Source organism: Castanea sativa, chromosome 1 (genome assembly GCF_040712315.1).
Source record: "Castanea sativa cultivar Marrone di Chiusa Pesio chromosome 1, ASM4071231v1".
NCBI classification, from domain to species: Eukaryota; Viridiplantae; Streptophyta; class Magnoliopsida; order Fagales; family Fagaceae; genus Castanea; species Castanea sativa.
Genome location: NC_134013.1, coordinates 80,111,491 through 80,235,010, shown reverse-complemented (window position 1 = coordinate 80,235,010; position 123,520 = coordinate 80,111,491). Strand labels below are relative to the sequence as shown.

Below are 123,520 nucleotides of genomic sequence, written 5' to 3'. Positions count from 1 at the left end.
TTATTGAAGGGTCACAATAGCTAATAAAGAGTTATTCTTAATATGGTCATCAACCTTTTATGAGGTTTACATAGATTTTTACCTCTCACCAGTATTAAATAGAAAGTTTATCCACTCAGCCAAAAAAAATATAGAAAGGTCATCTATGTCACAATCAAAAATACATGTAGTATTAAATATTATCACACAAATCGATTTTTTTTTTCTTCTATATATGTGGGAGGTAGAAGTTCCCGAATAAATATTTGAGCTTGAGATTTTTTTGATGAATACAAGTTTGTTTTTTATTAAGGCCTCCAGGCCCACAAGTTAGTCTACGTTGTAATGGTCCGAGGATGTGTCCGAGGAGTACTGTCCTCTCGGACAAGCCCAGCAATGACCTTGGGACTAGCTAAGAAGATTAAAGGTAGAACTCTGGGAAAACTGAAGGGTAAGAGGGTGATCTAAACACCCTCTAGATGTAAAGGTGTAACAGAAATATCTGGGGAAAAAGGCTGCTACCTCCACATTAAAGACCCTGCATCTACCTCTCTAGCCGCATTAATGGGGAAATGACCCCTGAACAGTAGAAGTCAGTCTTCTTGCTATCATTTGAAGACTTCTAGAGGGTGGTGGATGGGACAGGTGTCTAATAGGGTAATTTGTGTGACACGGGGATAAAGAGGGAAGGAGAAGAAGTATTTAAAGAAAAAATGAAGAGAGTAAAGGGAAGGGGTTTTTTTTTTTTTTGAGAATTAGAGAATAACTAAGAACTGTAATCTTTGAAAGAAAAAGAGAAATAATACATAAATCGTCATCGGCTTACGTCCGAGGAGGTTCATTTGCCCTATTCGTCCATTGTTTGCAAATACTGTAACATTCTAGCCTGTTCATCAAGTTTCGAACACCACTAAACTAGATTGTGAACTCACACTCTACAAATTTTATTGTTTAAGGCTCATTGGGTCTGAGCCTACGTTTGTTTTTGGGTTCAGGCGTAATTATACACTTACAATATATATATATTTGAGGAAAATTATATCCCTTCAATTTTTTTATTTGTTAACCATTATAATAGTTTTATTTTTTCCTAATCTAATTACAACAACATTTACAATGCAACGAACAACAAAACCTTAATCTTGTAATTTTTAAAGTTAATTATTGATCCTCTTCCTGGTTTACCTTGCTTGCATAGTAAATTAAACTAAAGGAGTGTTTGTTTAAAGGTGAAATAAGGTGGATGGAAGACTTTTGAGAGAAAATAAAAAGGAAAACTTTTTAGATTGTGTTTGGTTGGGTGGAGAGGAAGGAAAATAAATAGTAAGCTTCAGGTATTTTCTCCACGGACCCACTAAAAAGTTTTATACCCAAAATAGAGAGAAAACTGAGAAGGAAAAACTCATAAAATGAGCTTCCCAAAATAGCATTGAAATTCACCTCCAAGTCTCCAATGTGTAAGCTTCTTTTTTTCTTTTTCCTTTGATTTTTTATTTCTGTTACTAATGTGTGTTGGCTTCCTTTTTCTTTTTATTTTTTCCTTTCACTGGTACTAACGTGTTGGTTTATTTTTTCTTTGATTTTTTTGCTAAATGTGTAGCTTTCTTCTTCTTCTTCTTTTTTTTTGGGGGGGGGGGTGCTCATATGTTTATTTTCTCATTAATTTTGGTTGATTTTTGCTTTTTTTAGAAAACAGCTTCAGGTATTTTCTCCACGGACCCACTAAAAAGTTTTCTACCCAAAATAGAGAGAAAACTGAGAAGGAAAAACTCATAAAATGAGCTTCCCAAAATAGCATTGAAATTCACCTCCAAGTCTCCAATGTGTAAGCTTCTTTTTTTCTTTTTCCTTTGATTTTTTCTTTTTCCTTTGATTTTTTCTTTCTGTTACTAATGTGTGTTGGCTTCCTTTTTCTTTTTCTTTTTTCCTTTCACTGGTACTAACGTGTTGGTTTATTTTTTCTTTGATTTTTTTGCTAGATGTGTAGCTTTCTTCTTCTTCTTCTTCTTTTTGGAAGAGGGGGGGGGGGGGTTTGCTCATATGTTTATTTTCTCATTAATTTTGGTTGGTTTTTGTTTTTGTTTTTTTTTTTTTTAGAAAACAATTTTGGGTTAATTTTTTACGCTATTTTTTTTTTTTTTTACAGGAGTGTCCATCTATACATTATTTTTTATAAATATAATGTGTTACTTTTTGTTTAATTTAATAGGGACATGATGGTAAATTTATACAAACTTTATTTTCAACCAAACAAAAAAGTTTTTCATTTATCCACTTTTCTACCCTTCCGGCCAAACAGAAATAAGGGACACTAAATTTTTTTCTATTATCTCACTTTTTCATCCTCTCTCAATTTTCTATCCTCCCACTTTTTCATCCTTCCAACCAAACGGACCCTAAAGCTTTGTTTAAACACAATTTATGAAGGTTATTGTTAGCCATTGAAATTATAAGACAACTTGATTCCTGTGAGGCCAAAGGGTAAACGGTCTACAGATCTAATAGAAAAAACTAGTTTCCTCTAAGAAAATGGAAACCTTTCCTCAAATGAGAATTGGAACCAAACCGAGCTAGAGTATTAAAGGCCTGTTTGGTAGGTTAGTTTGAGTAATGTTGTTTAGGTGTTTTTGATATACGTGTGGGTGAAAAAGTCTGTTGAAATGTGTGTAAGGTTGTTTAAAATGTGAAAATGTTGGTTAGAACTAACCAACCAAACAAGCCCTAAGTTTAATGGAATGATACTAGAGTCTGTTTGGCATTAGTTTTAGTTTTTAACTTTTATGTACAGTTTTTATATGCAACGTTTAAAACCTCACTTTTCCTCACTTTTTCTATTTTTTTCAAAAAGGTACAAGTATACTTTAATACACTTGTAGCAACAAAATTTCAGCAAAAAACTAAATAAACTATTCCCACATGGACACTAGGAGTGTGTTTAGTATCAACTTTTAGTTTTTTAACTTTCTTTGGTTTTGATATACAGTTTTTTAAAACCTCACTTTTTCCAGTATTTTCTTATTATTTTTCAAAATAATTCAAAGTACAAGTATACTTTAGCACACTTTTAGTAAATGAATATTATAAAAAAACTAGATAAGCTATTCCCAAATTTCCAAGCTTATTCCACCAATAAAAAAATTTATAAAAGAAAAGGCCCAAAAGGGCACTCACAAAGAATGTGTAAAAAACGCTAAAAAGAAAAACCATTCTTTTTTCTAGAAGCCTTAAGCAACTTTGAAAATCTTCATGAAGAAGATATGTACAATGCCTCTCCAAGAAGCTTTGTTTTATGGCTTAATGGTGGCAAAATTTTTTAAATAACTACAAAACTCAAACAATATCATTAGTAAGCAAAGGTTTGAAAAAAATTTGGTTTCTAACAAATCGAGTCCGACGGACTCGATTTTACTGTAGCAAATCGAGTTCTAAAGACTCGATTTCCATGAGAAGCATTGCTGATGTGGAGAAAAAAATCCACGTGGAAATCGAGTCTCTAAGACTCGAGTTCCTTCATAACCAACCCAACGCAGAAAACCCATCTTCCTCCTCTGTTCTTTTTCTCTTTTTTTTTTTTTTTTTTGGTTCTTTCTCCATCTTCTGTCCGAAGAAAGTTCTTCCTTCTTCCTCAAACATCCAAACCCTTTTCTCAAAATTCCAAACCCAAAAATCACGATCTCGAAATCGGAGCAAAAACTCAAACCCAAAATTCACGATCTCAGCACCGAAGCACCATGGGTTTGACGATCTCGGCACCGGAGCGGCTTGGGTTTGTTGATCTCGGCACCGAAGGTTCCTTTTCTGTGATTTCTGGTTTGGTTTGTCTCTTTATTCATTTTCTATTTTTTCTGGGTTGATTTCTGGGTTTTTTTTTTCATTTTTGGTTGGTCTATTTGTGTTTTCTGGGTTGATGTTCTCGGTTTCTGGTTTCTGGTTTGCCAAAGAAATATTGGCGAGTTCTTGGGGGCGGTGATCGGAGGACATGGCGAGTTCTTCATTTTCTGCATTGATGATTTCTGCTGTTTTGGGTTCTGGGTGATCGGACGACAAATCGTGTTCTGGGTATTTTCTGAGGGAAATCGAGTCTTAGAGACTCGATTTCCACGTGGATTTTTTTCCTCCGCGTCAGCAACACACCTCATGGAAATCGAGTCTTTGAAACTCGATTTACTACAGTAAAATCGACCCCTACACACTCGATTTGTTAGAAACCAAATTTGTTTCAAACCTTTGCTTACTAATGATATTGTTTGAGTTTTGTAGTTATTTAAAAAAATTTGCCCTTAATGGTTAAGCTTTTCCCCATTTTATATATAATTAAAAAAGCATCTAGGACCTTGTGTAACGGGCATTTGAGAGTTTTTCATGTATTAGCTTCAAATGGTTATTATTCCGTATAGAATATCTATATATAATTAACCCTTTCTCTAACCACTAACGGTGGCTGCCTAATGGTAGGAGTCTCTTGAACCATCATCATTGCAAATTTGAGGGTTGTGATTCGAGTTGTGATGTTTCAGTTTAAAAATGTTGTGCCCATATGGATAGCCCTAAGCAACTTTAGTGGTCCCACACCATAAAGTTCAGGTTTAAATGGACCAAGGCAATTATACATGCCGTACGAGCCATTAAAAAAAAAAAAAAAATCTCCCACCACACTTTCTATCTCTTTGGTCACAGTCAGTTTTACTTTTTGGCATTTTGGTATTTCCTCACTCATTTGCTTCTCACCTCCACCTCTTTGTTGCTTTGCAACTGCGTGTAATTGTTTTGGTGTAAGGTAGTTATGAGTAAATGCAATTGCCTGATTGCCCGAGCAATTACATGTATTTTTTTTTGGGATATTGGGCATTTGCCCTTATTTTGCAAAAATAACAATATGTCCCTGTTTTGAAACTATTTAAGCTCGTGTCCTTATTTTGAAACTCGATTTTAACAAAATCTAGTTACAAGTGGAACTTGACATTAGCAATGTCGAGTTATATGCATATTTTGCCAATTAATTTTTTTTTTTAAATGTAAGTGAAACTTGACTCTGCTAAAGTCGAGTTTCAATTAAAAATTTACATATAACTCAATTTTGAGGATATCTGGTTTTATACCAAATTTAATTTTGTTAAAATTAAGTTTCAAAACAGGGATATGAACCTAAATAGTTTCAAAATTGGGACATATTGCTATTATTTTTACAAAATAAGGGCAAAAGTCTCCTTGTGTTTCTTTATATTGTAACTATTATTCCATATGGAAAGTGTTTTACTACAAGTAAATATAGTAAATATTTTATCTTTTTCCCCCTTTGTTTGCTAAGCTTGATATACATTAATGACATGGTCTTTCAGCTTGACTTATTTTTGGACATCAGAGTTGCGTTTGGTTAGACAATGAATCTTTTATGACCGTAACCACTTATGAGGTCGCTGCGATGAGGTAGTCATGGTCGAGCACTTGAGCTCTCACCGTTAGCCACGAACTCTTTCAGTCTCCTTAGAAAATTCCAATTGGCAACATTCATTTTCTTCTCTTTATATGCTATCAACGTTATTCTTGTTGTAAAACTTGTCCAGTATATTAAAGGGTTAGACTTTTTAGATATACACCACTGTTAGTTTTTTTAAGACATTTTCCCATATATCTTAACAAGGAAAAAAAAAAAAAAGATTGTCTCGTACTTACTTTCATATATTTTATCAAGAAAATAAAATCTTAATTTAATAATATTAAACAAATGCTTGGTTTTTGATTTATATACGTTTTTTATTATTATTAAAAACTTGATTTTCGTGGCAGAAGTATTTCATTTCCAGTTTGGTGATTTGGTTATTAAAATCTACTTTTTGAAGATTTACTTTTCTAAGAAAACTGACACAGTGCCACTTTATGGCCTGTTTGGGAGTTTAGAGAGGGAGGAGAGTAGAGGGAAGTAGAGGGGAGGGGAGTAGTGTGGAGGAGAGTAGTGGAGAATGATTACCCTCCACCTTGTTTGGATGTTTTTATAATTAGTAAGGGAGAAGGGAGTAATTAGCCCTTCCCCTTGTTTTTAACATTGTAATTTTATAAATATAATAAGGGTAAATTAGGTAATTTATTTTATCAATAATTTTATGTGCTCTACTCTCCCTCCAAATCTCTCCAATTTGGGGGAATTAAAAATGAGGGGGTTAGAGGTAGTTAAAACCCCTTCAAACCCCTCCAAACCCCTCCCCCTCCTTCCTTAAAAAACTCCCAAACAAGGTAATTGAATTACTCCCCTTCCCTCTACTCTACTCCCCCTCCTTTTTTAAACATCCAAACAGGCCATTAATCAATTTTAAAAACTTTCTTAGGCCACAAATCAAAGATGATCACTAATGTATTCAATTTCAATATTGATGGTGCCAAAAAATCATTAGTAAGCTATACGGTTCTTGTACGCTCTTAGACAAGACTTGTACAACAAAGAAGAAGAAGACCCTACAAATAGTACTAGTGTGATCACTTAAGCCATGTAGATGCCTTGATATCCATTGCCCTTGTGTCCGTTTAGCTAGAATTCGTCCAATATGAAGGATCAATCCGTTTTATATATTCTTTGTCCGGTGCATTCATCTGTCACCTTCTCCTTATGATTTGATCATTCATTATTCCAGTACCGTCCTCTATTTCAAGTTTTATTGAACGAGTCCATCTACCTCAATTTTATCATCTTCAAATATCTTCATATTCTCTTGAGTTGTTTTTTTTTTCCTATAACAAAAATAATTATTTATTAAGTAACAGCACACTGCAAACTTTATAGAGGTTTCTTTAAAATTATAGAATGACATACAAATCATAATTTATAATTATAAAATTATTTCAGATGAAATACTTATAAATAAAAATTCAAGTGTTTAATTGTATTACTAAAAATATTACGAAAAAATCAGCGTTAATGGAGAATGGCGATCGAAGACCAGGGACATTAGTAGGTACTACAAAAAATCAGTGATAATGGAGAATGATGACCGAAGACCATGGATGTTAATAGGGGTAGTGGTTGAGTGGCGGATAGTGGGGGGTGGAGGTTTAGTTGATGAGTTTTGAGGTTTAGGACCCAACTTTGGCAAGAACAGAGAGCTCTATCAGAAGACTTTTTTCTCACCTTTCAAAAACAAGAACGAAGAACTAGGAGTGAAAGTGAAGAAAGAATGAAACTGAATGAAAGTAACAAAGGAAAAGTAGTAAAGTTGAAGGTGAACAGTGCACATGACCGTTGGTGATCATTATTTCTCTAGAATTTGATGTGACTAGACTTATTGGAGGGACCCATTTTGCTCTAAAAAATTACAATATTGCTACAAAATCTCATAACTCATTATCCGAAAACTATTAAAACTTGTTTTCAATTTCACTCACCTTAGATCATTTTTTTGAGTTATGGGTGATGGAAAGTGAGAAAGCATAACAAGTAGAGATGGTGTGGGCTCTAGCAAAAGTAAAAGATGAGTGATGCGAATTGAATAATGAGGGATGAAAACCTTACCAATCAAACAAGGCCTTAATATTTGAGCGGAAGTAACTTACATACAATTTTATTTATTATTTTTTTAGGTAATAGATTAAAAAAAAAGTTAAAAAAACTGTATATCTATGTTTCTTTTATTTATTTTCTCAAAAAAAAAAGTTTATTTTATTTATTTATTTTTTATACCAAAGACACCGAGTCCGTTGTTTCATTTTAATCACCATTTTTGTTTCCCACACCACTCTCTCAGGTCACATTTCTCTCTCTCCCTCGACTTCCGAGCTCACCCATCGCCGCCACGGGGGTCCATTTCTTGTTGATATGGCAGGTAATTTCATTCTCATTCTTTCTAATGGCTTCCGATTGATTGAGCTGTTGAGCGTTGAGTAATGGCCCCTGACCTATTGATTCATGCTTGTCAACTTGATGTATTTTTTTTTTTTTTTTGGGTTTCTTTTTCTTCTTAGAATATGAGATGGGGTTTATCTTGTCAATTTTGTTTTCTTGTTCTTCTTAGAATATGTGAGTTTGATACTTTGATTTGATATTATTTCTGTGAGCAATTTGAGCTATTGATTCATCCTAAATTTATATTTTCCTGATTTGGTATTTGAAATTTGGTCCCATTAGGCTAAGCTATTGATTGATTCATGGTTGTTAGCTTAACACCACTGAGGATGTTTAGAAATTAGAAGCCACTTTGAAATTTGGTGGTTCTGTTTTGGGATAATCAATGGTGGCCTGGTAACACAGCTTAGGTTTGGCAATACCATGGTTGGGCCTGGTTTGCATAGGATGCACATTGACAACAGGAAGTGGAGGTTGAGACTGAGTAGTTGGTAAGACTTCTGAAGGAGGAACAGAATATGGGACAGTAGAGGAGGGAAGAGCGACGGAATTAGGAAGTGGGTCTAGAGAAGAAATAGGAGTAGAGTGAGGAGATGTGGAGGTTGGGACAGTTCCTAGAAGAGAATGAGCATTGGTAGAATGACGATGTAGTAAGTTTGACAGCTGTAAAGGATCAATGGAAGAAGAAGAAGCAGGAGGAACAGAAGGGGAAGTATGAGATGTATTGGGAGAAGCAAAAGGAAATAAACTTTCATTGAGCAAGACATGTCTGGAGGTATAAATGGTTTGAGTGGATCTGCCATGACACAAATAACCTTTGGATTGAACAGAATAGCCTATAAAAGTGCATTCCTTGGTTCTGGGTTCAAGTTTGTGAGAAGTGTCAGGTCTAAGATATGGATAACAGGCACAAGCAAAGACTTTAAGTTGAGAAAGGGTTGATTTAGAGTGATACAACTTAGACCAAGGAGAATGAGACTGAAGTACAGACGCGGGATGAAGATTAATGAGAAAAATAGCGAGAAAAATAGCTGTCTGAACAGCATAGAACCAGAAAGAGTAAGGAAGAGAAGCATGAGACATATTTTACCACGAAGACATATCTTGCAGTTCAAATCATGCTCTTAACATGGATTTAATTTAGTTATGAAATTAGACGTGATGAGGACTTAAGGTATATTTAGCTGTAAATCTGAAATGGTATGTTGGAATAGACTGATACCAAAATATTCTTCCAATGGACAAGGAATTGCAAACTTTTCTTTTGAGCATGTGACATTGTAGCAGTACTAGCATATGCAGTCTCATTTTGACAATCTTTCAAGTCTCAGCACCTGACCAGACCAGCCTCAAAACTGTGACCCACTCTTTGGAATAGGCCGAGTGCTTCCCTCTTGAGGAAGGGGTGGCATGGTATTTCCGCGGTAGAGGTTTATCATGGGCATGGCACACTATCATGATATGATAGTGCGATAGGCGCGCATTACCAAAACTATTTGGAGGGATTCCATGGCTGCTCTGCTGCTCTAGTTTTTGCAGTCTGAGCAAAGGAGTGTCCCTACATTTTTCTTTAAAAAAAAAAAGCAATAGTACACTACATTCAGCGTCTCAACTGCTGGATAAAAAATAAAATCCTTTTGTCTTCCGTTTATCTTATATGTAATTTGAAATTTATATTTGCATTTTGGTATTCATGTATCACCATCCCGAAACATGAAAACTTGTTCAGAATTTAAAATTTAAAACCGACCAATTTGGTTCTTAAAGTCAATGTAGTTTCTAAACACGTATTTTTTTTCAACTATCTCATAAAACACGTAGAATTTAAATACCAAATTAGTAAGTTTTAAAATGCGTTAAACCTAACTACCCAACTGGTAGTAGCACAATTTGTATTTTATTTTTTGGAATTATTGTAGCACAAATTTCGGATATGTTAGCCTTTGATGTTTGAGTAATACTACCGACACAAATTATTTTACAACAATATTACAAACGGTCAGCTTCTTACTGGTTCTCATCTGAGTCAAGCAATAACATCACATTTTTATTACCAATAATCAATTACAAGCAATTTGTAAATTTTGTTTTTTAAGTTTTTATTTCTAGTATTTTTCATATGATTTTTTTTTTGGTATAGGAGTTAGTTAAGCTACGTCAGCCCTCGAGTAGGGCGCTCGAGTTAAAACTCATCCATTTTGGATGCAGCCAATCCTTAATAGATAAGTTTTAATCCAAGCGTCATGCCCGTGGGCTGACATAACCTAATTAACTCCTATTATTGTTACCAAAAAAAAAATTATATTGGTTACCCCTTTTCTTTTTTTTTTCTTTTTTTTTTTGGGTGAGTAGAGAGAGAGGTTTCCGTACTGATTTGTTGTGCGTGGGCCTCGAAATGAACGACTTTACTTGCGAATGCTGTAAAGTCCACGATTCGATTCCCATTTAAGTGCCCGTTTGGTTGGGCTTTTAGGACCCAAAACGCAGCTTTTACATAAAGTTGGCAGTGACTGGGCGTTTGGTGAAGCCTAAACGTAACTTTTAGATAAAAGTTGCGTTTTAAGGCAAAGGCAAAAACGCTGATTTCTAAAATGGTGGTCTGGAGGTCCATAAGCTAAACGCGCATCAACGTTTTCAGCTATCCGTTGAGCTGAGACCTAAAATTACCCAATCACCCTCCATCTCATCTCTCTGCTTTGCTGAAATTTCTGTGTAATTCCTCTCATCTCTTCTCTGCTCTGCCTTCTCCGTGCTGCTACCGATCTCCCTGTGGTAAGTCATCCGTGACTTCTTCTTCTTCTTCCTCTTCTGCTTTCTTCTTCCTCTTCTTCTTCGTCCTCTTCTTCTTCTTCGTCTTCTGCTTTCTTTGTTTTCTCTGATCTGTAATTTTTTTTTTAAATTTTTTTTTCTGATCTGAGACAGTCTTTTTGAAGGTACGCATTTGATCAAAAAAGCACCAAGCAAGACTGATCTGCTACCAAATTCCACCAGGTACCAACAGTGATCCGAATTTTTTTTTTAAGATCTGAAACAGGGTGTATTTGATCTAACTTTATTTGTACCTTTTTGAGTTTTTGAGGGTTTGGAGATTTAATGATGACCCATTTGGTTCTTTAGTTGATTGGGTTTTGAAATTTGTTTGTTGATTGGGTGTATTTGATCTAACTTTGTTTGTTTGTTTCGGTTCTTTAGTTGATAGTGTGTTCGGCCAAAATGAAATAAAGCCCCATTTGTTTCGGATTTAGAAATTGTTGCAAATGGTTTTGAAATAAAGCCCCATTTGTTTGTTTGGCCAAAATGAAACCATATTATGATTTATTGATGTTTTTTTTTTTTTAATGTTTATGAAACTCTGCATGTGTCTGTGCTTAGCTTAGTGTGTCATATGTTTTGTTCATAGCCTGGAAAAAAGAGGGTTTGGGTAACAGTTTAGTCACTCTATTTTGAGTTTGTTATATTTGAGTTGGTTTGTATTGCATTTAGGGGAATTATCATTGTGAAGTTACGTGTGGGAAATTTTTTTTTAGATCTGAACAAACAAGGTGTATTTGATCTACTTTTACCAAAAATTGTTGTTTGGCTGACTTGGTTCCAGCCTCTGCCCAGCATCAGCTGTAGCAGCATCAGCAGCAGCAGCTGATGCAGTGGCTGCTGCCGCTGGGGCATGCCCCATCAGCAGCAGCAGCAGCTGCATCAGTGTAAATTGAAGTAAGAACAACCCAGCAGCTGCATCACTTGGTTTTTTTTTCATTAAAACACCATACATCAATGTAAAAGTAAGAAGTAAGAACAACTTTTCATGAGTAATCAAATAAATTCAATGTTAAATGAAGTTTATAGAGTGCTCTCATTGTAGCCATATAGTGCTCTCATCAGCTGCTGCTGCTGGGCATGCCCATCGCGATGCGTGTCATGCCCAGCAGCAGCCTGCTGCTAAATGCACTGCATAATATACTTCATATATACTCTAGGAATGCACTGCATAATAAAAAATATGAACTAGTTACTTGAGCAAATTGACACATTTAATTATTTTCACTCATTTACGTGTAAACTTATTTTTTATGTTATTGATTGTGCGTTTTTTGCATTTTTTACAATCTTCTATTTTTTGCTTTTCTTATGGTTGGTTAACTTTATAGATGAGAAAAAATACCACTTCCAACCCCGAGGTAAAAAAGGCTAGAGCAGATTGAGATATTAATCCATCGTGGACAACTACTTTTTGTAACCTTTGTGTGGAACAAATTCAAGCCGGGAATAGAACAAAAGGTGCTGCCTTTAGTCCCGAAGGTTGGTTCAATTTGGTGACCAAATTTTGTGAGGAGACCGGTCAAAACTATGATAAGGACCAATTAAAAAGTAGGTGGGATGTATTAAAAGGTGATTGGAGAGTGTGGGAAAAATTGAGGAATCTTGACACAGGTTTAGGTTGGGATTCAGTGAAGGGAACGATTGCTGCTCCTGATTGTTGGTGGAACCTGAAGTTGAAGGTGAGTTGAGTATTTTATTAATATGTAGTTAGTTGGAGATAGATTTTTTTTTTTTTTTATATTATTCTTATATGAGTGAAATTACAATTACATTTTGTAGGAATTACCCAAAGCTAAAAAATTCCGAGAGAAATGTCCACAGAATCTAGAACAACTTGAGATAATGTTTAGGGATGTTGCAGCAACTGGGGTAGCTGCATGGACCCCTTCTTCAGGTACATTACCTCCAACAATGCCAAAAGAGGGTGCTGGTGATTCAGATGGTAGCTCCGAATTTAAGGATAACCAATGTGACATGAGTTTAGACATTGGTAGTTTGCAGCAAGGAAATACTAGTCAATCACGTAGTTCAGGACAAAAGCGAGCTAGTGAATCAATACCCTCACAGAAGAAAAAGAAGAAGATAGGAGGAGCTGCAATGTTGGACAATCGTATTAGTCAGTTAATAACTGTATGTCAGAATAGGTCTGAAGGTACTTCTCGAGAGTCACCAAGTTCAATTGATAATGTAATGGCGATTGTGAAAGCACTTCCTGGAGTGGATTTTGCGTTTGTGGTTGAAGCTTCCATTATCTTCCTAAAAAAGTCATGTAGGGAGATGTTCCTAACTTTTAAGGATCCAGAGTCACAGCTGCAGTGGCTACAAGCAATAATTTCTAGGCAGCAGAAGTGACTAATCTTATGTGGTATTAACTATGTTGTATTAGCTTTAAACTAAGTTAGCTATGTTGTATGAACTATGTTGTATTTGCTATGTTGTATTAACTTTAAACTAAGTTATGTGATATTTAGTATTAGCTTTGGACTAATATATGTGTAATACAAACATATTTGAAATTTTCATTACAGTGTTATGTACTTGATGTTGTGAATTGTCTTGGTATGTTGTGAATTGTCTTGATTGAATATTTGTTATTTTGTTGTGTAGCTGAAACCAATATGGATGATTATAATGGTACTCATGAGAGTGGCCATTTTATGGAACTATTAATGGATGGGGATTACAGAAATTATTGTGATGATCATGATGGTAGTGATTATAACAATGTTGACAATAATAATGATGGTGCGGACAATAATAATGATGGTGATAACAATGATGGTGATGATGATGTTGAAAGTAGTGACAGTGATGATGACAGTGATAGTGATTCTGACAGTGATGATAGTAATGACAATTCTAACGAGGAGTTTTACCAGCTTGTGACAGTTACCTGTGAAGCAGTTGTGACATATTTCAATAAGTACATTAATAAGACTCCTTGTCATGATTCTGAACAAACGGGGTGGGATTGGCTGAGACGCTGTATGGAAGGTAATGAGACTTTGTGTTACAATATGTTTAGAATGAGAAATGAGGTGTTTCATAATTTGTGTCAAGTTTTACAACGTGACTTTGGACTTCAACATTCAAGGAATATAAGGTTAGAAGAGTTAGTGGCAATCTGTTTAGTGATACTTGGTCATGGAACATGTAACCGAATGGTTCAAGAATTATTTCAGCATTCGGGTGAAACCATAAGTAGACATTTTGAGAAGATGATCACTCTGTTAGGTGCTCGCTTTGCAGAAGCATATGTAAAGCATTCGGATCCAACTTTTAGTGAAGTTCCAACCAAAATACAAGACCATCCAATTTATTGGCCACATTTCAAAGTATGTGTACTATTGTATATTTGAATAAGTGTTATTGTCTATAAGATAATACAATGCATGTGGAACTGAAAACTATTAATGTTTTTATTAGGATTGCATTGGTGCGATTGATGGCACACATGTTATAGCGATTGTACCTACTGAGAAGTCCATTCCATACTTTGGAAGAAAGGGATATCCAACCCAAAATGTGATGGCTGCATGTGACTTTGATATGTTATTCACATTTGTTTTGTCTGGATGGGAAGGTGCAGCACACAACACCCACATTTTTCTTGATACTATTCGTACACAAAGTAACAACTTTCCGCACCCACCACCAGGTTTGTAATTGGTTAATAAATTGTTTATTATAATGACATATTGTGTGTGTGTGTTTAATACAATTGAATTTCTTTGTTTAGGGAAATATTATGTAGTTGATTTTGGATACCCAATGATGCAAGGCTATTTGGCATCATACAAAGGGATATCATACCATCTTCAGGACTTTTGAAGGAGAGGTGGAGGCCCTAGAACTAGACATGAAAAATTTAATTATGCTCACTCATCTCTTTGATGTGTGATTGAGCGCACTTTTGGTGTGTGGAAGAATAAATGGAGAATTATTAGAAACATGTCATCTTTTCCATTCCATATCCAAATACTTATTGTATCTGCTACTATGGCTCTTCATAATTTTGTTAGACTAAATGATATGGATGATAGGGAGTTCATAAATGCCAATGAAGATTCAATTTCTAGAAGAGAACGTAATAGTGAAGCATGTAGCAGTTATGAGCAAAACTCAGGAACTTTAACAGATCCTGCAATGGTGGTTCTTCGTGATTCCATTGCAATTTCTATTTAGGGGGTAATAATTAGTAGTTGTATTTTTTTTTTTTTTTGTATAATATCATGTAGTACAATTTATATTTGGATTATTGGTATGTATTTTATATCTTTTTACATTTTTATATAGCACAATTTAAACTTGGATTATTGGTGTATATTTTATCATCTTTTTACATTTTCATTTTGTGTTTCATGATGATGAAAATTGTTTAGATTTAATTAATATTAATAAGAAGTCATTAATGGTAATAACAAATAATTATGCCACTAAAAAAGAATAATTGCCCAAACATTATTAAAATAATACTAATAATATAAATTTATTATTATTATTATTATTTAGTAAGTATATGAAGTAGTTGAATTATAAGTATGAAATAAACTCCCTTATATATACATTGTCCTTTTTGGTAATTTGTCCCTCAAACTGCAACTTTTACAGTTTTTACCAAACACTCAGCTTTTTGAAAAATCACTTTTTCATTATGCACTTTTTCAAAACTCAACTTTTTCATTATGCACTTTTTTAAAAAGCCCAACCAAACTCACCCTAAGTCTAGTGCTTTTTGTGAAGTATCTTTCAGGTTCCTCGCTCTTTACGAAAGCCACAGGCCCACTACGTCATTGGTTGTTCTTATTAGATTTTTATTAATTAAGATTTAAGAGTACTTTCTTCTTTTTGTTGATAGATTGTGATTATTTTTATTTTTATTCTTTGAGTCTGAAATTTTTCATTTGATTCGTTCATGCCTGTAACTAATGTGACCCTTCAGTAAATATAGGACATGAAAAAATAAATTTGAAAATGAAACCAATTAGAGAGTGGGGTATTTTCATTATGGTCTATCAATTTTGAAAATTTTATTTTGGTAATCCATCAAATTTGGTTTCATTTTCAAAATTCTTATTGCATCCATTTATGTGATAAATGTAGTTTTTTTGGACCAATAGATGTGACTTTTTGTTGGTATTGGCGTGTGAGTTCATTCCCTTATCTCATCATCTTCTTATATATATATATGTGTGTGTGTGTGTGTGTGTTTGTTTTTCAAAAAAAATATGTGACTTTTTTAAAAAAATACTATAAAATTTTAATTTATAGCTCCCCTCAATAATTTAAATTTATTGAAGGGTCACAATAGCTAATAAAGAGTTATTCTTAATAAGGTCATCAACCTTTTATGAGGTTTACATAGATTTTTACCTCTCACCAGTATTAAATAGAAAGTTTATCTACTCAGCCAAAACAAATATAGAAAGGTCATCAATGTCACAATCAAAAAATACATGTAGTATTGAATATTATCACACAAATCGATTTTTTTTTTCTTCTATATATGTGGGAGGTAGAAGTTCCCGAATAAACATTTGGGCTCGGGGCTTTTTTGATGGATACCAATTTGCTTTTTATTAAGGCCTCCAGGCTCACAAGTTAGTCTACGTTGTAATGGTCCGAGGATGTGTCCGAGGAGTACTGTCTTCTCGGACAAGCCCAACAATGACCCTGGGACTGGCTAAGAAGATTAAAGGCAGAACTCTGGGAAAACTGAAGGGTAAGAGGGTGTTTAGAACACCCTCTAGATGCAAAGGTGTAACAGAAATATCTGGGGAAAAAGGTTGCTACCTCCACATTAAAGACGCTGCATCTACCTCTCTAGCAGCATTAATGGGGAAATAACCTCTGAACAGTAGAAGTCAGCCTTCTTGCTATCATTTGAAGACTTCTAGAGGGTGGTGGATAGGACAGGTGTATAATAGGGTAATTTGTGTGACACGGGGATAAAGAAGGAAGGAGAAGAAGTATTTAAAGAAAAAATGAAGAGAGTAAAGGGAAGGGTTTTTTTTTTTTTGAGAATTAGAGAATAACTAAGAACTGTAATCTTTGAAAGAAAAAGAGAAATAATACATAAATCGTCATCGGCTTACGTCCGAGGAGGTTTATTTGCCCTATTTGTCCATTGTTTGCAAATACTGTAACATTCTAGCCTGTTCATCAACCTTCGAACACTACTAAACTAGATTGTGAACTTACACTCTACAAATTTCATTGTTTAAGGCTCATTGGGCCTGAGCCCAAGTTTGTTTTTGGGTCCAGGCGTGATTGTACACTTACAATATATATATATATATATATTTGAGGAAAATTATATCCCTTCAATTTTTTTATTTGTTAACCATTATAATAGTTTTATTTTTTCCTAATCTAATTACAACAACATTTACAATACAACGAACAACAAAACCTTAATCTTGTAATTTTTAAAGTTAATTATTGATCCTCTTCCTGGTTTACCTTGCTTGCATAGTAAATTAAACTAAAGGAGTGTTTGTTTAAAGGTGAAATAAGGTAGATGGAAGACTTTGGAGAGAAAATAAAAAGGAAAACTTTTTAGATTGTGTTTGGTTGGGTGGAGAGGAAGGAAAATAAATAGTGAGCTTCAGGTATTTTCTCCACGGACCCACTAAAAAGTTTTATACCCAAAATTGAGAGAAAACTGAGAAGGAAAAACTCATAAAATGAGCTTCCCAAAATAGCATTGAAATTCACCTCCAAGTCCCCAATGTGTAAGCTTCTTTTTTTCTTTTTCCTTTGATTTTTTCTTTCTGTTACTAATGTGTGTTGGCTTCCTTTTTCTTTTTTCCTTTCACTGGCACTAACGCGTTGGTTTATTTTTTCTTTGATTTTTTTGCTAGATGTGTAGCTTTCTTCTTCTTTTTTTTTTGGGGAAAGGGGGTGCTCATATGTTTATTTTCTCATGAATTTTGGTTGGTTTTTGTTTTTTTTAGAAAACAGCTTTAGGTATTTTCTCCACGGACCCACTAAAAAGTTTTCTACCCAAAATAGAGAAAAAACTGAGAAGGAAAAACTCATAAAATGAGCTTCTCAAAATAGCATTGAAATTCACCTCCAAGTCTCCAATGTGTAAGCTTCTTTTTTTCTTTTTCCTTTGATTTTTTTTTTTCTGTTACTAATGTGTGTTGGCTTCCTTTTTCTTTTTCTTTTTTCCTTTCACTGGTACTAACGTGTTGGTTTATTTTTTCTTTGATTTTTTTGCTAGATGTGTAGCTTTCTTCTTCTTCTTCTTTGTGGAAGGGGGGGGGGGTTTGCTCATATGTTTATTTTCTCATTAATTTTGGTTGGTTTTTGTTTTTGTTTTTTTTAGAAAACAGTTTTGGGTTAATTTCTTACGCTATTTTTTTTTTTTTTTTTTTTTACAGGAGTGTCCATCTATACATTATTTTTTATAAATATAATGTGTTACTTTTTGTTTAATTTAATAGGGACATGATGGTAAATTTATACAAACTTTATTTTCAACCAAACAAAAAAGTTTTTCATTTATCCACTTTTCTACCCTTCCGGCCAAACACAAATAAGGGACACTAAATTTTTTTCTATTATCTCACTTTTTCATCCTCTCTTCATTTTCTATCATCCCACTTTTTCATCATTCCAACCAAACGGACCCTAAAACTTTGTTTAAACACAATTTATGAAGGTTATTGTTAGCCATTGAAATTATAAGACAACTTGATTCCTGTGAGGCCAAAGGGTAAAGGGTCTACAGATCTAATAGAAAAAACTAGTTTCCTCTAAGAAAATGGAAACCTTTCCTCAAATGAGAATTGGAACCAAACCGAGCTAGAGTATTAAGAGTCTGTTTGGTAGGTTAGTTTGAGTAATGTTGTTTAGGTGTTTTTGATATACGTGTGGGTGAAAAAGTATGTTGAAATGTGTATAAGGTTGTTTAAAATGTGAAAATGTTGGTTAGAACTAACCAACCAAACAAGCCCTAAGTTTAATGGAATGATACTAGAGTCTGTTTGGCATTAGTTTTAGTTTTTAACTTTTATGTACAGTTTTTATATGCAACATTTAAAACCTCACTTTTCCTCACTTTTTCTATTTTTTTCAAATTATTCTCAAGGTACAAGTATACTTTAATACACTTGCAGCAACAAAATTTTAGCAAAAAACTAAATAAACTATTCCCACATGGACACTAGGAGTGTGTTTAGTATCAACTTTTAGTTTTTTAACTTTCTTTGGTTTTTATATACAGTTTTTTAAAACCTCACTTTTTCCAGTATTTTCTTATTATTTTTCAAAATAATTCAAAGTACAAGTATACTTTAGCACACTTTTAGTAAATGAATATTATAAAAAAACTAGATAAGCTATTCCCAAAACTCCAAGCTTATTCCACCAATAAAAAAATTTATAAAAGAAAAGGCCCAAAAGGGCACTCACAAAGAATGTGTAAAAAAGGCTAAAAAGAAAAACCATTCTTTTTTCTAGAAGCCTTAAGCAACTTTGAAAATCTTCATGAAGAAGATATGTACAATGCCTCTCCAAGAAGCTTTGTTATATGGCTTAATGGTTAAGCTTTTCCCCATTTTATATATAATTAAAAAAGCATCTAGGACCTTGTGTAATGGGCATTTGAGAGTTTTTCATGTATTAGCTTCAAATGGTTATTATTCCATATAGAATATCTATATATAATTAACCCTTTCTCCAACCACGAATGGTGGCTGCCTAATGGTAGGAGTCTCTTGAACCATCATCATTGCAAATCTGAGGGTTGTGATTCGAGTCGTGATGTTTCAGATTAAAAATGTTGTGCCCATATGGATAGCCCTAAGCAACTTTAGTGGTCCCACACCATAAAGTTCAGGTTTAAATGGACCAAGGCAATTATACATGCCGTACGAGCCATTAAAAAAAAAAAAAAAACCCTCCCACCACACTTTCTATCTCTTTGGTCACAGTCAGTTTTACTTTTTGGCATTTTGGTATTTCCTCACTCATTTGCTTCTCACCTCCACCTCTTTGTTGCTTTGCAACTGCGTGTAATTGTTTTGGTGTAAGGTAGTTATGAGTAAATGCAATTGCCTGATTGCCCGAGCAATTACATGTATTTTTTTTTGGGATATTGGGTCTTTGCCCTTATTTTGCAAAAATAACAATATGTCCCTGTTTTGAAACTATTTAGGCTCGTGTCCTTATTTTGAAACTCGACATTAGCAATGTCGAGTTATATGCATATTTTGCCAATTAATTTTAAAAAAAAATGTAAGTAAAACTTGACTTTGCTAAAGTCGAGTTTCAATTAAAAATTTACATATAACTCAATTTTGAGGATATTGGGTTTTATACCAAATTTAATTTTGTTAAAATTATGTTTCAAAACAGGGATATGAACCTAAATAGTTTCAAAATTGGGACATATTGCTATTATTTTTACAAAATAAGGGCAAAAGTCTCCTTGTATTTCTTTATATTGTAACTATTATTCCATATGGAAAGTGTTTTACTACAAGTAAATATAGTAAATATTTTATCTTTTTCCCCCTTTGTTTGCTAAGCTTGATATACATTAATGACATGGTCTTTCAGCTTGACTTATTTTTGGACATCAGAGTTGCGTTTGGTTAGACAATGAATCTTTTATGACCGTAACCACTTATGAGGTCACTGCGATGAGGTAGTCATGGTCGAGCACTTGAGCTCTCACCATTAGCCACGAACTCTTTCAGTCTCCTTAGAAAATTCCAATTGGCAACATTCATTTTCTTCTCTTTATATGCTATCAACGTTATTCTTGTTGTAAAACTTGTTCAGTATATTAAAGGGTTAGACTTTTTAGATATACACCACTGTCAGTTTTTTTAAGACATTTTCCCATATATCTTAACAAGGAAAAAAAAAAAAAAAAGCTGTCTCCTACTTACTTCCATATATTTTATCAAGAAAATAAAATCTTAATTTAATAATATTAAACAAATGCTTGGTTTTTGATTTTTATACGTTTTTTATTATTATTAAAAACTTGATTTTCGTGGCAGAAGTATTTCATTTCCAGTTTGGTGATTTGGTTATTAAAATCTACTTTTTGAAGATTTACTTTTCTAAGAAAACTGACACAGTGCCACTTTAATCAATTTTAAAAACTTTCTTAGGCCGCAAATCAAAGATGATCACTAATGTATTCAATTTCAATATTGATGGTGCCGAAAAATCATTAGTAAGCTATACGGTCCTTGCACGCTCTTAGACAAGACTTGTACAACAAAGAAGAAGAAGACCCTACAAATAGTACTAGTGTGATCACTTAAGCCATGTAGATGCCTTGATATCCATTGCCCTTGTGTCCGTTTAGCTAGAATTCGTCCAATATGGAGGATCAATCCGTTTTATATATTCTCCGTCCGGCGCATTCATCTGTCACCTTCTCCTTATGATTTGATCATCCATTATTCCAGTACCGTCGTCTATTTCAAGTTTTATTGAACGAGTCCGTCTACCTAAATTTTATCATCTTCAAATATCTTCATATTCTCTTGAGTTGTTTTTTTTTCCTATAACAAAAATAATTATTTATTAAGTAATAGCACACTGCAAACTTTATAGAGGTTTCTTTAAAATTATAGAATGACATACAAATCATAATTTATAATTATAAAATTACTTCAGATTAAAATATTTATAAATAAAAAATTCAAGTGTTTAATTGTATTACTAAAAATATTACGAAAAAATCAGCGTTAATGGAGAATGGCGATCAAAGACCAGGGATATTAGTAGGTACTACAAAAAATCAGTGATAATGGAGAATGATGACCGAAGACCATGGATGTTAGTAGGGGTAGTGGTTGAGTGGCGGATAGTGGGGGGTGGAGGTTTAGTTGATGAGTTTTGAGGTTTAGGACCCAACTTTGGCAAGAACAGAGAGCTCTATCAGAAGACTTTTTTCTCACCTTTCGAAAACAAGAACGAAGAACTAGGAGTGAAAGTGAAGAAAGAATGAAACTGAATGAAAGTAACAAAGGAAAAGTAGTAAAGTTGAAGGTGAACAGTGCACGTGACCGTTGGTGATCATTATTTCTCTAGAATTTGATGTGACTAGACTTATCGGTGGGACCCATTTTGCTCTAAAAAATTACAACATTGCTACGAAATCTCATAACTCATGATCTGAAAACTATTAAAACTTGTTTTCAATTTCACTCACCTTAGATCATTTTTTTGAGTTACGGGTGATGGAAAGTGAGAAAGCAAAACAAAGCCAAACAAGCAGAAATGGCGTGGGCTCTAGCAAAAGTAAAAGATGAGTGATGAGAATTGAATAACGAGGGATAAAAACCTTACCAACCAAACAAGGCCTTAATATTTGAGCGGAAGTGACTTACATACAATTTTATTTATTATTTTTTTAGGTAATAGATTAAAAAAAAAGTAAAAAAACTGTATATCTATGTTTCTTTTATTTATTTTCTCAAAAAAAAAAGTTTATTTTATTTATTTATTTTTTATACCAAAGACACCGAGTCCGTTGTTTCGTTTTAATCACCATTTTTGTTTCCCACACCACTCTCTCAGGTCACATTTCTCTCTCTCCCTCGACTTCCGAGCTCACCCATCGCCGCCGCAGGGGTCGATTTCTTGTTGATATGGCAGGTAATTTCATTCTCATTCTTTCTAATGGCTTCTGATTGATTGAGCTGTTGAGCGTTGAGTAATGGCCCCTGACCTATTGATTCATGCTTGTCAACTTGATGTATTTTTTTTTTTTTTTGGGTTTCTTTTTCTTCTTAGAATATGAGATGGGGTTTATCTTGTCAATTTTGTTTTCTTGTTCTTCTTAGAATATGTGAGTTTGATACTTTGATTTGATATTATTTCTGTGAGCAATTTGAGCTATTGATTCATCCTAAATTTATATTTTCCTGATTTGGTATTTGAAATTTGGTCCCATTAGGCTAAGCTATTGATTGATTCATGGTTGTTAGCTTGACACCACTGAGGATGTTTAGAAATTAGAAGCCACTTTGAAATTTGGTGGTTCTGTTTTGGGATAATCAATGGTGGCCTGGTAACACAGCTTAGGTTTGGTAATACCATGGTTGGGCCTGGTTTGCATAGGATGCACATTGACAACAGGAAGTGGAGGTTGAGACTGAGTAGTTGGTAAGACTTCTGAAGGAGGAACAGAATATGGGACAGTAGAGGAGGGAAGAGCGACGGAATTAGGAAGTGGGTCTAGAGAAGAAATAGGAGTAGAGTGAGGAGATGTGGAGGTTGGGACAGTTCCTAGAAGAGAATGAGCATTGGTAGAATGACGATGTAGTAAGTTTGACAGCTGTAAAGGATCAATGGAAGAAGAAGAAGCAGGAGGAACAGAAGGGGAAGTATGAGATGTATTGGGAGAAGCAAAAGGAAATAAACTTTCATTGAGCAAGACATGTCTGGAGGTATAAATGGTTTGAGTGGATCTGCCATGACACAAATAACCTTTGGATTGAACAGAATAGCCTATAAAAGTGCATTCCTTGGTTCTGGGTTCAAGTTTGTGAGAAGTGTCAGGTCTAAGATATGGATAACAGGCACAAGCAAAGACTTTAAGTTGAGAAAGGGTTGATTTAGAGTGATACAACTTAGACCAAGGAGAATGAGACTGAAGTACAGACGTGGGATGAAGATTAATGAGAAAAATAGCGAGAAAAATAGCTGTCTGAACAGCATAGAACCAGAAAGAGTAAGGAAGAGAAGCATGAGACATATTTTACCATGAAGACATATCTTGCAGTTCAAATCATGCTTTTAACATGGATTTAATTTAGTTATGAAATTAGACGTGATGAAGACTTAAGGTATATTTAGCTGTAAATCTGAAATGGTATGTTGGAATAGACTAATACCAAAATATTCTTCCAATGGACAAGGAATTGCAAACTTTTCTTTCGAGCATGTGACATTGTAGCAGTACTAGCATATGCAGTCTCATTTTGACAATCTTTCAAGTCTCAGCACCTGACCAGACCAGCCTCAAAACTGCGACCCACTCTTTGGAATAGGCCGAGTGCTTCCCTCTTGAGGAAGGGGTGGCATGGTATTTCCGCGGTAGAGGTTTATCATGGGCATGGCGCACTATCATGATATGATAGTGCGATAGGCACACATTACCAAAACTATTTGGAGGGATTCCATGGCTGCTCTGCTGCTCTAGTTTTTGCAGTCTGAGCAAAGGAGTGTCCCTACATTTTTCTTTAAAAAAAAAAAGCAATAGTACACTACATTCAGCGTCTCAACTGCTGGATAAAAAATAAAATCCTTCTGTCTTCCGTTTATCTTATTTGTAATTTGAAATTTATATTTGCATTTTGGTATTCATGTATCACCATCCCAAAACATGAAAAATTGTTTGGCATTATCTTCAACGACAATAATCTCAATTTTAGACATCAACCACTGTGCTGCTTTCTTGCCCATAAACACAGATCTCATGAAATGTTTGCCATATTTAAAAGTCCGTAAGACAAAAAAACTTCCCCCCTCTAATACCAATTGGATTAACTTAGATTCGATAAAGAAACTGCGAATTCCCCCCGTAACAATTTCCTTTATAGTCATGAAAGCAATCTCTCTCTCTCTCTCACTGTTTTCACAATTTCACCTTCTTCTTTTCTCCGCTAGAAGATTGCCTTGGATTTATATATATATTTATTATAATTTTACTAGAAATAACCTGAGACATAATATAAAAAGTTCCCTACTAGTTGACACGCTTATCATAGCTCTTCCTCTACTCTTTTGATGATGTGATTTGCTGGTAGTTTTTAACTTTCTCATCAAGCTATTACATCTTGAATAAATAATATCTATCTCATAAATAGAAGATTATCTTTGTTGCAGATGATTGAGATGACATAATGGGTGACTCAAAAAGGCAAAGGATTCTGATGGTCTCTGATTTTTTCTATCCCAACTTTGGTGGTGTGGAGAATCACATCTATTTACTGTCACAATGCCTAATAAAGCTTGGTCACAAGGTTAGAGTTTGTTATCTGCTTTAGAGGTTCAACTCCTTGCTATTTCATTTGAGCATTGCTAGAGGCAATGAGGAAGAAATTTTACAAAGGGTCTATTCTGTTTGATTGGGAAGGACATTTTAAATAGTTTTTTTGACAACTAAAAGAAAATTTAAATTGTCCATTTTATTATTATTATTTTTCTTTCTATCTCCTTACCATTTCCTTTCTCTCTCTCTTTTTATTTTAATTTTACTTTCTTGGAAATCAATTGTGATGTCAAGAGCCTGCTGTCTACTGAATAGCTGCTGCATTGAGTTTTAGTTGTCCTTGATGAAAAAAACTTTTTTTTATTTCATTGTTCAGGTGGTGGTTATGACTCATGCCTATGGAAATCGTTCTGGAGTGAGATATATGACAGGTGGTCTGAAAGTCTACTATGTGCCATGGAAACCATTTCTTATGCAGAATACATTACCAACCTTCTACGGGACACTTCCTATTATAAGGACTATCCTTATTCGAGAACAAATATCATTGGTTCATGGACATCAAGCCTTCTCAACTCTTTGTCATGAAGCTCTGATGCATGCCCGCACTATGGGGTACAAGGTGGTATTTACTGATCATTCACTCTATGGTTTTGCTGATGTGGGAAGCATCCACATGAATAAGGTATTGCAGTTTACTTTAGCAGATGTAAGTCAGGCCATTTGTGTTTCTCACACAAGCAAAGAAAACACTGTGCTACGTTCAGGACTGCCACCAGAAAAGGTTTATGTTATACCTAATGCTGTTGACACGGCTATGTTCAAGCCTGCTGCAGAGCGACCCAGTGGTAATGAAATTGTTATTGTTGTGATAAGTAGATTGGTTTATCGGAAGGGTGCGGATCTGCTGGTTGAAGTCATTCCCGAAGTATGCCGTATGTACCCTAACGTGAGTTAAAAGACATTATTTTATATTTGGTTCATTTCATGATTGTTGGCATTTATACTTCATTTTATTTTCTTCCTTGATAAGGCAGTAACATGAACGATTGCCTGATTCTACGTTCACCTAAATGGCTAAAGTTATATATATGACTACAATGCTTTGGAGGCTTCAATGTAAGCCAACCCAGCCATGAAAGTCACACCCCCCTCCCCCTTCAAATCCCTAAAGGAAAAAAGAGGTGATTCTTTGATATGCCTCTTCTACTATGCAGTTGCTTGACCTTTCTCTCCCACAGGAGAAAAAATAAAGGAAAAAAACCAGAGGTGTTGGCGCTGGTGTTAGAATCATTCACTTCATTCCTTCAAATAGAATATGACAACAGCACAATGTATACTGATGCGTTAGATGATGTTTCTAGCATCCCTTGTACACTTCCTGTGTACATGGTTTGTGATGTTCTATATTTCAAATATAAACTTTCAGTTATATATATACACTGATGCTTTTAATTCAGAGGTCTAACTATGAATTTCAAAGAATTTTGTGATTGAATAGCATGAATTAGCTATTCCTTTTGAATCCTGTTGTACTTTCTTTTGAATCTAAGGGGAGTTTCAGTCCTTGTTATAAGGAAATCCTTATGTCAAAAAGATTTGAGGCAGGATAGTTGAATACATAACATCATGGCTTTTTATTTATTTATTTATATTTTTCTAAATAATTTATAGATATTAAGGGCTCACCCTGTTGTTTGGTGGGGGTGTATGGGATTAGGATTTAATTAACTTTTTTTGGGTAAAAATGAGAAGAGATCGCCGCTTATTTTTATTTGAACTGTATTTTAAGGTTCGTTTCATTGTTGGAGGAGATGGACCTAAGCGGGTACGGTTGGAAGAGATGAGGGAGAAGCATTCTCTTCAAGATCGAGTAGAAATGTTGGGTGCTGTACCGCATGCTCGAGTACGGTCTGTCTTAATTTCTGGCCATATTTTCTTAAATAGGTAGGTATTCGTGGAAGATCTTATTCCAATTACTGTACTTCATTTCAATTGTGTGGATAAGTAGTTTACTTTCATTTGGTATCTAGATGAACTTACTTGAAAGTTTGGCTGTTGGAAAAATTCAAAATATCTGTTCATCTTACAATTAGATGTAACCAATTATGAATTTGGTAATTTATTTTGCTGGTAAAACTGAAGAATATTTGTTCATCTTACAATTGTATACGAGTTGTACAATGTTGCTTTCTTATGGTTTACATTCTACAATTTTTTTTGTTTGCTTTCTTTTGAAGTAGTCTACATTCTACAATTGTTTTTATACTTTTGAAATATATCTTTTGAAGTTGCCTAATTTATTTCAAATAGTTTTTATACTTTTGAGATTAAGAAAATTAGGTGACAAGAAGGCCTAAATGAAAAGCAAGTATAAGAGAGCAACAGCAACTACCTAATGACTCGTACAATGTTGGTCTTGAGGCACCATTAAAAGAAATTAAAATTGATGCCTAGGACTGAAAGGCATGCTGATGTGGTTTTCCTGCATCACATGCTCAAATTTTCAACCATGACAAGGATTTCCACAGTTTTCCCTTCAAAGTGCTGTCATTTATTTCTCTTGCACCTGTACTAAGATTGCTCCCCTTTTTGTTCTTTTTTTTTTTTCAATAAATTAATTTCTTATAAAAAGACTCCATAAAGAAGGCCGTAGAAGATTAATTCATTTCAGATAAAACACGCGCGCACAGAGATAGGCAAAAGAGGGCATGATATAGATAATTCTTGCTAAACAGAAAGCAATAGTGACACAAGACACACCTTCAGCTATGCCTTGGGTTGTTAGATTTATGATGAGGTTCTCTTTAATTTTTCCTCAGGTTCAACTTTAAGGTGATTGTGAACTGCCAATCTTGAGATGAGCCACAAAAACTATTGAAGGTCCTGAAACATGAATAATACTTACTCTGTTTAGCATGCATAATATGTAAATCTGCAGTATTGCAGTTGTAATAAAATTGGCATTACTTTTATTGTAGCCAAAAAAAAAATATTTGTCTTCTATTTGTCTGATCTGATTTGTGCCCTTTTGGCAGTTCGTTAACAGAAGCTTTTTGCATAGCCATATTAGAAGCTGCTAGTTGTGGATTGTTAACAGTCAGTACACGCGTAGGAGGTGTCCCAGAGGCATGTATATGTGATGTTTCTTCTGTACCTGGTTGATATAATAGTCTCTTGTAAATTTTACATCTTTGTTGGAATAGATGAGTTTCCAGATTTTTTTTTAAAGTAATATATTAGTTTAGCTAACCCCTTCTATCCTAATAGGTTCTGCCAGATGACATGATTGTTCTTGCGGAGCCAGATCCTACTGATATGGTACAAGCAATCAAGAAGGCAATATCTATACTTCCTATGATTGACCCCCAAGATATGCACAATCGCGTGAGTGCTTTCTTGAAAATATATTTTAGTTTTTACGAATATACACTTACCAAAAAAAAAAAGTTTTTACGAATATATATTTGGATAATTCAATAATTACAACAGGGGAGGGGGGATTTGAACCTTAGACATCTTCAGTGGAAACATCCGGAGGTGCCAACTAGTTGAGCTACAAGGCTCATGGCTTTATAAATATTTAATTACTTGTACTGTGGCCAATCTGGTCCTCTTGTTTCATTATTTGTTGATAGATGAAGAAGCTCTATGATTGGCATGATGTTGCAAAAAGGACAGAGATTGTGTATGACCGTGCTCTGAAGTGCTCTAATCAAAGTCTTCTAGAACGGCTGTCACGGTATGATATTAAAAGTTTACGTTTTAAGAGCACTTACAGCAGTGGAGCTAAATAGCTATATAGCTATTTTAGCTCCACCAAAATACCAAAAAGAAGCATGCAGCAGTGGAGCTAAATCTATATTTTTTTAGCTCATTGCTACAGTGCACATCTATAGATAGATGTGCACTGTTCATGAGAGCTAAAAAAAAATTAATTTTTTATTTTGTGTTCACATTACATTTTTATTGTGGTGTTTTTATTGTAGTGAGATGTATTATTTTATTGTGGTAGATATATTATTTTATTGTGATGTTTATATTATTTTATTGTGATGTTTATATTATTTTATTGTGTTGAAAGCTAAAATAGATCCACTGCTGCAGCATGTGTGTAGGTAAAATAGATAAAGTAACTTTTGATGGAGCTAAATTGCTAAATTTTTAACTCCACTGCTGTGGATGCTCTAATAGTCTTCTAGAATGGCTGTCAAGCAAGTACCACTAAAATAAATTTGTTGTACACAGTATCAATCATCAATTATTATGATTACCTGTGCAAATGAAAAACAAATCTTCATTAGGTGAACATAAAATTTAAATTAAGATTGTTTGTCTGGTACCATCAATATTGGTTAAATTGGCTACCAACAGCCATGATGCTTCTTGTACTAATACAACACGACATACTTGATTCAAAAATTTTATAAAATAATTTGTTCAATAGTTTTTCCCCCCATTTTTGTCTATTGGGGGTGTAGAACTTAAAATTTTGTAGTTTTGTTTAGGTCTAGATGTGTGAAAAACTGAGGGAAATTACTTAGCATTAAGGCAATTTCAAGGGTTGCTGATGGGCTTAATTTGTTTATCAGGTACCTCGCATGTGGAGCTTGGGCAGGCAAGCTGTTTTGCTTGGTTATGATCATTGATTTTTTGTTATGGCGACTATTGCAACTATGGAAGGTAGCGGTTCTTTTATCCTTTTGCGATTTCTGCATTATCTTGTTTTCTGTGTGGCACTCATCTTCCATTCACATTCCATTATAGCCTGCAGAGGATATTGAGGTGGTACCTGATATTGTTCTATCCCATGATGAAGACTAAGGGATATCACAGGACTGCCAAGCCTTCAACAAGGACCACAGTTTGAGATGATTATTTCCAAGTGTTCGGTTCCTTTACATGTATACATTTTTCGAGAATATTTTTACATACACACATGCCTGTATGTAATGTACAATATGTAATTGTGATTATAAAATAGGGCAATTTTCCTCATTCATCAAACAGAGCTACAAGGCTCTCGAGTCACCACTAGGTCCAACTGTAAATCAAAATGGCCATGATGCAAGTTGGGCATTGAGGCAAACCTAGATATTAGTTTGATCTAGTGACAGCACCAAGTTGTAAGTGGATCGGATAGTTTGATCCAGTAACGCTAATTTAAAATGTTGCATTTCTTAATTTGTACATTCCCTCTCTCAAATCCATACGAAAATAAATTTTATAGGCAAACGAAAGAAATTCTACCATCCAACCATATTTCAAGTGAATATCTTCACACGTATGAATAATTACGAAAAAAGAGAGTTAAAAGTAAAAATTAAGGCAGATGAGTATGGCACAATTGGCATCTCAAGATGTTTTTAATAGAGGTATCCATAATTTAATTTCTCTGATCAAATTATATATATATATATATATATAGATATATATAAGAAAATAAAAGAAATCTTTTTATTTATATAATATCTAAAAGCTTAAATCGAATATTTATTATTATTGTGGTCCTGTTGAGCTATCTGAGTGGTATTTTGGTTCATTACATTTATTTCTGCCAACGCGGTCCATTTGGTTTATTTGATCCACTTTAATTTATTTTGGTTTACTTTGATAATTTTTTATCTATTTCGGTTCATTCCACGAGCTCAGTTTATTTTGGTAGCGTGTGAATCTACTACGTGTGTGTAAAAGGGTTTTTTGCCTAATATAAATGGGTGAGAGAGATTTAAATATTTGTTTTTAGCAAAGCTCGGTTCATTTTAGTAGTGTACTGTTTTTCTTAATATTAATGGGTGATAGAGATTTGAAACTCTGTTCTGTAGTAAAGGAAAGTAAACTATTAAATAGTTTACTCATTTGAATTACTTAGGTAATTTACCTTTGTGCATAATTTATCCTTTTCAATTGAATTCAAATACTCAATTACATTGAATTAATTATCTTTGAAAAAGATAACAATACTTCTTTTAATTGGTCAATGTAATCAATATTTAAATTATTTTTTTATTAAAAAAAAAGCTAATATTTCTAAATTAATAGTGTATAGAATTGAATAAAAAAAAAAAAAAAAAGGAAAAAGAAGAAGGCTGGTATATATTATTCTGCGTTAGATGAATGAATGAATTGACGTGACCAAAGAAATGATGACCATGCAAAATCCAACGTATCCTTTGCCGGGCCCACTATCCCCCACCACCGCCACCACTTGCTCCAAGCCCACCGTGGCTTTCACAACGCCACCAAACTACGCGGCGCGTCTATCTCACTTGCTCACCCTCAAGGGCTTCAATCCCCTGTGGTGCCCCACACTAGTCACCCACCCAACCCCACACTCCCTCAAACCCTACCTCTCTCCCTCTCCAACCCTCGAATCCTTCTCCGCCATCGCCTTCACCTCACGCGCCGCCATCACATCCCTCTCAACCGCCATAGCCGGCTTCACCGAACCCCTCCTATCCCCACACGGCCACACCTTCATCCTCGCCGCTCTCGGCAAAGACTCGGAACTCATCGTCAACGACGATTCCTTCATCGCCAAGTTTTGCCAAAACTTTAGCCGAATCAGAGTCTTAGTCCCTCCAATCGCGACCCCGAGCGGTTTAGTCCACGCGCTAGGGCTAGGGCTCGGAAGGAGGGTCCTGTGTCTGGTCCCAACCGTGGTGGGGCTCGACGAGCCGGCGGTGGTGCCGAATTTCGTTAGGGAGCTGGAGGAGAAGGGGTGGGATCCAGTGAGGGTGAGCGCGTACGAGACACGGTGGAAGGGGCGCAAGTGTGGGAAGGAGCTGGTGGAGAAGTGCGAGAGAGGGGAATTGGGTGCGGTGGTGTTCACGAGCACTGCTGAGGTGGATGGGCTGTTGAAGAGTTTGAGGGAAATGGTTGGTTGGGATTGGGAGATAGTGAGGAAAACGTGTCCTGATTTGGTTGTGGCGGCCCATGGGCCTGTTACGGCTGCTGGGGCTGAGAGTTTGGGTGTCAAAGTTGATTTGGTGAGTGATAAGTTTGATAGCTTTGATGGTGTTGTAAATGCTCTTGCTTTGAGATTTGGTATGGTTTAGAATTTGAGCAAGTCTTGTAATTGTAATTTTTAGTTTTGGTTGGTAGAAATTTTATGATTAGTTTTGTGTTGTCCATTATGTATTGTTGTTCCATATTCATGAAATTTTGTTGAGAAAAAAAGAAGCAATTTTGATACTGTTGTTAATGTGTGTTTGTGGCAAAACCTGAAACTTACTGCTTGTTCCAAATGAATTGGTTTTAGTATGGATAATTCTGGTACAGAACAATATGAATTTTCAGGACTGTGTTTTTGTCTTCGGGAAGGAAGTTCTATTTGCTAGCCCAGTAGCCCTGCAGGCACTGACTAAACCAAGTAATAGTTTTTGATAGATTTGAAATCTATGACTTTTTCTTTCTAGTGAAGGCGAAATTCAAATTTAAAGAGATGTTAGCAATTGAGTTAACTAGAATTTGCAATCAAGTACTGGTTAAGAGCAGCCATAGGATTTTAGAAATTCATCAAATTGTTTCAGGGGGGAAAATAAGCATGCACTGTTTAATAACAAGACCAAAGCGAAGGAAAGAAGAAAGAAGAGCTTGTCCCCAACCCTCTCAACCCCCCTAACACACAGCTAGGGGTGTCTGAGAATCTGAGATGGTGAGAGGACCAGTTTTGTTACAAGAAAACCACAGGGTGAGAATTGAGATTAATGTTTATGGAGAGATACATAATACATTAGCTTCCCTTATTACAATTGAAATAGAGTAGTTAAAATTTCCAACAGTAGAAGAACATTGGCAGCATCCCCTTCAGTTATGATATTTGCTGGGAATAGGGACTGATCACAGATCGCGGCAAAAAGGGCAGCCGTAGCTTCTCCCCTTAGTGCATTCCCTGGATATTCTCTTTTTGTCCAAGCTTTTCTTAATTAAACCTTCTTTATCTTTGCAAATGACTCCCAGGCTCCCAGCATGACCTCTGATTCCCTAACAGTTGCATCAAAGTTTAATTTTAACCAGCCTGCAGTGCAGGTGGAGGATGCCACTTCCGAAGAGCTTCTGAGGCTTTGGATGACAACCATGCTTTCCAACAATCTTGGAAGTTCCGTTTGCTTTGATAGATCTGGCCAGCTCTAAACCCTTAAAAAAATCATCTTGTTTCTGTTCATCCAGAGGAGATCACATAGCAGTACACTGAATTAAAGTAAACTGACCTGCCTCCTCCACCTCTAACTTGAAGAATTCAGCTGGGCATCTTAACCCAATGATCAATGATTTAATGGATGAAACAAGGAGATTCTCCAGTTCAATTGGCAATAACAAGTTTGCCCAGACATAGATGGTAAAAGGGCATTTGATCAAGATATGCAGTGCAGTTTCATAAGGACACCCACAAAAAGTGCACACATCTGTTGAGGATATTCTAATTAGTTTGTAGCACATCTTTGGTAGGTAAGATGTGTTACTCCATTTTCCACATTAATAACTTCAATTTTTCACGTATTATGAGTTTCCACAGTGGCACCTAATTTCTGTTCTGTTTACAATGTTAAAAACAACTTTGATCATCTTACACTATTTTAATTAGATTATTTTACTTAAAATGATTATTACAGTACAACTGCATCTAGAAAAAAAAAGTGTGAACTTTAAAATTTTGTACCTAAAAATAAGCTTTTAACAGTAATGCTATATAGTACTAGAGTTTTTCTGATCTGATATTGCTGTTTTCTTTTAAATTTTAATAGACTTTTTGTAATTTACTAAAGTCTAAAACCCTATCAAGTATCCCTATAACCCTAAGAACTTTTCATAAATACTCTAATTTGCTTGTTTGTCCTGGGAATAATGAAGTTTCATCTTGTCTTTCGAAATGGACCTCTGACAGAGAATGTATGGCCTATAAGTAACTAGCAGAGATAATACGGCCCAGCATAAAATGAAAAACAAAAGCAGATATTGAAAAGTTGAACAGATATGTATACATATATATAGTCCACCACCACCCCTCAAGATGGGGGTGAAGGGTACACAACTTCATAGGTCACTATTATACAGCAGTGCCACTTTTATAGTGCAAAACAGTTCTAATAATTATGATAAAGCAAGCTATAGACCAGATTAACTACAGACAGGCACTCTTATCATCTAACTATTCTTTATATCTGTTATGTCCAATAATATATGGAAATGTGTAATTGAAATTATAACTTGGAGCCCTTCTGCTTAAGTTCTGTTATTATCTTGTGGCTTCAACCCAGATAAAAACTTGAGTGCATCTTCTATGGATGGCCGATCAGATGCCCTACTTCTAGTGCAGATGAAAGCAACATCAAGAACCAATTTTACCTCCTCTTGCAAAGAGGTTTTACAATCAACTTCATTCTCATTGTAAATGTCTTTTAAAAGAACCTCCTTTGGCTTGTTGTGAATGCTTGCTCCTGCATTTGTCAACTTGCCATTAGTTAAAATTTCCAGAATGATCTCTCCGAAGTTGTAAACGTCCGTGTAAAGCTCCTCTTTTATGGCATTGTTGAATTCACCTGTCCAAAGATAAGAAACAAACCTTAAAGGACTGCTTCTAGTTCTTTGAATAGAGACTGCAAATAAGTAGAATCAATAAAGGCTGAGGTGCAAAAAGATGTCAAGCTGTGGGAATATTGTCCCTTCCAAATGTCTTTCATTGTCTCTGTCGGCAAAATAGACTGGTTTTGAATTTTGATGCTCTCTTTCAAAATAGTAGTGCTAATATGCTATTCCTGATTGTCTGCTAAGATTGCCAAGGAATATTTATTCTCTGACTAAACAAGCAATAACTTTCTTGGTTGGACCTATAGTGATTTTTTAAAAGCTTATAAAGTATATGTACAGCTTGTTCAGACATTCTCTCAACTTCGCTAATCTTGGAATGTTTGATGAAAGCTTTAATTTGTTTGTTTGACATAAGTGAGTAAGCTGTTGAAAGACAAGAATCCTCATAACAGCTAACATAGACTACATGAAAGAATATAAAACATATACAGTTATTCATACCTGTTTCCTTCTTGGAAGCTGCTGAATATAAACCTTTATTCAACTGTACCAGATACCTGAAGCCAAATTCTGCCAAATGGGGTTCCATGTTTTCATCAAACACTATGTTACTTGACTTCAGATCTCCATGAGGAATTGCTGGATAACAGTCATGGTGAAGGAAGCAAAGTCCTTTTGCAATCCCAACTATAATTTTGTATTTGGTTCCCCAGTCCATCTTCATTCTTATTTTCTCAGCTAAATTCCCATTAGGCAAGTAATCATACAAAAGATAAGCCAAATGCTTGTTATAGCAAAATCCCAACAATCTAATCAAATTCTTGTGCCTTGAATTTCCCAAGCTTGTTATAAATTCTGACATGACCCCTATTCTCTTGGCTTCCCATTCAATTTTCTTCACCAGAACTGTTATACCTGTAGGCAGGACTGCCTTACAAACTGAAGCTGATGGTGCTTGTACAGGTTCTGCTGATTCTGTAGAACTGAGGCTCTTCAAAACATCCTTGGCAGTGAATCGAGGGATTCCATTAAACGAGACCATCTTCCATTGGCCTTTAAATCCTCTTTGGAAGTAAATTACCCCAAGAATTGATGCTACAATTAACATGACCACCGCTGCACACAGTACCAGGACCCATCTTAGCTTCTCTGTGCCTTTGCTTCCCAATATTGAACCAGAACATGGTCGCAGAGGTGCTCCACATAGCCGAGGATTTCCAACAAATGCAGTGCTACCCATTAATCTAAATGAATTTTCTGAGGGAATGGAACCAGAGATATCATTGAAAGACACATTCAATACTAGTAAACTTGAAGAACTACCAAACTTTACAGGTATTGGACCGTTGAAACTATTGTGTGATAGGTCCAACACACTAAGAGCAGGAAGACTTGCAAGCTCTTCAGGTATATGACCTGACAAATTATTGTTTGCCAAATCCATCCTCTCAATAGCCTGGCAATTAGAAACACTTTTTGGGACAATTCCTGACAAATTGTTCATGCTCAATTCAATTACAGAAATGGATTTGCAGGACTGGAATTGAGGAAGATTGCCTGAGATACTACAAGAGGATGCTGAGAAGTTTTGAAGAGGTGGCAAAGACCATGTCTCTGCAGGGATCATGCCTTCTAATTCTGGATTGTTAGAGATGTTAAAGTACTGAAGATTGGCAGCTTGGGATATATCTGTGGGAATCCCACCTGTCAACTTGTTCCTTGACAAGTCCACATATGTGATATCAGAAAGATGGCTGAATTTGAAAGGAACCTCACCTGAGAATGAATTGTCTTCAAGTCTAAGACGAACAAGTGAAGAACAATTTGAGAGAGATGGTGAAAGACTTCCCGAAAAATTATTGGAAAACAAGATCAACTTATATAGCATACCTCCCGAACATATATCAGGTGGAATGCTGCCAATGAAATTGTTTGTGGAAACATCCACCCACTTGATTTTTGAGTTTCTGCCTAAGCTCTGTGGAAGTGAACCAGAGAAGAAATTGTTCCATATAAGAAGAGTTTCCAGTGATGGAAGTTTTGCAATGCTTTCGGGGACACTTCCATTCATCTCATTGTACATAAGACTGAGCAGTCTCAGGTTCTTCAACTCTACAAAGCTCTCAGGTATAGGCCCTGAAATTTGGTTATCGGAAAGATCCAAGTTTGTGAGAGCCATGATTCTGCTGAACTCCCATGGTATCGATCCAGTGAGCTGGTTTCTGAAGAGAAAAAGTGATTCCAGCTTGGTGAGGTTGGAGAGTTGCTCTGGTATTGGGCCGGAGAGATTTGCACCAGCAATATCAAGATACTGAAGTTCACTCATGTTTCCCAATTGCCATGGAATACTTCCTTGGTAAGTGTTGTAGCCAATCTCCATATGGGTCACTGTTTTGAGTTTACCCAGTTCTGGTGGTATGTTATCACTGAGGAAATTTCCTCCTAGGTGAAGAAACTCAAGGCTCTTGAAAGATCCATATTCTGATGGGATTGGTCCATTGAAGTAACTCCCAGCAAAGTTAAGAACTTTGAGAGAGTCAAGCTGTGAAACTTCAACAGGCAATGGCCCTGAAAAACTGTTGCTGAAGGCATCAAACACAAACAGGTTCTTTAGACCAGATATCCCACCAGGAAAGTGGCCAGAAAAATTGTTTCTGCTGATATCTAAGACGTTTAGATTGGAAAGATTGAAAATCTCTACAGGAAGCTGCCCAGAGAAAGAATTGAAGCTGAGGTTGAGATCAACAAGCTCAGTGAAGACACCGAGTTGCTTCCCAGTCATTACACCAGAAAGATTCTTCATTGACAGGTCTAAACCAATAACAATGGTTTTGTTGCTGTTGCAAGTGATGCCAGACCAAGAACATGCAGATACTTCTCCAGGTGCATTCTTTCCAGGAGGCACAAGCCAGTCACTCAAACTGTGATAATCATCTACAAGCTCAGATTTTAAACCCAGAAGTGCCTCTGAGTAGGGATCAATGGCTGAGACCACTAAGATGAACATCAAAGAAAGGAAAAGCTTGTAAGACAAGCACCGGAAAATCTCCATTGGAACTCGCAGTGCATGAGAAAGATGGACAAATGAAGGTACCCCAGAAAGAAAACCGTGTCAGTTTATAATAAGATATGTAGAATTTGTTTTTTTAGGGCAAAAGAAATTCATTGGGACTAGTGAAAGGAAGCAACTGTGCTTAAAAGGAGGGAGATTGATATGAGAATATTATTGGTTTACCTTTGGGAACAAGAGGGGACCTTTGTGTGTTTGTATATTTGGATGGTGTTGGCCACTAGGGAATAAAGCTTATATGTATCTAATAAGAGCATCTTTTTCTTACTAGAGTATCCAATAAACTAACTTTGAATTGGTGCCTGGACACTGTGGGACTCGAAACAAAATCATCAATATCCAGGTTTTAGCTTTTATAAAAATAAAATGATAAAAAGTGTCTTGCATGGTCTATTGCCCTATTTTGGTTGGACAGATTGAACTGAATTTTAAGTAAGATAGAGTGGTTTATCATGTAAGAAAGGCATATAAGAATTGAAAATGATGGACATTAATTTGTTATTCAGATATTACCATAGCTTGTGTGGAAAAATTATTCTATTGTTACCAATTTTCTTTTCCATGTCAATTATTTTGGTGATCATTGTGCATTATAATGCATGGGGATAAAGAACGTGAAGGGAATATTATGGCATAATTGTGTCACCACCACTGAAAAAAGTTTGGTAATATCGTGGCAACTTAGTCTAAACGGCTATAATATATAATCATCCTTTTTGTTGTTTCCTTGCTAGTGAAAAGGAATGCTCCTATTTAGGTCCCTTTTACATGATTTTAGAAAACAGCTAGATTTTACTTGAGGAGGAATGGCATTACGATCCTGATTGCACGTGTTAAAGAAAGAGCTGATTGATTGTAAAGTTAATAAACCAATATCTTTTAATTAAATGTTGTGCGAGTTTTTAGAAAAAGCTGATCAATCGATTGTAATGAATTTTTTTTTTATATTATTTAATTTAGCCAATACATTTCAACATTTGTTAATTGGACCATTAAAAAAATATACCACGTTTATTTGGCAAAAGAGTTTTATTTTTAAATTTATGTATAACATTTTGAAACTTTTTTTATATTTTATAAATATAACTATACTTTAAAAAAAAATCAGTAAACAAACTTGATGTACAAAACTATATCCAAAGGCAGTAATGTAATGGTCAAGATAAATTAGGATTTTAACATATTATCTTACATATTGTTTTAAACTGGTTTTGTGTACCCAAAATTATTACAGTTTGCAGCAAATAAAAGATTGAACATATGAAGTAAAATAATTTGCAGAGAGTGAAAAGGAAAAAAGAAAAAAGAAAATGCAGCATATATGAATGGTTAGTATACGGCTATTGATCTGATGAGTTTAGGGATGGATTTTTGTACCAAAGTCCTAAGAGGGTTGATTATGAATGAAGAAAATGAAAAAAGTAAATGATTGTTTAATTAATTATAGTTGACCATTTCAATAAATTATGGTAACATATAATGTGATCCTAGACCTAGTCAAAACTGATTGAATAATAAGGAGGAAGATAATGATAGGAGAGGGGGTGTATTGGCCCAGGTATTATAATGTATGTCACAGCATATATGGACAAGGATAAGTCTTTACTTGGATTCACTAATACAAGCTTTTGAAATGACAGTAGTAGGTGCAGGGAAATAAAGATGGAAAAGGACAACGGGTTGTGATAAAAGTAGTTGCCTTTTTTCTTGATTTATGATCAGCTTACACTTTTGTGCTCCTGAAGGACATAAAAGGTTTACCCTTTCTTGACATCTGTGAAGTTTGCCAGTTGCCACTCATTCCTCTTTCTTTGTACCCTGGTACAAACTCCCAGGCACAGTTTAATGTTAGCAAAGAAAGAAAAAAAGAAAAAAAAAAAGAAAAAGAAAACGAAAACGATTTATCACTATAATTCTATTACTCACGATTCAGCGTGTAGCGAGTTGTCTTAACATTTTCTAATGAAAAATGATCAAATGGGATGCCTTTAGCATGAATATTTGGATTGAATAAGGATCTATTGGGTCCCTTATTATATGATCAACCTCTCGTTACAAATTCAGGTTTTTTAATGACTTTATTTTGCAGAATGTAATGCTCTTTTTTATTTATAATAAAAGCGTGCAATCAACGATCAAATTACGTGGGGCATTTGATTGATTAGTAGTGTTTATACTCTGCTTTTTTCTTTTTCTGGTATATAATTTTTGGTTTTTTGTACATAGCATGGCATGTCCATAAGTTGTTTGATTGGTGTTTATAGTTTATACTCTACAATATTCAATACAATAGTTCTTCTAGCTTATAACTTTTTAAAAAGTGTATCACAAACGCACACTTATTTATCTCGCTATTCTCGTTCATACATAAAGTTATAGTACTGCACTGATTATCCTTTGCATTTGCCATTGGCACAAAACATATCCTTTTGGGTGTACTGTTATAGATTCGTTGCTAATACAAAAGTTTATAATCTAAGAGATACAAAGTGCATTTGTTTGTGAAAGTGTCAAAATTGAACCAGGTTGTTCTTGCCTAGCTGTTTATATCTGGGTCAATAAAAGTTTAAATAGTATAAAGGAGAGTAAATAACAAGTGTCAAATTTATTCTAGAAGTCAAAATACTCCTTTTGAGTTTTACTCGGAAAACATGCTCTCAAGATACTCGGGGTTTTTTTTTTAAATTTTTTTATTTATAATTCTCAAAAATACTCTTTTGGAGTATTATTAGAAGTGTATTGAATTTTCTTACATATGTATTATACTTTTAAATATAAATTGAAAGAATAATTAATAAATATATTTACTATATTGTTAGCTGAAGTTGTGTAATTGATGACTCTTTTGATTTTTGAGCATATTCCAATTATTTCATGAAGAAAAGGTTGATTTTTTTATTGGATTAAATAAAAATACTAATATCTTCTTGTAGGGATGATAGGCCTAGTAGTATATATTGGGCTAGGGGCTCAGTTCGATGACGCTTAATGGTTCGAGGATGGGTAAACATTGTTATTGAAGTAGGCATTGATTAATAAAGAAAATGGTCTGGTTGTGATGATCTGAGAAGGGGTCCGAGGAGGGATGCTTCATCGGCTGAGTAAAGCAGAGATCAGAAGGTACGGTCTGCCATCCAAAAGTAACGTTTTAGGAAATTCTATTGATAAGGACATACATCACGAGAGCACAGGGCAAAACAAAGTTATGAAATATCTAAGAGAAAGCTGTTGCCACCGCATTGAATGCTCTGTAACTAACTCTCTAGCTGCATTAATGAGGAAGTGATACTTGAATAGTGGTTTTCAGCCTTACAGCTACTCCCAAAGATTTCAGGAAAGTGCTGATGGAATAAGAATCACACCAGCAATCTGATTTACACGTGGAGGGTAGAGATAAAAGGGCGAAGGTAGTATAAAGTAGAAAGAGGACCCTGAGGAAAGGGATCGGAGAGAAAAAGAGAAAAATACTGTAGAGTCAAGAACAATACTTGTAATCAGTCCCAAAAGAAATAAATATAAGAATCAACCTCTTCGGATTGTGTCCGAGAACGATTTCCTTTAGAGAAAATCAGTTCATCTTTATTCTATTACCATATGTACTCACTATAATTATTGTCTAAGTTCATTAAAACCTAATTTTTTAGTTCACTCTCTACAAATTTATTATATTAGATTTTTTGGGCTTACTCCATTTTTTCATTTGGGCTTAGGTACAAAAATTGTGTTCCTACCCTTCTCGTTAAAAAAAAAAAAAAAAAAAAACACACAATGGACGCAAGAAGCTTTGTCCTCGGTAATTCAATTTATCGTCCTTTGCTTTCATTGAGCTGTGAAGTTGCTGGTCCAAAAATCTATCATTGATTGCATGTATGCAAAAAAAAAAGGGGTACAAGTGTACAACAAGGTAATTAATATATTGGTACTCATCATCACGAGAGGGACCGCAATTCTTCAATGTTCTCCCGTGACAATTTTATTGCACTTGCGTGGCAAAATTCATGTATCGTTATATCATTCATGCTTGGCACAATTGAACAAATTTTTTTTTTGGGACAGGATAGAATTTTACTCTAGTCTAATCTAAGTATATAAATATGTGAAACTCCCTCCTGAAAACTTGAACTCCGGCCCTTGTTTTCACACCCGACAAACACTTATACTTGTAGAGTGACCATTACACCAAGGGTGTGCGGTGGTACAATTGAACAACTAAATTCACATAAACTTCCTTTTATGCAGGTTTAAATTTTTTTTTTAAAGAATAATAATAATTATATATATTTTTATTGACTAAGGGTGAATTTATTTCAGCTTTTTGAAAATAGTTTTTTTTTGAAAAAGTAGCGGTTTTAAAAAATATGGTATGAAATTAGTTTTTTTTTTAATTTTATTTTTTAATAAAAAGCATAGTATTTGATAAAAGCGGTCAAAAAATGTTTTTTTAATTAAAAAAATGAATATTTGACTATCACTTATAAAAGTAACGTTTGATATGTAAATTATCATAAAGGTTAAAAATATATATAATTATACTTCTCATTTCACCTTCTTATTAAAAATGAAATAAAACTTATGGTTTCACCTTCTTGTTAAATATAATAACAATAATAAAATAAATAAATAAATTATTATTGGTATTATTATTATTATTTTTGTTTTATTTAACTTTTTTAATATCACTGGGCGTGTTCTGTCCCTTGACAGTACAGAGGAGTTAACGTGTGGCAAATGTGAGATGTGTTGAAATTAAAAGGGTAAAGTTGGGTTTTATATTAAAAATTGAGGGTAAGTTTAGAAGAAATAGACACTTTTTCCACGATAGTATTTAGGGTCTGTTTGAGAATAACTTATTTAGTTAAAAAATAGTACAGTAAAACCTATGAATACTACCAAAATGTGCAGTGGGATTTATCATCTATGAATAGTACCATAAATAAATCAAATAGTAGAAAAAATAAGTTAAATAGTAATATAAGTTGACTTTAAATTTTAATTCCACATGCAACCTTATTTTCAACAATACAAATTGTTGTGCTTTGCAATTGCACCTCAACAGATGCCATGTTGAAACATGGGAGACTAATAAGCCCCTTTTCATGCGAGAGAGTGTATATAATGCAATGGATCTATGAAATCATCCTCTCACATAGGGGTTCATACTTCATACCATGCTTGTGGTATCCACCTCATATGAGAAGGTAGTTACATATTCTTGATACATAATGGTGGAATGGATATATGAAACTATCCTCTCACATAGGGGTTGTATCCATGCCCGTGGAACCCACTTTATGTAAGAAGGTAACATATTCTTGAAACACAATTTCTGCATGCTTGAATTTAAAGGTTATATATTTGGTCAAAGTCTCAAGGACAACCACAAGTATTTCTAGTAATAAATTCCTTAGGCTTTTAACCTAAATACATGGTTATTATATTGATCCATGCAAAATCAATAGTGTTATCTTCTTCAAGGGTAATTAAATTTAACCATGTGGTTTATTAGCTAATGTCAATGTGTTAAAGATTGGACCATTCAAAGAATCATAAAACTGAACTGAGATATTCAAATACTAACGGGTGTATGTTATGTGTAATAAGTAGTGTGTAATAAACCCTTCTATTTTTTTTTTCCTAATTACCTCTTTATTAAAATGTCTCTTATTTCCATAGAAAGAAAAAAAAATGCCTGTTATTCTAAAGCAGTTATGAAGTGGATAGCTTCTTATTTTTTTGGGTATACCGTTCGGGTTAAAACAAAAGTAGAATTCTAAATGGACCAAACCCCACGTGTGATTATCATTACAACTAGATACACTTAGGAGTCTCTCCACCGTTTTAAAAAAGCAATATACACTATATTTCTCATTATAAATTTTACAAATGTTTTTTCTATAAGATAAACTTCTCAATTATTAAAGTTGTCAACTTGTTATTGGTTCTTATCCAGGTTTATTACCGACAGTCCGACATTACTTTATTGTCTATCATTTACAATTTGCTGCCTCAAGGATTGTTAAAAGTTGTGGAAAATATAATGACTAGACTTATACTTGGTACTATTAAAAAGCCACCAATTGGTTGAACTTCACGCAAAGAGCTCGCTAACTATTTCAACATGCTCTTTTGTGAAGATAGCACTTTGAGTAGACAATGGTTCTACTGTCTGTTTACTTGCCTTATTCTTTTTTTTTTATGAATTTTACTTGCCTTATTCTGAGCAGTCAAGGGATTATGAAGAAAAAAAAGTACAAAAGAATTCTGAAAGAAATTTCCCTAAGACACGGTTTGAAAAAGACACCGCACCAACCGTGCGTCCATGGGCACAAGACAGAGAGGAACACATCTTTTTAGGAAAAAAGAAAAGAAGAATTCACTTAAGAATTGGATTCCCATATAGAGTCAAAAGAGTAGGAGCTTATGTTCGATTTGATATCTTTTAGTTTAATCATAAGAAAAAGTACCACAAAAATTATATAAGAAGTCACCACAAAAAAAGAAAAAAAAAGAAAAGTAGTAAAGCATCTCTATTTTACTTTCTATCCTTCTTTTACTTTTTTTTTTTTTAATTTATATTTTTAACATGTGGGCACCCCTTAGAAAATAAAAAAAGACCCTTGAAAACCTTAAATTAGGTGCTGCTATGGAGAAAATGTAGGCAAAATTGGACCTTTTCACTTCCAGGGCCATATAAATAAAGAGGTGTGAAACATGTAGTCAAAATATTGGTGGTGCAGAAACTAATGAAACACAATGGATATACATTCTACAAACAAAGACATCAATCATGCAGAAGAGTGGGTGGAGTTAGTAAAGTGATTAAAGGAAGGAGTGAGTTAGCAAAGTGATTGAAGTAAGGGACCCTCTTCATTTCTTTCACTTCTAAAAAATACTTTCAGATTACTGTTTTTGTTTTTGCTTCAAGCACCAAAAATGACAAAACCAAGGTAGCAAATGCAGGGTCAAGATCTTTGATTCATAATCTTTAATCTTTAAAGATTAAACAAAATTTAATGCAACTTAATCAGTGTCATTAACAACATAATATCTCCACTCCCAAATCATTGAATTGAGAAACTGGTGAAATGAGGCATCACCAAATGCATGCATGTCAGGATGGAAACATCAAATTGCTCTTAACATTTATTTAGAACTTAAGTATTCTACGAGTCCAGGAATGAATTTCTGTCATACTTACAAGTATCACTGTATCAGACATACAGAATACGTAAGTTCAAGAATTCTGAACCAAAAATATGTACTGTATGAGTCTAAACATGTAATAGGCCAGCCATATGCCCAAATCTATTGTCAAAATATTCATTAAACTAAAAGGGAATGAGTTTGTAAAAACATAGTATCTTCTTTATGCAAATTGAAATAGACGCTGATCAATATGATTTTACAGGACCAGGCCTGTTGATTCCCCAAAATACTAATAATGAGATTAGTGCATTAATATTAGCAACAGTGTATAATAAGAGGAAACTGGTTTCCCTCCCCATTAACAAGTCGTTTTCTTTGTTATTCTCTAGGTAATTGACTTCCTTTTCTATTATGTTAATCTTGTAGTACTACAAAGGCCATTAAGAACAAAAGATGCCAGTGCTTGGGTGGGGAAAAATTCTCCACTCACCAAAAGCAGATATTCCATACAGTCGAACCTAATGGAAAGAAAGGGCTAAAACTATAAACAGTCATATCTAAGCGAGGGAAGGCTAACATTGTTTCTTCTGGTGAGAATATGAAAAAAAATACTTTACTTTGATCAGTAGGGAATGAACATCTTGATAAGACTACGCTAAAAACAACATTAGAGCTTGACATGGCAGTCTTCATACACAACATTTTACATACTGGAAACAAGTTCTTTCTGACTTCAGATAAGTTCAAACGAATGACGAAGTTAAACAACTTAGCAATAAAGCGGTGTTCTTTACAAACCCTAAGAGGTGAGGATTCATTTAGTTGTTAAAAGAACAAGAGATCAATGAAAATTTCATGGGGGGTATTCACTCAAAATGGTTATGTTAGCTTTTAAAACTTTAGAACAATTGGTAAACTGTGAGCACAAAGTTGTCTAGATATAAATTTCTAAGTCTATAGGTTTCTAAGTCTATAGGTTTGATTAGACAATGCTCAAGGTGTTACAAGTCAGAATACAAGAACATTCAAACTGCAGAAATGAGAATTCAATTTCTGAGAGTTTGACGATTGAAAATCAGACTCGACCGATCGATAATCGCAGACATGATTTTTCTGCAGAATTTAAATTAGGCTCAAGCTCGCGAAAACGTTTAGGATTTCAGTCCAACACTACTAGGTATAAAAAAAAAAAACCTTAACTACATTTTCACAGATCTGAGAGACTTTGAAGATGTTCTTGTGAGATCTAAAAGGTATTGTGCCCTCCTCTTTCAAAGTCACTACCGGAAATCATTCTCATACCATTAGAACCGGTAGATCTGAAGTTGCTGCAACAAGATCAACAACTGCAACCTTTAAGGGTGGTCTTGGAGTCACAAACCGGATAATTTGTGTTGCTAAACCTTTGAGTGAGATTTAAAAGTCACAAACGTGGGTATTTGTGCAAAGCAAATCCAAAAGAAAAGGAGTTTGTGGATTCGAAACTTGCACGTGGTCGTGTCAGTAAATTACTACTAGAAGTAGCAATAAATTTAAGGTTAAATATGATTGTAAAAACTTCAATTCTCTATAGTAGATTTGGTTTTACCTTGAAGATAGTTAAGTCAAATCCTCCCCAAGTTTTTACCTTGAAACTGCTGGTTTCATTGGTTTTTCTGGGCAATCATATCGTGGTGTTTTTTATTTTCCGCTACTTTGCATGATATGATTTACTATTGTTTAATTTAGATCTAAATAATTAACCTAAGTAACTACTTGGCTAATATATTAAGTCAAACAATCTGCATTAAGGAGTCTAAACAAACAAACAGGTTATTTGGAAGAATCTAGTAGAATGGAAAGCGAACAAATAAATTAACTAAAAACAAAAACAAGGAAAAGAACAAGAAAAAGAAGAAATAAATAAAAAAGACAGCCAAAGTCTCATATGGGACAAGAATAATGGCATTAGTTAGTAGAATCAACTTTAGGTCACTGCCTTGGTGTTGTTAACAACAGTGACCAAGAGCTTTTCACATAAACCTATTCACTCATCCAAGTAATCAAGAACTAGAAGTATGGTGTGACCGTATGAGTTCCAAACATCTTATATATATGGGCAAATACACAAATTATGCCTCCATGGTGTGATCTCATGCTCCACACCTATTGCTTTCTATTTGTCTAATCAATATGAAGCTATTGAGAGGAGTTTGAAAAGAGCGCCAAGGAGGAGCTTATGATGAAAGGAGATGACATTTGGTCCAAGGACTACTGTTAACCATTTTATATATATATATATATATATATGCGTGTGTGTGTGAAAAATTGGTAGGTTACCCATGCACCAAATGGGTCTTAACCCTATGACTCACCTTCCATTCCATTATTTAGGAAGAAACAAATGCCTTTTGAGCTAGAGCTTATTGGTGATAAAATTTTTTTTTGATAGGTAATCAGAAAAATATTATTAAAGAAAATAGTAAGGAAAAATACAAGTTGTTCATGATGATGAACAACAAGAAAAGGATAAAATAAATTACAAAAAAAAGAGGGAAATTAGGAAACAATCTAAGAGAAAATATAAACTCATAGAGAGAGGAACAATCAGTAAAACCCCAACAACGAGAGCACTCAAAAAGACTACATTGGCATAAAACCTTTTAACTCTTCCAACGGCTTCTTAGTGTCCTCAAAGGAACGGCGATTTTGTTCCAACCAAGTAATCCACATCAAGCAACCTAGAATCATATTCCAAATATTCGAAGTATGATTCCCAAGCCATTGATACTAACAAAATAATAATTACGCCACCGATCTTGGCATAACCCAATGAATATTGAAAGTCTAAAGCATAAAAGTCCATAAGGTATATGTAACAGGACAGTGAAGGAGGTGGTCCATCGACTCCCCATCACATCAACACATACAACGATTTGCCAAATAGTGACCTTAAAGCATGAGATTATCTAAAGTAAGAATCTGACCATGAATAGCTGTCCACAAAAGGAAAGCCACTCGCTTAGGCGCATTTGGTTTCCAAACCCCCTTCCAAGGAAACACAGAATTATGAGCACCCCGAATCGAATGGTGGAAAGCCACTAGCTTATTGGTGATAAAAATTAATCCTCACATTCATCATAAAGCAATTTATCAACTCCAAGTTGGCCCTAAGAGCAACAAAGTTAACTATTTCCTTTATACTACGTCATTTTCTACAAGATGGAGTGAAGGATACAAAAGATAAAAAATTTAAAAGCTAGATGGTTGGCTGCAGATTTTATAAAAAAGAAAAAAGAAAAAAAAAGCCTGAATGCTGATAATTAGATGGTAGATGCAGGGTCGTATAAGATAGCTTGTACAGTTTTGGGTCTCTTTATAGGCTTCAGAAACTTATAATTAGTTAGATTTCCAGTTTGCAATTTGCCCTTTTGCTTCCTTGGAAGCCTTGGGGTTTTCTTCTGTAAGTTCTATAAAACTATCACACTAACCTTTCCAATAAAATTCATATGGAGTACAACCAAGAGAATAAAAAGGAAACAAAAAAGAAGAAGAAGATGAAAGCTGAAAAAATGGACCTATGAAAGGTTTCTGTTTATAAATTATTAAATATTAAATGTCAAATCACTTATGTGAAGGAAGATTCTACACTAAACTGGAAAACATTGGAAAATGTACACCAATAATAGTAATGGCATTAACCATGACGAGTGAGATGACTAAAGAATTTCGACATATGAAAACCTCAAACCTCCAAATTTACAGCAGAGTCTGGCCTCAAACGATTTAGCCGAACGGTACCGAGAATGTACTCAGGCAACTCTGCCTCTTCTTTTGCCTGCAAACAAAGAGCTGTCAATATCTAGTTGTGTATGACATGCATGTATGCTTAGTTAATTAAAAAAGAAATCTAGCTTTGGTGCATCAATACATTATGTCAACTGATAAAGAGCTCCATACTATTTTTCGTAATTGGTAATTTCTACTCACATCTTGTGGTTCCTGAACTCATAACCTCAACCTTCACCCCATGCTTAAACATGGAGGATTTTGAAAATTATGCACCTAGTTGCTATTGCCAAGATTATAATGTGATGCAGCAATAGGCACAAAATGTATTTATGACAAAGTAAGACCAAAGAATGATTAACTAACCTTTGTTTCAATCAGACACCTAAATTATGTACGCATTACATATCTTAACAGCACAAGAACATTCATGATATATTGAAATCACAAAATGCAGACCTCTATTGAAATTACAAGATGAAATCTATTAAATGTTTAAAACCCATTCACAATCTCAAACACACAGCACAAGAAGAGAAAACCTTTATACAAAGGGGAGAATACAATTTTTTTTGCAAATATTAGCTGCAAAAAGGGACAAGCTGTTGGAAAGTATGACTCACTTTCCACATATTGAAGATAAAATCAAGGAATTGATTGCTTGGAGTAAATCACGGGATTGGCACAATCAATTATCTTGATATGAAATTCAAATTCAAAATATGCTTGCACTAAATTGATAGTTGACCTATTTTCAAATTTTGTTAATCCCAATATAAATATAGGTTCCAATGTGGTGTATTATCAATCAAGAGATTGAAACAAGTAGCCATTTGGCTTTTGATGTTGTAGATGTAGCTCTTAGTGACTGAACCATTTTAATCCGTTTCATACTTCAATTTTTTTTGTTTCTCTTTATTTTCCATAGTATTTCAAATTTTGACAAACCTCTATCAAAATGGCAAGGTCAACAACTATGCTTGTGACATATCCAAGAACAAGGCCGATGACACTCCTTGCTACAGAGGATGATCCAATATCCACATCAATCTGCATGATAGGAATTTACAGTCATTTGTAAATTTAAGAGGCATAAACAGCAACCCGCAGAACAAGCACAGTGTGTGTAAAAGCTTGCATTCCAACCAATATAATTTGGAGTCAAACTTAATGTGATGTACATTGCTTGCCCTAATTTATATGATGTTATTAGAATATCATTAAAAGGTGTCTGCAAGTGTGTGGCAAGTTATTCACAAAATAAAATTTAAAAGAGTACTTGTTAGAGACTGCTAGAGAGGGGACAAAGTGGAATGATCTTGAGATAGTCACACCAGATCTTGGGTTTCACACCCAACATCAAAATTGAGCAAGACATCAGATATCACCATAACCTGATTGTCCAAGTATTCTCAAAACAGAACTATCTTTAAAAAAATTAGCTTGCAATTTGGATATATTGCAATATCCTGATTTTTCAAATCAATTTGAAAAATACCATGTTTTAAACTCTAGATCTTATATTGGGTAGAGAATATGCACTTCTGATAGCATCAAGCAACAACAACAACAGAGAGAGAGAGAGAGAGAGAGAGTAAATGTGTTAGTGGCCAGAAAGAAGGCAGGCCATGTTGAAATGTATACGATAGTACTCAACCTGTTCTTTCACACAGTTTGGCAATACTAAATAAAAATGTATACTGGTTTCAATCATTTCACAGTACTTGACATCCCATTAACACATACACCCTGTATAAATATATTAGCGATAATCAGCATGCCTAACACAAAGACAAGATAAAATAAGAATACTTGGGTAGTGTTACCTCCAAAAAGTTGTCTTGTCTGAAGTATTTGCAGGTTACAGCTTTCCCCAATAAGCAAGCTTTTGTTCCGACTGCACGCTTGACCATCCAATACCCCTGTACTACTCAAGAAAATATTAGCTGCCCAATGACATCAAAGGCAAAACTGATATAAGCCAATAAGATTCAATAGAAGCTTTATACTTAGCATTCCATACCTCAACAATACTAGGAATTAGTTTAAATCTGGCATCCCGAAACATGTCACTTCCATCCACAAACTTAGCCAGCAAAGAACTTTTATTTAATGGTCTGTCTGCAGCATAGTAAAGGACCAAACTGTAGTTTGGTTTAGCAGGGACCTGGAACAGAGAAATTAAGATACATTATCCTACGTTAAAGATTGAACTGGGACTTACAACACCAAAGAAGATCATGTGCCACGATAAGATTTATATCACTAGATATCAGAGGTTTGGTCATGTTCAGAGGAGAGAGACTAGTGCAACGGTAGGAAAGAGTGAGTTGATCCAAGTTATGGGAACAAAAAAAGGTAGGAGAAGACCAAAAATAACGTTAGTTTAAGTAATAAAAAGGACATGTCAATTAAAGAAGTAATGGAGAGTATTACTTCAGATAAAATAAAATGGAGGAAAAAAATACATGTAGCTGACCCTAATTAATTTGTTAAGGATTCATAGCTGACCCCAAAATTTTGGGACTTAGGTAGTTAGGCTTTGTTATAGTTGTTATGGTAGATGTCATTCCTAAGCAAAAACATTGAGAGGAAGACTAGCTGAAAAAGCCCATCTCAAATTTATCTCTTCTTTGTTCTCTAAACCTAATTGAGCGAATATCAGCAACTAACATGTTTACATCAATCATTCTGCTTTTAAAAAATTAGCTCAATGTTCCACTGAATCTTCTGTTGTATTCTACACTCAGGCCCACATTTATTCCCCATCACCACCTAAAACAATTTCAGGAAATTCTTCAAATAAGTTCACCATGCATTGTAGAAGCTCAGATTGTATTTTGTAGAAAAAGTACTCTGGTGTGAAAATTATAACAGAAAAACTGCAATCAATCTTTACTGCTTCATACAACTAGAGTATGCAAAGATCGGTAGCTTTTAGTATTGCACTGGTATTATGTGTGAAAGGAAAAAAGGAGACTCGAAGGCATTCATTCGCATACCTGGAGGTTAATGACAAGGATGAATGGAAGCTTTTTCCCAACTCCTGACTAGAATTGAAAAAAGGAAAAGTTAGTCACACAAGATTTAACAGATTACGAATCAAGAATAACAAGCTCAAATACTCTAAAATATGTCCTGAAGTCTAAAAGAAACATCTTTTATCTCCAATTTGCCATTCATTTTGAGTTTTGCTAGATCCACACAAAAGATATAATTGCTATATATGATTTGGGAAAAGAAAAAAAAAAACTAAATACTTCGAATTTGAGAATATTCCAACAATTCTACTGTAACATATATAAAAGTATGTAGGTTTCATAAGAATAAGATATTATTTACTAATGGAACCAAGTCAGATATAAACTGCCTTGGAGCTGGCCACAACTGTTGGCATAGTCTGAACTATCTTTTACACCACATTGACTGAGAGTATGTCGTACTCTAAAACCATAAAAGAAATAAAAAGGCAAAGGAAGGTATATGTGTATCCTTCCATTAATCAACTTTCAATAGATGGAAATGGTAAAAAGGAAGTCGCAGGAATAGAATCAACAAGAAGACAATAGTTTTCTGTCTTTTTTTCTTTCCTCTTTTTGACTACTTTGTGCCTTTCATGAATATTGTAGTGTCTTTAGTAAACTTTTTCTTACCTATCAAAAAAAAAAAAAAAAAACAAGAAGACAATAAAACTGGGGAAGTAAAAAGAAGCAATTGAAACTTTCCAAGTGGTGTCCTTTGTTAGCCTACTATTTATTATTTATTTGTAATATCCAGTTAAGAGAGAGTATATAATACAGGCTTAAATCAAGTGGGGGCTTGTACTGCCTCTTCATTTGTTAAAAGATACTAAGCACATTAAAATAATAGGACATGAATTTAAACTATGCTACCCACATAAAGGCCCACGAGAGCTTTTGGGAAGCAAGAAAACATTTTTGGCCAATCACACCAAATAATAGCTTAAAATTTAATGTAGCTATGTCTTTTCTTGAAACTGGCCATAATTTAGGAAACAAATACTCCTTCAATGTAAATAAATGCAAAAGGGTGACTTGTGTTAGTTGCACTATCCACAACATTTATTTATTGGTAAGTTACACACTCACTAAGTGGGTTTTGAATCCATGAGTCATGACCTCACCCTCAACCTTACTCTTGCAAGACAAGGAAGTGCCATTTGAACTAGAGCACACTGGCTTGCACTATGCACAACATGAAACACTGAAACATTTCCAACTTCTTTTTTCTTTTCTTTTTTTTCCCAGATAACGTAGGGAACCTTTCTAAAGCATTGGCCCTTAGACTTGCCTATAGCTAGTAAAACCTATAGGCAACTGACATCACCGACCAAAACTAGTCATTGGGTAATCTAGGGGCAGTCACCCTTGACAGGCTAAGCAATTTATGCTCAAAAAAGAAACCAAAGACCAGGCTGGCTAAAAGGGGATTAATGATTGCTCTCCACAAACAAACCATGAAGACTAGGAACAAAAGTTTCATATAATTTCAAGAAGCATTGTAGAGCCCGGACTGAATGGATGATGAAGAGGTGCTGGGAGCTATGGAAATTTGGTGGGCTGCCCACAAGGCCAAACTATAAGGGATTCAGTTGATTGAAATTGAAAGTGACACTAAGCTTTTGATGGATCCTTCTACTGAATTATAATCATTGACCAAGCTGTACTTGTCTAAAAAAAGAAACAAAAGACCAAGCTAGGAAATAGCCTCCTAAATAGAGGATATTAAGTAATTGACCAGCAGCTTTGATAAGTGTTCTTTCAAGTGGATTCCTAGAGCAGCAAATGCAGCAGCACATGTGTAAGCCAAATGGGCCTTGCACTATTTCTAAGTCTTTTCTGGATGCTCTCAAATTAGATGGCTGCTCTATCTTGTATATTATGTTGCAATGAATTTTCAGTTTACCTAAAATATAAGGATCTAACTTCATATAGTTATGGGTGGTTAAAGGAAAAAAAAGAGTAAGCTTAAGTTTTGCCATTTGTGTCAGAGTTAGCCATCATAATAATATGAAAAGCAAATGATATGATAACCATATTTCTACCTGAACAAGAGACCTGGGATGCAATGCAATCCTATCTATGGATTTGTCCACTTTGAACCAATCAACTGCAATGAGCTTGAGAAGGGGATCTCCTCCCATTACCTGAAAGAGTTTATCAATTAACTAAAAATTGACAGATCTGTATATAACTTACAGAAGCAGGTCAGACATCATTTTTGCCAAAATAGTAAAATGCTTGTTTAGCTTTCAAAGTGGCAACATATTTAACTATTTACCACTATATTTATCACAGTTTACAAAGAAACATATAGCCAGAAAACACTAACAATAAATAAATTGTACAACAGAATACATAGAACTACTGATATCAAACAGGATTCAAAATTTTGGAATCACGTTCAATTCTCAAAGTAGGATGCAACTCCACTCTAAATAATCCAATCCCTGAACTGAATAAATATATTCCACTCTTCCCGGAAAATCAGGCAACTAGCTTATATGATTTGTTCATAGATATCCATGCTTCATGTGCATTGTTTTCTTAACACCTCCAGAAGATGCCTTCATATCACGAGTACCAGATAGAACCCAAAACAATCTGGAATGCCAATTAAAAGAGGAAAAAAAAAACTAACATAGACCCTTAAAGTCAAACATGATTCTAATAAGGTCAAGAGCTTGACTGCTGAGATCGAATTTCAACACAAAGCACAGAAAATCTGTGAACTTTAGTCGATACTATCAAGTACAAAGGCTGTCCAAGGGAATGGTCTGTTGCAAATCAGTCTGTGATTCAGAAAGTGGTCTTAATTCATAGATAAATTATTCATGAAGTTGTATTTTTGAAAGAACTAAACCTAATGCTCTGGTACAGAGAAAGAACAACTCCAAATGGGCAAGGGTTAGGTGAGCAGCGTTATATGGAGAGCAGATCAACTGCTGTCTATATCTTAATGTGCCATAACAAACTACAGAACACAGTTAGACAAATGGACTAAAACATGGTTGCTGAAACATGAACATATAACTCAAAAGAAGAGCACAACCCACCTTAGAATTATCTTTTAGGTAAGTTTTTCCTCTGATCATAAATCCCGTACCACTTGGAGAAGCCCAACAGTTTGTGTCTGTGCCATCCTTTGCTTTGTGCAAGGAACCATGACACTGGGTTGGATCAATGCTGATAGGAGTTACAGTAGGGTCTAGTTCCTTATTTGCATCTGGAGCTGCATTGAGAATAATAAGTACTTTAGTCTTGAATTCTTTGCAATGGAAGGGGAAACAGAAATGAGAAATTAACTGCTTTTGGTTTTTAAGCAATTTGCTACTAACACAAACAACATTAATGCACAAGATTTTCTTCATTACTAACTTCATTTCCTAAGGCATTTGTCCTCAAAGGATATAAAATAGTTCACAATGTGAGTAGAAATTCACAAATATGACAAACAAACAAGGAGCATCGTATCAGAATAATCAACGGCATTTAACCATAATATCCCTTAGATGAATTAGAACACCAATCTTCTCTGCTATAAATGAAAAAGGTAACATGGAAAAAATAAGCAATGCTTTTGCTTAGTCAGTCTCATCTAGGACTACATGGGAATATTGGACTTCGGCATTCTGCTGTAATAAGCATATTTTGAGGTAAGAGCCTTGTTATGGGTATAAAGCTAGTGGCAAAAGACTAAACTCATTGTATACCTATATATATCAATAATATGGTATATGTTAGGGTTAAGTGAACTAACCCGATACATATGTTTTCTCCAAAACAAACCTAAATGGTAATTGACTTTAATGTGAGAACAATAAAAAACAAATGTATAGATATTTTCTATATACGACTATTGACGACAATATGCAGAGTAGCATAACTGGTTGGTGCCCCCTTTTCAGGTACAATTATTTGTAAAGTGGACCTGAAGTTCGCTTCAAAGCTAAGCCTGCGATGGCCCATGAGACATTCTTCAGCTTCACTTTTGATCCCTGGCAAGTTTCAAGGGAGATATTACATTCTGGAATCTGAAAATGATAGCTTCTATATGCACCAGTTACATTCAATCAGACCCCAAATGTAATCTATTTCTGATGTAAAAGAGGCAGAAAAGGGAAAACCTTATTGTCATGTTCATCACTGTCGCTTTCTTCATCTTCTGAGGATGATGATGAGTCAGCAGCAATGGCATCATAAAACTCATCCTGCACTTCTCCATCCTCATATTCACCAATGGGCACAGAGACATCAGAGATTTTTGAATGGACAACTGTGGTGGCAGATTCCAAACTGAGAGCTGGATTTGCTCCAATATATTCTCTTAGACCTGACCATCCATTAGCAAAAAATAAAAAAATAAAAAATAACTACCATTGCAACAAACATCTCATCGACAAATTGTGCAATAAAACTTCATAGGTTCATTATGATTGTTGAGCTATGTTGTTCTCAGTATTGCTTAACAATAAATAGACTTAATAATAAGACTAATATCTTCATCATACCCTCTAATTATTTTATATAAATAAATAAATTTCATTAATAAATAAACAAAGAGAGAGACTTTGGTATACAGGTTGTATAAGAAAGATACAAAAACAAAAACAAAAACAAAAATGTCCTTGTTTTTTATCAGTAAATAATCCAAAAATCCCAAATATTCAATATACTACTCCCATCTAATTTGGACAAATCTGGACTTAATTCTGTCAAAAGAAAGCTCCTGCCACTCAAATGTCCATCCATCTCTTTAATGCCATATTTTCCACGTGACAGATGTTGGGACCATATTCCAGACTTTGTTTTTAACATTTTGTACAAAGCAGGTTTTCTACACCCATATTGAAGCAAAGAAAACACTAACTTAGGCATAATCCATCTGACACCAAATACCACAAAGATGAAGGCCAACAACTCCTTCGCAACTGAGCAATGAAGCAACAAATGATTGACTGGTTCGTCATTTCTCTTAGACATCCAACACCAATCCACAATAATTCTCTTCCACTTTATTAGATTATATAAAATTGCCTTCCAAGGGAACATTTGACACAAACCCCTCTCATGGCTTCATAGAACAAATGAACAATAAAAATACAATTGCTACTCAACTTCCACCTATCAAAAAAAAAAAATTGCTACTCAACTTCCATACTTTTTATCAGCCTCTCCAATACAAATCCTAATTGAATAAAGCCTCTTCATCTGGAAACATTTTAATATTGGCTGTTATGATTTTATTGGGTTTATGGATAACTGATACCAATAATACCCAATATTGATGGGTGATACCGATATAAAACCTATAACAGTTTATATCAGCGACATAATGGCCAATGCCATCTATTGCCTGCCAATACTAGCTGTTATCCAATAACCTAAGGTAGTACCAACCAAACATAGGTTCAGCACAATTCCATAGCCGTGAAACTTGTAACCCCTTATATAATTCCCATTACGCCCAATTCTGCAAAATTGTTATTGATACCTTCCAAGTCCATTACTACATTGTAATGCATAGTGTAGAATTAAACTCAACCACACTATTTAAGTATAAAAATGGATTCAGTTTCAGTGCTTGAAATAAGTAATCTAAAAATAACTGACATCAACACAATGGATACCCATGCTTAGATTAGCAACCCAAAAGTATATGTGATTCACATTTCTCTTCCTTTGTTATGGGATTTATTCCCCATGACAATTTGAACTGTTCTCAAATCATTCTACCAATGTGGCAAAAAGTTCTTCAGCATCTTGTCTTCCAGCTTAGTCAAAGATAAAGTAGTCTGCAAATGCTACACAAATCAAGTGTGCATTTGTGTAAACCCATGTTGGAAGTATTGCTAATGTGATTTAAAACTATTTGAGATCATGGCAATGATCTTTTCAAGGTCAACCAGATTCTAAACCATTTAGGTTGGATTAATGTTGGTGCCACATAAAATGGCACAACTTGTGCCACAACTCACCCACATGGCGAGTTGTGAGTGGTAGAGGTGTGTTCCCACATGGACCCACCATCACACATCTACCACTCACAACTCACCATGTGCGCGTGCTGTGGCACAAGTTGTGCCATTTTATGGGGCACTAGCATTACTCTTTGGATTGTAAGTTGGATATAAGAAGAAATATTAGATAATCACACCTGCCACTTGGCACAATAGCGCATAAGGAATACTCTTTTCAAACTTTGAGCAGTGGCTTTTCGTCCATCTACACCAGCCTGAAGAATCTATCTCGAACATTTGAGTCACAAGACATCTTGGAGCATTTGAAACAATGGGCGTGTTTAAATTTCTGATCTCCCAGGTAGATGCTACAGTGTAAAACAAAGGAAAAAAGAAAGAAGAAGGGAAAACAAGTTAATAAAGGTGACTATATTTGATTGCTAAGTTACACAAGCACCCAATGGGACTTGAACCCATGAACTAACCCTCCCCCTAGAAATTATAAAGGGAGGAGGTGCCAGTTGAGTTAAAGCTTGTTGACTTGTCTGTTAGACTTGATACTCAATATCCACTAATGAACAAGAAATGAAATAATAAAAGAGTTCTCAATTGGACATGAACAGTTACAATCAAAATTCATAAAACAAGCTTGCTAGAGTTGAAAGACAAATAGTATGCATAAAAATTCTTTGAGAAATCCATGAAAAAACACAAAAGGGGCATGACCCAGGTAGAGGGTATTATACAATAAAAACCCAATAAATTTTTTTTTAAAAAAAAAAAAGCAAAGAAGAAAAAAAAGAGAGGCAATAAAAAAAAAATTGATAAATTAAATTGAACAGAAATCTCAGAAACTCATCTTCAGCTAGTGTAGAAAATTAAAACAGGACCATTGGAGTTTTTTGAAAAATTATGAAAGCATGAAATTGAAATATGAGAACCTATAAAACATGATAAGATCCATGGGTTTGCTTTCAAACATTTAACAAATGACCACGTACCACCGATGCAAGTATATTTTTTTACAATACAAAGATGTTAACATATAAGAATTTTTTTTTTTTCTGGAAAATTTTTAAGATTTCATCTTCTATACGAACAAATAAAAATTTACTGAGAGACTATTAAGGGTTTATTTTTTTAGCTTAAAATGCTAGCTTATTTTCATCATCAACTTATATACAGCTTTTTTAAGCTTCACTTCTTCCAAGTACAGCCGTACTTTGACGCAAAAAAAAAAAAAAAAAAAGCCAATGAAAAATAAGCTCATTCAAGCCCACTTGAAATAATTCTGAATACAGAAATGAGCTAGTTAGAGAAAACAGATTCCACCACTAATCCTACCTCTTTTTTTATTATTTTTAAATACCAACGACAAATTTTGACTCTTAAGTTTATGTGAAGGAGAGTGAATATAATGTCAATGAGCTTTAGCTCAAATGCCACCTCCCTTCCTTGTAAGAGTAGAGTGGAGGGTAAGGTTTGGGTTCAAGATCCACCAAGTGTGTGTGTGTGTGTATAACTTACCAATAAAAAAGGGGGAACAAATATATCGTTATTATTAAATAACAGTAAAAAGGTTTCAGTTACATCTGGTCATTGGTCTGGGTTTGAAGAAGAGAGAGAGAGAGAGAGATACAACAGAAACATAGAGGCCTACAAAAACGGAAAAAGTAAGTCTGAGCAGACTCGGTGGTTGGATCATCAGATGATAAACTCTTAATTTTACAACAAACATCTGCTCCTTTTTTTCCCATGAAGCCTTAAGACAGTCCATGGTGTGCTAGATGGATCCTCATGCATTCACAACATGCATCCAACTTCCAACTCTAAAGCAGAATTATCTACTACACAGTTATAACATAGGACTGATTATAAAAGCAACAACCTAATTGAATCCTTCTATTAGCTGGAAGCAAAAGTAAGTGAAAATTTTCAGAATGTCATCTTTACATCAAATAAATAATGTACCACTGTAACTGACTAATTTGTTAAAAAGTAGAAATTAAAATTAAGTGGCAGTACATATTGAGTCTTGGAAAAGAAACAGACAAGTCAATATTGCAATTTAAAGCAATGTAGACATTATATATGATTTTCAATAATTCAACAAAATCTCTTACGGTTGATTTTTGTACGTCGATAACCAGATCTTGGAGGCTTCTTTTTATGTACAGCTGGACGTTGCAAGATTGCTGCATGAAAATATGCATTTCATATGTCAGCCAAATACAAAGGCAAACAAAAAAGTTATGTCACCTCAGGCTCAGGCAATTCAAGTTAAGAAATTTCACTTGCTTTCAGTTGAATGCTTCATGTAAATCATTTAACAGTAGAGCCCATTGGCTTGTGGCAACTAGTTGCCATAGCAAGGAGAAATTTTAAATTCTGAAGCATTTCCATTTAGAGAGCCAAAGCATCTCTTTAAAAAAAAAATTAAAAACATAAATTAATCCTAAAGATGATTAGTTACCATCCATTCTTCCTTTTTTCTTCATTTCCATGCATTCAAAAATAGCATGTTATCGTAAAACAATCTCTGAGTGAAGCAGTCCAGTATCAAGGCCAACAGGATTTTTAAAGTAAGCATTAGAGATGTTTCCGATAATATGAGCTATGCAGACCATACCCACAATATTTTTGGAATCATCCTATTGCATATATGGATTCTTATTTACTTACTATATGTTCCATCTTGTCCACGAAACCATTGCCTAGAGAAGACAAAATCTCTCTTAGAATGCCACCTACCATTCAATATCACGTAACAAGTAAATGTCACATAATGATAGAGAAACAAAATGAAGTAAAGAAATTAAGTGAAGCAAGTGATATTTATCAAAAAAATCCATTATGGTCTCGATTAACATTAAGCATCAAACTGGGGGGAAAAAAAATATATAAAAGCATGAATTCACTACAAGAGTGGTAAGCTTTGAATGCCGATGACTAAGAACTACATATAAGGAAACAATGGCATGCGGAGCATCGATGGTATTGGAAAAGGCATTAAAGATAGAACATAGGACCTTTAACAGTGGAAAGACTGATTGAACGAAGTTGGAAGACCTTCATGGTATATAAAAAGAAGAAAATGGTGGAGTTACAGGTTCCGTATGGAAAGGAGGAGGGTGGAATGCTACCATGGATGATCAAATGAAGACGGAGGAATTAAAAACTGAGATAGAGAGATTAGCACAATTGGAGGAAATAAATTGCAATAGAAGTTGAGAAATTTATGGTTTGTGGAAGGGGATTCTAATAGGCGGTTCTTTTATCTTTTGGTCAACTGACAAAAAAATGTCAACTTAATCAATAATATTTTTCGATAATTCGATAGTTGGGGGATAAAGGGATTTGAACCCTGGATGTTTTTGTTAGAAATACCAGGAAATGCCAACTAGTTGAGCTACAAGATTCTTGGCTCTCATCAATAATATAGAAGTTGAAGGAGTCATTCACTCAAAGGAAAACAAGCAAAGGAGGCAATGGTGGGTTTTATAAAGGGCTTTACGCTTAACAAGCCAATTAGAGACCTCAAGTGGCAAGATTGCAAATGCCATCCATTGACAAAGAGACTAAAGGAGTATGGGAAGTCTGTTGGAAAGAGAAGAAATTATCAAAGCAAGACAAGGATGGTGAAAGGTACTGGCTTAGACGAGTTCAACAATGGCATTTTTCAAATAATGCTACGGAATTCAGGAAGCTGACAACTTGCTGGATTTTCAGGAAATTTGCAACCATTTTGAAAAATCATTGAATATTGATGTAAACAGACCTATGGATCTAAGTGCAATATTGAGAAGAGAACATGCTCTTGAAAGAATCAGTTAGTGCTAGCCCTGTCAGCCTAATTGGGAGTGTGTATGACACCATTGGGATGGTGACAAGGTACTGGTTTAGACAAGTTCACCAATGGCATTTTTCAAATAATGTTATGGAATTCAGGAAGCTGATAACTTGCTGGATTTTCAGGAAATACACAACCATTTTGAAAAATCATTGAATACTGATGTAAGCATACCTATGGATCTAAGTGCAATATTGAGAAGATAACATGCTCTTGATAAGAGTCAGTTAGTGCTAGCACTGTCAGCCTAATAGGGAGTGCGTATGACACCATTGGGATCTACTTTTAAGGCTTGAGCAATATAGAACACAATAATTTAGACAATGAAGAGGAGGCATGCAGGATGGAAGAAACTTTATATTTCTAAAAGAAACCGGGGGGGGGGGGGGGGGGATGAATTGCTTTTATAAAGAGTATTTTATCTTCTGTTTCTATGCAATTTATGTCACTCTGTACTATGCCCATTCGTGAGGGGGAATGGGGATGCAAAATATTTTATCTAAATCAGATTAGAGAGAAGTTTGCTCACCACTCAAGGAAGGTGATTGGGGGATAAGAAGCTGGGTACATTTAATCAAGATTTACTAGGGAAGTCACTATAGAGATTTGCCACTGAAAGGGAACAACTATGGAGATACATTATCTGAATGATACAAGGAGACTCATGGGGTGTTAACAGAGGTGGTTAGGAGCTTGTATGAGGTAAGTTTATGGACAGTCATCAGAAGAGGGTGGGATGTTCTTTGAAGAATGTTAAATGTACATAGGGGATGGCACATGGATCAGGTGGTATTGTTTTTTGTCTTAATGATATGTTCCCTGATTTGTTTAGATTGGTAGATAAGGGTACTTCTGTTTGCTCTTATTTTAGTGGTGGATGGAGTTGGAATCCTCACTTTTCTTGACCTTTCCAAGATTGGGAGCTAGAAGCTGTGATTAGTTTCTCTGATTTCTAATACCCTTGCTTTCCACAAGGGCAAGCCGATTATTAGACTTTGTGGACATTAACCAAGAGCAGAAAGCTTGAAGTCTATTCCTACTATAATATTCTCAAAGGATCAGAAGTTTACATCCCATGGTGTACATGGAGTGCTAAGGAACCTTGCAAGATCACTTTTTTCCTGCTTGGACAGCAGAGTTAGGTAAACTACTAACAATGGATAATCTTCAGAAATGTCACATTATAATTATTTTTTGATAGGTAAAGCAGAAAGAATTTAATTACTCTAATGTCACATTATTTCAAATGATATAGTTTTAGTTGATGAAACCAGAAGTGGAGTTAATGAAAAGTTAGAAATTTGGTGAGACGCTATAGAATCTAAAGGCATTGATTAAGAGAATGTAAGTTTAGTAAAAGTAGAAACATAGATGAAGGGGCAGTAAGACTTTATGGTCAAGAGATACTAAAGAGCGAGAACTTTTGATATCTTGGATTAGTAATTCATAAGGATGGAGAGATTGAAGAGACGTGAATCATAGGATAAGAGCAACGTGGATGAAGCGAAGAAGAACATTAGGAATATTGTGTGATCGTAGAATACCTATTAAGTTAAAGGAAAATTTTATAAGACCTGTTATGCTCTATGGTACTGAATATTGAGCTGTTAAGAAGCAACATATTCATAAAATGAATGTAGCTTAAATGAGAAGATGAATAAGTGGAAATACACAGAAAGATAGGATTTGAAATGAGGAAATACACTTAAAGATAGGGGTGACCTCTATTGATGAAAAGACAAGAAGTGTCGTTTGAGATTGTTTGATCATGTTCAGAGGAGAGCGATTAATGCATCGACAAAAAATAGTGAGTTTATTCAAGTTGAAGAAACGAACAAAGGTAGAGAAAGACCAAAAATAACATCAGTAGAAGTGGAAAAAGATGACATATCAATTAAGGAAGTAACATAGTGTATGACTTCGAATAAAATAGAAAGGAGGAAAAGAATACATGTGACTAACTCGGACTAATCTGTTAAGAATCCATAGCTGATCCCAAAAAATTTGGCACTATGTCATTGTTGTTGTCGGGGTTATTTTACTTCGTAAAAAAATTTTAAAAATAAAACATAATAGCCATCTTACAACAATACCGAGTAAGAAATTTTGGATCATATATCCCATAGACAACATCATAGTGCCCATCAATAGAATCTATCAACTCCAAGTCACCTGTCAACATATCCCACCTGCGAAGAAAATTATTTGAGTCATTGAAGTTATATACAATGTAACCATCACTCTTGAAAACAATATAAGCACAATATAAGCAAATTACTCGTATCTCTGGTGTCGCTCAATGTTTAAGATCGCTTCAAAAACAGTATCTGCAGTTGCATCAACAACACCAACTGACTTCACAAGAACACCTTTACCGCTCTACATGGAGCAAAAATAATTAATGCGCTACTTGAGGCAATACAATGATAAAACTTGAATTACTTACTTTGGTTCCAAAGAAAGAAATATTATCAAGTTTCAATCATAATCATAACATAAATATGGAGAATATTATGCACAAAAAATCCGTGGAACTATAATTTCTACATGTTAAACATGCAGACTGAAGATTAGATTGGAAAATTAAAAACAATGATGTACTTGTTGGTAGTTCACAGATCCAGGAAAAATTTTACATAAACAGAAAGCTAAGGATATGCAATTCGTATATTATTAATTCTTTCAAAAACATAAAGAAGTTGCAAATTGTTAAATTTTAAATAATTCAAAAAATATGAAAGAGGAGAAGAGGTTGGGATAATTCAAGACACAATTTTGCCAGGGGAAGTAGTCAATAGACCGCAATAATTTTTATTTTAAGCAAACGTTTATGAAAGATAAGGGTTACAACTCAATACACATCAAATAAAACAAAATATTCATTAAAAACTAATTCATTGAAACTTTTTTTTATCTATTCATCAATATATAAATTTGAAATAATGTAACAAGCCACCATGTTGACTTATATATGAGATAATAAATGAGAGGCATCAGTATGTCAAAGAATAACTTTCATTTAGGCTTTCACAAGGAATGGGGTCTTTAAGGTGAACAAGACTTTTGAGGTTTAAAGACAATTAAGTAGCCCTTATGTACTATACATTTTCTTCAACTTATCATCTTCTAGGTTTCACTTTCAATATAAAAGAGGAATTACAGTGTATTCCAACAGTCACTGCAGTTAAAAATTATAAGTTTATAATGATGCACAAAATTGGGTCCTATCAAAGTTAATGGCAACAGAGAATTTGAGTAGAGTAGAACAGCAGCTCCACTGTAGGTGAGCATGCAAGGGGATTGTGAGAAGAAATTGTAATTTAGTTACCCCATTTTTCTAAAGTTAATGAAAACCATGAGACATTTGATTTTAAAAAATAATGACCCTAGCTGTAAGAAAATTAGATTTGCATTACACATTTATCATAAACTTCTCATTTTCTAGATCCGAACATATAGCAGCCAGAAGAAATGGCTTATCAAAAAGAAAATGAAATCTTGCAGAAAGTGGTGCATCTAGTGTAATTACTGAAGCAGGAAAGTATCCCCATGTGAATCAGAGGTGATTTTCTTTTCCTTTGTATCTGGTCTTCTTTTTTTCTTGTTGCCTACAGTATCTGATCATATTTTTTGTCCAAATATCATAATAAATTTATTTGATTCTTTAAATGCCTCAAGCCTCTGTTTGTTTCAACTGAGAATCTTTCCAGGAGATATTGTTGCAGTAATGAAATTCAATATTTGGGAAAGAGTGTTATAATCCCTAGAAGCTAACTAAAAACACGTGATATAGTTTCCCCATGTTTCATGGTAAAATAACAATCTAGATAAGCGCAGATTTTTTTCAAGATCTATTTCCCAGCAGAACCAACTAAACTACAACCATTTTTAAAGTAGTATGAGAACTGACGTAATAATTCTTATCCCAAAGAAAAAAACAAAGTGATACAATAATAGATACCTGGGAGTCAGAAACATCTTCAAAGATTCTAACACCTGAGGGGAAAAAAAAGTTTGAAGAAGGATATCAAAAGACCCAGCCAAAAAAACTTTTCAACCATGCAGGACAATTTTTCTCAAAAAAAAAAATGCAGGACAATTATTTACACATTAAATCCAATAGATTTAGGTAAATGCCTCACTTTCCCTTTCTCATTAGCCCATACACAAATTTGTTACTTTTCTTTCAACTCTAAACTAACATTATGTTGTGACATGTGCGTGTAGGTGTGTGCACAACTGTGTGTGTCAAATTAATATACATCTGGGTCTTAATCCTTTCTCTTTCAACATACTACAGAAGGATGTTATCTAAACTTGCATATTGTTTTCTTTTCTAGTTTGCAGAACTTGACGTTAAGAAATATATTGAACAATAAAAATAGAAATATATTTTTTACCAAATGGTCCAAATTTAACTAAAGAGGTAGTAAATTTTACCCAAAATTTCATCGAAAAATAAAAAATAGAAAATCACATGAATGTGTATACTGTATACATACATACATATATAAATAAATATATATATATATATACACACATACATACATATATATATATATATAGATATATATATATATATATATGTAATATGTGTGTCTGCATATCAAAACACTTTCACATACTATCTTCAGCCATCACAACTTAAGCTTTAATACCCAAGATCACAATGACAGACACATTCAACAAGCCTCACCATTTCGGCAACATCAGATGAGGCAGATGAGGCTTGAAATACAACTGTACCTAAACTGTAGATCCCTAGCTTGTGACTCACACACAAAGCCAACTCACAGGAAGGTCATAGAAAGATATTGATCATCATCAGTATTAAGCTAAACAACACAATGAATGGTGACATTTGAACACATTTTTGTATTGATATCTAAAATAGAGTACAACAAGGCATGAAATCGGTTGAAGTATACTGGATATACACTCTACAGCTGCCCTACGCACTACTCAAATGTACAAAGAATCCATAAAATCTAAGAGATTAAGAGATGAAACTAAAATGAGAGAAATTACCACTAATTGTCCGCACACATTTCCATTCATTTGCCTCAATTGCATCTCCAGTGTCCCCTTCAATGTACCCATCTGGCCTACCAGCACCCAAGGTCGACGATTGGCGCAAAAGTGTCTCTGGACCTGTAAGTAACAGAAAGAGAAAATTTATGCATGAGTACTGGTAAGTAATGTTTCAACTCTAAGAATATTTAATATTGATACGTACAATCATGTGTTTTGAAAAACCATTTGATAATTAAACTAATCATACAAAATACTAATATGATAGAAATCTACATTGAAACAATAGTATATCACAAGGAAACTAGGTAACAGTCACAATTATCAAGCATAAAAAGATCAATGTGCACCTTCATTTGACAATAAAGATAGCATAAACAATATGACATGAAGATTTGAACAGAATTAAAAACTCTAACAGCCTATGGAAACGTCTAGTTTTGTTTTTATTTTTTTGGGATAAGTTAAATATCTTGCAAATGTAAGTTCCAAATGTCAGTCTTTGTAATTAAATTCAAACTCCTCCTTTGTGCCAGATAAGGAACCACAAAGAATTTCTTCAATATTTTTTTTTGATAGGTAAAGAATTTCTTCAATATGAAAACGTGCAAAGTACATCACAAAACATAATGAAATTGAACCATGCACATGCAACTTCACCTTGCCCAATTCTTATAAGCTCTTTCAACCCATGTGCATACCGCCTCATTCTAGGTCGATGTCCTTCCAAGTTGATCCTTTGACAGTATAATAAGGTTAAGAGTTATAAGACAAGAACAATTGTGCAAGAAAATATCATATGTCAAAGAATGCAGAGGCTTGAATCAATCAGATAAAAGGACAACTATTGCCCCTGTAAGGTATGCATACATACAGTACAGATAGTATTAAAATGATGATCCAAGCATCGGTCATATATCATATAAGATAACATCAAATCCAAACCTTTATCCTAGACTACTTCACAATAATATTTTTCTTATGTTGTACCATCTGATTATGGAAACATCCCCTCGAAGAGAAAATGGTCTCAGCTTGTTTTTCATTTTAACAGCACAATCTACCACATGGAATCAGCTGGAAGTTTCCTCTCAGTCCTCACTTAAAACAGTTCAAAGATTTTTTTGAAAATTAACTCAAGCCAATTCAAGTACTTAGGTAAACTGTATGATCAATTTAGGAAAATAAGCATACTCTGTCTCCATGTTAAGTTTGTTTCTGGTACTACCTCCTCTTGAAATCTCATACTCAGCCTGCCAGAAACAAAGTTTCAGTAAAACGAAGACAAGAAAACTTGGCAAATTCTGCAAGAGTGAATTTTCATTGTACGCTACGTTTTCAATACTTGAATAACAAAGTTTCACTTTCACATCACAAGAACCACCAGAATGTTTAGATTTTCCTCAGAAAAAGTACAACCCCTATTTGATTGCAGTTGTCATTGCTGAAGAGTCAAGCCAATGCTACAAGGAAAAGCACTGCCTACATTTTTATAAGTTCACTATGTTAGCCCCAACCTTCTAGCTGTTTTCTCATACCTGTTGCTTGGCATGATCAAATGCCTCCATCCATTTTCGAGCTTCTCCAGCTGAGCGGCAAGCAATCTTGAAGGAAAAAAAAAAAAAAAAAACCAATCAATTGCTACTCATGTCCACATAAACGATAAAAAAAAGAAAAAGAAAAAAAAAGGGAGATTCAAATATTTTTAGATTCATAAGCTGAATTGTTTTTTTGGTTTTCAATTTCTAAATGAAGTTCTCCAAAACTGAAAAACATGAAATAACTTACTTCTCCCTTTTTCATCTCATCCAACCGGTTGCAAAACCTTATAACATAAAAATCCTACCAAAAATAAAATTCATTAGCAGCATGCACAGTCAAATAAGATGAAAATCTATATTTACCAATGGTGAAGGGGACATATAATTTTTTTTTTATCAATAAAGAAGTAAAAATTTCATTGATGGGAGGAAAAAAGAGGCTGCGGTACACAGGGAGTATAGTACAGAACACTCGAACAGAGAAAAGAAAAAACAAGTCAACAAAGAAACATGCTATCAAGAAAAGAAAATAAATTTTAACCACGGGCAGGGGAAAAAGAGAGAGCCTGGTTCCATGCGAATAAGTTTCTCATGAAGAGGACAAATAAATCTATGAGGTCCTTACTCCTTGATTGACTTTTTGACGCCCTAGCTCCTCCACCATAAGTGTAGGCCCTACAACACCCCTCCTAATGGGTTTCTGCACCAAGAAAATATTGAGCATAAAGTTCAAGTATCAAAAAAAAAAATTAAAGAAGAAGATCTTACTTGTGGCAGTAGGACCAATGCTATAAATAAACAATGGCAATATTATGTCTCTATACAAAAATAGTATGATGATTTTCTCTCTCTTTCTCATGTATGACAATTTTAAGTTCATAATTGTATTCAACAACCAAGAATTATTTAATAAGGAGAGAAAAGCTTTTTATTAAGTGGATATTAAAAATAAAAGACAGACAAAACAAAAACAAATGCAAAACCAGCTATTTGCAAAGGCCTGGCCAAGTCAAAAACACAGAAGCGACATCCAAAGAGAAAACTAAAGCAAGATACCTATCCAAAAAAAGAAGCAAGATATAAACCCTAATAGAATCCTCTAAAATGAGAGTGGCTTCTTTGCAAGATAATAAGAATCATAATTATACTTGTTAAAGATGAGTAGTAAATTTCTCCTTTTCCTTTACGGTGTCAACACAGTGCAAATTGTTTAACTTGACATTATCATTGGGATTTTGTCACAATTATTAGTTCCATACTAATACACACTACTCTAATTTAGATTAAGTTGATAAGAACTACTTTTGAGGGGGAGATTTAAGTAGTAAAACTGAAGTATTCTTTCTTAAGATCAATTTATGATTGGGGTGGCTACAAGTTTACTGGCCTCTAACTTTTAGGAGTTTTTGGAACTTCTGAATCACAGACATTTTCTTTTCTTTTCTTTTTTGGATATGTCTCTTGTATAAATCCACTATGTACTAAATTTGAAAGCCCTTTTTTGCACTTTCTAAATGAATTTTATTAATTGTCAAATAATTGTAAAAAAATTAGGGCATATATCAAGTATTAAAGATATTTGAAATATTTTTGTAGTTAACCCACTGAATAAAAAATTAACTGCAAAAAAATTTAGGGTCAATTATAAGAGTTCTTTTTTTGAGGGGGGCTCTTTGCAATTTTAGAAGCTCATGAGCAGATAAAGTAGAAAAGAACAATTAGGGGAAAGAATAACTTTTAGAATGTGGCCACTGTTTATGTGGTTATAAAACAAAATGACAAACCCTCATAGTCCCAAATCTCCTTCAGATTGCTGCTACTTGAAGAACAAGAGAAAAGGAGAGAGAGAGAGAGAGAGAGAGAGAGAAGAAGAAGAAGAAGAAGAAGAAGAAGAAGAAGATAATGAGGAAGAGAGAAAGTGATCTATAGAAAAGTTGACACAAAAAAGGGTTTTTAACTTGTTATATTTTGAGAAATGTTTTTGATAACATTGATAATGAGGTGATTACACAAGGTTTTCAACCTATGAAAAGTGAAAACTTCACAAGAACAATAAGGAGTTATTGGTTTGACCAGTTTGGTTCAACTTATTTTCATCCTAAAAGGAAATATACTGTTTTTTAAACTATAGTTTTGCACAATAACTCTCTAAGTTTTTCTTTTTAATTATTTGTAATTCCTTTGGATGCTTTTTGTTCATCATTGTGAACATTAAGTAATTCTCTTTTTCGATAAAACTTTATTACTAACTTATCAAAAAAAAATTTATTCAAATGCACATACAAACAATTCGTCTAAGTCTTAACTCTTGTCTTTTATTTACTTAAGAGTTTGCACTGCCACTGAGAACAACCCTTCTAATGCAGCTTAAACTGTACATCAAATAGGCACTCCAGCTCCAATTTCAACATTTCATACACATCTATGATCTATCATAGTTTGTCAACAAACTAAATTCCCACACACGCAAATTTCCCTTAATCAAAATTCAAACATTTAAGGAAAAAAAAAATTAAAGAAAGAAAAGAGAAATGCTACTACATCCATTACATTTTCACACCAAATCATAGGTTGTAGGTTGTAACTTGTTATTGGTTCTAATTTAAATCTGTAACTTAAATTATTTTTTTGCCTACTCATGTAACAACCAATAACAATCTACCACTTAAAGATTTGTTATGAAAGTGTTATGAGAACGTTGAGCTGCATATGGGTATGAGCATAAATTGCCTAAACCCGTCAAGGGTGAATTCCCAGGGACTAGCTGACAAGTGGTTCTAGCGTATGAGGGCAGTTGCCCGTACGAGTCCAAAGACTCTTCTTTTATAAAAGTTACCTACGTTATCCCACCAAAAAACAAAAAAAAAAAGTAAACCAAAACAAATAAATCAAGAGCCCCACTATTCTTCACTCAACTTTGCTAAAAATTCAAAAACCTCACCTCAAAAAAATTCCCAGAATAGAAGTTTTTAACCAAAGAAAGAGACTAAAGAATCCGAATTTCTTGTGCCCCTATATAGGTAGCTACGAAATATAGATACATAAAAACTATAGTCTAAAAGCAATAGTAAAAAGAGAGAGAGAGAGAGAGAGAGAGAGAGAGAGTTACAATGCCGGGATTTTGGTGAGGATCACGCTTGTACATCTCGACATACTTGCCCCGAATGAAGAGAAAGCGTAGGTGACAGTACTCGTGGCCGATCGAATTGACACCCAGATGGTAAACCCACCCGAAATACTCGAATCTTCCTTTGTCTTCTCCTCCGCTTCCACTTGACCCCTCCGATCGCTCACTCCCATTCTTCACCAACTTTAGCGGCGGCTTCTCCATCCTATGAAATCAGCTTCCCCCAGATTACCAATGAATCCAAGAAAAGCCGATTCCAGAGGAGATAATAGATGAAGAGCTGGTAATGAGAATTCTGATGAGATATGACCGTTTCTTTGAAAGAGGCACTGTTGCGTTTTTCTCTTCTATCTTGTTCTAGCAGGCTTCGTTTATGTTGTCTCGTGCGTGAGACTCGTCTTTGTTTTTTGTTTTTTACGTTTTTCAATGCCACTCAATTTTATTGTTTATTGTTTTTAGTTTTTAGTTTCTCGTTTTTTTTTTCTTGGGCGAGTGCCATCATTAATGAGTCCTGTACATAGCCACGTGGCTCTGTTGGTTTCAAACTCAGTTACTTCAGTTAAAATTTTCGTTCACAAAACTAAACTCTATTGTTTTTTTTTTTTTTTTAAAGAAACAACTCTATTGTTAGTATTCTCAAAAAAAAAAAAATATTGTTATTAGCATTAAAATCAAATTGATGTCTTTACTTGACCTAATTGGAGTCATTATCGTGCACTAAACGTAGAGATGGTAAAATTGGACATGACTCGCAAACTTAACACAACACGACACGACATAAAATTAGCTTTGGGTCGTGTTAAAGTTGAGAAATCTTGAGCTTTTTAATAAATATGTTAGATTAGTATGGACTCATATATTCAGATATTCATGAGTTGACACGACATGAACCTGACACATGAACACGAATAACTACCCATAGTTAAACGTGATAAAAATTGTATCATAGTTAGGGCATTTGTATTAGTTTTTCTAAAAAAATTTGTCTATTTAGAGATAAAAATCTACTTGTTTTATTTTATACAAACACTCTATAAAAATACTTACATCAGTTTATGTATTAATCATTTTTTAATCATTTTTTATTATTCCATCTACCAAGACACTCTCTCAACCTTTTATGGACATTAAATAAAGCTAAGGGAAGAGAGAGAGTGTCTAATGAGGGTGTGAGAGGACGAGGAGGGAGGAGAGAAAAAATATTTAAAAAATAAAATAAAAAACTACATTAACCATGTATATTTAGTAAGTTATTGTAGTACAGTGTAATAGTTTTTGAACAAAAATGTATAAAATTAACCATTTGTTATGCAAGTTCATTAAACTTATTGCAAATAAACGGTTTTGCATAATTTTATACACACCTCAAAGATAAAATCACAATTTTTATTCGTTTGCATGTAATAAATACTATTTTTATTTTATGAATAATGTTAAAAACACAACATTTTTCATAATTTTGACCTCAACTCACAACATGACAAATTGTGAGTAACAAATTCATACCTCCACTCCTTACAATTTGCAACTCGAGTTGTGACAAAATATAAGAAATAAGTTGCAGCAGTAACATTACTCTTATTTTATTATTACATGCTTTTGTCAACGGGGCAAATGTGGCAGCTGGACATGCAACGTCCGCGTCAGAAGCAGCTGGTGGAGTTTTTTTACGTCTGATGTTTTTACGATGTTGATGTTTTTTTTTTTTTTTGGTTGGTGGTGGTGAAGTACACATGTATCTGTAATGTGCAGAAAGTTCACAGAACAAATCAAAAAACAAAAACAAGAAACGTGTGTTTGCCACGTGGAGGACACGGCTTTGGCCCAAATGGTGTGCCATGATACCACGTGCCACGTAGTCCTTGGCCCTGCCTTGAAAAGCTTGTCGGCATCTTTCGTTTCTTTTTTCTTTTTTTTGAGATCATGAATTTATGATATTAAAGAAATATTATTATTATTATTATTATTATTAACAAAAAAGAAAAAAGAAAAAGGGAGCAAGAATGCAGGGTAGGGCCCAAAATCTTAAAGTTGAAGCACGTTTCTCTGTCTCAAAACAAAATTGAAAAAGAAAAGTTGCCTCTTTTATTTGCCTATCTTTTTTTCTTTTTTCTTTTTTTGAGAATGATTTGCCTATCTTTTTAGATTTCCTTGTCATGAACCAATAGAAAATATTGATTATTAATAAATGAAATATAGCATGCAATTTGGTACCCAATCAAGGATTTTTGGTCATTGTTCAAACCTAATTTTTTTGTTGCGTGTATAACCTTAAAGTTTAATGAAGGTTTCTTAAGATATAGGTAATATCATTTCATCAACATGCATTCCAAGTCATAAATGCCCCCACGTGAAAATTATACACCATAATAGCTAGGACGGTCCAAAATGTACTAAAAGATTCGAAAATTGGAACTTTGAGATTCTTGCTTTATCTTTTGGTAAAAAGGAACTAATTATATGAAGAATTTAAAAGCTAGTTAGGGACTTTAGGCTCCATGACTTTTAAAACCACAAAAAAAGGGTTTAACTTAAAGGGCTTACTAAACATATAATTTCATGGTTGATGTCTTGATGCATTTTTTTATGGGCCAGTTATGCATTATATTTGAATTAACTGCTTGCCAACTTCACCTACCTTTGAATTACGTGTGCCATTTTTCTAGCTTGTTCTCCTTATCCTCAGCAGGGAGCTTTGGGTTTTAATTTAAACACTATTATTTTAGTAGCAAATCCAATAATTGTGCTTTGATGATGTCATTTCCTCTTTTGTTGGGTAAAGAATGTATGTGTGAGTTGTTCTAGCAACTAGATTTTTTTCCTTTTTAATTCAAGAAATCATATTAAAAAAACTATGGCAGTCCTTGATCTATCAAGGTGTTTTTGTATGTTTAAAAAACAAGAATGTATATTGTGGCCGTAGCATTCTCTTTGATTATTTGTGGATAATTATACAATTAGCATGGTTTACCGTTTGAACTTGAGTACATGATACTATCTCTACTCTTCCTATGCTATACTCAACATTAAACTGGAAATGATTATAAAAAATATAAATGGAAATGGTTTCAAAATTATGGTTCAGGCTTCATAGTTTTTCGTTGACCTATAACGTACATATTAACAAAATTGGTATTTCACCCTTTATTATTTATCAAATGTTGAATTGACGACCTCTGTATAAATTGGGAAGAATTTTTTTTCTTCTTCTAGATTTGTGGTTTAAAAACTGGTCTGTGCTTTGTATAAGGAATTTAGGAGGATTTTGCCTAAACAACTGATATGGTCCATATGGAATGTGATGGTTGGAAACTTGGAACTTGGAAGTTGAAACTGGCATTTTATTAATATACAAATTTTAAAAGGAATAAGGAATAACTATTTAAGAAAATGAGTTGTTTATTTGTACCATTAGAATAAAAAAAAACCCTCAAAATCTTATTATAAAAAATGTCAGTAAATTAAATTTGTAAGTGCACAATTGCACCTGGCCCCAAGAACAGTTACGGGCTCAGGCCCAATGAGCCTTAAACAATATGATTTGTAGAGCGTGGGCTTGAAACCGGGTTAGAAGTGTATGAGGATTAAATGACAAGCCCAAGATGGTAAACACTTGAAAACAACAATGAATACGTAAATCAACCGCTCGGACGTAAGCGATAACTCGTTCTTATATTATTTCTCTCTCTTTTTCTCTTTCTTTTAGGTTACAAAGAGGGATCCCTATTTCGTTATAAGTTGCTCCTTAAATACTCCTCTTTTGATACTTTGTACACGTGTTGCCCCTACTCCCCTTAACCTAGATATTTCTTTCTCGTGCCTTTGAATAATAACCGAAGTTTCCTCCATTTGTTCGGGTGTCACTTCCCATTAATGCGGCGGGGTGGTAGGTGCAGGGTCTTTAATGTGGAGGTGACAGCCTTTACCCTAGGTGTTTCTCTAACATCGGTGCTTCTAGGACATTCAAGGGCTTACCCCTTTTATCCATTGGTTCTGACCATGTCATTGCCTGACGTTTATCATGAAGTCCCGGGTCTTCCGGTGTCCGTCCGAAGAGGAATTCACCCTCGGCTGGATCCTCGGTTCCTCGGCGCATGGGCCGACCCGTAATACTAACAAGTTCTAAACTCAAGAGCAGGTCGGCCTTCCTTAGCACGGCCCAAAGGCCCATATCTCCATCAGGATCTTTTTTACTCCCCACAAAATTTATAATAAGTTACCATATAAAGCCATTACTTTGTACTCAACTATTTACTCCATGCGTTTTTTTTCCATAAAACTTTTTTCAAAATTCACATAATTCAACCGTTTGCCAACCCCATTGACATCATATTGGAAAGCACATTAATTAATGGAATAAGATAAGCATCCTCACATGGTAAACATTTACTATAAAAGAAATTACTAAAGTACTTAATTATAAACACCATGCCAAGTATTAAAATTTAAGTGTATGTTTGGTAACTGTTTTTTCTCTTTATTTTCTGTTTTCAAAACAATTTTTCATTTTTGAGACTAAAAAAACTTGTTTGGCAACCCAAAATGGACAAAAAATAAAAACTGTTTTCAAAACTCAATTTGTGAAGAAAACTGAAAACATGCAAAATGTTGTTTTTAGTTTCTAATTTTTAAAAGTTAATGAAAACACGCATTTAATTTAATAAATCTGTCTCATTTAATGAGTTAGCATTAAAGTACAAATCCTAATAACAACATATTTTAGTATTTTCTTTTTTTTTCTTCAAAAATTTTTTTAAAAAAAAAAATTTCAACTAACCAAACATGTTTTTGATTTAAAAAAATACAAGAAAATTATTTTTTCTTTATATTTTCAAAAACAAGTTTTTAAAAATAGAAACAAAAACTGTTTCCAAACATAACCTAAAAATTTTGTAGGCCCCTTTTTTGTTTGAATTTTCACCACTGCAACTCTCTTTCTTTGATGTCTTCTTTAATTTTCGTTTTAATTTCTCCTCAATTGCAAATCAAGTAAAATAAGGAAAACTCAAAATATAAAACGAGCCCAGTCCATCTTGGATACTAGAGAACTTGAGATAGAGAATTAAAGATGGACCCTTCTTCATTATAAAACGAGGTCCATTTTGTAAAACTTGACCAAACTGTGAGTTATAAAATAAACATATCTTGGAACACAAACAAAATCCCAGCGAAGAATTCATTTGCAAACACATACAATGAATCAACTTCTTGGGCTGATAGCGAGGTGTTTACCAAAAAAAGAGACATCTTTCATGACAGGTTCTGCATTAGTTAACAGTTACACTTCTTTTTTCTTTTCTTTTTTTGAGAAACACACAAACATATACAAGAGAAGGGGAATGAGATAAGAGAATACACTCACATGCCAACACCAAAACAACATGCGGCAGTTAGTGTCAGTTACACTTCTTTTTAGTTCAAATGTGTGTTTTTTTTTTTTTTAGAGATAATTATAATATACTGCTAATCCCGCAGTTTGAACCATTTTTCTCTTAGACTCCCAAACACTTTATGCATTGGAATGTGTCAATTCAGTTACAAGCCTTTTGACTAGTTCAAATGCATGTTGGGCAAGAAAGTTAGCTTGTTAAAAAAAATAATAATAAAAGCTTCGTAGTGCCGTAGTTTTCATTGGACGGTTACACCTCTAGACTATGCCTGATTAGTTTCAGCCTTTTGGGCCTTTTTCCAGATCTCATTCGTCAAGTTACTTTATTGGTTATTGCTTTTATTTTTCTATTATATACAGGATGCAAGGTTTTGTTCTTTATTTATATATTTTCGAATACTTTATATATTTATTTATGCAAGGACATGAAGAATTGAAGATGCATTCTCTTATCAATTAAATAATACTATTAGTATCATTAAAACTTACTTTTATCATTGGCTTTTGAAGTTAAACGAATCCACTTCAGACTTGTGTCCATATTATAGCAACCGTCACTTAGATGACAAGTAAGGTACGTATCCTTCCATCGTAGAATATTGATTAAGAGTAACCCCATACCCAGAACTTGCATAATAACCTTGCCCACATGATTAATCAAACTTGCAAAAATAGCCTGGTTTTGCTAATGGAGAGGCTAGTTTTTAAGTGCATGTCAAAAATTCAATGACTACAATGACCTCTCAAGTTTCTGACATCTTGCCAAGTTAACAATATTGGATTATGTGGAGTCTAATTGTGTTTGATCCGAATTATAACCCGACTTAATATAAAAATGCTACGATTTTAATGAGATTTCTCTGAGGCTTAATCCATAGAGTAAAGGTTTGGGCCAATAGACTCAAGCATGTTTAACCCATTGTGAATCTTTTATGCAGGAGTGAAATACTATGGTTTTTAGATCAGGGTTTGGTGTGTTGCTTTGACAGAGAAAAAAATTGTATTGCCAAATCTTATATTTTTCCTTGTGAATAGTGAAATCACTGCAACTCCATGAACATAGACAGATTGTCAAACCACATAAATATTGTCTTGTGTAATTATTTTCTTTGGTGCATATTTTTCTCTATTTTTGTATCTCACAGCTCTGGGAATTTCGTATATATTCCCTACAAACACACCATTTGAAAAGATTTGTGTTGATCTCACAAGACCCCAACCCCCCACCCCCAATTACTTTTCTAGTGGGGGAACTATTCTCACAATAAGGAAAATTTTCATCTTTATGCCTATGACTCAACTGATCCTAACTCTGTTCTTAAGTTTAACTCACATAATTTTTGTCGACTTAGTTAAAGGAGAAAGGAGCATACATTCAGTACCCATACAAACATTAAACCTGAAGGATCTTATACATTTTGACAAGCTGATATACCCAAAAAATAGTTTCATAATTATTAATACCTGATGCTCTAGCAAAACATGCATCTGGAAGTTCAAACAAGATGCCAATGGATTTCCATTACCCTCAGTTCTCTTTCTTCTCCTCTTGGTCCACATCATATTCATCATCATCGTCGTCGTCGTCTTCATCTTCATCAATGTCGTCATCATCATATATGCTGCTCCGAGTAAGTTTGCTGAGCTCACCTTTCCCATCATCTTCACTTAGAAATTCCAGCCCATATTTTGTATCTCGGTGTTTAACCAAAAGCCAACGCAGCAACCTATCTTCCTTGTTTAGGTAATGCAGCTCTTTGTTGATGTTGGGCGTAGCCATCATTGTCATCTGCATTAATTGGCCCTGTAGCATGAAGAAAAGCAAAGTATGTTTAGTGTTTTTTAACAAAAATGCTTCTGATTTTTTTGGTAGGTAATAAATAAAATAATTCTAATTTAGATGCCAAGAGGCAAGAGCCTTGTAGCTCAGCTGGCATCTCTTAGGGTTTCTAATAAAGATGTTCAAGGTTCAAATCCCCCTTCCCCCATTGTAAGTATCGAATTATCAAATAAAAAAATGCTTCTAATTTAGAAAATCTTCCCCTTGTTAAAAAAATGGACCATAAAGTTCAAGGATACATTTGAGAGTATAAAGATATGGATTGCAAAAACCCCAGCCAAGAATGGGGGAAATGTACAGAAAGAAAACAAGCTAAACATATAAACAAAATTTCTGCATTTGATAGACCCCCATGAAAAACGTCATGCTCAAAAGTTCCAAGAGATTATAGAATAAAGTGCAAACAACCAATGTACAATGATTAGATGAGTATACCATCGAAGCAATTCTAAGACATATGACCCCTCAATGATTTTAATGAAAGATGCTAAAGATTACAGCCATCGATTCCCTTCAAACCATTTCTCAGAAGAGTGTTTTAAAAAAACAAAACCAGCAACGGGGGCAAAGAGTTTAGCCAATTAAGCAGCAAAATTATTAACTCAAGTTTTCATCCATTCTGATCTTTTTCTTTCACAAGCTGAAAAGATTCAAGACTAGTCAATTTAGTCCTTGAACTTCACTCCAGTTTGTCTACCTTGTAAATATAGGCCTGGTCAAATACTTAGAATAAGAGTTATAAGACCATGTCCTGGAAAATAGCTTTCAAGATTAGTTTATTGACATGAAAAATTTAGTCAGCAATGATCTATACAAACTTTCCTACATCAAGAAAAAGTGCAAATAAAATCTCCAGTAACTCAATTATTAGCACAGAATATTTTCTTCTCAACCTTCTGAAAGAGAAAGCAAGGAAGCCCATTCCAGGACTCCTAAGAAGATGTACAGAATGTGCACTGGAAATCCAGAATCATAATGACACAACGACAGTAACAAAGAACATCAATGTGTCTGGATTCTGAACTTCAAAGCTTTTTTTCCTAACGTTCACGTACATTTAAAAGAAATAGAACACAAACCATACATTCAACCAGGCATGCACATCCCAGATCTGTTCTGCTAGTTGCATTTGGTCAAGGACTCAATAAATATACTCTATTTTTTGAAAAAGAAAAAAAAAGGGGGGGGGGGGGGGGGCACGCACATCCCAAATAGAACCAAATGCTTCGACATGAAGAAAATGTAAGTTCAACAAAAAAAAGGATCATAAAACCCTAGAAGATATTAGTCATGCTAATTTGAAAGAATTGGAGCTTCAAGGTGCATCAAGCCCCTGGAGGGTTGTCATTCCTTCAGAGTTGGGAAGAGCATTGTTTATTCTTCATAATTTTTTGGGGGAAAGCATGAGATGCAGATATTTCATAGCACCTAGAAATGCTCCAGACAATGTCTATACAAATTTTGGACCTTTTGTCATGAGGATTGGCTCCCTTACCCTCTATAGGGCCAACCAACTAGCATTTCAGAAGTCCAACCAGTTAGAATATTTTATTAGACAGAAGGAACACTGATATACGAGCACCCTTAAAGAACTTAAGTTCATAGAACATAAGTTCCACATCATATAAAAAAAATCAGACAATAAAGAGGTCAGAGTAGTGTAAATTCACCTGGTAGTATCTCCCATCAAGCTTTTTAATGCCATAACCCAATTGAACAATTCCAAATGACTTCATATCAGCGAGAACCCCATTTCTTCTGTAAACGTGTTTTCCTATTCGGGCAACTAGCTCCATTAAAGCCTCCTTCTTCACATGGGGCTTCAACAGAAGCATACAATCATAAAGAGGCATGTTTCTCTTGTGCTCTTGTGCACCTGAACCAGCAATAAATAAAATGTAAATAGATGAATACTTTTTTGAAATAATAAAAAGTCCTTTCAATTTGCATTCGAATCATCTTAAAAATGGTTTCATTCTTCATAGACTAAAACCAAATTTACCCACAAGATACTGAAGCTGCAATAATAAGCTAGACCTTAATACTTTTTTTTCATTTTGATTGGTAAGTTACTCACACGCCTAGTACATCTTGAACCCACGACCTCACTCTCCATCTCATTATTATGGAAGAGGGAAGTGTCAGTCAAGCTCATTGGCTAGACCTAAATACTTTAGACTAAAATACTTCAAATCTGTAAAACTAGAAGTAAAAGAAAGTGGGAATATTAAACAAATTCCCCCAAAGTTTTAGACTTGTTTTAAACCCTGGGTTATCTAACTAGGAAGCACTGATAATCTGATACTAATATGGGAAACATATAGGATATGATATGGACATAGCAATATGTTAATTCTTGAAAATTTAGGTTACAATTTTTTTGATAATTTGATAGTTACATCAACAGGGGAGGGGGGATTTGAACCCTGGTCTCCTCATAAAGGAGTGCGGGCAATGCCACTGAGTTACAAGGGTCCTGACTTAAAATTTTAGGTTACGCTATGGCACAAATACTTTAAATGATTAATATATAAATAAATATTTTAAGTATGTAACTATATATCACACTAATTTTTACTCTAAAGGATAAACAAAAAATGAAAAAATTCGCAGAATCTGTCTAATAATAAATCTAATCAAGAAACTATTAGCTTCAAAGAGAGAGAGAGAGAGATTATAGAAGTATCATGTGGCTTGGAAAGCATCGTTTAATCATTTGGAATATGGTCCCGCCTTGTTTAATGTGGTTAGTTTGGCGAGAACGCAATACCCGCACTTTTGAAGACAAGGAGAGAACATTAGATCATCTAAAACTCTCCTCTTTGGTACTCTGTTTCTTTGGGCTCGTATTTGGGGGTGTACGAATTGTATTTCTTTAGCTGATTTTTTAGTCTCTATTTCCTTTAGTTCTTGATTATATTGTATCTGTTTCTTGTTCAGAGTGTCCACCATTGTGACCATGATGTTCAATTTTTTCATTAAAAGTCTTATTACCTGTCAAAAAAAAATCATGTGGTATCTAAGAGCATCCGTATTGGAAACATATCCAACATGGATATGGCTACTAGTTTGAAGTATATTTGCTTCCTAGTTTCTAATTGTTGCAACTAAACCCTATCATTTCAAAGATGCTATGAATTCCCATTTCCATTAGTATCCTATCGGTTTTAGGGTGCTTTGAAATTAAACCCTGGGTTTCTAATTGATGCAGCTAAAACCCTATAACTACAAGGATGGAACAATTTTCCTTTCCATTATTCCCAGTTAATCTAAGCTAATAGAGAGCACGTAAACTGAAATTTTCACAGACACCATTCAAACCCTTCTCTTGTTCTTCAGCTGAGTGCTCCTATTGTTAAAAAATTCTAACAGAACTTTTCACAAACACGTTTCGTACCCATTTCAGAATGAACCCCCATCAAACAGATACAAGCACTTTTCAAATTTTCACTCAGTTTTCTAGGCAATCAAACAGGGTCAAATCGAGAGAAAATTAGAGGGAGGGGGAATTTGAAAATTAAAACACACAATACTCCTCCGTTTGGATGCCGAGAAAACGAAGGGAAAAAGTAACAGAGACCAAATAAATTGCATTGCAAGAGAAGCTTACAGTAGATTGATGATTATTCTCGTTTTCAAGGAGTGAAGCAATTCCTCCGTTGTCTAGAGGAGAAGTTGACTGCCGGAAATCCTGTGTGTACTAAAGGAGGACGACGTGGAGCTGAGAGCTTGAGATTCAGAATGAGCTCAGTTGAGAGAGACTGAGGCGGGTTGAATAGGGTTTTTGGGGTTTTTTTTTTTTTTTTTTTTTTATGAGATTTTTTCAACCTTTTGATTTTTTTTTTTTATACAAGATAAAATTTATATTCTAGCATAATCTAAGTGTGTATGTGTGAAACTTCTTCTTGGAGACTTGAACCGTGACCCTTGCTCCCACACCTCACAAGCATTTATACTTGTAGAATGACCACCGCACCAAAGATAAGCGACATCCAAAAGTGTAATTTAAAAAAACTCATCCCAAAAAGAAAAAAAACGGATATCCAAAAGTGCAATTTAAAAAATACTTGAAAATTTTTTTTGTAAAAAATAAATTGATTTGTTTGACAAAATGTATCAAAACTTTCCAAAAATATTTATTTTCAAATGTCCAAGGCACCTATTAAACGAACATTTTTTTAGTTTTATTTTTATATTTAAAAAACTTTTTTTGATAGGATTAAAAAAAAAAAAAAAACCTTGTTTACCATACTACAGGGTTCAATATTTATGCGCACTTGACTCAATGAGGTGTGAACATATGATAAGTGTTTGACACATTCAAATCCTAACAGTTTTAATACACATAAACGCTAAATCAAGTCGGTTTTGGTTCGAGTAATACCCATTCTTGATCCATAGGTCTTAGGCACCAAAAAGAAAACCTCGAGCCCCCGATGTCCTAACAGGTCAAGTTCTTGTTCGCAAATGGCTTTTTACCAACCTTACTTTGATTAACCCAATGACACTGTATAGTTTGTTGACTTGTTCTCATTAACATGAATTCCATTTAGAGCAAAAGTTCAAATGATCTATCTGTTGGGAAAAACATAGTTTGTATCGCATACAAAACATACGCAGTGAAAAATTAACAAATCTACCTCATTCGCAATTGTTAACATGTACCATGTAAATTTCAGAATTCAAGAATAAGTGAGTGTACCTTAGTGCAGTGAAATTCAAAATTAAATATTAGAAGTACTTGGGAATACTTTTAATTTTTAATCCAATTCCAGTTCCGCCCAAGAAGTGGTATCTCAATCAGCTTACATGTATGTGTTCAAGGGAGAATAAATGAGTGGCTTACACTCATATACAAACCATTTTCATGAATTATCATCATTCATAACAAAATTATGTATATTTCTCTCCTTATATATAACTGATTATCTAATTCGGCTAGCCTTTTGAACTATTCCAATTGGGCTTTAGTATGTGACTTGGAGTAAGACCAAAATGGAACAAATAAGACTCTAGTTCCAATAGGTCTTAGGCTTATCTGTCAATTCTTGACAAGTCTAAAGTTACCATTAATTATATTTAATACCACTATATAAATATAATTGCACTCTGGGCCTTATTAATAAATTATATCCCAAAATTTTATTATACGTGCAACCCATTCATTAAAATATTTGTAGTAATACAAAGTTATGAATGTTGACTACTACTTTGAAGATTACTATATCTTAATCCTTGAGTACCCGGTTTAATCATTTAAGTTATTTATCATATATTTATGAAATCAAATTTCATAAATATATACTTTAGTAACTTCTTACTAAAGTGGTTAGGCCTAACACTCTGAATAACCAAACTCATTAAACTTATCCCAAGGGAATATTTTATATCTCTGTTAAGAGATTATTAATTTCATATTGAGAATATATATACATTCAACACTAAATGTGGCTGCCCAACATACTGAGGTTTTGATCGTTACTTTAGATCTCACTCCTGATATATTAAAGCAACCTATACTTCATGATCAAGTTAATTATTCTCTCAAGATTAAGAGTTGAGGTAAATAGAAGTCGTGAGATTTATTATTCATTTGACAGTCGTTAGGAGAATAATAAATATTACAGCAGTCTAGTTCAATATGTCTTAACTCTTAAAACATATCAACTAAAAGTCTTCACTTCAATGATTAAGACAGATTATCTTAGTTGATATATTATAGTCTTCGCAAATGAAATGCCCAATTTCATCACTGACTACGAACTAAAATTATAAGTTTACAAAGAACTTATGATTTATATCTTCTGTGCCTAAATCACATACTATGCATTTCATAGACTATATGATAATGTCTAAATATTCATGTTACCATTATTTTAAATAATAATAAAATAACTTTATTAATCACAATATAATATCATACATAGTAATATGCATAACATTATACAATAGGATTTAAATGGCACATATCCTAACACAATCTTGACTGAAAAATACATGAATCATTGACCAATTTTGTGAAGAGAAAGAAAAATTTGAATCCATAAAGGATTAGTCATTTTAGGGAGAAGACAAGTTAGATTTTTTAAGTCCATGGGTTACCACATAATACCAATTTTAGAATAGATAGTAAAAGCATAAAAAAGACATGAAAACTGTTGTGTTGATTAAATACCCCTACCAAAAACCCCCCCTTGAAATCCTAAGCGCTGCTCAAAACCCTTGTTACTATCTTATTCTCATCAGTTAATAAACTTCATTCTCTCCATTTTCACAGTTTTTACACCTTAAAAAATATTAGAAAAAGTGAGATATAATTTTGATATCAAGTTAAAATAAGAAAATATAAAGAAGTAGAGAGAACAAGGGCATAAGTTTTATAACGAAAAGTTTCAAAGTTCTTTGTAGTTTGTATTATAAAAGAACCCATCAAGTAAGATTAAGAGTTATAGTATATATAATGCAAAATTCTCCAAGCTTTCACTTGAATTTAGAAGGAAATCATGATTTACGATTTTCTAGTACAAATTTTTTTATAATGAGGTTTTCTAGTATAACAAACTTTTTTTTGGATGAAACATTTGTAACTTTATTAAGAAAAAGATAAATTTAATACATCATAAGTAATAGCTGACTCAATCAATAGTGGATTTTCCTCTATTCAGGTTACATAATTATCAATATATATATATATATTTTGGGCATGTTTTGCAAATAAATGAACAAATTTATTGCTTTGTCACTTCACATAAGAGACTTGAGCTGATTTAAAATCCCGAAATTTATGGGTTGCACTGGTCAAAATATTGGACACGCACAATCATAGGCAAGGTACATAAAGTGGCAAAATTTGCCAAACAGTATAATTTTGAAAAAAATTTAGGCGGATGACATGCGTTCAAACTTTATTAGTTAGTTGGACTCTTTTTTTGGAAATCGAGTATAGTAAAATCGACTTCCAGCCAAAATCGCCAAACAGTATACTTGACTTCCTATCGAAAATTAGCTCTGAGATGGATAAAAAAGGAAGTCGAGTATAGTAAACTCAATTTTGGCTGGAATTCGATTTTGCTGTACTCGATTTCCAAAAAACAGTCCAACTAACTAATAAACTTTGAACGCATGCCATCCGTCTAAAATTTTCCCAATATTATATTGTTTGGCAAATTTTGCCACATAAAGTATCAGACACAGTTTGGAATTACTTTTGACCACCACATCCCTTATACCAACATTCCATTAATTGCATTTGCCTCAATCTTCAGCGGTCCCAAAGATTGAAGAATAACAAACTTGGACTAGATAAATGAATGATTACGGATTAAAACGATACAATGTGTTTTTTGTTAACGTTTTTAACATCATCCCTCAAACTTATATTGGAATATTTAGGAATTTGAGCCTAAAAGGAATGCCTACAATAAAATTTTAGTACATAGCTTCAACTTTTAGTGAAACAATTTTCAATTATCATTTGATTAGAATATTGACATAGGTTGCAATTGCACTCAAAAAAAGAATATTGAAATTGGCATATCCAAAAAAAAAATAAAAATAAAAAACTGATGTAGATTGCTTAAGGAAGAAGAAAATATTTTAATATCTTATGTTGTGTTCTCAATTCTAATGAAATTATGATTTATTTGCCTTTTCAAGTTGAGCTAAATTTTTTTTCCTAGTTGAATTAGGATTTTAACATTTTCTTTTCCAAGTTAATTTGTTTTTATTTTTTTCAAGTAAAAGTAGGTTTACTATTTATTTTCCTAAAATGAGTAGAATAGATTCTATTCCTATATTATTATGATGTGTTTATTAATAAAAATTCGTTAGAAAGGTTTTCTTTAGTATTTTGCTTAGTAGCTTAGTGTTTTTGTAAAAACTTAAAGTTTTGTGGTATAATTGTAATAATTGTGTGTTACTGCTTCAACACGTTTACACTGTTTTGATACCAACTTATGTTGATTGTTATGGTTATGAAAAATAGAAGTGTACAAACAACCAATCACAGCTATTACGAATAATAATTGTGTTAAAGGGTGTCTCTCTTTGGAGAACAACATTCTAAACACTAAACACACCCAAATAACATAAAATCGTTTACTTTAAATTTCAGAGAAACAGTCCTAATGCTAACAACTCCAAGTATACAAACAATCAATTACAATTATCGCGTAAAATAATTATGGTAAAGGGTGTCTGTCTCTCGCTGGAAAACAACATTTCTAAACACTAAACACCCAAATAACGTCAAATCGTTTACTCTGAATTTCCGAGAGACAGTCTTCACCCTAACGACGTCCGGTTGATGCCAAGTTGCCAACATTAAACCGTGTAGTAGGATTCCTCGGTTTTTTATTATTATTGAGAAACCAAACCGCCCAAGCAGAGTAATGACGTGTCGATAAGATCAACAATGACACCCATACAAGTCAAGACGCGTGGACCATACCTTTCACAACAATTAAGGTTTCCTCACACCCTCACAATTACATCATTGCCCATAATATCATCCACAAAATTACAACATAAACCCCTTACACCCCTTGTAGAACGCTCTCGCAGTTGCTAAATTAAACCGACGTCAAAGTGCAACAACGTAACGCGCACATTAACCGGTTAATGTGCGGTCAATTGTCCAATCAGACCATGCCGTGACCACACTCCATGACCACGCTCGTAATTCTATCTTTTCCCACTCTGAGGCCGTTTCAAATTCCTTTCCTCACGTGTAAAGCAAAATCCCCATATTTTTTTTAATTATTGATTTGGGCAAAATCCCCATCTATAAATACACGTTTGCTCCCGTTCTATTTTCCACATTGCAAGTTGTTACAACCTCATAAAACGTGTTAAGAGTTTCTCCGAATAGAGAAAAAGAAGATATTTTCCTTCTGCTCTTCCTTTTTTTTCTGTCTGAAATTTGTTTTTCCTGGAAAGATGGGAACCGAAATCCTTCGCTCCCACGATTGTCTTCAAGATAGGTTTCGTAAGGAAGCCCTAACCCTAACCCCTACTCTCAAAACTCACCGAAACGCTAACCCTAACCCTAACGGCGCTAACTCTCGCCGCCGGAAGCGAAGTCCGATGAAGATCCAGTCGAGTAAAGATCGGAGTGATAGGTCCATGGTGACCAAGTCTCCCTCCCAAAACCTCGTCATGGGGGAGGTCAAGATCCTCAAGCGCGGCGAGGCGTTGACTCAGCCGAGGACGAAGACGAAGACCGACTTTGGGTTAACCCTCGCCGGCGCTGATAAACGGAAGCCGAAATCGAAGAGCAAAGGTGGAGATGTGGAGGTTTCGGATCTGGGTTTAGGATCCACGGACCGGTTGGGTCCGGATCCGGAGACCGTCCAGAAGCAGATTAGGGTTGCGGAATTCAACGCCGTTGACGGAATCTACGCTGGCTCGGCCTTCGTCACGTCGCCGCCTCCGAGTTCTCTTCCCGTGCCGGGCTTCTTAGGGAAGAACAGCCCCGCCACCAGCGACTTGCGCCGGTTGTTGGGTCTCGACTAGTACCTCTGCAAAATTTAGTAACTTTTTTGAGATTTGGATCCGGTGATAACTTTCCGAGTCGAGTCGAAAGCGTATGGGATTTGCTCTCATCTTTTGATTGTTCGCGTTGGCTTATGAAGTCTTCCTCGAATTTTTTGACCTGAGGATATGGCTTTGGAGTGCGAGCAAAAAAAAAAAAGAAAATGGTAAAAGCAAAAAAAACGAAGCCCTTTGGCCGTTAGATTGCTTATTTAGTATTTCAAGTTTAGGGTAAGTCTATGTTTGTTTGTTAATTTTAGTTACAGGTTAATTTATGTTCCTGTATATAAGTTTAGCCTGCTAATGAGTGAGGACTGTGAGAGTGGTATTTTCTCTTATTAAAGGGTGTGTGCGTTTTGGGTTGGGTTTATTTTTTTACTTAAATGGGGTTTAGGTTTGCTATTTACTTGTTAATCTAAGTGGTGGTAATATTAGGGGTAGTATCAGTTCGTTGGTACTTGTAGTCCTAATTGCTGATGTTTCTCTTCAAACTATGTAATAAAATATCATATTAGTAGTAAACAATATCGTTTATATTTGTATGTATGTTTTGTTGTTGTGACTCTTTCTATAGTTGGTGAATGTGTATAATAGTTATGAACTCATGGGTTTATTTATTTATTTTGGGAAGTGGGCATTTTAACCATGAATGCATAAGAAGAATTATGATCCATAATGGTTACATCATTACATGAATGTTTCTGGTTGTAGGTTTGAAGTTGTTAATATCTGTACATTTTCAGATCCCCAACCCGCGGCTTTATTCCTATTGATTTTTGGGATCCCCTAATTGGCTAGGTATTGAGATTGAATGGGGTATTTTTTTTTTTTCTTTCATCCATTGTTGGGGTTCAGAGAGATTTTAAAATGATTAATGAATTTGAAAAACGTTTTCTTACTTCTTAGGAATTTACCTCCCCTGTAGCAAGACTTTCATTTCAGAGTCATGAAATCTTGTTACTCTTTTCTGTCTCTCTTTTCTTTTACTCTGCTTGCAGAATGTTATACCTTCTTAATTGTCATCCATCTTAATGTTCGAGGCTTTCAATTGAAGGCCAAATGAAACGGTGTAATATTCATTCCTTGCGGTGGGAGTCACTCCTTAATCCATTATCTATACGTGTCTCCCATCTCAGTCCTTCCTTTCTCCTTTAAACCAAATCTGCATCAAGTGTATCTTTGTTCTTCTGAAGAAGGCATGTAGGGTGGCTTTGTCTTCACCTGCTAATTCTAATTCAGAGTAAGATAAGAAATTTGCAGTGTTCTATATATGTTCTCTTGGTATTATTATTATTATTTTTTTTTCTGAAGGTATTACTATTATTTCTTGTTTTTGAATTCCATATGATTTATGAAATTCCTGTTAGACGGTGACATGTGATCTTTTAATTCAATGAAATTCCTGTTAGACATGATATGTGATCTTTTGATTTGTTTTTGTTTTTTCCCGCATCCTGTTATAAATTTGCATGACTGAGCTGTCTGATGCACAAATCATTAGGAATGATTTAATTGCAAAGTGTGTAAATATCTGAAGTGATTTGCAAAGCTTTGAAATGAACAAGTTGAGTACTTAATTTGCCAATTAGCCAAATACCTGATATCATGAGATGATACATAACATAATATATGGGTGTTTAGGACATGTACTTTGTTAACTAACATAATACATGGGTGTTCAGTCAACTAGAAAAGGCTTTATGGGTTACAGACTTACGGTACGAAATGTATACTAAACTTCAATCTTTTGACTCACTCAAGGCATACAAATGATACAATGATAGAATAATTTGATTTAGTGTTAATGAAAAAAAACTATTAAAATCGAACACTATAAATAGTCAATCCTAGATCTCCTCTTCTTAAAGAGTTCAATCTAGTGGTGTACTTTAATACCTTAGCTAAATCTATTTTTTTGGAGAACAAACCCCAAAAACAGTTCCAACAGATTCTCTAAATGCAAAATTTCCAAATATTTTTTGAAGTTGCTACTGTGCTCTTCTCTAGATATAGATATAGAAAACACTGTAGCAACTTTATATGAATTTTTCTACTTAAAAAAATCATACAACTCAATAAAAAACAAGTCTTTCTCTCTCCTCTCGAAACAGCTACAAACATTCACAATAGCTACAAACACAACAATTCTTTCTCTTAAACATCTCTAAACTCAAGCATAATTAAAATATAAACTCAAAAACACAACCTTAAAATTAATCAAATCATAACAATAAAAAAAAAAAAAAAGAATCAAGTTATATGACCCATTTGGGCTGTGTTAGGGAGGAAGACAGGTGGCGGAGTGGAAGACACAGCTTGGCATAGTGAATGCCGATTTTGCGCCTGCATGTGTCTTTCGATCAACGGTGGAGCAAGCAATTGCTTGTTCTTTCTTTGTTTCTTATCACTGCTAGAGTGTTCTAGAATCAAGTAGAAATAGAAGAGAGAGAGAGAGAGAGATCCAGAATGAACTAGAAAAGAAAAAGAAGGGTAAATAGAGATAGGAGTGGGATACGTGTGTGGTGGAGAAAAAACCAAGAGAAAAAAAGAAAAAGAAAAAGAAAAAAAAGAAGAAGAAATGTATGGATGAAATTAAGAAAGGAAAAATAATATAAGAATTAAGAAATGACAATTAAGAATTGCAATCACAATATTTTCACAATAAATTTTAAGTAGTAGATTATTATTAACTAATATTGGTGAGTAAAAAAATAATTTCAGTGGTGGGTTCAAATTAGAACTAGTAACAATATTCCACATAAGATTTTGATGTGATTCTTGTGAAAGTATTGCGAAAAATGTTGTAGATATAATACTTTTCATTAAAAAATATAATTGTTGGGAATGAATATAAGAAGAATAATTGATGACTAAAAAAATAATAAAGAATGAATAAAGAAATAATATTTAAATGAGATGAAGAAAATGATAGAAAATCTGTTAGAAAGTGTAATTAAAAAAGTAAGTAGGTAAAAGCTAAATGTCACTGTTCACTATTCGAATAATACAAAAAATTAAATAAGTTGCTGGAGATGTTCGTATGAGTTACAGACTTACGGTACAACATGTTTACTAAACTTGAATCTTTTGACTCACTCAATGGCATACAAATTATACAATGATAAAATAATTTGATTTAGAGTTAATGAAAAAAAAAACTATTAAAATCGAACACTATAAATTATCAATCCTAGATCTCCTCTTCTTAAAGAAAGTTCAATCCAGTGGTGTACTTCAATACCTTATCCTTTGTGTTGGATGTCCGGCTTCTTCGGGCCCACAAGATCGACAAGTTCTAAATGTTCGTGGTTATTTTAGCTGTGATCAAATTGTTATGTGGAACAATTGAGGGGATGTATCATCTCCAAAAAATCCAGTTCTCATATTTGGGTGAGAATTGCTTTCTTCAAATTGAGCTGCATGTTAATTATGATGCTACATGTTAATTATGATGGTACTTGAAATGTTAATTATGATGGTACTTGAAATCCACAAGTCGAGAAAATAGATATTTTTGGTTAATTTTCTGCTGAAAACTTTATCAGCAAATCCTAAAACATAAGGAACTAGTCTTATCTTAAAACATAGGAATCAAATTGCATACAAGTAAATAACAATATTTATCTTCTGGTATTTTATTCAAATAAAGATCTATTGTTAAGTCTAAATTTAAATACTTTCAAATTAATTCAACTAACAATTTAACTAAGTTTAAATATAAGTACTTTTAAATTAATTTAAATAATAGTTTATCTCTTTTCAAGATGAATCTTGTTCTCAAGATTCCAAGACATGGAAATAACATTTTATCTCTTTTGAAGTGTTGTTGATGGATAAGGAAAAGATCACGTATATTTGCACTAGTTCTTCAACCACTTCTACGAGCACTAGAAACAAAAAATTCTTGTTTCCCACATCCTTGAACTTATTGGGAATGACAAATTCAATGTTTGAAATTAGAGCAGGCTTATTTGAATTCACGAGAAGATCTTTTTGATCTATCTTTTCAACTTCATTTTTTCTTTGATCTTTAAATGCATTTTTTGTCACATTTGCACCCTCCAACATATTACTCTATAGAATTGTTGGTGATTCTTGGTGTAGGCCATGATTTTTTAAAATTTCATAGGATACTTGTACTTTTAATTGTTTTATATCTCTAAAATTTCATTGGAATATTTATCTAAGATTTCTATAATTTGAAACCATGAATCTTGCATCCTTACTATTCTTGACATGTCCCTGGTAATATCTAACATTTGGTTGACAATCTCCGACATGCTCTCTATTCTTTATTTGTAGGGATTAATGCTCTTGATAGGTAGATGTGATTTGGTAATATCTTGCAAATGTGATCCAATTATTATGTGAAACATTTGAGGGGATGTATCATCTCCAAAAAATCCCATTCTCATGTTAGGGTGAGAGTTGCTTTCTTCAAATGTGGGTTAGAGCTACACATTAATTATGATGGTAGTTGAAATCCACAAGTTGAGAAAATATATATTTTTGGTTAATTTTATGATTGAATCTCGTTAGTCATTATGCGTTCAACTTACATATGCAAATTAAGATGAGAGAATCTCATCAGCAAATCTTAAAACATAGGAACTAATCCAGTAATCTTATACTAAAACATAGGAATCAATTTGAATATAGCAAATAACAATACTAATCTACTGCTGCATTATTTAGATAAAGATCTATAGCGAAGCCTAAATTTAAATGTTTTTAATTCAAATAACAATTTTCATCCCGAGTCATAATACATTGCCACATCAATTTACAAGTTTTATGCAGTACTTTTAACACTTTTTATACAGTAGTGTGTTTGACACTTGATGGGTTATTGCTAATTCACAAAATAGTACTATTTGGCATAACATTCCTCCCCCATAAAATTGGTCCTTATCCTCAGGAGATTGTTATTGGATATGCATTCAAAGTCTCAAACAAATTTTGTAGCCCAAGATGAAAGGTTTACGTGGTGTTTACTTTGATTTAAATATTATTTAAATAATTTTTATTATTAAAATTCTTTATTTAAAAAATATATTTATTGCCTTTTGAGATGTAAAATTACTAATTAAGTTTTTGTATTCAAAGTTCGCTAACATTTCTTTTTCGATTGAACATTATTATGACTATTTTCATTATTATCTTTTTGTTGTATAATTTCACTATCTTCTAACTTTTTTAGATGAATTTCTTGTTCATTTATTATAGTTTCACTTGAAGGAAAAATTCTGGTTTTGTATCTCATACAAAACCCACAGCGGAAGCGACAAACTAGGATTTATTTCATTCATGATTGATAACGTGCACTACATAAATTTCAGAATTTAAGAACAAGATAGCGTACCTTGGTGTGGAGAAATTCAAAACAAAGATTAGAAGCACTTGGGAACACTTTTAATCTTCACTCCAATTCCACTTTACGCCCAAGATGTGTGGTCTCTCAATCAGTTTTTCAAAGGGAGAATGAAAGTGTGTCTCACACTCTTTCACACACAGTTTCTTTTTCTTTTCTAATCTCTCCTTATAAAAATTCTGTATGTTTCTCCCTTTATAACTAACTGATTATCTAATTGGGTTGGCCTATTGGGCCTTTCCAATTAGGCTTTAGTGTGTGGCTTGGAGTGGGACCAAAAGGGACCAATAAGACACTAGCTCCAATGTAGACTGCCACTTTGTAAATTACTACATCTTATCCTTGAGTACCCGGTTTAATTTTTTAAAGTTATTTATTATATATTTATGAAATCCAATTTCATAAATATATATACTTTAGTAATTTCTTACTAAAGTGGTTAGGCCTAACTCTCTGAATAACTAAAACCATTAAACTTATCTCAAAAGAATATTTTATATCTCCATCAAGAGACTATGAATTCCATATTGAGAATATATGTTCCATCAACACTAAATGTGGCTGCCTAACATACTGAGGTTTTGACCGTCACTTCAGGTCTCACTCCTGATATATCAAAGTAACCTACACTTCATGATCAGGTCCATTATTCTCTCAGGATTAAGAGTTCATGCAAATAGAAGTCGTGAGATTTATTATTCATTTGACAGTCATTAGGAGAATAATAAATCTCACAGCGGTCCTGTTCAATATGTTTTAACTCTTAAAACATATCAACATATCAACTAGAAACTTCCACTTCCATGATCAAGACAAATCATCTTAGTTGATACGTTATAGTCTTCGCAGATGAAATGCCCAATTTCATCACCGACTACGAACTATAAATTCTGAGTTTACAAAGAACTTGTGATTTACATCTTCTGTGACTTTTCACATAAATCACATACAATGCATCTCATGGATTATATGATAATGTCCCATATTCATGTTACCATTATTTTAGATAATAATAAAATAACTTTATTAATCACAATATTAAGTCATACATCATGTCATACATAATGTCATACATAATATCATACATAGCATCATACAATAGGATTTAAGGGCACTAATCCTAACAATCTCCCACTTGCCCTAAAGACTATTGTGCATTAATCTAACTCCCATTCCCTCCAAATGTGACTCGAAAGTCCTTTGAGGTAAGGCTTTGGTAAAAGGATCTGCTAGATTATTTGCACTTTCAATCTTTGCTACCACAACATCTCCACGAGCAACAATGTCTCGAATGATGTGGTACTTCCTCTCAATGTGCTTTCATTTCTTGTGATTTCTTGGATCTTTGGATTGTGCAACCGCTCCACTATTGTCACAAAACAATGTGATGGGAACTTGCTCCATTCTCACAACACCAAGATCAGAAAGGAATTTCTTGAGCCAAACAGCCTCCTTTGCTGCTTCACAAGCAGCAACGTACTCGGCTTCCATGGTGGAGTCCGCAATACAAGATTGTTTAACGCTCCTCCAACTTATGGCTCCACCTCCCAAGGTGAAAACACATCCTGAAGTGGATTTTCTGAAATCTAGATCTGATTGAAAATCTGAATCTGTATAGTCAATGAGAATCAAATCCTCACTATGGTAAACAAGCATATAATCTCTCGTTCTCCTAAGGTACTTGAGAATATGCTTTACAGCTTGCCAATGTTTTGGTCCTGGATTTGATTGATATCGGCTGACCATGCCAACTGAATAACAAATATCTGGTCTAGTACAAAGCATGACATACATGAGACTTCCCACTGCAGAAGCATAGGGAACTTGTCTCATCATATTTTCTTCCTCTTGAGTCTTAGGTCTTTGGTCATCAGACAGAGGAACTCCATGTCTAAAAGGAAGCAATCCTTTCTTGGAGTTTTGCATGCTAAACCGTTCTAGGACCTTATCTATATATCCAGCTTGTGATAAGCCTAACATCTTATTCTTGCGATCTCGCTAAAGCTTGATCCCTAGAATAAAGTTAGCCTCACCCAAGTCCTTCATATCAAATTGGCTTGACAACCAAATTTTAACCGATGACATTACCCCTACATCATTCCCAATGAGTAGAATATCATCAACATAAAGCACTATGAACATTACTACTTTGTCTCGATGTCTTTTGTACACACATGGTTCATCAAGATTTTGTTCAAAACCAAATGACTTGATTGCTTGATCAAATCTGATGTTCCATGACCTAGATGCTTGTTTAAGTCCATAAATGGACCTATTCAACTTGCATACCATATGCTCTTGGTTCTTCGCTATGAAACCTTCTGGTTGCAACATGTATATTTCTTCTTCAAGATTGCCATTAAGAAATGCAGTCTTGACATCCATTTGCCAAATCTCATAATCATAATGAGCAGCAATGGATAAGAGAATTCTGATAGATTTAAGCATGGCTACTGGCGAAAAAGTTTCATCATAATCAATACCTTCTTTTTGTGTATACCCTTTCGCCACTAGTCTTGCTTTAAAGGTTTCAACCTTTCCATCTATCCCTCTCTTTCTCTTGTAAACCCATTTGCAACCAACAGGTTTAATGCCGTTAGACGCCTTTACAAGATCCCATACATGATTGGAATCCATAGAATCCAATTCAGATTTCATAGCTTGGACCCAATGATGCGCATCTATATCATTTATTGCTTCATCATAAGTGTAAGGATCCGATTCCACTTCTTCGGAGATAGCCTCATAAGTTTCTCCCAAACCTATGAATCTTATAGGAGGCCGAATAATTCTCCCACTACGACGAGGCACCTGTGTACTAGACATCTCATGAGTAGTATCTTGTGGTGTATCTAATACAGTCACATCATCCCTAGTTTCATCCATTGGTTGTTCAACTACAGGTTCATTCATTTCAGCCAAGACAACTCTACTTCTCGGAGTAAAATTATTCATATAGTCATTTTCCAAGAATTTGGCATTTGTGCTAACAAACACTTTATTATCCTTATGACTACAGAATAAACCGCCAACTGTTCCTTTTGGATACCCTACAAAAAATACCATACATTTTAGACTGTAACTTGTCAGACTTTCCTTTCAACACATGTACTGGACAACCCCAAATGTGGAGATGTCTCATACTAGGCTTACGCCCATTCCACAACTCTATAGGTGTTTTAGGAATAGACTTCGAAGGTACTAAATTCAGAAGATACATTGCAGTATTTAAGGCATATCCCCAAAAAGAAATTGGTAGAGTCGAATAACTCAACATGGACCTAACCATATCTAAAAGAGTCCTATTCCTTCTTTCTGCTACACCATTTTGTTGTGGAGTTCCAGGTGCAGTCAACTGGGATATAATCCCATTTTCAGTCAAGTAATCCTTAAAATCACCAAGAAGGTATTCGCCACCTCGATCAGATCGAATGGCGTTTATGTGTTTACCCAATTGATTTTCAACTTCAGCCCTAAACTCTTTAAACTTTTCAAAAGCTTCGGACTTCCGTTTCATTAGGTACACATAACCAAATCTAGAGTAATCATCAGTAAAAGTAATGAAATACTCATAGCCACCTCTTGCTTGGATTGACATAGGACCACATACATCTGAATGTACTAGTTCTAGCAAATCTTGGGCTCTTCTACCCTTTGCATTAAAAGGTCGTTTGGTCATCTTACCTTCCAAACAAGATTCGCAAACTGGAAAACCATCAAAATTCATGGGCTGTAAAAGTCCATCTTTGATGAGTCTTTGAATCCTACTTGAATTAATATGACCTAAACGCAAGTGCCATAGATATGCATCACTAGTAGAAGGAAACTTTCTCTTTAATGATTTCACATGAGAGTTACTATCTAATTCAGAATTGTATAATTCATGCTTATCAGGAGTTAAAATATAAAGATCATCCACAATATTGCTAGAACAGATAAACACTTTATCCTTCTTTATTACAATATTGTCTTTTAGGATAACACAATATCCATGTTTACCTAAGTAAGTTGCAGAAATTAAATTCCTACGAACATTAGGTACATACAAACAGTCTTCCGATATTAAAACTCTAGACTTAAAACACAAATTAAACACTCCAACAGCTTCAACCGGAATCTTGCTCCCATCAGCCAAAGTAAGAAATAGTTCTCCCTCATTCAACTTTCTGGTCTCCTGGAACCCCTGCAAAGAATTGCAGATATGATTAGTACAACCTGAATCCACACACTAGGAATCTGTTGGATTCTGTACCAAACATATTTCAAGAAGAAATGAACTTTTCATACCTTTATTCTTGGCAGCCTTGTATGTTGGACAATTCCTCTTCCAATGTCCTTTCTCACCACAATGGAAACACTTTCCTTTGGTTTTCTTTCCTTTGTTGGCAACCCCTAAGGCAGTTTGTTTACCATCTTTCTTAGTGAAGTCCTTCTTCTTCTTCTTACCCTTGCCTTTCGACTTAGGTTGAGAAGTAGAAGCTTCACCCACATTGGCTTCAACACTAGAAGTACCAAGGATGCCTTCCGCCGCCACTAACTCATTCATTAATTCAGACAAAGAATAAATTTTTTTGTTCATGTTATAATTGAGTCTGAATTCCTTGAATGATTCTGGTAGTGACTGGAGTATCATATCCTCTTGGGATTCTACATCAATGTCGGAAGCTATAACTTTTAATGTGTTCATATTTGCAATCATCCTAAGACTATGCTCCCTCACCGAACTTCTCCAAGCCATTTTGGTATTATAAATTTGCCTCATGGTTTCTTGCCTTGCAGAACGGCCTTGCTCACCAAACATCTCCTTCGTAGACTATGCATTATACCGAAACAAGTTCTACATCCTGCATTTGATGCTGTAGAACATTTGAGATAGATGCTAGGATGTAGCACTTGGCCATCTCATTAGATTTCTGCCAACGATCATATCGCTGTTTTTCCTCAAGAGGAGCATCTAATGAAGGAAAGGTGGGACATGGTTGAGTAAGCACATATTTGTGCTCTTCAACAGTAAGAACAATGTCCAAATTTCTTTTCCAATCAACATAGTTGGATCCAGTCAGTTTGTTTTGGTTAAGAATAGAAACAAGTGGGCTAAATGATGTCATGACAAAATCTGAAAATAATAAACATGAATATAATAAGTAAATTGGACATTATCAATTTAGCATAAAAGCATATAATATGGAACCTTAATAAAACCATAAAATAATATATGCAACGACAATCCAATCTCATATTCAATATCCCTCAGCATAGAGTGAACATAAAATACTATGATTGATTGAGAACTATTCTCATTATTAGTGCTATCATGATAACTCTTATCAAACACTAATAATATACCGTTTTACATTTAGCCTCTAAGTAATAATAGTAAGAACTCAGCATAGAGGATACTAAAATACTTAGTCTAGTGTATACCATTGTCTAGAATCATGTGTAACCACATCTCATCCCTTTAACAGGCTTATTTTGTAGTACCATGATAAAACACCCTCCGCATGGAATGCAAAGCTCGAAACTAAGACAAGGTGTTTATCAAACCACTATAAACCAAGAAATTCAATCTTGTAGGACCATGAAATAAATACTCTCCGCATGGAATGCTAAGCTCGAGGCAAAGACAAAATATCTATTTCACACTATTATGAACCAACAATGGAGGCCGTGAAATCCAACCCTTGAATCTCTCTCCCACTAGATATTTTAAATTAAAGGTTTTTAAGATCAAGAATGATAATAATGCTATGCTAGACACGTAAAAAAATATAATCCTAATCTAATTAGGAATAAATTTCATAACCCTAGCATTAATATATATAAATATATATAACGTAATAAAAACCTTTATTATATATAAAAATCTATATTATATTATATATAATATAATATACAAATTAATATATATAATATATATTTAATTACATTACGTTATATATATGTATTAAGTATATTATAATATAATATATATATATATATATTATAATATATATATATATATATATATATATATATTATATTATATATATTGTTGTCAGAAGAAAGACTCACGGACTCACTTTCTTCAAAACTAAAAGTGGCCAAGCCATGGTCAAACCATGCATTAACCGTGGGCCAAAAAGATGCATTCACAAGTCCCATTCGGCCAAAAAGTACATGCATTATATAACTTTCGGCCACAAATGCTTTCGCGTGAAATGATGAAAGACCTTTAGATAATTAACCGCCTTGGACATGACAGTTATATTTGATTCGTTTATGGCATATGAACATCACGGAATCATATTCATGAAAATAAAAAACATGACACAACATCATAATTTGATGCAGAAAATTGAAACACAACGATAATGATTTTTCTTAAATTCTAAAATTGAATCACACGCTATACAATCATGATATGAAAACCTGGCTCTGATACCAATTGAAGGAAAAATTTTGGTTTTATATCTCATATAAAACCCACAGCGGAAGCGACAAACTAGGACCTATTTCATTCATGATTGATAACGTGCACTACATAAATTTCAGAATTTAAGAACAAGATAGCGTACCTTGGTGTGGAGAAATTCAAAACAAAGATTAGAAGCACTTGGGAACACTTTTAATCTTCACTCCAATTCCACTTTACGCCCAAGATGTGTGGTCTCTCAATCAATTTTTCAAAGGGAGAATGAAAGTGTGTCTCACACTCTCTCACACACAGTTTCTTTTTATTTTCTAATCTCTCCTTATAAAAATTCTGTATGTTTCTCCCTTTATAACTAACTGATTATCTAATTGGGTTGGCCTATTGGGCTTTTCCAATTGGGCTTTAGTGTGTGGCTTGGAGTGGGACTAAAAGGGACCAATAAGACACTAGCTCCAATGGGCCTTGGGCTTTTCCGTCAACTCTTGACAAGTCCAAAGTTACCATTAATTATATTTAATACCACTATATAAATATAATTGCACTTTAGGCCTTATTAATAAATTATATCCCAAGACTTTATTATACACGTAACCCCTTCATAAAATATTCGTAGTAACACAAAGTCATAAATGTAGACTGCCACTTTGTAAATTACTACATCTTATCCTTGAGTACTCGGTTTAATTTTTTAAAGTTATTCATTATATATTTATGAAATCCAATTTCATAAATATATATACTTTAGTAATTTCTTACTGTGTTTCGTTAGGCCTAACTCTCTGAATAACTGAAACCATTAAACTTATCTTAATGGAATATTTTATATCTCCATCAAGAGACTATGAATTCCATATTGAGAATATATGTTCCATCAACACTAAATGTGGCTGCCCAACATACTGAGGTTTTGACCGTCACTTCAGGTCTCACTCCTGATATATCAAAGTAACCTACACTTCATGATCAGGTCCATTATTCTCTCAGGATTAAGAGTTCATGCAAATAGAAGTCGTGAGATTTATTATTCATTTGATAGTCATTAGGAGAATAACAAATCTCACAGCGGTCCTGTTCAATATGTTTTAACTCTTAAAACATATCAACATATCAACTAGAAGCTTCCACTTCCATGATCAAGACAAATCATCTTAGTTGACACGTTATAGTCTTCGCAGATGAAATGTCCAATTTCATCACCGACTACGAACTATAAATTCTGAGTTTACAAAGAACTTGTGATTTACATCTTCTGTGACTTTTCACATAAATCACATACAATGCATCTCATGTACTATATGATAATGTCCCATATTCATGTTACCGTTATTTTAGATAATAATAAAATAACTTTATTAATCACAATATTAAGTCATACATCATGTCATACATAATGTCATACATAATATCATACATAACATCATACAATAGGATTTAAGGGCACTAATCCTAACATCACTTATATTTTCTGTTGTGTTTTGTTTAATGCTAGTAACAACTTTATCTATGGATCTTTTTTGAGATTAAATTTCTCTCTCTCTCTCTCTCTCTCTCTCTCTCAATTTTTCATATCCCGTTGGACATTTTCTAGTACACATTTATAATTGATAATTATTTCTAAATAAATGAAACATGATTTATAATAAAAAATTATAATTTAAATAAAATAAAATTTAAAGTATAAAACAATAGAACATGATTTATCAAAAATAAGATTGCAACTTTACTAAATGATGTGATTATTTTATATTCTAAATTTGCACAAATAAAAATTTATTCATCACATAACTCAAGAAATTAGTACTAATACAAAGTAAATTATTCTAAAAGGATGACTAATAAAAATATACCTAAACAAATTAAATAAATTATTGGAAATATTAAAAAAAAAAAAGAGTAAAAAGGGAACCAACGGAAATGGGAAAAGTCAAACTAATTAAAATTTTTTTTTAACAAAGTAACAAATGGGTTGATGTGATGTGATAATGACATAAGAGTATTCGCACCCGCTCTTGTGAAAAATCTTGTCTATTTAGTATAAGAACTTACTGTAAGGGCGGGCTTTGAATCCTAAGCCCAAAGAGCAATAGGTCTAGAGCTCAAAGAGCCCAACACAATAAATTTGTAGAGAGTGGGCTTATAGGCTGGGCTTCAACGGAAGGATCAATGTGCACCGTAGATTAAGGACAATAGAAAAATAAGGAAAATTAAATTGTATACGAAGAAAATTGCTCCTCGGCAAAGTCCGGGGAGAATAGTTCTTGAATATATTCATTCGGACTAGGTTACAATCTATGTTCTAAGTTGCTACAGTATCTTTTCCCACCTTTTTTCAGATCCCCTTCCTCTAGAGGGTCTCTCACATTATATAGCCCCCTTTAGATGATCTTGACCCTCCAGTTGTTAGTCGCCTAGGCTATCATCTAAGTGTTTGTCTCATTAGACACATTTTCAAACCCTTTATGAGTTGCGGCAATTAAGACAGCACTGTTCAGGGGTCTTCTCCACATAAATGTAGCCAAGAGGTTTGGTGGGAAATATTAAATGTGGTGGCAGCCACTGTCCCTTTAGTTAGGGCTGACCCCTTCCTCGAAACTCCTTGTCTGAGTTCTCTCTAGTGCGGCCTCCCCTGGTAACGTGCCACTGAAGTGGCCTTACGATCTGAGGACATGATCTCTTCGGAGCTACAGTGGCCTCCTCGTCCTCAGATATGACACGTGACAATGTAACCTTATCAAATTCCTATTCCCCACACTTACTTTTTCTATTTTATACAACTATTTTTCAAAAATATTCACATCAAATTATTTATTCTACATTCTATTTTATTAAAATAATCATTTTTTATTCTTTGTTTATTATTATCTTGAGAGAGAGAGAGAGTTTGATGAGATAAGAGATGAGAGAAAAAAAAAAAATATAAAACTATAGTAACCGTGTAAAACTGAACTAACTTTTCAAATTATACATTAGCTTGACTTATTAAACGTGTAAAATTAAATCCTTTCTTTAATATTTTGTATTGTCTTATGCAAATGTTCAATCAACGGATGCAAGACTATTATAGTCTAATATTAGTCTAAAAAGGGTACATGCTATACTAGAGGTGTGTGTGTCAATATGTGTGTAAGTTGACTGTAGATAGATTGATAGGTTTTGTTTTGTTTTGTTTTTTTTATGAGGATTGATAGGTTTTGTTCAAATTTCAAAATGAGAGGCGGTAAATGTGGGGTCTTTTTAATATACAATACATTCTTTTAGCCAACAAAAAGGGGCCCTATTATTATTATTTTTTTCTGGGCAAAGGGGCTTAATTAAAATATACACATAAATATATTATTATATCATATAATAGTATCTGTATCTATATCTATATTTTATATAAAAATAAGACAGTTGAGGTGCTTGTTTGATAAAATAGCTTCTGAAATGTTAAAACGGTAAGAAGTTTGTTGCCCAGCAAGAAGAAGTTGTTTGTAGCCCAGCAAGAAGAAGTTTGTAGCCCCGTAGATTGTTTAAAACTCTAGGAACATCCACAATTGATTGAAATTACTTAATTGCTCCTAACTTCATTTGTGAGCTAAATAAAAATGGGTCCTTTTTAGTCTTTTTGTTGTCATCTTCATGGTGTTGCCAGACATGTACAACTCAAGAGGGCTTGAATTACTTTGTTGCTCCTAAAGGTATGTCTAAGCTAAAAAAAATTGGAGCCCTTTTTGGTATTTTCCTCTTCAAATCAGGAGTAATCCCAACCAATTTGACTTTATCTTCATTCTGTTGATAAACACAAACACAGCAGACGGTGAGAGGGATAGAGATAAGAAAAAGAAAGAGAAAATTACTAGAGCCAGTCCCTATTTCGGCAACCTCTCTTAGTCACTCATTGTTCTCAATTGTTTGTTATGTTGTAGTTTCTTCAGTATTTGGATGCAATCAAATTGTAGTAATTTCAAGTGTTGAGAAAAAGCAAGAGTCTCATTTTTAGTGATAGACCCAAACAAAACTTGATGTACTAAGACATGTCTTTAGTGTTTTTGGCTGAGTCAATTTGGTGAGAAAAAACTCAGTTTCTCGACATCTGACCTCATTTTTTTTCTATTGAACGCCTATATGTGTAGTGCTACAAATCAGCTTTGAGTTCGGTTCGTTTTTATTTTATTTTATTTTTAAATATTTATAGCAGTGATACAGTGTTTTGATTGAGAGTATAATATTACATAATAAATTGTCATAATATTTTTACAATTTTCAAAGTGTCAATTATTTATAGGTCAAAATAAAATATAATAAAGGTGTAAATGCACTTTTAGTCCCTACATTTTGATTTTTTTATATTTTAGTCCATACATTTTATTTTTACCACTTTTAGTCCTTAAATCAATTAACGTGAGACATTTTAGTCCTTGAAGCACCATTCCGTCACCAAACTAACGGAAAAACTGACAGATCAATAAAATAATAATAAAATTTCTAACCTTCTTATTTCTTAAAAAAGAAAAGAAAAAAATTAAATTAATTTTTTTTCTCTTTTTTTTGGGAAGAACATGAAGAATCTAGAACATGTTCTTCCCCGTTAATCATGTTTTCATTTTCTTTCTAGCAAACTTTGCCCAGAAATTTAAAAAATCAATATTTTTGTTTCCCTTCTTACATTTTCTTAGCAACCAAACATGCAAAACACACAGCAATCTTCAAATGAGAACAAAACCCAACAATCACAAAAATTCAGATCTCTTGCAAAATCAATCTCCAACAAAGAACCAAACCTAAATCTCCAATAAAACAACCAAACCCATAAACCCAACAACCAAACCGATCTCCAACAAGTAAACCTTAACCTTCAAACCCATAAATCTTCTTGGGAAACAAATACAAAAAATCTAGATTGGTTGAATTGTGAGGGAGAGAAAATGAATCGTTGATGTTGATAAAGATCGGGTCAGATACCGATAGATGAAGTCGAACTCCGCAAGCGGAGATCGAGACTTGCTTCGACGCTGGTGCGGTGAAGTCGTAGGAGACGAAATACAAAAACCATAGCAAGACCGAACCGATCCCTTCTCTCACCAAACCCTAACCACCGCCACCATCGATCTCTTCTCTCACCAAACCCTAACCACCGCCACCATCGATCTCTTCTCTCTCCTCAAACTCGGATCTTCGATACCCAGCACTCATAACTTCAATCTCAGCTAAGTTTTCTGTGTTTAGTGGGTTTTGATCTTTGTGGGTTACTGGGTTTCAATTTGTGGGTGTAGATATTTGGATGTATGATTGTGGGTATTGATCTGCTTTTTTTTTTGATTTGAGGGTGTCGATCTGTGGTTGTGGGTGTCACTATGTGGCTTACTGGTTGTGGACATCGATCTACTGATGCACCGCATCGAACCGAGTCTAGACCGCACCGCTGGAGAAAAAATCAGACCACGGTGAATCCAAATCACAACACCGAAGATGACAAATTTTCTCTTTAATATGTCCATTTCTCTCTCTCATATCCCTCCCTCCATTTCAACCGACTCATGGTGAGAAAAAATCAGACCCTACGAACCAAATCTCTCTTCTCTTAATCTTTAAATCATAATTCATTTGAATTTTGATTTTTAATTCTGTTTTTATTTATTTTTATTTAGTTAAAATTAATAAATTAATTTTTTAAATTTATATGCTGATGTGTCAGTACTACAGTAAATTATTATTATTATTTTATTGATCCGTCAGTTTTCCCGTTAGTTTGGTGACGGAATAGTGCTTCAGGGATTAAAATGTCCCGCGTTAATTGGTTTAGGGACTAAAAGTGGTAAAATAAAATGTAGGGACTAAAATGGAAAAAAGTTAAAATGTAGGGACTAAAAGTGTATTTACGCCTATAATAAACTATCATACTAAGACCAATCACAGCTAAAAATAAAACTCTTGTTAAAAAATTATGACATTTTGGTGTCGTCACAATATCATACTAGGACGCGCCTAACATAAAATAAAGGTATTGTGAAAATGTGACATTTTGTTGTTATAGTATTTTTACAATTAGGTGTAAGAAACTTGTGAACAGCTTAAGTTTCATAGAGCATTCGTATCAGCTCGTGCAAAATGGTATAAGAGACAATTTTGCCATTAAACACCTAAAGTCACCCACGTCAACTTATGCATTTATTGTACAAAATGCATTTTAGCTATAGTACTTGTGCAAATATACATAGGCATTGTTGTTGTGAATTTCAGTTTTTATTATTTCTTTCTCGAGAATGAAGGAAGAGAGTGGATGGTTGTTTTGTTATTGTCACAATATTTTCACAACAGTAGAGTTATCAGTTGCTTATAAATCAAAATAAAATAATAAAATATTATACCAGGACCTACTACAACTTAAAATAAATATATTGTGAAAATGTGACATTTTGTTGTTATAACAATATTTTCATAATTGTTAAGGTGTAAGTTCTTTATAAGTAAAAATAAAATAAAATAATTATAAAAATATTATGATATTTTGTTACGTCTATAAACATTTTTGGTTTAGTCTATTTTTGTGAACCAAAAATCATTGTTTCACTATCTCTATCTTAAATTTATCACTCAAGGAGTAGCACGTGCCTTGCACGTGCCACTCAAACTAGTTAGTTAAAAGAGGAGGTTTTCTTTTATTTGGGGCATGCCTATATGCTGGAGCTAGCCTGGGCTTTGCAAAAATGTATAAAATCTAATTTATAGAATAAGTTAGGACCCAGTGATGTGTAATGACCCATCAATTTTCGGCCTTATGGGGGCTGAGATAACACCTTCCTATTGTTGAACATGCGGTTATGGCCTCAGCTTGAGTAAGAACGACCACAGTAGTGGAGCTATTTTTTTTGCTATTTGGTACCACAAAAAGTTATTTTATCTACTCATTTTACAAAACATCTAGCAGCAGTAGATCTATTTTAGCTTTCAACAAAATAAAATAATATATACATCACAATAAAATAATATATCTACTACAATAAAATAATACATCCCACTACCAAAAAAAAAAAAAACACCACAAATCGATCAACAACCATTGCCAACCAAGAAAAACCGCCCAACAACAACTAGCAAGCTAAGAACAACCACCCACAACCACTACCAAATATCCAAATAAGCCAAAACCACCATACAAATCACCACCAACACAGCCACACCACCATTAACCCACAAAACCCAGCCAAATCGACACCATGAAACCCAGCCAAATCGACACCATGAAACTAGAGAAACCCATGAAATCTAGCCACACCACCAAAGCCGAATTCCTGGATCGACGATGAAGCTTGAGTCGGCAATGGAGCTTGGATCGACGATGAAGCTTAGGTCGGAGGTGTGGATCGGCGGCTTGGGTCTTAGGTCGGCTTGGGAGTTCGACGGAGTGGGTTAGCTGGTGGGTCGGTGACATTGAGCTTCACTGGGTCGGTGACGTTGAGGTTCGAGTTGGGCTGGCGGTGGTGAGACAGAGAGGTGAGAGTTCGGAGGTGAGAGTTTGAGAGAGTGAGTTTGAGGGATTTGAGTATGGAGAGTTTCAGAGTCTTGAGAGTCTTGCACGAGTTGGATAATAAAAGAATAGAAAAAAACAAACAAACAAATAGTATTTTAAACAGATGGAGAATAAATATATATATATTTTTTTAGCTCTCAGCTATAGTGCACAACCATATATAGCTATGCACTGTAGCTGTGGGGGTAAAATGGTCAAAACACGCATTTGGGCCTTGGGCCTGATTTGGGGGTGTATGGAGAGTTTCAGAGTCTTGCACGAGTTGGATAATAAAAGAATAGAAAAAAACAAACAAACAAATAGTATTTTAAACAGATGGAGAATAAATTTTTTATTTTTTTTAGCTCTCAGCTATAGTGCACAACCATATATAGCTGTGCACTGTAGCTGTGGGGGTAAAATGGTCAAAACACGCATTTGGGCCTTGGGCTTGATTTGGGGGTGTAAGCCTCTCCGAGCAGGGCCTTTGAGGCTCACAAGCCAGCTCTTGCTAGAAAGGTTGATGAGGTTGTTCGAGGAGAGGCATCTCCTTGGCTAAGTCAAGTGAAGATCGTATGACACGTCATGATGTTTGGGGAGAGAATTCTGGAAGGCTTGGTGGGTAAAAATATATTCCACACAGTTATAAAGAGGAAGAACATATGAGAAATTTCAAGGGAAAAAGCTGTTACCATCGCATTAAAGACCCTGCACCTACCTCTCTGACCGCATTTAATGGAGAAATGACCTCTGAACAGTAATGTTCAGCCTTCCAGCTATTGTTTGAAGACTTCTAGAGGGTGGTGGATGAGACAAGTATCTAATGGGGTAATTTGGGCTACACGTGGAAGATGAAGGGAAGAAGAAGAGTGATATAAAGGAATAGAAAGGGCATTAGAGAGGGGGATTGCAAAGAAAAAAAAGGAAAGAGAAAGAGAGAAAGAAAGTACTGTACACCTCATCTTCAATTTTAATCTATTGTTTGAGGAGGCAAAGGAAATATAGGTCATCCTCTGCTTATGTCCGAGGAGAGTTTCTGTCATTTTTATCCATTGATTGTGTAGATAGTGGCGATCTAGCCCACCTATCTATTGTCCAATATCCATAAAATTAGGTTTCAAGCTCACGCTCTACAAATTTGATTGTATAAGGCTTTTTGGGCCTAAACCCATCATGTAGTTAGGTCCAGGTACAAATTGTGCACTTACAGTAGCAATGAAGGTAAAAATTTTACCTTTAACACCACTATTGCAACACTCTTTTTATATATAGTGGTGCTAAAAATAGCTTTATGACACCACTATTGTGGATGCTCTAAAGTCATCAATTTATGGTCTTGTGGGGGCTGAGACAACACCTGCCTATAGTTGAACATACAGTTCGAACGATGATTCACTGGTTTTTTTTTATTATAAAAAAAGTGACCTTAGCTTGTAACAAGTCAAGTTTTAGTTTGGGTTTAATAACTACTAGCTGCGAACCCACGCGTTCCGTGTGATAATTAATTTTATGGTGGTTTTATTAATTTTTTTTTTTTTTACAATTTAAACTAATTTTTTTTTGATACAAGATATAATTCTACTCTAACCTAATCTAAGTGTATATGTGTATAAAGCTCCCTCCTAGAGACTTAAACCCCGACCCTTGCTCCCCATACCCCACAAGCACTTATACTTGTGGAGTGACCATCGCACCAAGGGTGTGCGGTGGTCAATTTAAACTAATTTAATAATGAGTAATGTATTCCATAATTATGTTTTTATTTATTATAAGAACAATCATAAATGTAATATAGGAACAATTATAAATCATAAATATAAATTTTGTCATACCAAAATGAAAATAATACAATTTTTTTTTTCAGGAATTCAAGAGGCAAGTTAACGAAAATATTCATTTTTTTAATAAAAGTTATTTATAACATTTTGTGAATCATTAAAAAGAATATAAAATTTGGAAAATATTCTTTTAGTTTTAAACAAACTTTCTCAAACCTTATTTTTTCAGCCTACAATCCAAAACACCAAAAAACGTAACTAGAAAAATTAATAAAACTCAACAATGATTAATTGGACCAATTAGGATAAAAATTTGTTGCTGATAATCTATTAAGGTTATTTTTTTTTTGCAGAAATTGTAATTTTGCCCACCCAAAACATATTATCAAATAAAAAATTATTAGCAAAATCTAAGAATTAAATTTCTATACATGCATTGTTATAATAATAATAATAATAATAATAATAATAATAATAATAATAATAATAATAAAAAAATAAAATAAAATGGCAACAGCTAAAATTTGTCACCCATCCGATTATTTTCCTTTGGCTAACCTTTACTTTTCTCTAAATAATTGGAATTATAGAGTACTTCTAATACAACTATTAAGAGTACTTTATCCACCACAAATGATTAAAAAATAAAAAAAATAGTAAAATCTCATAGTTTAACATCTAAATTGAACACTATAAAAAATCATGCTATGTAATAAAATAAATACCAAATTACAATAAATACCAAATTATCCAAATCATGCTATGTAAGAGAACAATATTATGTTGGCAAAAATGCACTTTTGGTCCCTACATTTTGGGTCAATTCCCATTTTGGTCCCTAAATTGATTTCGTTCCTATTGTCGTCCCTATTTTTTAAAAATCGTTTCTATTTTAGTCCCTGCCGTCATCTAAGTAACGGAACCCTATTACGTGGCAGACGGATTGAGCTGGTTGCTGATGTGGTGCTGACGTGGCACTGATGTGGCAATAACATATTATTAAAAAAAATTATGTAGCATTTACGTTAGTGTGATAAAAAAAATTTCAATTTAAATTGAAAAAAAAAAACAAAAGCAAAAACAAAAAACTTTACAGTTTTAAAGATTGAGAAAAAAATGTTAGAGCAATTATTTCAATTTTTCTTGAACATTTTTAGAAACAAACACTAAATTAACACTATTCACGCTCTATGTTGGCGTTTTTGTGTTTGTGTTTGTATCTATTTCATTTTCTTCTTTCTTTTAAGATAAACCAAAAAAGTAAAATCAAAACAAAAATAAATTAATAAATATCCCAAACTACATCCTCCAGAGATGCGGATTTATAGTGCTAAAAAACCCAAATTAGTTTGTGTGTTTGTGTGGCATTTGTCTCTCTTAGTCTCTATCTCTCTCGATCTGAGACAACTTGCTCTCAGATTGGGTTGGTTGAAAAAATCCCAAACCAGGCCGCGAAGTTGGTCTCGTGGCTGGTGCCGTAGTTGATTCGGCTTGAGTTCCCGAAGCTACCGGCGAAGTAAGGGACGATCTCAATCGTGGCGGATTGAAGATTGGTCGGGAGGAACTGGAACATCAGCGAGTCGCTGGTTTCGGTGAGGCAGCTGTGCCAGGTCCGGTACGAGAGGCAGAGGAGATCGGCCTGGGTTTTTTGCTTGTTTGTGTTTGTATCATTCTTTTGCTTCTTTCTTTGTCAATCTCCGACTTCTTTTCTCTCTCTAAACCCGAATCCCTCTTCCTCTCTCTTTTTGATCAACGATGGTGGTAGTGGGTTTGGTTTGGTGACTTTGTGGGCGTGGGTTTGTTGACTAATCGGTGGGCGTGGGTTTGTTGATGATATTTTTGGGCTCATGGGTTTGATTTTTCTGGGTTTGCATTTGTTCTAGGTTTGTTCTTGTTCTGGGTTTTGTTTGGGTTTTGATTTTCGTTTGGGATCTTGATTTTTGTTTGGGATGTGATCTGGGTTTTGTTTGAGTTGTGATCTGGGTTTTGTTTGGGTTTTGATTTTCGTTTGGGATCTTGATTTTTGTTTGGGATGTGATCTGGTTTTGTTTGAGTTGTGATCTGGGTTTCGTTGTGTTTGATCTCTATTTGTGATTTTCGTTTGTTGTTGTGATCTGGGTTTGAGTTAGTGGTTGCTGGGTTTGTGTTCATGTAATCTGGGTTTGAGTTAGTGGTTGCTGGGTTTGTGTTCATGTAATCTGGGTTTGAGTTCTTTGTATCTGGGTTTGATTGGGAAGAACACGAAGAACAAAGAACAAGCTGTAATGTTTGAAAATTAATAATGATAAGTTATAATTTTTTTAATTAAATTAGATTTAAGGTTTTTTAAAATTTAATTTCTTTTTTATATAAATTGTCTGACGTGGCATTGTTTAAAATATTAAAATGCTGACGTGTTATTTTTAAAATTGTCAAATAATTATTTTTAATAATATTTTAATCGCCACGTCAGCAAACAAGTCATTCCGTCTGCCACGTAGGAAGTTTCCGTTAGTGAGTTGACGGCAGGGACTATTTTAAAAACGAATTTTCTTTTTTAGGGACGATATTTGTAACGAAATCAATTTTGGGACCAAAATGAGAATTGACCCAAAATGTAGGGACCAAAAGTACATTTTTGCCTATTATGTTTTTATATGTTATATTTAATTCTTTCAAACGCAATAGAATAACATTTAACAATCAAAGAGAATAAAAAAAAAAAAATTTAAAAACAAAACAAAATCACATTAACCCAAAGTAGAGTTTCAAAGAATATAAAAAATTATCAACTTAAAGCAGAGATGCAAGAAAAATTAAAAAATCCACCAAAAAATTGAGAGAGAGAGAGAGAGAGAGAGAGAGAGAGAGAGAGAGAGAGAGAGAGAGAGAGCCTTTTTTTGTGAGGAAAAACTATGCATAAAATGGAAGAGATAGTGACAAATTTATAGTAAAAATGTGTGAATAAGAAGAGACAAAAATAAAGAAAGATGAAGAGAAAGAGGAAGAATGATATTAATGTAGAGGGTAGTGGGGAGATGAAAAGGTAAGGAAGGGAGAAATGTTGAAGAAGTAGTGAAAAGATGAAAATGTAAAGGAATGAGAAAGGTTGGAGAAGTGTAAATATTAAAAAAAAAAAATGTTAAAAACAATTATATAAAAATTAGAAAAAAAAAGACGTGGACGCTGATGTGGCTCAACTATAGCGTAGCAATAATAAATGTTATGCTTCAGCTTTTAGATATATTTATAGATATAAATTTGTAGAAATTGTAATTTCGCCCACCTAAAACTTATTATCAAACAAAAAATTATTAGCAAAATCTAAGAATTAAATTTCTATACATGCATTGTTATAAAATAATAATAATAATTAAAATAAAATTGTAAAAGCTAAAATTTGTCACTTGTTAGTAGGGGTGTCCAACCAGACCCGGTATGTTGCCAACCTGCCCAACCTGGCCGACCCAGCCCGAAAATCGACAGACCCGACGCCAATGACAGTCGATGGCAAGTCTCCGTCCCCAAAACCCGATACCATTGTGTTGGATGACGGGTTTGAGCACAAAAAACCGATCCCAAACCAATCCGACCGTATTTACACCGGAAAAGTAGTTGTTCTCCACTGGTGGGTGCGTTTCGCCAGCTTTTTGGTCCGATTAGTCGAGATCTGGGCTTGTTTCTTCAAGATCTCGGCAGATTCGGCCCAATCTCGACCAAAATCAGTGGATTTTGACGAAATTTGGCGTAGTTTCGAAGGTTTCAACTTCGACCGAGGACCGACCGGTATCCAACGAGTTCCGACTACCCAAACCAACTCCCTTCACCGGTCGGCGGTGGGTCCAAAAATAAGAGACTTGAACTGATCGGGTTGGTTTCGAGTTGGGCATAAACCCAACCCGGACCAACCCGTGGACAGACCTACTTGTTAGGGTACATTTTTTTACACCTAATATTATTTAAATAACACATATTTATTTTCAAACATCACCCACAAATTATTGGGCTTTCCTAAATAATTTTTGACTATTATTGTGCTAGCCCACAACCATTCTTCTTTCCATCACAAAATTGGGCTACAAATATAAAACACTATAAGACCCAATATTTTTGTAAAGCCTAATCTCAAATTATTTATTTTATTGAGCAAGTTAAAATCTCATTCTTTTCTAAAGCCCAAGAATTTTTATACTTAGCAATATTTGAAAAACCTATGATTCAAATATATGGCAAAACAATTTTATCAATGGAATTCAAATCTATAATCAAAGCCCATGATTCAAATATATGGCAAAACAATTATATCGATGGAATTCAAATCCATAATCAAAGCCCATGATTCAATCTCATGGAAAATTTATCAAAAAACCTAGTTCTCATTGGCAATATCAAAAAGCTCTGTTCCCACTGGCAATATCAAAAGCCTAATTTACGTTGACACTATTTAATCAAAAGCCCAAGATTATTAGCACTTGGCAAAAAAAAAATGTCATAATTATTTCACTAAAAAAATCAATGACGAACAATGTTTCAATTTCTTAAACATTACTATAATCTATGGCAATCATCTTATAAGAGCTCATGGAAAGTTATTTATCTTAAAACTATGATATTTATCTTATACCATATTATAAACCAATGGAATTTATATGGAACCCATGGTCACTATTTATATCACAACATTCATAATATTTATTTTTCAAAGCTCATGGTAACTATTCATCCTACAAGCTCACCATTTAAATTATGACGTGATTATTGAGAACCATAAACATCACTTATAATATGGAATTCATCATTTCAAAAAATAGTAAATGTTATTTACAAAAGCATTTTGAAGTAATTAAGCTTATGTTGTTATTTTAAATATTACAACTCATTGCCCAAAGTCCCTTTACAAATATCCATCAAAACCCAAAATATTTACTAATAACAAGAGTCAACGAGGGATGAAAACCCATGGCAATATGTGTCATTGATGTCCATTTGTAGGTCCAAATATGCTATAAAAGGAGAACACGCCCAAGTGCAAAAGGGGATGAACATAGCCCAGCCCGAAGGGTCCAGCTCACGTGAGCAAGCCCGATCCAAAGAACTCCAGCAAAGGCAGATGACTGAAATGGACAACTAGCCTTCATCTTGTTCATCCTTGACCAAGGTCCAGTTGGAGGCCTCTACAAGAGAACCAAGTCTTTGAGAATGAACTAGGTGTTGTCCCATCAACTTTTTGTTACCCTCTACCTGACGTGAACAGTGTCCAGAGGTTGTAATAGCAGCTGATGTCTAATGGGTGATGGAACTTCATCATTTTCCTAAAGACTATATCTCCAGCGAAAGGGGAGCTATAACCAAGTTACCCAAATCTCAACAAATCAATGCTATAAATGTCAAAAATGTTCAAGAAATGGTTCAATTGCCAAGCCCATGAATCCTAAAGGGGAAAATCTAAGAACATCTGGTTTGGAGGGCATGAAGGGATCTCCAGCAGAATCATTTGAAGTGGGCTTAAACTTTGACACCTAGCTTAGGGTGTTGAAATCCTACTTCCTAGAATCCAATTCTCAGTTGCAGCACTAGCATCCTTCCTCAATGCATGTCTTAACGTCATTGGCTGAATATAACCTCAGAGGTCCAGACATTTAATGCAAGATTTATCCTGATTTTACCCATGTGTGACATTGCCCAAAGAAGCAAGATAGCCCAAAAGAGAATCCACCATTTATAGCCAAATCCTAGGAGAATTAAGTCTGCTATTCTGCCTCCTGATCAGTCCTACGTTTTGGACTTTTGCTAATTAATGCTTCCCTAAACTCCACTATAAAAGGATAAGCACATCAGCCCACAAAACACACACCAATTCCTTTGAAATTTTTGTTATTCTTGTCACTTTGCTTGTAGTTTAACTTTCCCCAACTCATAAATTATTCCCCTTAGCCTAGACTCACCCAGACACATTCTAAGCCCACAAATGCTTCCTAATTAGTCATAAACAACCTTTTACCCATTAAAGACTTAGTTTTAGCATTAGCTCTATCATACCATCACAAGCTTACATACTCACTCACTCAAAACAGCCTATACTACTCCATTCATGCCCCACATACATATTCCAAGACTCTTAGTTCAATATTTCATGTACTGAGCTAGAATCTCTCTCTCGCCCTTCACACCCTGCCAAATAACCCCTTTCTTCTCACCATATGGAACCATTAATTTTTACTTTTTTTTTTATTATTGAAGAATATAATGTATTTGTAACAATGAAATTCTTCCCTTATATTGTTGTAATGATGGCTCAAAGTCCAATAGACCCCTCTGACCAAGACACACAAGGACTTCCAAAAGTGAACACTTTCTTAAATCTATTTAATAATTGACCGCAAAACTTAAGTTTAATTTCATCCTGCCGTTGGAGAATTTATTTTTCTTGTATTATCAAAACAGGTCCACTAATGTACTAATTAAATATTGTAAAGTATTTTTATTGGACTTTGTTGCTGTTTTGTCAAGATGCAGCCTTTATTTCTTGTTTGGATAAGCTTATTACCACACTGAAAGCCTTTGGGCATTATCTCAAGAGCCTATCGTTGAGTTTCGGCTTGGCTTCCCCATATTTTATTCATAGACATCAATTTCCCCCTCAATATCACCTATCCAATTTTCTTCGTTTGTCTAACCTTTGCTTTTTTCTAAATAAATGACATTATAGAGTACTTTTAATGCAACTATTAAGAATACTTTATCCACCACAAATGGTTAAAAAATAAACAAAAATTAATATAGTCTCATATTTTAATATCTAAATTGAGCACTATAAAAAATCATGCTCTGTAATATAATAAATACCATATTACAATAAATACCAAATTATCTAAATTATGCTATGTAATAGAATAATATTATATTTTTATATGTTATATTTAATTCTTTAGAATGCAATAGGTTAACATTTATCCATACAGCTTATGGCTCCGTACGGATAAATGTGGCTGAGGCACTATATGCATCCCGACTGCTTATATCCATACAGCTTATGGCTCTGCAACGTTCTCATCTAGCTCCACTGAATTGCTTATTTCGCCTTCCCCTTTGGTAGGCACTAACTTCTTCCAGAACCAGTGCTTCTTCCATATGAATACCATCTTTTCAATGGGAACTCCCTTCGTTTCCGGTAGGAAGAAATAAACAAAAACGGTCATGATGGTAATCCAGCCAGCAAAGAAGAGGAAGATTCCAAACTCGAATGCACAAAGAATGGCAAGGAAAGCCTGGGCTATTATGAACGTGAATAGAAGGTTTACAGCTACTGTTATGCTTTGTCCAGCTGATCGAATTTCTAACGGGAATATCTCACTTGGCACTGTCCAGCCAAGGGGACCCCATGACCATCCAAAAGCTAGAACAAAGAGGCAAATCATGACCACCACCAATATTGAGTAACCTTTTGATAGTTCTTGATGGTTGCCAAACTTTACCCCCAAGATTATAGCAACTATGACCTGTTTCAGATACACAAGGAATGATTAATTTGATAGAATCAAGGAACTCCAGAACCCAGATATCAACTATGGTATTACTTTTTGGATACTTTGTGAATTGGGGTAATTATTTCATTAAGTTTTAGTGTATTTTGAGGAAAACAAGATCTTTTTTGGTGTTAAGAAAGGGCTTTTGCTTCTCTCACTAGAGCTGCTGAAGTAAAACATATTACAAACTTTAGGGGAATGTTGCAAATTCCGTGTTCTGTGAAGTAACATAAATATGACTGCGCTTAGAATCTATGGTACTAGTTTCAATTTTACTTCTCCTGGAAGTATTATTATGTCACAACCTAACTTAGTGTTGAAGTTTTTACCTGGCATGTAATCATTTGAATCCCGCCACTTATAAGTAAAGCCCTTCGACCCAATTTATCAACTGTTGCAATAGAGATGAATGTAGATGAAGCAAGAACTGCTCCAGTCAAAGCTGAGGAGTAGAGAGAAGCATTGCCACCAAACCCCATACTTTGAAACAGTACAGGAGCATAGAAGAGAATTGAATTTACGCCTGTGAGTATCTGGAACATTGGCATGCAGATTGCCATTACTAGTTCTGGTCTGTTCCTCTTCTCAAGGATGTTTCGAAAGGGATTCTTTATTAAGTTTGAAAGCTCACTTGCATCCACCATGTCTTCAAACTCTGCATCAACATTTTTGGTTCCTCTGAGCTTTTCAAGGATTTCTCTCCCTTTCTCTTTTTTTCCTTGCTCAATTAAGCTGTTAGGTGTCTCAGGAAGAAGTATTCCTCCCACTGTCATTAACAAAGCTGGAACAGCAGCCAATCCTAGAGAGAGCCTCCATCCCCAATTAAGCTTTTGTGTTCCAAAGTTGATCATGTTTGCTATAAAGATACCAAATGTAGTTGCTACCTGAAACATCATGTTAAGACCACCTCGAAGATGTGTTGGCGCTATCTCTGATAAATATAGTGGAACTGCCTTTAAAACAAACAAGAGGGAAGATTAAGTCACTTGTTCTTAAATATAGAAAAAATACAATTGATCATATCCTGATTTATCTAACACTTGAAAAGGTACACAAAACGGGATATACCTGATTTCCGAATCCAATGCCAACACCAAGCATGATCCGACCCAAAAGAAGCATTGCCACATTAATGGCAGAAGCATTTAGTGTTGCCCCAGTAAGAAAACTTAGCCCACCACAGATTATACTTGTTCGACGTCCAAACTTTCTTGTAACAGGAGAAGCCATCAGAGAAGCAACCAAACCAGCAAGGTATAAAGAAGATGTAAATGCTGCAAGCCCTTGGTTTTCGTACTTGCAATAATTGCTTTCATGTGCTTGCGTCTTCTTTACAAAAACAGTAGGGAAGAATTTTTCAAGAAATGTATCCATGGATGTCACTCCTCCTATTAAGCATTTAGTAACTTGTAAAAACATGAATGCTCTCTCTATGCCACAGACATGTATGCATGACAAGCACAAGTGGATCATCTTACTAACACAGAACTACATATTAGAATAATGATTAAATGATTACATTCACTATTTCCTAACTTTTAAACTTTTCGGACTAATGTTAATTTATCAATTTTCAACGTGTCACAGCGGATTTCCTCAATTATGAAATAAAGTGCTTTCAAAATCTGATCTTTTGGATACCAAATACCTCTTTGTTTCATAGCATCCTGCACTTTATGTTGGTTGTATTTTTTTTTTGTTGCTAAAATCTGTTCAATTCATTCTTAAAATAGAAGAGCACTCATCATTAAATTCAGTTAGAGATAAATGGCTGTGATCTGTACTATTAGGCAAAGTATAGAATTAGGGTCCGTTTGGATAGAGCTTATTGCTAAAAACTGAAAACTGAAAACACTGTAGCAAAATAATTTTTAAATGTGTAAATAGTACCGTGGGACCCATTTTTAATTAAAAAAAAAAATCTGTAAAGTGAAATTTGTGGGTCCCATAAACAGTACACAAGACCCATAAATGTGCTGAAAGTCAACAATTTATGATATAATTTTCCTCGTAGCACCAAATAAAGGAAGAAGTAGACGCTTGAGAAAATTTTCACTGGTATACTGAATTTACTTGGGTTCCAAATTTTCAATGGACAAGTAATAATAATAAAAATACAGAGGAAGGAAAATTGGAAGACCACTGGTGTGTTGAGATAATTAACTATAGGATTTAGTATTTCTTAAGATGTCAGAGCCTTTATGTTGGCTGATGCATTAGAAGAGATTTCAGGTATGAATTGGAAAGACTACTAATTTATTTGCATTTTGTATTTTTATTTCATAATGTCATCGTAGTCATAGAAAAGGTCTAACTCCTACTCGTACCAAACAGAATTTCACTTCCTTTTGGCAATTCTGATTCTGTTCTGTCCATAAATGCACACATGCAAAGTCCATGTGACATCTGAACTTTTCACTGTTCACTTTTTAGCTCATCATTTTCGGATACCCAAAAAGTTGTTACTATTATTATTTTTTTATGACAATATTTGGTAGATTCTCCACCACAGTAATCATCGAAAAAGCCAGAATTATAATAATAAACACGTGAAGATTCGGATGCATGAAAGTGAGGTACCTGAAATTCCAACATCATAGCCAAAAATTGAGCCACCAACAGCAGCAACAGTGCAGGCAATGATCACATAAGAGGTGAGTCTTCCTTTGTACTGTTGTGCTCTCTCTTTGGCCACACCTGCCGGGCCAAAAGATCCACCTGCCATCTTCAAAGACCTTCTCTTCCTTTCAGTTTTAGACCTCACAAAATATTATAGGTAAGAGATAACTCTTTAAAAACCAACCCTTCACTCTATTCAAGAATAAGTATTTGCCAAACTCTGCTTCAGTTCTTACAATAAAGGAGCTGTCAATAAAAAGACCACGTTAAGTGCCTATTTTCCAATGCCTAAAGGAGAAAAGTATTAAACTATTTAGTGCTTTGAAAAAAAAGTATTATTAGACTATTAAGTAAGTACACCATATCTAAAAAAAAAGTGTTAGTAAGTATATATAAATTAATATATAGCAACTACCACAAAAAAAGGAAAAAACTTTTAGCATTAAACTTGGTGCAGCATAGATAACATTTGGGTGACCGACAAAAAGAAGAAAAAAAAAAGAGCTTAGATATTGCCAAAGTATACCAATATGATTCACACCCCCTTCAAGATAGTATTTGAAAGTCGAAACATTTTTATTTATTTGATAAAGGAACTCATATCCCATACGGAATGTCATTACGAGGGAGAAGATGTCATTCAGTCTACAATAAATATCTCCCTAAAAAAAAAAAAAAGAATCTTGGCAAGTGCTTTAACTTAGGTGAGAAAAATATCTTTGTATTGGATGGTAAACATGCAAACGAATGATAATTTTGTAAGAACACATATGTATGGATAAGTTTGTTTTTTTGTTTTTTTTTTTTGTTTTTTAATGGATAAGGACCGTACTTTTTCTTAAAATGAACCAACAAGTTGCAAACCATTATTACAAGATAAATTCTATTAATATATTTTCAGATGAAATTTAAATTTCGTTAATAAGTCTGTCTACTCTACTTCTTCTTAAAATGAGAATCTTAATATTTTAATAGTTACAACAGGGGTGAGGATTCGAACTTTGAATAGTTGTTGGAAACATTAGAGGTTCCATTTAAGCTACAATCAAATATCAAGCTCCTCACCAAGGCAAAAAAACAAGTTAATATACTAGTAATTTCAATTTTATATAAAAAATATTAATTATGCAGACTAATAAAAATTCTACGAATATTTTGAATTGTAACTCAAGATTTATAGGAAGATTTTGCATGGTAACTTCGATATGGTTTTACTGTTAATAATTTTGCTCAATAATATTACTATTAGTTCTAGCGCAAGAGGTGCCTTAAAAAAAAAAAAAAAAAAAAAAAATCAACCGCAATATTTATTAAGAATGCATATAAAATTATGCTTTTTTTAATGGAACAACGTAATTGGCTAGGTGTTGAGAATGAATTTTATTAATTTCTTCCATTCTTTCTTCGGACTCATGAAATCTTGTCACTCCTCTCTGTTTCTCTCTTTTCTTTCCCTCTCACTCTGTTTGCAGAATGTTATCCCGTCTTAATTATAATTGTCATCCATCTTAATGTTTGAGGCTTTCAATTGAAGGCCAAATGAAACTGTGTAACATTCATTCCTTTAAACCAATCAATTTGCATCGAGTATGGGTTCTTTGTGCTTCCTCTCCTTTTCCCCGATCTCCCTTCAACTCAGCCTCTCTCCATCAATTCGAATCATGTTACTCCAAATCCCAGCCTTTCTGATAATGGGTATGTCTATCACAAATAGGGGAGTTTTTCTTCTGAAGAAGCATGTTGGGTGGCTTTGATTTCACCTGCTAATTCTATTTCAGAGTAAGATAATAAATTTGCAGTGTTCTGTATGTGTTCTTTTGTTATTATTATTACTTCTTGTTTTTGAATACCATATGATCAATGAAATTCCTGTTAGACGTGATATGTGATCTTTTGATTCAATGAAATTCCTGTTAGACATGATATGTGATCTTTTGATATTTTTTTTTTCCCGCATCCTGTTATAAATTTGCACGATTGAGCTGTCTGATGCACAAATCATTAGGAATGATTTAATTGCGAAGTGTGTAAATATCTGAAGTGATTTGCAAATCTTTGAAATGAACAAGTTGAGTACTCAATTTGCCAATTAGCCAAATACCTAATATCATGAGATGATACATAACATAATATATGGGTGTTTCTGGCTTCTTCTAGCCCACAAGACAGACAAGTCCTATATGTTCGTGGCTATTTTAGCTGTGACATCTTGCAAATGTGATCCAATTATGATGGAAGTTGAAATCCACAAGTCAAGAAAGTTGATATTTTTGGTTAATTTTATGCTGTAATTTCATTATAGGTTCACATTACATAAAGAAACTAAAATAAGAAAACCTCATCAGCAAATCTTATAACATAAGAACTAATCCTATCCTAAAACATAGGATTCAAATTGAATACAAGCATATAACAATACTTATCTACTGGAATTTTATTCAAATAAAAATCTATTATTAAGTCTAAATTTAAATACTTTCAAATTAATTCAAATAAAAATTTAACTAAGCTTAAATATAAATACTTTTGAATTAATTTAAATAAAAGTATATCTCTTTTCAAGATGAATCTTGTCCTCGCGATTCCAAGACATGGAAATCCATGCTTGCTCACTCCGTAACTTTCTCCTTCGATTTGAGAATACTCATCCTAGAATTTTGAAGTGTTGATGGATAAGGATTTTGATCATGGATATTTACACCAGTTCTTCAACCACTTTTATAAGCACTAAAAGCAAAAAAGTTTTGTTTCCCAAATCCTTGAACATATTGGGAACAACAAATTCAATGTGTGAAATTAGGGTAGGCTTATTTGAATTCATGAGAAGATCATTTTGATTTATCTTTTCAACTGCACCCTCCAACATATTAATGTAAGGAATTGTTGGTGATTCTTGGGGTAGGGCATTATGATTTTTTGAAATTTCATAGGATACTTGTACTTATGATTGTTTTTGATCTCCAAAATTTCATTGCATTATTTATCTATTATTTGAAACCATGAATCTTTCATCCTTACTATTCTTTTGGACATGTCCCTGGTAATATCTAAGATTTGGTTGACAATCTTCGACATACTCTCTATTCTTTATTTGTTGGGATTGACGCTCTTGATAGGTAGATGTGGTTTGGTAAAATCTTGCAAATGTGATCCAATTATTGGGTGAAACATTTGAGGGGATGTATCATCTCTAAAAAAATCCCGTTCTCATGTTAGGTTGAGAGTTGCTTTCTTCAAATGTGGGTTAGAGCTATACGTTAATTATGGTAATTGAAATCCACAAGTTGAGAAAATAGATATTTTTGGTTAATTTTTTGTTTGAATCTCATTAGTCATTATGCATTCAACTTATATATACAAACTAAAATGAGAGGATCTCATCAACAAACCTAAAATATAGGAACTAATTTAGTAATCTTATACTAAAACATAGGAATCAATTTGAATTTAGCAAATAACAATACTAATCTACTGCTACCTTATTTAGATAAAGATCTATCGCTAAGCTTAAATTTAAGTACTTTTAATTCAAACAACAAATTTTCATCCCGAGTCATAACACATTGCCACATCAATTTACAAGTTTTATGTACTCCTACTTTTAACACTTTTCATTTAAGTTTTCGAAGGACTTAAACACTAGTATGTTTGACACTAGACGTGTTATTGCTAATCCACAATCTTGTATTTGGCATAACATTACTCCCCCATAAAATCGGTCCTTATCCTCGGGATATTGCTATAGGATATGCACTCAAACAAATTTTGTAGCATAAGATGAAAAGTTTAGGTGGCCTTTATTTATTTAAATATTAATTAAATAATATTTATTTATTTACAAAAAAATATAATTTTTATCTTTTGAAATGCAAAATTACTAATTAAAATTGTGTATTCAAAGTTCGCTAACATTCAAAGTTCGCTAACATCTTTTGATTGAACATTATTATGACTATGTTCATTATTATCTTTTTGTTGTATAATTTCACTATCTTCTAACTCTTTTTGATGAATTTTTTGTTCATTTATTATATTTTCACTCATATTTTTATTGTGTTTTGCTTAATACTAGTAACAATTTTATCCATGGATTCTTTTTGAGATTAAATCTCTCTCTCTCTGTTTTTCATATCCAGTTGGACATTTTCTAGTACACATTTATAATTGATAAATATTTCTAAATAAATGAAACATGATTTATAATTATAATTTAAATATTATAAAATTGAAAATATAAAACAATAGAACATGATTTATCACAAACAAGATTGCAACTTTACTAAATGATGTGATCATTTTATATTCTAAATTTGCACAAATAAAAATTTATTTATCACATAACTCAAGATATTAGTACTAATACAAAGTAAATCATCCTAAAAGGATAACTAATAAAAATATACCTAAACAAATTAAATAAATGATTGGAAATATTAAAAAAAAAGGAGTAAAAAGGGGAACCAACAAAAATGGAAAAAGTCAAACTAATTAATAAAAAAAAAAAAGTAACAAATGGGTTGATGTGATGTGATAATGACATTAGAGCATTGGCACTGGCTCAAAATTCTTGTATAATTAGTATGAGATCTTATTTTTTCTATTTTATACAATAATTTTTAAAAAATACCCACATTAAATTATTTATTCTACATTCTATTTTATTAAATTAATAATTTTATTTTGTTTGTTATTATCTTCAGAGAGAGAGAGAGAGAGAGAGAGAGAGTAATTATATATAAAAGTAAAACTATGGTAACCATGTAAAACTCTATCAACTTTACAAATTTATATACTACCGTGTAGATTTGAGCATTTATTATTATTATTATTATTATGATTAGCATGGTCTGATGCAAATGCTCAATCAATGGATGCAGACTCTAAATGTGTGTATGTCAATAGGCGTGTAAGTTGACTGTAGATAAATTAATAGGTTTTGT

The 123,520-nt window shown here is 34.0% G+C and overlaps 6 protein-coding genes across 16 annotated transcripts; 2 read left to right on the top strand and 4 right to left on the bottom strand.

Moving 5' to 3' along the window:
* The first annotated feature begins 7,631 nt into the window (after positions 1-7,631).
* LOC142614656 (uncharacterized) lies at positions 7,632-14,948 on the top strand. 3 transcript variants are annotated; one of them, XM_075787224.1, is made up of 5 exons: positions 7,632-7,790; positions 10,744-10,801; positions 13,232-13,959; positions 14,051-14,282; positions 14,364-14,948. In XM_075787224.1, the coding sequence occupies exons 3-5, from the start codon at positions 13,243-13,245 to the stop codon at positions 14,453-14,455; spliced, it is 1,041 nt and encodes a 346-aa protein (XP_075643339.1). In that variant the 5' UTR covers positions 7,632-7,790; positions 10,744-10,801; positions 13,232-13,242; the 3' UTR covers positions 14,456-14,948. The 3 variants fall into 3 exon arrangements, with proteins under 3 accessions (XP_075643339.1, XP_075643333.1, XP_075643346.1); XM_075787231.1 differs by lacking the exon at positions 7,632-7,790 and adding an exon at positions 10,140-10,582; XM_075787218.1 differs by lacking the exon at positions 10,744-10,801.
* Positions 14,949-22,115: 7,167 nt separating this feature from the next.
* On the top strand, positions 22,116-29,785 carry LOC142614629 (phosphatidylinositol N-acetylglucosaminyltransferase subunit A). Of its 4 annotated transcripts, none has more exons than XM_075787196.1 (9): positions 22,116-22,255; positions 24,491-24,627; positions 24,973-25,545; positions 26,389-26,543; positions 27,635-27,725; positions 27,867-27,983; positions 28,235-28,338; positions 29,189-29,279; positions 29,364-29,785. In XM_075787196.1, the coding sequence occupies exons 2-9, from the start codon at positions 24,508-24,510 to the stop codon at positions 29,418-29,420; spliced, it is 1,308 nt and encodes a 435-aa protein (XP_075643311.1). In that variant the 5' UTR covers positions 22,116-22,255; positions 24,491-24,507; the 3' UTR covers positions 29,421-29,785. The 4 variants fall into 4 exon arrangements, with proteins under 4 accessions (XP_075643311.1, XP_075643303.1, XP_075643325.1 ...); XM_075787188.1 differs by having other exon boundaries at positions 27,635-27,756; positions 27,877-27,983; XM_075787210.1 differs by lacking the exons at positions 28,235-28,338; positions 29,189-29,279; positions 29,364-29,785 and adding an exon at positions 28,089-28,228.
* A 3,767-nt stretch (positions 29,786-33,552) lies between these two features.
* On the bottom strand, positions 33,553-37,318 carry LOC142622228 (uncharacterized). Its single transcript, XM_075795670.1, has 2 exons — positions 34,629-37,318; positions 33,553-34,138 (listed from the first exon to the last, which is right to left on the bottom strand). Exons 1-2 carry the CDS (start codon positions 37,177-37,179, stop codon positions 33,822-33,824), a joined length of 2,868 nt encoding a protein of 955 aa, XP_075651785.1. The 5' UTR covers positions 37,180-37,318; the 3' UTR covers positions 33,553-33,821.
* Positions 37,319-45,668: 8,350 nt separating this feature from the next.
* LOC142614579 (protein ENHANCED DISEASE RESISTANCE 2) lies at positions 45,669-71,091 on the bottom strand. 5 transcript variants are annotated; one of them, XM_075787135.1, is made up of 23 exons: positions 70,623-71,036; positions 68,139-68,213; positions 67,761-67,814; positions 67,511-67,576; positions 67,167-67,225; positions 66,633-66,709; positions 65,970-66,092; positions 64,903-64,937; positions 63,220-63,320; positions 63,035-63,130; positions 59,774-59,838; positions 59,215-59,286; positions 57,289-57,459; positions 55,259-55,464; positions 55,063-55,129; positions 54,188-54,363; positions 53,177-53,278; positions 51,114-51,161; positions 50,135-50,278; positions 49,938-50,033; positions 49,060-49,161; positions 48,074-48,160; positions 45,669-45,828 (listed from the first exon to the last, which is right to left on the bottom strand). In XM_075787135.1, the coding sequence occupies exons 1-23, from the start codon at positions 70,842-70,844 to the stop codon at positions 45,760-45,762; spliced, it is 2,313 nt and encodes a 770-aa protein (XP_075643250.1). In that variant the 5' UTR covers positions 70,845-71,036; the 3' UTR covers positions 45,669-45,759. The 5 variants fall into 5 exon arrangements, 4 of the variants coding, with proteins under 4 accessions (XP_075643250.1, XP_075643264.1, XP_075643257.1 ...); XM_075787149.1 differs by lacking the exon at positions 45,669-45,828 and adding an exon at positions 46,925-47,063; XM_075787142.1 differs by lacking the exon at positions 45,669-45,828 and adding an exon at positions 47,511-47,537.
* A 6,261-nt stretch (positions 71,092-77,352) lies between these two features.
* On the bottom strand, positions 77,353-81,702 carry LOC142642909 (small ribosomal subunit protein bS6m). Its single transcript, XM_075817356.1, has 3 exons — positions 81,480-81,702; positions 79,540-79,745; positions 77,353-77,833 (listed from the first exon to the last, which is right to left on the bottom strand). Exons 2-3 carry the CDS (start codon positions 79,720-79,722, stop codon positions 77,558-77,560), a joined length of 459 nt encoding a protein of 152 aa, XP_075673471.1. The 5' UTR covers positions 79,723-79,745; positions 81,480-81,702; the 3' UTR covers positions 77,353-77,557.
* Positions 81,703-115,314: 33,612 nt separating this feature from the next.
* LOC142609630 (sugar transport protein 7-like) lies at positions 115,315-119,185 on the bottom strand. 2 transcript variants are annotated; one of them, XM_075781266.1, is made up of 5 exons: positions 119,107-119,185; positions 118,542-118,826; positions 117,030-117,349; positions 116,291-116,914; positions 115,315-115,934 (listed from the first exon to the last, which is right to left on the bottom strand). In XM_075781266.1, the coding sequence occupies exons 2-5, from the start codon at positions 118,684-118,686 to the stop codon at positions 115,467-115,469; spliced, it is 1,557 nt and encodes a 518-aa protein (XP_075637381.1). In that variant the 5' UTR covers positions 118,687-118,826; positions 119,107-119,185; the 3' UTR covers positions 115,315-115,466. The 2 variants fall into 2 exon arrangements, with proteins under 2 accessions (XP_075637381.1, XP_075637387.1); XM_075781272.1 differs by lacking the exon at positions 119,107-119,185 and having other exon boundaries at positions 117,030-117,434; positions 118,542-118,695.
* Between the last annotated feature and the right edge of the window lie 4,335 nt (positions 119,186-123,520).

Coding starts and splice junctions, on each gene's coding strand:
- LOC142642909 (XM_075817356.1), bottom strand. CDS start 79,722: ATGCCTCTTTATGATTGTATGCTTCTGTTGAAGCCCCATGTGAAGAAG. Junction 77,834..79,539: donor TTGATGGGAGATACTACCAG/GTGAATTTACAC, acceptor TTCATGCTACAG/GGCCAATTAATGCAGATGAC.
- LOC142609630 (XM_075781266.1), bottom strand. CDS start 118,686: ATGGCAGGTGGATCTTTTGGCCCGGCAGGTGTGGCCAAAGAGAGAGCA. Junction 117,350..118,541: donor CTATGATGTTGGAATTTCAG/GTACCTCACTTT, acceptor AATGCTTAATAG/GAGGAGTGACATCCATGGAT. Junction 116,915..117,029: donor GCATTGGATTCGGAAATCAG/GTATATCCCGTT, acceptor TTTGTTTTAAAG/GCAGTTCCACTATATTTATC.
- LOC142614629 (XM_075787188.1), top strand. CDS start 24,508: ATGGGTGACTCAAAAAGGCAAAGGATTCTGATGGTCTCTGATTTTTTC. Junction 25,546..26,388: donor TATGCCGTATGTACCCTAAC/GTGAGTTAAAAG, acceptor CTGTATTTTAAG/GTTCGTTTCATTGTTGGAGG. Junction 26,544..27,634: donor GGCCATATTTTCTTAAATAG/GTAGGTATTCGT, acceptor CCCTTTTGGCAG/TTCGTTAACAGAAGCTTTTT.
- LOC142614656 (XM_075787218.1), top strand. Junction 13,960..14,050: donor TTTATTGGCCACATTTCAAA/GTATGTGTACTA, acceptor TGTTTTTATTAG/GATTGCATTGGTGCGATTGA. Junction 14,283..14,363: donor CTTTCCGCACCCACCACCAG/GTTTGTAATTGG, acceptor TTCTTTGTTTAG/GGAAATATTATGTAGTTGAT.
- LOC142622228 (XM_075795670.1), bottom strand. CDS start 37,179: ATGGAGATTTTCCGGTGCTTGTCTTACAAGCTTTTCCTTTCTTTGATG. Junction 34,139..34,628: donor AGCTTCCAAGAAGGAAACAG/GTATGAATAACT, acceptor ATCTTTGGACAG/GTGAATTCAACAATGCCATA.
- LOC142614579 (XM_075787135.1), bottom strand. CDS start 70,844: ATGGAGAAGCCGCCGCTAAAGTTGGTGAAGAATGGGAGTGAGCGATCG. Junction 49,162..49,937: donor GACAAGACAACTTTTTGGAG/GTAACACTACCC, acceptor CCTATCATGCAG/ATTGATGTGGATATTGGATC. Junction 45,829..48,073: donor ACTCTGCTGTAAATTTGGAG/GTTTGAGGTTTT, acceptor GACCACGTGCAA/GTTTCGAATCCACAAACTCC.